Source organism: Sciurus vulgaris (assembly GCF_902686455.1).
Source record: "Sciurus vulgaris genome assembly, chromosome: 8".
NCBI classification, from domain to species: Eukaryota; Metazoa; Chordata; class Mammalia; order Rodentia; family Sciuridae; genus Sciurus; species Sciurus vulgaris.
This window is the reverse complement of record NC_136468.1, coordinates 103,981-230,319: the sequence shown is the minus strand read 5'-3', so window position 1 is coordinate 230,319 and position 126,339 is coordinate 103,981. Positions and strand designations below refer to the sequence as shown.

Genomic DNA, 126,339 nt, shown 5'->3' with positions numbered 1-126,339 from the left:
CACATCACACACACAGGAGGGTCCTGACCTTGATTTACACCAAGTCGCAGAGCACAGGAGGGCACTGACCTCAGATCACACCACGTCACACAGCACAGGAGGGTCCTGACCTTGGTTCACACCACGTCAGACAGCACAGGAGGGTCTTGACCTTGGTTCACACCATGTCACACAGCGCAGGAGGGTCCTGAGCTTGGCTCACACCAAGTCAAAAGGCAGAGAAGGGCACTGACCTCAGATCACACCACGTCACACAGCACAGGAGGGTCCTGACCTTGGTTCACATCATGTCACACAGCACAGGAGGGACCTGACCTCGGTTCACACCACGTCACACAGCACAGGAGGGTCCTGACCTTGGTTCACACCATGTCACACAGCACAGGAGGGTCCTGACCTCGGTTTACACCACGTCACACAGCACATGAGGGTTCTGACCTTGGTTCTCATCACGTCACACAGCACAGGAGGGTCCTGAATTTGGTTCACACGACATCACACAGCATAGGAGGGTCCTGACCTTCGCTCACACCACGTCACACTGCACAAAAGGGTCCTGACATTGGTTCACACCATGTAACACAGCACAGGAGGGTCCTGACCTTGGTTCACACCACATCACACAGTACTGGAGGGTCCTGACCTTGGGTCACTCCATGTCACACAGCACAGGAAGTTCTTGACCTCGGTTCACACCATGTCACACAGCAGAGGAGGGCCCTGACCTCAGATCACACCACATCTCACAGCACAGGAAGGTCCTGACCTTGGTTCCCCCCATGTCACACAATACAGGAGGGTCTTGACCTCGGTTCACACCACATCACACAGCACAGGAGGTTACTGACCTCATATCACACAATGTCACACAGTACAGGAGGGTCCTGACCTTGGTTCTCACCACGTCACACAGCACAGGAGGATCCTGAGTTTGGTTCACACGACATCACACAGCAAAGGAGGGTCTTGACCTTGGTTCACACCACATCACACAGCACAGGAGGGTCTTGAACTCGGTTCACAACATGTCACACAGCAGAGGAGGGCACTGACCTCGGATCACACCACGTCACACTGCACAGGAGGGTCTTGACCTCAGTTCTCAGCACATCACACAGCACAGGAGGGTCCTGACCTTGATTTACACCACGTCACACAGCAGAAGAAGGCACTGACCTCAGATCACACCACGTCACACAGCACAGGAGTGTCCTGACCTTGGTTCACACCACGTCACACAGCACAGGAGGATCCTGACCTTGGTTCACACCACATCAGACAGCACAAGGGGGTCTTGACCTTGGTTCACACCATGTCACATAGCACAGGAGGATCCTGACCTTGGTTCACACCACATCACACAGCACAGGAGGGTCCTGACCTTGGTTCACACCACATCACACAGCACAGGAGGGTCCTGACCTTGGTTCACACCACATCACACAGAACAAGAGGGTCTTGACCTTGGTTCACACCATGTCACACAGCACAGAAGGGTCTTGACTTTGGTTCACACCATGTCACACAGCACAGGAGGGCACTGACCTCAGATCACACCACGTTACACAGTACAGGAGGGCCCTGATCTTGGTTCACTCCACGTTACACAGTACAGGAGGGCCCTGATCTTGGTTGACACCACGTCACACAGCACAGGAGGGCCCTGATCTTGGTTGACACCACGTCACACAGCACAGGAGGACCTTGGAATGTCAGTACTCGTGTATCACGGTCTCTGTCCCAGTGGGGCCGCGTCCCGGGCCTTAGGGCAGTGAGTGGCCCTGAGGGCCTCACTTTCCCACTGTAAAGTCTGCTGATGGGTTCGTCCTTCAACGTTGTTTTAGGGCGGTGGTGGGGCCCTTGGGGCCTGGACTGAGGAGCAGGTTGTGGGTGTGCTGGAATGGCCCCTTGCCCCGGCCCTCCCTTTCACGTCTCCCCAGTCCCTGTGTGCTGAGGGCTGTCCTCCACCAGTCCTCGGCATGATGCACTGCCTCGCTCAGGCCTGGAGTGGTGCAGCGGCTGACCCGGTACCAGCACTGAGCCTGTAGCTAGGAGCCAAAATAAACCTTTTTTCCTCTACACCATCTTTCTCAGGCATTTTGTCACGGTGCTGGGAGGCCAGCACAGCCCCAGGGTTTGGGCGACTGGCCTCTTGCCCCTCTCCCTGCAGGGAGCAGCTGCTTTGCACATCCTGGGCTGCTCAGCTCCTCCTACTTGGCCTTACTGCTTCATGCTTGCATCCTGGGGTGGGGGGTGGTCATCTTTCCCTTTGGCACTTCAGTTCCAGGTGAATAGAAGCAGCTTTAGCAAAGGTCCCAGCCATGGCCCTGGGGGTGAGTGTCCCGTGGAGGACCAGCAGCAGGGTCCATGTGACGTCCTAGGTGGTTGGAGGAGGGACTGTTTTCCCTGAGCCAGGAGACCCCCTGCCAACCACGGCCACCTGCTCCACTTTCCTTGTTAATGCCTTAGAGAGCACAAAGGAAGCCAGGTCCCTTTTCTTTCCGTCTGAATAAAGGATGCCCTAAATCCTTTGTGCATCCTTGTGCCCACACTCCTGCTGCTCGGCAGGCAACCCTGGGACAGCACTGCCCAGCACTCCTGTCTCTGCCGAGTGGCAGATTCCTGAGCTGTCCCCATTTCCCAAGAATAAAAGAGTGAATCTGTAAACGGCAGGGGACTTGCTGCCCAGAACACAGGAGGCAGCCACTGTGAGGTGTTAGTGGGTTAGGCTGAGGCTCGGCTTCCAATCAGTCGGAGACTCCTAAAGGCAAGCTGCTCACCATCTTGCAGATCAAAGGGGCTGTGTCCCGGGCATCCCCCAAGGGCAGAAAGCATCAACCCTGCTCGGGCTGGTGAGTGACACCTTCAGAGTGGCGGGAGAGTTACCTGTGCCTCCTCGCCTGGGCAGAGGTCTTCCAGTTACGGGTCCTTCACCCACATCCACCCTCAGCAGCCTGTCAAGCATTCCACGGGAAGGGACCAAACACACCAGGCTGTGCCCACGCACAGGGCACTCTGCAGCTCTGAGCCAGGTGCAGTGTGGCAGGCCTGTCCTCCCAGCTACAGGAGGCTGAGGCAGGAGGGTCTTGGTTTGGAGACCAGCGTAGGTGACTTCGCAAGACCCTCACAAAAAATTTAAAAAGAGATAAAGTAACGCAGAGCTGTGTGCTCAGATGGCAACTCCTCACTCGGTCTCAGTCAGAAAGAGCAGGTGGCAGAATGTCTCTTCCACATGACCTGGTTTCCAGGATGCCCGCTGGAGGGAGGGGAAGACAGGTCTGGGGTCTGTGTGGACTGCGCAGCACAGGGGCCCACACCAGCCCTTCCCCGCCGAGGAGGGGGCCAGCCTTCAACGTCCTGCCACGGCCTGCACATACACCAGGAGTCCAGTGGGCCTCCTGCATGACCTCCGTGACACGTAAATGTGGGAAAGCCACACAGAACCTCGTTCCTCCACAGCCCGTCGGTGAGTCCCACCGTACCAGCGGAGGGGTGTTGCCACACACTGCCTGCACCCTGTCCTCCCTGTGTCCCCAGTCCCCTCCTCAGTGGTTGACCTTCTTTCTGTCCCCAGGAGACCCCAACTTCCTTCCACTTGCTTCCACATATGAGAGAGAACACGAATCGTGACTTTGAGTTTAAAAGCTGCTATTTCTGCACACTGCAGTTCTCACCACGGAGAGGGCCTTGCTCGAACCTGCAGCCACCCCAGGGTGGATCCTCTCAACCCCCAACGACCACCACCCTTGAGTGAGCAGGGGGCTGCTCCCAGTCAGACTGCAGTGTGGCAGAGATCCCTGGTCCTGGGCTGCTCCCCTCTCCAGTCCTCCCTGGGGTCCTGGGCTGGTCCTCTCTCCCCTCCTCTCCAGTCCTCCCTGGGGTCCTGGGCTGGTCCTCCCTGGGGTCCTGGGCTGGTCCTCTCTCCCCTCCTCTCCGGTCCTCCCTGGGGTCCTGGGCTGGTCCTCTCTCCTCCCACAGTCTTGGGTGCCTGCTTACCACCTCTGCTCCCTTGGGCTTTGTTTTTAGCCAAGGGCTCTGGGCCCCTCAGGGCGCAGCAGTGTGCTTCAGTGTGGAGGGGCAGCAGAGTCCAGCTTCCTGTAGTGCAGCTGTGGTAAAATGAACACATTCAGACATGCACACGCTTGCACTTCTGGGTGCACACCTGCCCCTCAGCACACACCACACACTCATACCTGCACACCGACTGTGCCACACACATGCAGTCCTGTCTGGGTGGCAGGTTCTTGCCTCTAGCTGAGGGAGGGTGAGCTGGAGCTCAGGCAGAGGGAGGCCTGGTGTGGCCCCTCCCAGGGCTGCTGGGCTCTTCCTAGCCACTCAGGCCTCCCTCCTGTACAGATGTGCTGGCAGATCAAAGAGGTCGGCTGCTCCTGGGTCCTCGTGGGTGCCCTGTGGCCAGAGGACTCTGCCCAACCTCTCCGCTGGAGTCAGGCAGATTCGCACACAGTTCAGATACAGGTTTATTGCGGTATCTACACAGCTCATCCCTCAACATGGTGGTCTGTGGAGGTTCCTGCACGCTTGAGACACTTAAGCACATGCGTGCACCCGTGGCTGCACCTGGCTTCTTGGTTCCGTCAAGACTCAGTCCCCAGCCTTCCCTCTGCCTTCCCGGCAAAAGAGGCCGCTGTGCTCTGCTCAGCCTTGGCAGATGCCTGGCTGAGGGGACATGCCCCCGGGCACGTCTACGTGCCCTGCACATGGCCAGTGAATGCTGGCGAGCCACTGCTGCCTGCCCGCGGTCCTCCGGGTCTGCTTGGGTCACAGCGTGGGTCCACCTCTGCCCACAGGATGTCTGTAGTCACAGCAAAGCTGGGCTCCTCAAAACTGCTGGAACAGGGGCCCAGGCTGGCCGCGCCTCACACGGCAGGACTGATCCCAGGGTCTCCAGTGTCCACTGCTTCCTCTCGTTGCCCCATAGCCACCATCCACGACTCTGTGCAGCCCCTGGCAGAGGCCATGGCTCCCCATACCCCTGCCTCTCCAGCTCCTGGACGGTGGATGCCCCCTGTCCTCGGGCACCCACCACTGCACACTGGGGATTGTCTACAGCAGGCTGGGGCAAGTGTCCAGGGATGGGCATGAAGGACGGGAGCCGGACACTGGGCCTGGGCGGGCCTCTGGGTGCTCGCTGCTCTGCTGTCCCTTCCCCGTCATTTCTCCTGGGATGTGGGAGTGGGCCTCACATCCTGCCTCCTGGCCCTGGCATGGCTGTGACAGTGTGGGCCTCTGGGCCTGCTGGGAGCTGTAGGCCCCCTGAGGCCACAGCAGAAATTGCACAGCCCTCTCTTAAGAGGAGTGAATGGCTGCAGTGTGCCCGGCCCCCGGGTGCCGTGGTGCACTACCTGGGCTGGGCGTCCGTGGGTCCGGGGTGCTGGGGACCAGCGCTTGGCATGGGGACTGGCGGGGACCTGCTCCACCCATGTGCTCTGTGGCCAGGTCAGGGACCCCCAGCCCCACCTGTGCACTCTGCAAGTGTCAAAGGAGCAGAAAGAGAACCGTTTACAAGAATCGGCTGGGAGTGCTGGACACCACTTCAGATGTCAGTAAAGCAACCTCCATTTAAACAGAAGTAATCTGAAGATCATTTTGCTTAAGCAGAGAACAGGGTTCCTGTTGCCCCCAATAATGTCCCTCAGCCTCTGTGGGAGGTGCTGTGCTTGAGTTGCCCAGGCCACTGAAATGCAAAAGCCCTCCCCAGAGAATGTTGCCATTTCCCAGGTCCCCTGTGGGGTGGCCAGGGCTGGCCAGAGGGAACAGCCCTGGGACCAGGAAAGCACTGGGGAGGGCTGGCTGCCCCTGGTCTGTCCTGGCTGGCCAGTAATTTCACAGAAGCTCTGACCCGGCTGCGGGTCAGTGTCCTGTGGGGCCAGGAGAGGCAGGAGGCTGCAGCAGGGGTCAGATGCTGGGGTGGTAGTGCCCAGAGTGGCTCGGGCCTAGTGACTGCAGGAGGCAGCGGGGAAAGAACCTCCTCCTCTGCAGAGTGGCTGGGCCGGGCTGGGCCACCACCTGGTCTTCGTGTCGGGCCACCTAGTCCCCCTTTGAACATGGATCCGCCTGTGCCACTGCATGTTCTGGGCAAAGTGGTCCAGGTGCTGCTGCCCAGCGACTGCCAGCCAACGCGTGACCACCACCCGCAGCGGGATCAGGGCCTCGCAGGGGGCAGGAGGAAGCAGCAGGCCCCCTGGAGACCCCAGGCTTGGCCTGCTCTGCAGCAATCCTGCGGCTAGAGGACTGATGTCTCCGTCTGCAGGAAGGACTGGGTGCGGGAGTCCCGGTGGGTCTGCAGCGCGCTCTCTGAGCCGTTCCGGGAGATGGACCAGCTGTGCAGCCGGTAGTCCCGGCTGCTGGGCTGGGGCGGGCGCAGGCCTGGCCACCTCCTCTTCAGCTCACACTGCACCTGGGGGGCATTCAGCTTGGATGTGAGTGCTCCCCAGGCCCCTGTGGGGTCTGCCTGGCAGGCACCACCTCCTCCCTCCATTTCTGGACATGCAAGGCCTGTGGCCCTCTCCCCAGGTCCCAGCCGTCACTCCCCAAGCTGGGGTTGGTCGAGAGACCGCCAGGGCCTCGGGGTGTGCTAGGGCTCCTGGAAGACCCTCCTCAGCAGCTGGGGTGGGCTGGCTCCTCTCCTTTCTGTTCCTGGGCAGGAGTTTTGCCCTAAGGAGGGTGCTGGGGGCGGTAAGGAGAGGCAGAGGAGGAAGGACAGAGCCATCTCTGCAGACGCCAGTGACAGCAGCATGGGGATGGAGTGATGGCAAGCGCAGGGCCAGCCATGTCCCCGCCAGGCACAGCCTCCTGGCCCTGTTGGGACTTTTGCTGACCCTGGTAAAGGTGCAACTGCTGGCCCCACCCTGATGTGGCAGTGAGAGCTGCCCTTGGCTCCCAGGGAGGAGCGAGATGCAGGTCCGGAGCAGGAAGGGACAGCGGACACTGCCTGGAATGAGCAAGCCCCGCACAGAGGCTGCAGGGGATGGGTGCCAGCTCCAGGGTTTATCTGGGAGATTGACACACTCTTGGTCAGTCCTCCCCCTTCAAGGCCCTGACCTTCTGGACTCCTGGTTGTGGGTCAAGGAGCAAGACGCTGACTATGAAGAGGGACAGTAGGTTCTGGTATTGCCCCACATGTAGGGAGGGGGCGTGCTTTTGCTGGAAGGGGCCCTGAGGCAGCACCAGGATGGTGTAGAGGCAGGTATGGCCTCCACCGGGTGAGGCCCCTGGCAGGAGGGGTCGCGGGCGCCACCCATAACCCACTCCGTGTTGGCAGGAGCCCGGGCCTCCTGGGTGTCCCGGGCCCACCCGCCCTGCCCGGGCGCAGCCTCACCTCGCTGTTGAGGAAGCAGTAGAGAACAGCCACCGCCAGGCCCTGCGAGAGAGGGGGCGTCAGAGCGCGCGGCGAGCCCCGCCCCTCGCCTGCCGGCCACACCCACCTGGAAGGACCCGACGCACAGCTCGAACAGGATCTGGTACTTGGCAGAGATGCCGATCGGGAAGGCGGCGAACACTACGTAATGGACGCCGAACAGTGGGATGAGCAGCAACGTGGACTTGGCCAGCCTCCTGGGAGAGGGAGGGATGCGTCGGTCCCCGCCCCCGCCCGCCAGCCGGGGTCGTTTCCCGGGCCGCAGGGGTCGGGGTGCTGGACCCGCCCTCCCGCCTCCCCAGACCTGTGCCCAGCAAGTCCTGGCTCCCGGTCCTCTCCCCGCCAACGTGCCGGAATGCCTGCTCACGAGGACCAGAGTCCTCGCAGGGAGACTGCGGGATGGCCAGCTCGGTGTGGCCATGGGGCTCAGGGTCCTTGCGCTGCTGTCAACAGTGGACCCCGGGCCCTAGACCGGAAGTCTAGTGGACCGGCACACAGGGGCCCGGACAGGCTGTGATGGCGGCCGGAAGTCCAGAGGCTTCCCTGGCTGCTGCAGGCACGTTGCAGCCCGTGGAGTCGAGTGATCTGGCTGGAGGGGACCTCTGCTGAACACAGGCCAACGAGTGGTCACCCTGCCTGGGCAAAGGACCGAGTTCCCGCTCTTTGCGCTTCAGGTTGGAAAGAGCACTGTGCACCCAATCCACTTTCCTCAACTCCACAAATGCCAGCCGCTCCGGCCTGCCGGGCAGCGGGCATGGACTTCACTCTTGCCCCCACGCTGTCGCAGCCTGAGCTCACCTGGAAGCCCTGAGGCAGCAGATGCCCAGCCCTGCCCTTGGTTTCGGGAACCTCCGGGCTGGGCCGAGGACTGCCAGCCCAGTGAGGCCACATGCCAGGCACATGCTGCCTATGCTCTGCTGCCGCCGGGGGTGGGTTTGAAACTCAAGTCCTCGGTCAGCTGCCGGGGAAGGGCTGGGAGCATGGCCTAAACATCCAGGTGACTCTGTGCCACACAGCAGCAAGGGCCTCCTGGAAGGACTGTCAGCAGCTGAGTCCTCAGAGGGCCGCGTCCCTCCTGGAAACAGGCCACCGGCTGCTCTGCCCCTCCTCCCTCTGTTACCTCCCACCACTTAGGGAAAATACCTGCCCCAAACCTGACTCCTCTAGGGAATGCAGGTTCTGGAAGGCTGCGTGTCCCGACACACGGTGTGTGCTGCGGGGTTTATCATGAGCAGGATGTCCCCTAACAGATGACCTGCTCAGACCCAGAGCTGGTCGCTTCTGCAGCGGGCCTGGGTGTGAGGGGCAGGAGCCTTCACCAGCTGGCTGTGCCTGACTCCTGCGTCCTGCCAGTGTGTACCTTCACTCTGAGCCCAGGCCCTGCATCACCCACGCTTGCCCAGGGTTAGTGGGCAGGAGGTGGGGGCCGTGGGCAGCATGATGTTGGATGGGGACCTGCTTTCGTTCCCGCTGCCAACAGGCCAGGTCTGCCCTACAGGGTCTCAGGAGGCCATGGGGCGTGGCAGACCTCTGGGCCCTTCTCCGTGGAGATTCAGAGGGCAGAGCTCAGCTCTAGGCTTGCTGTCATGCTGGAAGAGCACAGGTTTCATGACTCCGAAATAAAGACATCCATCTCCAGACTGACTTCACACCACTCCCAGGAACCCAAGTGAAAGTCAGCTCAGACACGAAACGAGATTTGCAGAAAATCCAAATCCAAGAAATGGTGACCAGGAGTGACCTCATCACCACTTGCTGCCTGTGCAGGCCTTAGGCCAGGAGCGGCACTTCTCCCTGCAGAGGCCGTGTGGGCCGGGCCCGGCCCGAGCACTCAGCCTGGGGGAGTCCAGCTCCAGCATGGTCCGCACAGAGAATTTCTTCTTGATCCATGCCCCACGTGACACGCTGGACACAGGAGGCCCGACCCCTTCACAGCACCCTGGTGCTGGCACCAAGTGTCTTCCAAGATCTAAGATGGGTCCTCAGCTTACTGATGAATGTTTCATCTCAGACGAGGACACTGAGGACAGCAGGGGGCCCCCTCAGGCCCCACCTGGGATGTGCCCCAGCATCGTGTCCTGGCCTGCTCCTGATGCCCACACTTCCCCAGGGAGGGATGGGGAGGCAGGAGTCTAGACTGGGCAGTTGGGTGATTGCAGGGGACGCTGCCCAGTCCCTCAGCTGCCTGGGCCTGAGCTCCTCCCAGCCGGGCCAAACTCTTCACTCGGAACTGGTTACCTTATACCTGGGCTGGGGGTTCGTTTCCTGTGTGAACCATGGATAGAAGTGTATGGCACCTTACGGATTCCTCTGTCACCACTGTGTGGCTGTGACTCCCCTGACCTCTCCCCCTGCAGCTGGGACAGTCAGCAAGATGGGACCTCGCATCAGATGCTACGTGGCCCCCCCGTGGCCATGGACCATAGGCGAATGGGGAGAACTAGTGTAAAACCAGGGGACATGCTGCCAAGGGCAACGGCCGCCTGGACAGGGCCTGGCAAACCCCAGGGCACTCTCACTACAGGGGTCACCGGTGGCCACAGAAAGCCCCCTTCTCCCAGCACCAGACACAAGCAGACCCAGGTTAGCCAGACTGCACCTGTGGGAACGGGCACCTCAGGACCGTCCAGCCAGCGGCGGGGCCCTGCCAGCTCTGGGACTACTCACTTGTACTGAGACTGGTCATTGCCAGCAACATCCGGGGACATCAGCTTCTGCAGTAGAATCCTGATGATGCTGATGAAGAGGATGAAGTTGAGCTGCAGAAAGGAGGGCTGCTGAGCCTGACGGGCCCCCGCTGGGTTTGCCACCCGGCCTGGGCCACTGCGACTGCCAGGCTTCCCTCTGAATGCCCACTGCACACGGCTGGACCTGGTCTGGCTGCAGACTCAGGGTCTGAACTGGACACAGCAAATCCAGCCTGGCCTGATGTGCAGTGGACGTGACGGCCCTGAGGTCACCCTCTGTCCTGGCCACTGGCCCCTCATGTAGGGAGGCCACGTGGAGCTGGGCCACCCTCACTTGGTGAGGGTCCTGGGACCTTCGAGCAGCTTGCAAATAAGGAGTGACTCACCAGGATGGAAATCAGGATGGGCATCCGGATCACCCACCAGGGGACGCTATGCTCATTGGTGTCCCAGCAACTGTGGAGGGAAGGAAAATCCTGCCACCCTGGCCACAGCTCTGGACCAGTCTGGACATGCATGGACACACGGCCCTGCAAAGCCTTGTGCTGGGCCCATGGCCCCAGCTGGCCGCTCACCTACCCCAGGCACCTGGCTCTGCAGACAAGAGCTGAGGTGTGGTCCCCAGGGGCGGCTGTTGGGGCTTTTCCTCGCAGTGTGACCACCAGCTGATGCCAAGGTGAGCCCAGGAGGCCGGGCCCTCCCCGGAGCGTGTGGGCTCTGCTCGCTCTCCCCAGATGACATGATGAGAGGGGACCGTTTCCCCTGAAATCAATCTCCTCTCACCCTCTGGGGTTTGTATCTGAGTGAAGGTCTGAAAATGTCCTCAGCACAGTGCAGCAGCTCTGGCTAGGAAGTCCTGCCCGCATCATTCCGTTTCGGATTTCTAGCTCCAGGGCTGCTTCCAGCAGGGAGCTCATCATGGCCACTTCCCTCTAGCACCTATGGCTGGCTCTGGCCTTCCTGCCAAGGCAGAGGCCGGGCTCCTGCCCCAGGCCTCCCTGGTCCGGCAACCCCATGTGAGGCGCTGGGGGCTGGGCCCAAGCTCTAGGGACCACTCCCAGACCCTGGGGCGGGTGGAGCCTGCCCACAGACCCACAGGTGCCCTGAGAGTGGACTGTTGGAAGACCCACCAGGGAGGCCCCAGCCCTCCATGTGCGAAGCCACTGAAGTCAGGCCCATTCATGCCTCCCATCGTCTGGCCATCTGTCATCCAGCAGAGAAGGGATGCTGAGGCTCACCCGCTGGGAGCGCCCTGCCCTTGTGTTTGGGCCAGGGTCCAGCTTTCCATGGACAGAGCAGACGCTCTGTCCCGACACAGCTGCCTCGGAGCTTGAGAGTTCTCAGTAGACAGTGGCCAGCCCTGCGCCCTGCCCTGATCGCAGTGCTCAGCTGCCTCTGGGCAGTGTGCTTGGGTGGACTGTGCTGGGTGGCCGGGAGGCTGCCCGTCTATGCCTGCTCTGTCCCAGTCTTAGCTGCACCACAAGCCATCTGCTCAGACACCCTGGCGACCCCTGCCTGTGTGAAGGTGCCTCCTGTCCTTCCGCCCAGGTGTGCGCCTGTCCAGTCCAGACACTTGGCCACACTGCTGGGCCTGGCTCCGTGGGCAGGAGCCGGTGCACTCACCCTGTGTCTTCCAGAGAGAGTCGGGTGGCGGTCCACGCGCCTACGCAGATGGTGGGGATGCCTGCGGAGAGACACCTGGTCAGTGCTCAGGTGGGAGAGCTGCACACACAAGCTCCTGGGCTCGGGGCCGCTTCCCAGCCTGAGGACCCGGCAGGTCTAGCCCAATGTCTGCATCGGCATTCACACAAGCCCTGGTGGGAGCTGGGGCGAGGGAGACCGTCTGAAAGCTGGGAACCAGGCAGATGCGTGGGTCCCCAAGGTCAGGGTGCCCCCTAGGCCTGTGGTTTGGCTCTCCCCACAGACCCAGAGGGGACGGCCTGGAGGCCTCCCTCCAGCTGCTGCCTGTGGCCCTGCCCTCCTCAGGCCTCTGTCTGGTGCCCACTGTCCTGTTGCCCTGGAGGGAGGAAGAAAGGCTAAGGCCGTTTTGCTGCCTATTTGCAGCTCAGTTTGAATCGGGGTGAGAGGGGCTGGGAGTGGGATTCAACACCCTTTAGACCAGGCTCCTGGCTACCAGAAACGTCAAGTGCAGCCTGCGGGAACCTGTGGTCTGATAACCCGACCCTGCAGTGCACCCTCTGGGCAGGAGGTGCTTTTCTGTGCTGCAGAGTCACGTGCACGGGTCAGGCGGGAGGCTCGGGGCGGGTGTGCACGGGCCCTTACCCCATCCGATCAGGAGGTAGACCAGGAAGCAGCTGCCACGGGGGAGGACGGCCACCAGCAGGGTGTGCAGGTAGAGCCCCTCCACCAGCAGCCAGTAGAAGTTCGCCATGATGCAGTACTGGAAGAAGACCAGGCTGAGCTTGCAGCCGACCTGGAACAGCACAGACGGCAGGAGAATGTGCCCCGGACAGAAATAGCTGTGCTGGGCAGTGCTGCTCTGTTTGTGTAAGGACTGGCCAGGGTGCTGCGTGGGAGGGTGTGATTAACACAGGGTGTGGTGCTGACCAAGAATGTGTGTAATGTTGGAGCGAGGCCTTCGCCAGTCGCTCTGCACAGAGCCTCTGAACTCCCTGGGAGAAACATGGGCAGAGGTGAAGAACAGCCTCCGGGAGGTGGAACTGGCTGGGCGGGTGGCCCTTAGACTCAGCGTGTGCTGCCCACCTTGCTGCACCTTCCCTCTGGCCACAGGACTCCTCTGGTTCTCCACTGTGGACTTGACTCACACTCCTGGGAGGTCCACAGGTGGAGCAGGACAGGGAGGAGGAGGAGAAGAGGGAGGAGGGGGAGGGAGAAGGGGAGAAGGGGGAGGGGAAGGGGAGATGGAGGAGGAGGAAGGGGAGGAGGAGGAGGAGGAGGAAGGGGAGATGGAGGAGGGGGAGGAGGAAGGGGAGGGGGAGGAGGAGGAGGAGGAAGGGGAGGAAGGGGACATGGAGGAGGAGGAAGGGGAGGAAGGGGACATGGAGGAGGAGGAAGGGGAGGACCCTGAAGTTCAGGCCCTGGTCCCACGTCTGAATGGAGACAGAGCACAGGAAAAGGAGGAAGAGGGGCCACACAGTCCCTCAGCAGGGCCTCTGGTGGTGGAAGCTGGGAGGAGAAAACAGTGGGCCAAACCGGGTGCGAGACTCAAAGTTTTGACAACCTTGTAAGTTCCCCATTCGTAAGAGTGTTTCAAGTTTTGGAAACTTAGAGATGAAAAATAAAGAGAAAATGAGAAATCTGACAAATAAACTATTTTTCCTAGGAATTCTGAAAGAGTTTTCACTGGGAAAAATATTACATAAAGTAATTCTATTTTAATCTCCCAGATTCCCCTCATATAAACCTACCAGGCATTTCAATGGCGTGAGCAAATATAAAATCACTACTTTTAATCACTTAGTGTATGCAAAGTTTGCTGAGGAAGAGCACTTCCAATGCCTCTGTCCCTGTTCCTGACTGATGCAGATGTGCACCTAGTTACAGACACACGGCAGACATTCCTACATACGGAAACGCTCCTGGATGGGCAGATATGCCACATGCACGGGGTGGATGAACCTCTGGGTGCACCTGTGCACACACGTGGGTGGACACACCTGTGTCTGCACACAGTGATGCACTTGGGTGCCCTCCCGTTGGCCCTTTCGAGGTGGCCTCCGGGGCTGCCAGGAGCTGGTCTGGTGCTCACCAAGCACTGAGTCCCATCAGGCCTCCCCACGGCCTCACCTCATGCTCCTCCCTTCCTCCCTGGTAGAGCTGGGTGCAGGAGCGTCCTGCTCTGGGAACACCCTGAATCCCGCACTCCTCACGGCCCCTCTCCAGGAGTGCAGATCCCAGCGCCTTCCGACTGGGGCGTCAGGACAGAGCAGAGAACACTGACACCCAGCCAGAAAGGAACACTGGTGACTTGTCGCCACCCCCGGGAGAGTGGGTGACAGAGGCCGATCCTCAAGACCGTGGGGAGGGCGCTGGGAGGGGCAGCCTGCCTGAGTGCGGCCTGCTTCCTCTCCACTCTTGACTCCAGATCCTGCCTGACACACACGCAGAAGAGAGCTTGCCTCGTACGCGTGAGCCCTGGGCTCCCTCTCTGCCGCACAAACCCCACACAGGACCAAATGCCCTCAAATGCGTGCCCAGGTCCACGTGTCCACGCCTCACCAGGAGACGCTGTTGAGCCATCCAGGGCTGGAGGGAGGTCGTGCGTGTGGGGGCGTGTCCTCATGAGGGAGGCCTGCGGGATGCCCACCCCGCACACACAAGGGCCTCTGACCCAGGAGGCCGGTATGGTCTGGATCTGTGGCGTCCCCAAAGGCTTGTGTTGGGACAACGCAAGAGGATTCGGAGGTGAAATGATTGGGTATGAGAGCTTAACCTACTCAGTGCATTAAGCACTGAACGGATTAACTGGTGGGGCTGTGGGCAGGTAGGGTGTGGTCGGAAGAGGGGGTCCCGGGTGCCTCTGGGGTTTGCATTTTGTCCCTGGTGAGCAGAGCTCTCTCTGCCTCCTGGCTGTCACGCCTAGAGCTGCTCTCCTCCCCCTGCCCTTCCACCCTGATGTGCTGCCTCACTCGGGCCCAGAGCTGCAGACTCAATCGTCTATGGACGCAACCTCTGAAACCAGGAGTCGCAAACAAACTCCTCCTCCACCTCGTTCCAGTTGGGTCTCTGGTCACAGCCAGGAAAAGCCGACTTAGCGCCCTTGCCAGTCAAGGATGGGCAACGCCTAGAGCTGGACCCCAGCCTCCAGGGCTGCGGGAAGAGGGGACTGTGGGGCCGCTGCTGTGCTGTCCTGGCGGCCCCAGCTGGCCAATGCCCTCTGGCCTGCCAGCCCCACCTGTGGGTCCCTAACGGGAGGAAGGGCACCAGGTCTCAGGGAGGCAAGGCGTCTGCAGGGGCTCAACACAGGCAGAGGTGCCACTGCCCCCTCGGCCGGGAGGGGACACACCGTGGACACAGGCTTCAGAACCCTGTTGAACGAGGAGGGCAGATGCAGAGAGTGTAGGGGGCAATGCCATCTTCCTGCTAAAGCTGCGGCAGGAACCTGCCTCGTCTGCTGCTCCCGGCTCAGCCCTCACCAGCAGCACCCTCCTTGAGGACGCGAGGTCCTGGCTTGTCTTCCATAGCCGCGGCTGCAAGCCACAGTCCATGGGATCAGGAGGGGGCGATGGGTGACATGGGGTTCCCTGGGCTGCTGCGGCTCCAGCAGCCACAGTGAGACAGCAACAGAGGCTGGCCAAGACCAGCTGCCCACGGGCAGCGGTGTCTACCCTGTGCCTTGCTGGACCCCGTGTGAGCGCTCATGTTTGTGTACATGTTGTACCTGGGTGCATGTGTGCTTTACGTGAACACAGGTGTGTTTTGTGTACACGTGTGCATGCGTGTTGACCGTGTTCACTCTCTGCGCCCTGCTGACCTCTTGGCTGTGAGCCAAGGTCCCTCTGCACTGTGGTGCTGTCTCCCTGGACCTAGCCCAGGCTCCCGCCCCAACCTCTGGTCTGATCCTTCTCTCACTGCCCTGGGGAACAGGGAGTACAGCATCCAGCCCCTGAGCCTGTCAGGCAGGACACAGGCGTAGAGACTGTTGGAGTTGGCTTCTGAGGGTCCAGCAGACCCCACATGGAACCTGCTCTGGCGGGTGTAGAGGCCTCTGCTGACGCAGGCAGCCCAGGAGGAAGCTGGACCTCTCCGAGCCACAGAATTGCTGCTCCACCAGCCTCCTGTGCAGGGAGGACCAAACACGGGGAGGGGCCTGCGCCTGCTCTGGGGGAGCTGCCCGGCGTCCCGCTGGGGGTTGAGGGGGGTGGGGGGGACCGAGGCAGGAACAGAGCGTCCGGAAGTGCCGATGGAGGGACCATGCTTCCGGCTCCTCAGGCTGAGTGAGGTCTGGGTCCAGGGCGGCTGGTTGCTCGGAGCTTGGCCATCTTCTGAGAAACAGTTACCGCCCCCACCTCTGGGCTCCCGCGCTACCCTCCTCACCCTGCTCTGCTCTCTCCTGGGTTCAGAATCACTGGGCACCTGGCACGGGGCATGGCTGCGTCCTCTGCTCTCCAGAGCTCACGCTGGGGAATGGCCTGGTGCCTGGCCCTGCTCTTCCAGGCAGGTGTCATGGTGTCTAGCATGGGACTTGCCGGTGGGCCTGGGGTTTGGATCCTGCCACGGAGGCCCAGTTTCCTCACTTGTGGGCAGGGTCCTTGTCTGTTCAAGGTGACTGAGGATTGGCCAAAGCATCCAGAGGAATAGCCTGGCATCTGGACTCCTCCAAAACCCTGGGGAGGGCAGAGTTTCCCTTGAAGAGTGGGCCATGGCACAGCCCCAGCCTACTGGCTGCAAAGGTGCGTGTGCTCCCTCCATGGGGCACAGGGGCTTTGGGGTCTATGTGGCAAGACAGAGCTGAAAGCAGCTGCTCAGGGGACATAGGTAACGGTGGGTCGCCAAGGAGCTCTCTTTCCTCGAGTGGAGAGCTAAGAAATACAGCTCAGTAGAGCAGGGCTGAGACCACCAGTGAGAGGGTATCTGGGGTGGTCCTTCGGTGTCTACTATTGTTACACACATTGGGAGACCCTTTTGTCAGGGCAAGAGTGGGGCGGACGACCACCTGGAGTAGGTGTGGAGAGCAGGCTATGCCTGCCCTAGTGACTCCATGGTGTAGAACAGCAGCTCTCAGGCTGTGCCTGCCCTGAGTGACTCCATGGTGTAGAACAGCAGCTCTCAGGCTGCGCTGCCCTGAGTGACTCCATGGTGTGTAGAACAGCAGCTCTCAGGCTGTGCCTGCCTGAGTGACTCCATGGTGTGCAGAACAGCAGCTCTCAGGCTGTGCCTGCCCTGAGTGGCTCCATGGTGTAGAACAGCAGCTCTCAGGTTGTTCTGCCCTGAGTGGCTCCATGGTGTGCAGAACAGCAGTTCTCAGGCTATGCCTGCCCTAGTGACTCCATGGTGTAGAACAGCAGTTCTCAGGCTGTGCCTGCCCTGAGTGACTCCATGGTGTAGAACAGCAGTTCTCAGGTTGTTCTGCCCTGAGTGGCTCCATGGTGTAGAACAGTGGCTCTCAGGCTGTGCCTGCCCTGAGTGACTCCATGGTGTAGAACAGCGGCTCTCAGGCTGTGCCTGCCCTGAGTGACTCCATGGTGTAGACAGCAGCTCTCAGGCTGCGCTGCCCTGAGTGACTCCATGGTGTAGAACAGCGGCTCTCAGGCGGTGCCTGCCCTGAGTGACTCCATGGTGTGCAGAACAGCAGCTCTCAGGCTGTGCCTGCCCTGAGTGGCTCCATGGTGTGCAGAACAGCAGTTCTCAGGCTATGCCTGCCCTAGTGACTCCATGGTGTAGAACAGCAGCTCTCAGGTTGTTCTGCCCTGAGTGACTCCATGGTGTAGAACAGCGGCTCTCAGGCTGTGCCTGCCCTGAGTGACTCCATGGTGTAGACAGCAGCTCTCAGGCTGCGCTGCCCTGAGTGACTCCATGGTGTAGAACAGCAGCTCTCAGGCTGTGCCTGCCCTGAGTGGCTCCATGGTGTGCAGAACAGCAGCTCTCAGGCTGTGCCTGCCCTAGTGACTCCATGGTGTAGAACAGCAGCTCTCAGGTTGTTCTGCCCTGAGTGACTCCATGGTGTAGAACAGTGGCTCTCAGGCTGTGCCTGCCCTAGTGACTCCATGGTGTAGAACAGCAGCTCTCAGGTTGTTCTGCCCTGAGTGACTCCATGGTGTAGAACAGCAGCTCTCAGGCTGTGCCTGCCCTGAGTGGCTCCATGGTGTGCAGAACAGCAGTTCTCAGGCTATGCCTGCCCTAGTGACTCCATGGTGTAGAACAGCAGCTCTCAGGTTGTTCTGCCCTGAGTGACTCCATGGTGTAGAACAGCGGCTCTTAGGCTGTGCCTGCCCTGAGTGACTCCATGGTGTAGACAGCAGCTCTCAGGCTGCGCTGCCCTGAGTGACTCCATGGTGTAGAACAGCGGCTCTCAGGCTGTGCCTGCCCTGAGTGACTCCATGGTGTGCAGAACAGCAGCTCTCAGGCTGTGCCTGCCCTGAGTGGCTCCATGGTGTGCAGAACAGCAGTTCTCAGGCTATGCCTGCCCTAGTGACTTCATGGTGTAGAACAGCAGCTCTCAGGTTGTTCTGCCCTGAGTGACTCCATGGTGTAGAACAGCGGCTCTCAGGCTGTGCCTGCCCTGAGTGATTCCATGGTGTAGAACAGAAGCTCTCAGGCTGTGCCTGCCCTGAGTGACTCCATGGTGTAGAACAGCAGCTCTCAGGCTGCACCTGCCCTAGTGACTCCATGGTGTAGAACAGCAGCTCTCAGGCTATGCCTGCCCTAGTGACTTCATGGTGTAGAACAGCAGCTCTCAGGTTGTTCTGCCCTGAGTGACTCCATGGTGTAGAACAGTGGCTCTCAGGCTGTGCCTGCCCTGAGTGACTCCATGGTGTAGAACAGCAGTTCTCAGGTTGTTCTGCCCTGAGTGGCTCCATGATGTAGAACAGCAGCTCTCAGGCTGCGCCTGCCCTGAGTGACTCCATGGTGTAGAACAGCAGCTCTCAGGCTGTGCCTGCCCTGAGTGACTCCATGGTGTAGACAGCAGCTTTCAGGCTGCACTGCCCTGAGTGACTCCATGGTGTAGACAGCAGCTCTCAGGCTGCACTGCCCTGAGTGACTCCATGGTGTAGAACAGCAGCTCTCAGGCTGCGCCTGCCCTGAGTGACTCCATGATATGCAGAACAGCAGCTCTCAGGCTGTGCCTGCCCTGAGTGACTCCATGGTGTAGACAGCAGCTTTCAGGCTGCACTGCCCTGAGTGACTCCATGGTGTAGACAGCAGCTTTCAGGCTGCACTGCCCTGAGTGACTCCATGGTGTGCAGAACAGCAGCTCTCAGGCTGTGTCTGCCCTGAGTGACTCCATGGTGTAGAACAGCAGCTCTCAGGCTGCGCCTGCCCTAGTGACTCCATGGTGTAGACAGCAGCTCTCAGGCTGTGCCTGCCCTGGGTGACTCCATGGTGTAGAACAGCAGCTCTCAGGCTGTGTCTGCCCTGAGTGACTCCATGGTGTAGAACAGCAGCTCTCAGGCTGTGCCTGCCCTGAGTGACTCCATGGTGTGCAGAACAGCAGCTCTCAGGCTGTGCCTGCCCTGAGTGACTCCATGGTGTGCAGAACAGCAGCTCTCAGGCTGCGCCTGCCCTAGTGACTCCATGGTGTAGACAGCAGCTCTCAGGCTGTGCCTGCCCTGGGTGACTCCAGGTGTAGACTGTGGTGTAGACTGTGGTGACCGTACACCTCAGTTCTCAGACTGTGCCTGCTCTGACTTACCCCCTTTTTTTAAGCAGTAGCTTGCCGTGGTCTTCTCCATTTGATACAAATGCCAGGTGGTATGACTCCATACCTCTTTTTACAAGTAAACATCCACCATTGCCTGGCACCTTCATTCAGTACAGACTGAAAATCCTTACACATGCCAACTTACCAAACTATATCATGAGCACCTGTATGCATGGCCATCACACATCATATCAGGAACACCAGACAAGGGAGCTTATCCTCCCCACCAGATGAAAACTCTTCACTAGAGACCCATAAAAGGAGGAGTCCCCAAGACAACACAGCATCACTTGCCCCTGTCCCCTGGTCATTCATCCTGGGCTTCATTCAGGAAAATCATCATGGTGATGAACCACCAATCTCCTGTCCCTACTGGGCTTCTGTAAAGTGTGGTTTCCTGCCTGCGGTGACCGTACACCTCAAGTTGACACTCTGACTCAGAAACTGTGGAAATCATGTGGGCCTTCCTGTGACAGCTCTGAGGAATGGGTTCCTTATGTTCTCACCTGACCACCTACCATGGTCTGCCTGTGCTCCTGGCTCATCTCCTGTAGCCCTGTGGCTGCTGTCACCCTTTCTTAGTCTTCAGCCGCCTGTTTGTATAGGGCTGTGTGGTATGTGATGTGTGACTCCTGGTGTTAGATATTAGAAATCAAGAGTCTGTCCATCTGTGACCACAAGGTGACCTGCATTCTCTGAGCCGCCACGGCTGGCAGGGTGCAGTTGTGAACCTGGTGCCACTCGGCAGGCCCTGGCACTGTGCAGACGGCGTGTTTGTCTGTGTCAGGGATGGCATGCTCACAACAGTGGGGCTTGCCAGCCGGGAATCCAATTTATGACTTTGTTCTGACGACAGACCTCTCTGTTGATCCAGTCCTGCACCACAGCAAATGGACTTTCCTGCAGAGGACTGTGACAGTCCCAAGGTGATGTGCAGTGAGCCACACGGGCTTTCTCTCTAAACTACACTGATGAACATCTGTGCAGGCCAGGCAGCCATGCCAAAAGACGCATCTCCACGCCCGGAGTGTGGGAGGCGAGCTCAGTGCCTGGCTCCGACAGCTGGAGCTTCAGAGCAGGAGAAAGGCACAAGAACACACAAGGCAGAGCCCCATGCTCTAGCAGAGACTTAGGAAGACCTGCATGGAGCAGACACCCAGGGTGCACTTGTGGCATTAGCTTGACTTGATTTGATTCTAAATGGCCACTAACGACCACCCCGAATACAGCCAAGGCAGAAGCACAGTGTGCGTCCAGAGCTTCCCTGCTTCTGTGCACTAGTGACTGAGGCTGTTCGTCTCAGCACTGAAGAGTTGCACCACGTGCATTTACAGACACGCCCTGGGTCCCGAACCTGGGGCAGCGTGGAATCTGCTGCTGTGCAGGTCGACTTCCTCTGGCAGTCTGGATGGAAGATCTATTGCTCAGAGGTTCAGACAGGAGCACGTGCTCACCTGTGCTGGGATGTCCCCCAGAGCTGCTGCTGCTGGCCTCGCTCCTCTGGAGCCCATCTGTGGAGTCAGGGCTCAGGGCCCCATCCCGCCTCTGGCCACCCCTCCCCTTCAGCAGCGGACCCGGGCCCAGGCTCCCTCGCTCTCTCAGCCTGGCCAGGACTGTGTGCCAGCACTGAGACTCAGTCATAGGATGAAGAAAACACCTCCCCAGAGAGCCCTGCCCTGGTGGACAGCCTTACCCACGAGGACGGCTGGTCAGGGCAGTGCAGGGTGCCCGAGCTGGAGTAGAGGACATTGTCCTTGACCAACACTGAGACGGCTCTCAGGATGAAGGACAGGAACAGGTTCAGGTGGATGTAGTTCCTGGTGCAGTGCAGCTTCCTGTGGGAGGGAGGGGAGGCTGGACAGTCAGACACTGGATTTGTGGACTTCCAAGTAATCACCTGAGTGGCTTTCTTTTTATGAAGTCAAGTTATTTAACTATTTCATTACTATTACATATTTATGCTATTTCCAGTTTTGTGTTATGATACGTACTTTTTTGCACAAAAATCTTTCCCCTTATTTCACACTGTTCTGTGAGGTCAGATTCCAGGATAAAGGTATGAAGTGAAGCCACAGGTGGGGCCAGCCTCCCAGGAGTGGAGGTGGGACAGGGGCTGAGCCTGGAGCTGTGGGCTGGCCTCATCTGCTCGGCTCCAGGATTCAGGATGATGAGGTCGGTCTTGCCTTGGAGTCTCCTGCACACCTGGTCCTATGAGGATGGTCTGCCCAGCACCACACCTCCATGGACCCCCAGGCCTGTGGTCAGTCAGAGGCACGGGTCCATGTCCCCACTCCAATTGCACCCCTCTCTCCTCGTCACGCAGGCTTACACCTGTCCTCTGACCCTCTTGTGACCCTCGACCTGTGCTGGTAGATCAGTAGCAACGAGCTTCCCAGAACAAAGGGGGCTGAAGTGGCCCTCTACTGAGGACAGCACTTCAGGTCTCATTCAACTTTAGTTAATTTAAGTGAAGAGAAGTCACCCCTTCCCCGCGTTTGAGTCTCGCTTTGGTAATTCATGGGCTGTGTGGAGGAGCTCTGGAGGTGTTGGGCACCCGGCTGCTCCTGGTCTCCCACAGAAGCGCGCCACAGGCCTAGGACCTAGCTGGTGCGGGGATCGATTCAGTCTGCAGGGTTGCTTTCTATGCATGAAGGCAACATTGTGATATATGAATATTTTTTGGTGTCAGCATGAGTTTTAGTAATATTTGTGTAAATCGTAATTGACTCTAAATACTTGTTAATTATAATTATTTTTCTAGTTTAAAAAATAAGCGTGGGCGAGTTTTATGATCCGAAACGACGGTGGCTACAGATGCAGCACTGCGGGGACACTGGTGCCACCCAGAGCCGGGCAGTGCGGGCTGCAGGAGGGCGCCCACAGCTCCATGAGGCTGGGGTGACGGGCGTGGCCTGCTGGGGCAGGACGGGGAGCTGTCCACCGCATTCTGACTCTGAGCGGGCAGAGAGGGTACAAAGAGGTGTTCAGCAAACACCTGACACATCCTGAATTTGATAAGTTTCCTCCTGGCAGTCAAAAGTGGACACCGTAGGACACCCTGAAGTGTCCGGGCTCCTGTCGAGGTCCTTCAGGGACACCCACAAAGCTACGAGTCGGGCTGCATGCCAGCCTAGCGCCAGGAAGGGCCTCCAGACTCCTGCCCCCTGCAGCATCTGTGGGCACCAAAGACTCCTCTGCTGAGGCCCATGTCCACTTCCTGGGGCAACAGGAGACTTTCCAGGCATTCAGGCCAAAGATGGATCCAGTGTGCTGGCTGAATCTGAAGCCCCAAAGACAGGACAGCCCTCTGTGACGGGGCTAGGTACTGTGTGGAGACAAGACCTTCACACCCGATAAGCCGGTATGTTATTCTAGCATCAGTCAGTCGGCAGAGTGTCCAATTAAACAACGGTTCATACGCCTTAGCTGAAAACTACTGCTGAAATTTTTTAAAAAATATTTTTTAATTGTCAGTGGACCTTTATTTATTTATTTAATATTCAGTGCTAAGAATTGAACCCAGTTCGTCACATATACTAGGCAAGCACTGCACCACTGAACTATAACCCCAGCCCAATACCATCAAAATTTGAGGAACACTTTTTTCATTTAGTAAATTCAGAGTTGCATACCAATTCATACATTGATCCATTGAACTCAACATTAATAAGACCAACTTGACAGCAAGGGTCAGCAAGTTCACTTAAACCTGGACAGAAGGCTTGTAAACAGTATGTTTATGCTTCAAAGATAAATTGATTCCAAAAATGATGAGCTGGTTTTGTCAATGTCAATCTGAATAAAAAAGGAAAATGACATTTCATACCGGATTCCCTTGCTAAAAAGCTCTGGGTACGTTTGGGTCACCGAGGTTTGTCTCAACAGCGTTCGGCTGTGTTTTATAGAGCCGACACGCAGGCCGAGGGTCAGCAGGGAGGGGCCTGCTGAGCTGACACGCAGGCCGAGGGTCAGCAGGGAGGGGCCATGCTGAGCTTCCTTGCACAGGCCAGCTGGACCCGAGACCAGCTGGGGCACAGGGGTGTCCGGCATTCCTGGGAGTTCTCTTCCTCGGCTATGTGTTGAAACCACAGTATTTTGGATCTGATGACTTAAAGGTCTTATTAAAGTTGATTCCACTGGGTTGTTTTCATTTTGGAAATGTAGCTCCTACAACACTGAAAATCACACGTGCGGCTTCATGGTGCTTCTGCCTGACGCTGCACGCCTGCTCGGCCACTGGAGGCCACAGTGCCTCCTGCCCGGGCAGCCTCTGTGCCTCCGTCCAGTCTCCAGCTCTCCCACAGCCTGCGAGGCCCCCTGTCCAGGGCATCAGTGGCCCTCTGCCTGCATGCAAATCCCCCAGGGCCCTGTCGCCTGAGGTCCTTGTGGGGACTTCCTGGCCTGCTTGCGTTTTCTACACACACCGAGCCCTTTCCTGGCCTATTCGTGTGCTGTGGGCTCCGGTGTCCACGCTGGCCTGCCTGGTGGGTGCTGCCATCACGCCTGCCCCTTGGGTCTGCAGGACCCTCCAACGTTGGTGTGAGTGCTGCGCTGAGCTCGCCCTTTGGCGTAAGGTCTGCTCCTCTGGCTCTCCTGGGTTGTGCCTGGGGAAGACCTGATCGGTTCTCCCTTCGACTGTGAGGGCAGAGCCTCCAACACCCATGCTCGCCCCTTTATCTCTCCAGCAAATTTCAGTGACATGAAACCACAGATGCTCATCCTGAGCAGATGGTTTTTTCCTTCCCATGAATAAAAAAAATTTTGAGGTTGTCCTGGGCTTTTACACCTTAGTGTCAGTCCTGCTGACCACAGACACCCTACAGGCCTCTTGAGGTGTGCACTGACCTGACAAGTATGAAGTCCCGTATTCCCAGGACTCAGCTGCTTGTAATTGTCAGGGAACCTCAGGAAGCAAGCTGCCCACGGAGGCTCTTCCTGGGTCACTAAACAAGACACGCTGAGGTGCAGGCAGCCAGGACTTCTGCTGTGGCCCTGGGGAGTGGCCTGAGGCAGCCGCCCTGAGGTCGGCATTCCTGGGGCACTGAGGGCGCTGCGGGGTGCAGGAATGGGTGGCCATGGAGCAAGTCCCGCTGTCCCACCCGCCCGCCCCGGGTGTGCAGAGCGTGGTTCTGCAGGAGAGGAAGCGGAGGCGTCTGGAGTCCAGACCTGACCCATGGAGGCCTCCTTTTCTTCCTACATTTCCAAGCTCTTCACCGTGAGGAGAGAGGTCGAGGGTCCTCAGGGTACTGGTGTGAAAATCGGAATGCAGGCCAGTGGGGCCTCTGCCTGCTAGTGTCACCAGCCAGCAGAGGCCTACAGAGGGTCTGGTGAGAGGGCGCCAGCCAGCCTCCCTCCAGGCCTCCCTGAGGCGCCTGTTGCAGGCTTCCTGCCTACACCATGTCCACCCTCACGGCCATCAAGGTGGCTCTGCAGGCATCCTCTGCAGTCGCTCAGAAGACTCGAGTAACACGCCCAAGGTCACACGGCCACTGAGAGGCTGATCAGGACTTGCACCCAGCAAGTCTGACTGCTGCCTCCAGGCTCAGCAGCCGAGGGCCAGGGTGAGGTCATGGCATCCACACTGTCACCCTAAGGACTTAGTGCCTATAGCCGAGCTGTTCACCCAGGTCAGAAGTCAGGCATCTGGGTAACACCCCAGTGCTAGCCCCACACTCTGAGACCCCTCCACCGGCACTTCGTGGTTGGGCATGCAGAGGGCACCAGGCTGCCTCCCACCTCCTGCCACACAGGGAGAGTCTGCGGCCTCATTTCCTGGCAGGATGGCTGACATCCACTGCTTACCTGAAGAGGCAGAGAATCATGCTTCCTGTGGCGAGAGACACCAGAGAGACACTGTAGCCCAGGGTGTAGACGGCCTTCACCAGGACGTAAAATGTGATCTGAGGCGGGAGAGAGTATCTGTAAGCTGTTGCTGGCCGCAGGGATGGCGGGAACTTCCGAGATCTCGGGTGTTCCCTGGCCCCACCTGCTTCTGCAGGGAGGCAGGAGGGGGCCTGCTGCAGTGCCACCCCCTGGGACACCAAAGGGAACTTTGCCCTGGGGACGCCTCACCACGTATGACCAGGATGAGAGGAAACAGCCAGGGGGATCCCAGAGGCTCTGGCTGAGCAAGAGGACCACCAGGGCCCCAGCTGGGAAGGGGCAGAAAAAGGGGCAGTGGCAGACAGCTCGGAGGCCACCGGCCTGGAGTTCACGTGCAGGAGATGTCCTGGCAGAGGGCAACACCGACGTGGGGGAGAGGCGGCAAGCCAGCCATGTCCCTGAGCTCTCGAGGGACACAAGCCAAGCCTGCGGATGGGAGGCCCACCCCATGCCGCCATGTCTGCAGTTCACGGAGCAGAATCACAACAGAGCCCTGCCCAAGCCACCCTCATGCTGGGGCCTCCTCTGGCCTCCAGCCTCGAGTCCACCCCAGCACAGAAGCAGGCTGAGGAGTGAGTGAAGGGCAGGACGGACACCACGAGGGCTGGGCAGGGCTCTGCTGGGCAGCCGGCTCTCAGGCAGCTCCACAGGAGGAGAAGGGCTGAGGCCAGAGGTGCTGGCAAGCTGCCCCCACTCCCTGGGCCTGCAGAGTCCTGGGCCCACCGAGGAGCACTCTGAGGAAGGTGGCTTCTGTGGCAGAGCCCTGAGGCTTGCCCGGCAGCCTGTCCCCGTCTGCCTGAAAGGCCGGGGCAGTGGGCACACTTGAGCACGGGCCCTGATGGCTTGGGGGTGAGGCCTAGCCATGTAGGAATTATAGGCAGGGAACATCAGGATCCCCAGACCCTTCCTGTGAGGAGGCCCTTGGTCATCCTGAATGGATCTCTGGAGAGGAAGGCACTCAGTCTTGGATGTTCCTGTTTCTCAGGTGGTGCAGGGCCTTGGCCCTTTCTCCAAAGGCTGGACGGCTACTCCTGGCTGCCCCCACATCTCTCCGTGTCCCCTTCCCTTGGGCGCTGCATGGCTCCCCTGCCCTCCTCGGCTCACGTGTGCATGTGCTGACCATGTGTTGTTGGTGTAGGAGTCCACAGCCTTGCCCACACACACACAAGATTTCTGATGGATTCAAATCCACACAGAAAACATGGGATTAACCAGGGTGCCAACACCCTAGAAGACATAGGGACTGGCAGGAAGAAGACATGGAGGGGTCTAGCTCCTCCAGCCTGGGAAGTGTTGCCCAGCCATGTCCAGAGCCCACCTCACCTGTGCCCCTGACCCAGGACACCCTCGGTTGCTCTCCAGGGCCTGCTGGCTGCTACAGAGCATGACTTAGCAAGGGGCCTGCCAGCCCCTGCACATCCTATTGAACTCTTTAGGGAGTGAGGCGAGAAGACACTTGGGCAGGGCTGAGAAGGGACCCTCAGGGCCACAGGGCTCTTGTGAAGCAGCCCACCAACCCAGCTGCTGGGTGGAGACTGCACTGGTGGGCCAGGGTACCTTCAGGAGACCCAGGCAGAGCACGAGCAGCCAGGAGCTCTTTCAGGAGGTGTGCGTGATCTCTGTGGTCTTCTGCCTGGCAGGGACATGAACCTGGTCTTCTGGGACAAGATCAGGCTGAGAACCAGGCGCAGGCAGGAGCAAGACCGCCAGGCGGGTGTACCCATCGTCCGTGGAGGCACACGCCAGGTCTGCACCGTCACTCCAGAATCGTCCAGGGGCCTCTGAGACCCACCCTGCTTCGAGGGTGCCCTGGTCCCGTCCCGGGCACACTGCACGCTATCCCAACTCACAGGGGCCTGCCCTCAGACACAGCCCACCTCACTCCACAGGGCACCAGAGTAGGAAGGAAGCCACCCTGCTCGCAAGAGCGAGTTCTCAGCACCTGAGAATGAGGAAAACCCGTGTGCCCAGGCTTCTGCCCACCGGGGTAGACAGTGCAGAACAGCCAGAGGCAGGGGCACTGGGCTCAGCTTTGCCTTGCTGTGACCACAGCACCTGACGAGGGAGACTCAGGAGAGGAAGGGTTTATGTCGGCCCAAGGTTTTAGAGGCTCTGGGCCTGCTGTGATGCAGAGCACCACGGCGGAAGGGCATGGGGAGGAAAGCTGCTCAGAGCGGGACAGCCAGGAAGCAGAGGGGCAGAGAAGAGCCAGGGACAAGATGCAGGGCCCACGGGCAGCACCCAGTGACCCACCTCCTCCAGCCATGCCCTCCTGTCTGTGGTCACCACCCAGGAATCCATTCAGATGATTAGTCCATCAGATGCACAACCCACTGATGAGTCACTGCTGTCACCCTCTGACCGCTGTCTAAAAGCTCCACTTCTGAACCTCGCTGGGGACCAGGCCTCAACAGAGTTTCTCGGGAACATCCCAGATCCAACCATGACACTCTGAGACCAGAGGTGGGCGCCATTACTGCTCATATCTGCTGGGTGAACGAATGACTGCCAGCAAGCACCAGTGAACTGAAGAGCAAGAGCAGAGAACGCCGGAGTCCCACATGATTCACGCAAGGAATGTGAAGGGACAGGGCAATTTGTGAGGCCAACTAATTCCCTAAGTAAACCAAAAAACTCAATCAAAGTGAAAAGCAGCACACTTATTAAGAAAACCGTAACCTCCCCTCCTGTAGCCTAAAATGCCCTCGTCCCCTCTCCAAGAACAGCAGGGCAGGAGGGAGCTGGCCAAGCCCCGGAGCAGGGGTGGGAAGGCCAGCTCCTTCCCAGGACTGGCCCAGAGGACGCAGGGGTGATGGGGAGAGGGCTGGCTGGTCGGTGGGACAGCTCGGCCACCCACAGTTTGCTACCCCAACAGGTTTAAGAATTAACCGAGGCACGGAAAACAGGAACAAGGAGTGACCAGGTGATCTGTACACATTCTCACGGTTCAGCTAAAGAAGGCTCAGCTCTGTGCTGACAAAAAGAAGGAAAGAAGCGGGAATGTCATGGGCAGTGGGCGTCACTTGCGGAAGCTGGTGAAAAACCTGTGAGAGGCCAGTGGCTCCGCAGCTGGACGGGTACTTTGGCCCTCAGGGCGGCCATGAGCGCAGGCACAGGCTGAGCCGGGGCTTTCCATCCAAGGCGAGCCTGGAACTCTCCTCAGGAGAAACGCCCAGGTTCCTCTGACAGAGGGACAAGGGCTGCTTCTGCCAGAAGGGGTTTTCAAATTCTAACCCACAAAATAAAAATGAAGAAAGTGATTTACACGTCGAAAAGGAAAAAGGAAAACTGCTGGTGTGCAGGGCACCCACAGACCGCCAAGGGCAGCGGCAGAGCCTGCCGGAGCATTCGCCCTGCCTCCTTCAGGAGACCTGGGTGGTGGAACCGGGCGGCAGAGCACTGGGCCCCAGGCATGGCGGGCGCTGGCGGGGAGGTTCTAGCCGGTGCCAGGACAAAGGGGGCTTGGGGCGCAGATCCCCAGGCTCCGGGAAGGCCTGGCAGCTGGGCGGGACACCAGAGTTCGCCATCGTGGGTGGGCGGAGAGTTCAGGGTGGGGTTGTGGGGTTGCAGCCCCTGCAGCCCAGGGTTCGCCAGCCTTGGGTGGTTTCCTTGGAGTGGGGAGGACAGGCAGTCCGTATGATTCTGGGAGAAACAATCCATTTCTTGGTGAGGAAATTCCTCCGTATTTGCCAGAGTTACTGCAAGTACATTCCAGCAGAATTAGAGAGCGGAAGATTGAGAAGAGGGGAAACAGGAGGCCAGGCGTGCACTTCCAGAGGCTGGAGGCCAGAGTACCACAGCAGAGGAGGCGCCAGGGAAGGAGAGGCAGGAGGACGTGTTTGCACTGCGTGTGTTTTAAGCAGACGCAAGAGACTAGTGCACCACCGAGTGAACTGCGGAGCTCCTCCAGGGAAAGGCACTGAGTGAGAAAGGACCCCCTCTAGGAAAGCAGCAGGCAGTGGCAAGGACCACCCATACACAACGAGCAACCATCCGGCAAGCATGTCCACCGCTAGTAAACGGGGAAGGGCAAAGAAATGCCAAGATAGCTCTTTCTGTCCATAAAATAGGTAATAATTGAAAAGATGAACTTTTGTACTGGTGGGTGCTATGATCTGCGTGTCTGAGTCATGACCCTAAGGTGCTGGAGCCTGACCCTCAGGTCATGGGTCCCTACCCTAAGGCTATGGAGCTGGGCAGGTGATAAGCCCATGAGGACAGGGCCTTGTGAAGGCTGAGTGTCCTCTAGGAGACCCCAGGGAGGGCCCCGCCCCTGGCCATCTGAGGAGACAGTGCGAGGTGCCCTCTAGGACCAGAAAGCCCTCACCAGACAGTATCTGCGGGGCTTGACCTTGACTTGCAGCCTGCAGGACTGTGGGGCGTGAACTTCAGCTGTTTATGAGCTGACAGGCTGCAGAACGTAGCCACAGCAGCCTGAATGGATCAAGGTGGTATCCTCCTAAAAGGCATTTCTACAACCGAATTTATATAAGAACTGTTTTCCTTAAGCCAACAAGGACACCCAAGGACATGCGGGAAATCTGCAGGTCATGACTTACTATTTTGTGGACCACCAAGCCCCAGCATCCTGGAAAGGCAGGTGCCAAGGCAGGAGGACCCTGGGCTACAGAGTGAGTGCAGAGGCTTGGTGATTCGGCTGATCTCTAGCTCAGGTTTTGGCTAAGACAGGTCCAGCACAACCCAGGACACCCACAAACCATGTACTTCACAGCAGCCGTACAGACCCGTTGGGGAATTTAGGGTCCTTTCCTCCTCCGTTAAATAACTGTGAGAAGGGCCTGAGCTGACCTGCCTCAGCAAGCTGCCAGGGGCTCTGTGAGGGAACTTGGTGGCGCCTTAGTCTGTGTGTCCGGGAGGGAGGACAGGCTGCATCCCTGGGTTGGGATCAGCTGTTTCAGTACAGGAGCCACCTAGCTAGGATGCCCCCTGGAATCCGCAGGCAGAGATGGTTCCTGCCTGGTCCATGAGCCTCTGCTGACCACGGTCGTGCACCGTTCTGGAAAAATGGGTGCAAGTGCCCTGGCCACTGGAGACCTTCACTCCGATGGGATGGCCACCGGGGAGGCCCTGGAAGAGGAGTCTAACCTGGTTCTGCCCCTGCAGACTGAGGGGTGATGCTCCTGATGGCAAATTCACTCTCTTGTGTGCTGGACCCCTGCGTAGCCACGGACCTCCGCGATCAGACAACCAAAACTCCATGGAAACATCTTCCCAACAACCTACAGGGATTCTGGCTACGACCTCCAGTGTTCCTGGAAACAGGAGCATGTGGAGGCCGGAGGCCTTCAGTTAACTGAGGGAGTGGCTGCTTCCTGCAGCGCCTTCTCAGCCACTGAGGCCCGCCTCAGCCTCCCACCTCGCACCCCGCCCTCTGGGGTGGAAGCTCCTCCTGGGCCACTGGGACCAGCCCTGGCTCCCGCATCAGTCCTGCTGTCTGTCTCCCTCCCCCTTCAGGCTCTCCCCGCAGCATGGCCACAGGACACTGGCACCGACACTTCAGGCTGGAACCCCAACCCTTCTGGCACCTCCAGACCTCAGGCCCAGGGCCTTCTCCAGACATACCTGTGGTTCTCAGTAGCTCATGCTCAGCAAGTACTGAGCCAAATGTGCCAGTGGCTCTTTCTCTGCAGCACATGACCCCTGACCTCTAGTATGTGGCCCCTGACCTCCTGGTCTCCAAGCATCACGACTGCTGGGCCCAGGTGCCTGTAGACTGCAGGTGTGGTTCCTGGTTTGGGGGCTGGGCCCTGGGGTTAAGAGTTAAGGTGAGCTCAGGGGCACCTGTGAGGCCATGAGCATGACCACATGGTGGTCCTCAAGTGTGACTGGACCACAGCACTAGCTTCCCCTGGAGCCTGCCAGAAACAGGCCCTCAGCCCCACATAGTGCTGTGCCAGAGACCCGGGGCTAGGCTGGCCATGGCTCTCCACGGCCCTGGGTGACCACTCAGCAGGGGTCAAGGTGGTCTGCAGGGAAGAGGGGCTTGACCTGTGAAGGTGCCCTTCCACCCTTCAGCCCCAGAGGCCTGGTCTCGAGTTGAGGCTTGCTGGTGAGCCTCCCAGCCCCCGACCTAGCTCACACTGTGGCCCCAAGGCAGGCTGTCCTGTGTCTGGACTCCACCTCCCGGGAAGCAGATCCCATGGCCCCGTGCGTCTCCCACCCCTGGGTCCTGCGGAGGCAGTCAGAGCTCTGAGCATTCCTATTTCTGAACCATGGGAGGCAGCCTACGGCCAGGTTCTGGCAGGGAAGTTCATTCTGGAACACCACCATGTGTGCGAAGAGGGCCCAGGAGCCCGAGCCTGGCTGGGCTCCACGCTCAGCTCGGCCTCCTCCATCCTCTGCCTCCTGGTCAGCTGGGGACACATCTGGAGGAGGCTCGCCATGAAGTAGCAGAAGTTAAGATCCAGGGTCCTGCTGCTGGGCCATAGCTGGAGGTCACAAGGAGGAGTACGGCCATCCAACACCAGCAAGTCCGGGAGGAGGTCTTGAAGGAGACGAGGCTCCGGCTCCAGGGACACCTGAGTGCTCACCTTGATGTTTAAGTCTGTAGTTTTACTGAGCGATCTTGGTCTCCCTGAGTGTGTAGCCTTGTGCCCTGCAGGCCGATCCCCAGATGGCACCGTGGCCTCCAGGGGCCTGGAGGTGAGGCGATTCCATCGCGCCTGTCTTTACCAGGCTGGTGACTGCGGCCCACGGAGCTGTTCAGAGCCGCTCTCCGTGCCTGCCCTCAGCGCTGTCCACCCTTCCTGGACAGCACGGGGACCAAGCCTGCATTCTCAGGCTCTGTGGGAGACCAACACAGGACGTGAGCAGCAGGGCTCCTGTGGGCTCAACCTGGACCAGGCGAGGGGCCGCGGTTGGAGCCACTGCCACGGCTCACTCAGGGATTCACGCACACGTGAGGTGCATGTCTCTGGCATCCCCACATCCAAGGACAGGCCCCGTTCATGCTCCCTGAGCAGCTGGTGGAATGTGGGGTGGGCTGGGGGACAGGGCTGCCCTGAACTGGGAGCCCCTCGGCTGCTCCCTGATCTCTGAAGCAAGCCATCAGACCACCCAGGTCCCCTGACTCGCTTTCTGCAGGAGCAGGAACCCCCAGTGCTGCAGCAGTGGGTTCCTAGCCCTGAGTTCATGCAGGTGTGTGGGCCTGGTGCAGGCCTGCTGTCCCGGGGGGTCCCCAGCAGTCCCCGTCCCTGCGAGCCAGGCTGTGTGGCTTGCCTTCTCCACAGAGTGGCCTTGCCATCTCTTCAGTGGGTAACAACCAACATTTTTAAAAATGAAGCCTGGTTCTGCCTTCTTGCTGGTCTTGAGCTGCTGGCACACTGGAGGGGTAGACTTTTCACCTGTTACCTGTCACATGAGTCCCTGTGTGGGAAGCTGGTTTCTTCCAGAACCTTCTAAAACGGATCCACTTATGCACCAACACACACACTTCACTGGGCGCTGTGGGGAAAAGGAAGACCTTGCTGACCCTCAGATGGAGCATGTCCAGCCTCGAGGCAGACAAGGCCCCGGAGGAGACCTGTGTCCTGGCTAAATTCTGCAGCAGCAGAGGTGGAGAGGAGACCAGTGTCGAGAGGGTGACCTCAGTCGGGAGCCCCGTGGTGGCAGGAAGTGACAGGCGGGCAGCATGGAAGCCAGGAGGTGGCGCTGGGCAGGGACACAGGTCCTAGGAGGAGGGGGAGCTGGGGCTCCATCATGCCTAGCCACAGCCCTCTGGTTTCTCAGCCAGGCCCTCAGGCTCCTGCAGAGGTGGGCAAGGCCGTGTGGTCACTGTTGGCAGCTGGAGCCTGGCCATGCTCATGAGGCCCTTGCGGGATTGCTTCACACTGCAGAAAGATCAGTGATGTTTGTCTTCCTGGGGGCCCTGGGTCCCCGGCCTGTCCAGTGGCCTTGCCTTGTGTTGGCTCCAGGGCAGGTGCAGGAGGGGTGGGAGCTGCAGGTCCAGCAGCGGCTCTGGACCCCCAACAGCCTGCGCCCTGGGGGCAGGGAGGTCCTTGAGGGCATGAGGCCGCAGCTTCCTTCAGCCCCTCGGACATCTCAGACTGCAGGGACAGCCATGTCCTGGGACTGTCCAGAGTTCGGTCACTCCTGAGGGTGCCTCTGGCCCGCAAAGCCTTTCCTGAGGTGCGGGCACCTTGTCAGGACTCGGGAGGACCCGCCACAGTGGGAGAAGTCACAGTTCTTGCCAGTTCTCCGCAAAGCATCTTTTACAAATGCCTACTCCACCTGCTGGCTCGGGAAGCGGGACGAAGGGGAGGCTGGCAACTCCCAGAACACAAATGAATTCCTCAGGTCTCCCAGGACCTCGGAGGAGGCTGGTTGGAGTCACACCAGAGTGGAGACGCCAGCACCATGAGGGTAGCCATGTGCTCAAGGACAGGGGCCACTGGGCTGCAGGACTGGAGGGCACCCAGGACACTCCCTCAGCCCTCCTGGGTTCCAGGGCTTTCCTGCAGGAAGGAGGAGCTGGTATGGACGATTCAGACACAGGGCCCCTGGAGAGTGGCCGTGGACAGTCAAGATGGGCTGCTGCCAGGGCTGGGGAGGTAGGGGAGGTGCAGAGGGCTTCCACAGTGCAAGACCCTGCGAGCTGCCCAGTGAGCGCCCTCCTCACACATCTAGACCGAGGGGACGTAACCAGCAGGAGCAAGCCCTAGGTGAACCAAGGTCTCCAGTGAGCACAGTGTGTCCTCAGAACCAAGCTCTGGGTTGAAACAAATGCACATCCTCTGAAAACAACAGGGGGCTGGGCACAGGAGGAGCAGCCAAGTCCCTGAGCTGCTCACCTGGGCCTCGGGTGAGTGTAAAACTACTCCAAAAATCACCAGCCCACGTGACAGGATGCAGGAGCCAGGGCAGGTCTAGGGGAGAACCTGGGACCCCAGGGAGCTGGGGTTGTGTTGGTGCATGCCCTGGGAGAGCCCACGGAGAGCTGCTTTTTCAGCACAAATCTGCAGACCTCTCTGGGAGGAGACGTTTTACCCACAGGGGTCAGTGAGAAGCCAAGGTGCTGTGGTCAGGCAGCAGGGGGATGCAGACAGACCTGAACCCCACCTGGCACCTGTGTTCTGCCCACAGGCCTCCTGACTTCTGGTGTGGTCACTATGCAGCATGGGGTATGCACCAGTGTGAAGCTCGTTTCCTGGGAGTCTGGCCCTCCATGGGCGTCTGATTCTCTGATGCAGGCTGTCCAGGACACTCAGCCCTGAGCAGGCTCTGGACATTGCTGTGGCCTCCCAGCAGAACCCAGACCCACTGCAGGACCTGGCAGTGCTGGGCGGCAAGTAACAAATGCAGAAGCCACTGGGGTCTGGACTGGCAAGCAAGGTGCAGGCACATGAGGGCAACAGGCGCTTCCTCGGCTCTGGTCTGAAATGGCTAGATCAGGACGTGTCTCGGGTGGAGGAAAACAGCTCTGCAGGATCTGACCGCAAGGCCGACGCCAAAGGAGTGACACAAGCAAATCCGAGCGCACCGCACTTCCTCCTGTGCCTGAGCCAGGCTGCCAGTCCCGCAGGGGTTGGTGTGTGTGCAGCGGCCTCAGCGCGGGGTCAGGGGAGGGTCACAGCTGGCTCCTGCGGGCAGACCTGAGCGAGCGCCTGCTGTGCTTCAGGGACCACTGGCGGGCGTGGCATCCCTCATCCTGGACCCAGAGCTGCCAGCAAACGCCCCCAAGCCACTCTCCTGCCCCTTGGCGATTCCTGTTGGTAACAGGGCCTTCTGCATGGGGAACACTGGGCACTTCTGTCCAGGCGCATGGGTCACCACTGCAGCGGCATCCTTCGGAGCCCTGCTGCCCAGCACAAGGGTGCTGGCCCTCCCGTCTTTCCCTCTCTCCCTGCCCAGCAGGAGGGTGCTTGCCTCAGATCTCTCTCTCCCATTGAGGAATTGGGCCTGTTGCTGAACCAGGTGGGGTGGGCACAGGTCGGAGGATGCCCAGGGCACACACAATCGCTGGCAAAGCTCCGCTCCACGAGCCCAGAGCTGCCTCGGCGGGAGGAGATGGAGAGACTCCCAGGTCCCCGGGCTTGGCCTCTCCTGGGAGGGCAGAAAAACCTGGGCCGCAGACAGCCTGCTGTGGATGAAGGCCAACACCCCCCAGGAGTGCTGCTGCTGTCCCAAGAGGAACAATGGAGCCATCCTGCCGTAGTTGCAGTGGGACCTGCAGCCTGCACGTCTCCGGAGCTGACACGGAGTGTAATCAGGGGCTGCCAGGTCCTAAGCACATAATCACCATGACTTCCGGCCTTGTCTCCTGCACCTTATTTTAAGTAGCTACACTGAGTGTTCCTTTCTGGTGGTGGCTGAGGGCAGAGGGGATTTTATTTTTAAGTCTATGCGTGACATTTCTGAGGTAAAGAAACAGCCACAGAAATTTTGTAGAATTTTATCCCACTGAGGCCTTTATTTGTGCATAGTTTACGATTTAAAAAAAATAAAGTTAATTGACCTGGACTTGAGAACCTTTACTTTACCATGAAATACTCTGACCTTTGCTTTAAAAAAAATGTGCCTGACAGATCACCTGGATCTAATCGCCAGACAAACCACAGATAACCATTTAACACCATCACCGGCTGACATTCTTGACATATGTCATGTCATGATGAAGAGGCAGGGATGCTCCTGGCCGGGGGCCCAAGAGGCCAAGATGATGCAGCAGGACACAGTGTCTTATTATAGAAACATTTGGAAGAAAGGACAGAGCTGCAGGAGGTGGCAAGTGAGAAGTTAACTGAGGGTGCAGAGTACAGTCTAGTTCTCTAGGAGCACACCCCGACTCCCGAGGGGGAGGCCTCTCACCCAGGGTGGACCTGCATGGCCATGGGAGCCCCGACTCCCGAGGGGGAGGCCTCTCACCTGGTGGACGTGCGTGGCCACAGGAGCCCCGACTCCCGAGGGGGAGGCCTCTCACCCGGGGTGGACCTGCATGGCCACGGGAGCCCCGACTCCCGAGGGGGAGGCCTTTCACCCGGGGTGGACCTGCATGGCCACGGGAGCCCCAACTCCCAAGGGGGAGGCCTCTCACCCGGGGTGGACCTGCATGGCCACGGGAGCCCCGACTCCCGAGGGGGAGGCCTTTCACCCGGGGTGGACCTGCATGGCCACGGGAGCCCCGACTCCCGAGGGGGAGGCCTCTCACCCGGGGTGGACCTGCATGGCCACGGGAGCCCCGACTCCCGAGGGGGAGGCCTCTCACCTGGGGTGGACCTGAATGGCCACGGGAGCCCCGACTCTCGAGGGGGAGGCCTCTCACCTGGGGTGGACCTGCGTGGCCACAGTGAGGGTTCAGGGAGCAACACACCAGGACTAGGCAAATGCTGAGGACAGGGAATCAGCTCTGCATCCTGGGCCCTTGCAGTGTTCTGGCAACTAAATTCCATATTTTTTTGTTGTTGTTGATGGACCTTTATTTTATTAATTTATACATATGTGGTGCTGAGGATCAAACCCAGTGCCTTACATGTGCTTGGCAAGTGCTCTACCACTGAGCCAAAACCCCAGCCCCACAAAATATGCTTTTAAGAATTCATGAGACTCAAAGTGACAAGTTTCCCCATCAACCTAAGACCAGGGCTAAAGGACAAACTTGGCATATACGTGAGTATTATTTTTTGAGAACTTAAAATTTTATTTCATTTAATAATTAAGGAGGATGCCAGTATTAAAATGCTTGGTGTTCTGCCCTCGCCCAGTCGTCCCCACCTGTCCTTGTCACTTGCAGGCATCCCTGTCCGTGCCCTCTGGTCCAGATCCCAGGACATGACACAGAGTAGTTCCTCTCCTCAGAGCCCTTCCTTCTTCTCCCTCCTAGGCCTTTGGCAGACCACCCAGCACCTGGAGGGACAGGATGCATCTCTGCACTGTCCTCATTCCTTCTTAGGACCCTGACCCTCCATCTTTAACTTGCTGTGCACTGGGTGAGAGGCCCTGGACTGCCCCGTAGCTGCTGCCTCTCCGCTGGGCTCCCTGCCCAGGATGCTTCCAAGCCCCCTCCCAGCGGCATGCTGAGGGCCGCTGTGAGGGTGGCCTGTGTTCCAGCACAGTGCCATGGGCTGGCCCCAGAGCCATGCTGCTGGCTGCTCCAGGAGATGTCGTTCACAGACAACCCAGAAGGGGGACAGCAGGGGACAGTGCCTTGCAGCACAGCCTCAGCTGCAGGCAGCCACACCCCGTCTGTGCAGAGCCGGGTCTGGATCCTGACTACACTGCCTTGGATAGCCAGGTAGGGCCGGAACACCAGCGTCCACGCCTGCCTGCACCTTCAGGCTGGCACCCTAGGGCTGGGCGCGCACCCGACCCTAGCATGTGGTGGCTGCGGTTTTCCGGCTTCCTTGCCCTCCTGTCCTCTGGCCTTGAGGTGACTCACCCACCTTGTGCCGCGGTAAGCACCAGGTGCCCAGGGCCAGTCAAACCAGCACCATGTGGCCCATCGCTGGTCCTGGGACCTTTCTGCTATTAACCCAAGTCAGCCCAGGGCTCCTGTGGACAGCTGGGGGTCCCTCTCTCTGTCCAACCACCCTGAGCCCCTGGCCCAGATCCCCACACCCCTCTTGTTCCTGGCTGGTGTGCCATCTTGCCTCTAGCCTCTTCGTCCCCTGCCACCAGCCACATGAGGACAGATACTGCACTGGAGCCCCAGAGGCTGGCAGTCCTCTGATGTGGAGGCAGCGCACCCAGCGGTCCCCACTCACGAGGGCTGCTCGACCCTCTTCCTGTCCTGTCTGCACGTCCCACGGGGCGGATCCGGGGCAGGTGGCTCACCGGTCTCTGACAGACACCTCTGGCAGGCAAGCCAGGAACACCGTGTGCCCCCAGGGCTGCTCCAGGGTCGGTGCCGGCAGCGTCAGTCACTGAGCTGAGCTCTGGGCGACCAGGAGCCTCAGGGAGTGAGGGTGGCGCCGAGCTGGGAGGAGAGGGCACACATATTTTTAGGAATATGGCATAATATGGAAGAAATGTGTCCACTTGACACATGGAGGCCCGAAATGCCAAACAGCGCTGGCTAAATTTAGCAGAGGCGCTCTTCATTGAAGAACTGCGCAGGCAGAGGCTCACGTGGAGGCCTGTGGCAGACCCTGCACGCAGTCTGGGTGAGGGCACGAGCAGCTGGGCACACAGCGGGGCCTCGGCTCGGCTGCTGTACCCCTCTTACGTGGGCTGAGATGACCCTCCAACGCGAAGGCGAGCTGCCGCCCCTCCGCCAGCAGGGTCCTCCGCGAGCAGATCTGGAGAACACCCAAGCAGAGGCCCTGCCAGACCTCTGGGCCGACGGAGGCAGCTGAGGCCCAGGGAACAGGCCGCACCTCTCTGCTTGGGACCCCGATGAGGCCCAGGCAGGGAGGCTCCTGTTCTTTGCTGTGCCAGCGGCCCTGGGCCCACACCTGGCTCCTGCCGGGGACACCCAGTGTGAGTCCACTGTTTTCTGACTCACTGCACACAGTGAAGCCTGTGCTTTCTGAGGAGGCTGATTTTTCTTGAATCTGATTATTTTGAAACCCATAATAATTGCATACTGCACTCACTGCTGAACTTGGCTGTGAGTGGGGACCTAAGAAAAACAGATCTGGGAAGAGAGCGGAAGGCTGAAGAGAGGAGCAGGAGCCGGGGGCCCGGGACGCAGTCACCGGGACACTGCCCTGCTCAGCACTGGGGACTTGACGTGGGCCGCACACGCTGCCTGGCCCCAGCCTGATGCTCAGGTGTCTGAGCCACTGTCTCCCCAAACCCCAAGCATCCAAAGTATTCAAAGAGCATAAGCTGCCATGAGGAGTAAAGCTGTCACTGGCCTCGTGCTGTCGTTTTTATTGCTTTCTCACAGGGAAATGTTTTGACGCTCTAATCCCTTCCCAGGAAATATGCATCTATGGTGCTTGCAGAGTCTGAAGTGTTTAGTGAAGAGCAAGTTCCTTGAACCAGAGAGATGCACAGGGAGCAGATGCTGGCCACACACAGGCAGGCTTCAGCTTCGAGCCCTACAAGCAGGACCAGGGGACCAGGAGGGGTCTTCCAGACGGTGACCTCAGAAACGCTCCCCTGGCACGACCCAGGGAGGTGAGGAAACCAGGGGCTGGTCTGCAAGAGCCGATACTGCCTTGGCGGGTGCCCTCCCACGTCCCTGTCCCTATTGTTCTTTATGACCTAGGGACAAGCTCAGGAGGCTGCCGGGGGATCTTCAGGCCATGAGTGCATGCCTGAGGCTTGGGACGCCCCTGGGACCTGCTCCTGGCTCTGGGTGGCCGTTGCTGCTGAGGCCTCAGGATCTGCTTGGCACCAGCACGTGCACTGCTCCACCTGAGAGCTGCCAACCATGGCCAGCTCTAGGGCGGGGCTCAGATGTGGTGCTGGGCATGGCAGGTGATCCACCTGGCCACAGGATGTCCCCACACTCCCCTTCACCTTCAGAAGCCCAGGACTCCTGGTCACTGGGCTGTCCCCAGCCCCTAGTACAGCTAGCTGAGTCTCAGGGGTTGGACCCAGCTGGGATGGTCATGGCCAAAGTCACCTCACTCCATAGCCATTGTCCCTATTCTGGGTCAGAATTCAGATCCTTAGCAAAGAACCGTTCTCTCCACTGAACAGCCCCTCTGCTCTCAGAGCCCGCAGGTGGGCTTCTGGAGAGACCGCGTTCCATCAGGACCTGCCATAGAGGACCAGGGGGAGCCCAAGCCCACTGCAACCCCCTGTGGAGTCGTTCTGAACTCACAAGCAGCATGTGCAGGGCTGACCCACACGCACTGGGCTCTCTGTCATCCCACTTTCTGGTGGGAAAACTGCAGTTTAGTCCATCAGCTGCTGAAGTTGGAGGCTGAGGCAGGAGCCCCCGGCTCTGCCATCTGCTCCTGCCAAGCACACGCATAGAAGCTCCCGCTTGGCCTTCCCGTGTGGGACCAGGGCCTTGAATGTGGGGTCCGTAAACACAGAAGAAACCCATCCTGCTGCACCCAGGGAAGGCACTCAGGGTGACCCTGGAGATGGACTCCAAGTGGGAATTGGACCCGATTAACTAGAAAGTAGGTGGGGCAGGGACAGCCTTTTACAGGTTAGTGATGAGGGGAAGGGACATGGAGGTCCCAAGACCCTATCCCTGACTTCTGGTCCTAACCTTGGCCCTGAACCTGACCCTGACCCTGATTCTGACCCTGACCCAGGGAGCAAGGGTGCTTCTGTGGCACTGGTTCCTGGAAGCCTAGGCTGTAGTACAGCATGGTGGCTGCCCCCTGCCTGGTCTCCCTGGCTCAGAAGCCTGGCCGAGGCTGGCAAATTGAGCCATGGAGCCAGGGACACTAATTCCAGCATGTTCTGTAATCACAGAGTTTAGAATGTATGATGGCCCTGGACACTCGGGCAGCTCTCTACATCCCAGAGACTGGTGCCACCAGAAGCCACAGGCCTGCGGTTGCTGAGCAGAAACACTAATGGTGGTAATTAGCACAATGGAGCAGGGCCCTCCCAGGACCCAGGGCCCCTCCTACCCTTCTTCAGCTGGGCCAGCAAAGGAACCCCTCCCTCCTATCCCTGGAGCCACTGTCACTGGGCAGCAGACCAGGAAACAGTCACGGCCTGTGCCTGGCAGAGGGCTGAGCTGGGGTCTACCCAGGCTCCTGGAGGCTCTGCTGGGTGAGGGGCCTCCCTCTGAGGAACCCAGGACACTCAGTGGGGTCTTCCTCCACCCACACTGGACCTGCACATAGGACCCTTGTGGGAACGTCCAGCCCAGGTGGGTGTCAGCCCACACAGTGCAGAGGGCGGGCGGAGTGACCGGTCCTGCAGGAAATCAGGTCAGGTGCAGCAGCAGGGAGCCTGCCTCTGGTCCAGGGAGCGCAGGACCACCTTCTTTAAATCCTGCTTTTCCTCTGCTGGTGGTGCTGCCAGCGGCTTTCCCAAGACCCAGGGAGACCACAGTGGGTCATCCTGCTCAGCCCACGGTCCCTCCCCAGGCGGTGCTGTCTCCCAGTCCCGGCAGTGCTGAAGAGGCACTTCCTTTCCTAGGGTCACTTTTACTTCAGTGGCAGGAGACTCGGCTTTGAATACAATCCCAGGAAGAGGAGGGGAAGGCCGAGAGGGCCCAGGTGGTTAAGCCTGGGAAGCAGCAGGGGCCTGGGGAGGGCCCCTGGGGGCAGGCCAGGCCACCCAGGAGGCTCCCCTCTGGCGTCTCAGGCCAGCACCTGCCTGTGCAGGTGGGGTGTCTGCACACCTGCCTGCCGGCATACAAGGTGCTCGGTCCACGCCTTATGGGCGGATTGCAGAGAGCCGAAGCTGTGTGCGTGGGCCACCACCGGGCTGGGCGGAGGCTGGGGGCAGAGTGGACTCACTCCATGCAGGAATGTCCTCTGCTACCCCTGAGCACAGCGCCCCAGCCCCCTTGGAAATGCAGCCCACGAATGAGCACAGCCAACTGAAGTCTCATGCCACCCGGGCCATCGCGAAAGGCAGTTGGGGATGGGCACAGGGAGGACCTGCCCCGGCCCAGGCCGAGATGAGGAACGCTGAGCCCGCAGGGTCACCCACTGCCCGCCGGCCACGCCTCCACGCCCCGGGGAGGGCGGCGCCAGCTGGTGGTGGAGGAGCCTACCTTGCCCTCGTCCTCAGGGTCGCTGTAGCACAGGCCTCGACAAAGTCAGGAACACCTCCGACCACCCCTCCTGCGATGCAGTTTTTGCTTATGTTTCCTGGAAAGCAAAGTGCAGACGTTTTACCCTGAGGCCACGGAAAACCGTCCCTAGGCATGCTTCTCTTGGTCATCAGGCTGTGAACTCCCCACCCACACTGCCTGCCACGACCTGCCACAGGCCAGGAGGGGCCCAAGACATGTGAGTGGACGCCCCATGTCATAGAGCAGGAAAAAGAAGTAAAATCGCAATTGCTGTACATGCTGCCATCTTGGAGTAGAATGAAAAGCTTAGCAGATTCCATGTTCTGCAGCCTCGAGAGGCAGTTTAATGGCCAGGCCAAGGTCACTCTGGAGCCCCACCACCATGTCCTGCCTGTCTGCCAGCTCCTGGTGCCCGGCCCACTCTGCTCCTCGCCTGTCCCCAGTGCTCTTCTGCACTGTCCAAGAAGAGCGCCCTGTGGCCAGCAGCTGGAAGCAGTTAGCTGAGGTCAAACTTCAAGGAAAAAGGCCGCTGGGATCTTAAAATCCCTCTGCTTATCCAGGACAGTTCAGCATGGTTCCCGCCAGAATCGTAGTGTCCCCTGCTGACAAAGCTCATGTCCTTGGAGAAGACCACCAGAAGAGTGGGCGGCCCCTGCCAGCGGCAGGGTGGGAACCTTGAGCAACCCCCAGCCCTGGGCAGAACCTAGGCTCACGCCATGTGCACCCTGCACCCTGCACAGCCACTCCCCTCCTGGCTGCGGGAGCCTGGGGCACAGGCCTTTGGGTTTAGCAGTGTTGCCTCATCCACTTCAGGGACCTGGGGCAGCGGTGAGCACTGCTATTCGGGCGGGGAGGGCAAGGTCTCAGAGGTCAGATGACCAGAGGCGGGCAGCAGTCCGTGGCTGCTTCGGCATCCACCTGTTCACTGCCTTGGGAAATCAAGGCAGGACGCCACAAGCAAGCTCCTCCTCCTGGTGCCACCTGCACAGCAGCTCCTGCCAAGCAGGGTGGCAGAGCGGCCCAGCCTGCCTGGCCTGACTGCAGGGCCGAGAGTGTGGTCTCCAGGGTCTGCTGGTCCCTGAGGTCTGTCTCTCTCAGAGCCTCCCCTGACCTAGGGGGTCCAGGGGGCTAGATTGCTTCCTGGCTCTGTGAATGCACTTGGGATTTCCAGGACAACATTCAGCAGAGAGGTTACTGACTGGATGGACGTTTTAAAAGGTCAGGGTATTTATAATGACTGAGGTCCTCTAATTGGAGGTGCTGTGCAGGGCAACCTCAGTCCGGACCACTGTCTGTGAGGCAGCAAGCTCCTTCCTGGGCTCCCTCTCCTTCAACCGCGCAAACCCTCTGTTCTCAGGTTTAGCCTCTAACATCTGGAGATCAGATCAGGCCCTTCCACCTCCCTGTTCGCAGATGTATCTTCCACTTTGGTTTTCCAGACAGATTTCTCCGTGTTACCTGATCTGATCACTTACGAAAACAGAGTCCTCCTTTCAGACACTTGCTGGGCAGCATCACCAAGTACAGAGCAAATGCTGGCACAGGGCCTGGGGCAGCTTCCGAGGCTCTGCAGACACTGCAGACTTCAGGAGATGTCAAACTGGCCAGCAAGGTGGGCCCAGTGTGCCATCAGACATCCCTTGGCAGTGAAAGGCTGCCCTCTGCCAGCCTCAAAGCTGCCCCTCTGGGGCCTGTGGGACCTGGCCTTGCAGTGATCCACCCAGCCTTCTTTACTGTCCTGTCCTGGCCCCATTCTCTCATGCATGGTCCTGAGCTCTGGCTCTGCTGTGTCTGCCCTGCCTGGCCTCTCCCTGTTACCTGGGCCCGCTGCCCAGGTGGGTTTGGGTGGAGACTTCTGTGGCCCTGCAGCTCCCTGGCAGCAGGAGCAGCCAAAGTTACCAAAGAAAGCAGAGACACCAATTCTCAGACACAAACACTGGGCAGCCCGGGAGGGAACACACGTCACCCACCTGGTTTGCTGTAGAAATGGCTGAACACCTGGGGACAGGGCACTGTGACGGTCTCCCCGACATCCGCAGGGCGCCAGCAGGTGATGTTGTCCCAAACACCAGGGCAGGCTGGAAGGAGAGGTAGAGTGAGGGAGCCGGACCCAGGAGGTGATGGGCAGGCTGTGAGGTAGACGCGGCTCCCTGAGATCCTCTGTGGGCGTCACACAGCTGTCCACTCTGATCGGCTTTGAAGAAGCAATCAGGAATGTGGCAGGAAGTATTTGGATAATGTGCACTGTGTAATTTTCAAGTTTGATTTCATTTTTAATTGACAAGGGATAACTGTATGTTTATGGGGTGAAAGTGACGTCTGAACCCAGGGCACATTGTGGAATCAAATCAAACTGGCTGATGAGCACATCCATCGAGTCAGGCACTTACTTCTGTGTGGTGACAAACATCTTAAATCCATCCTTTTGGCATTTTAAAAATGCAACACTTTACTCTTAGGATGTTCACCTGCTGTGCAATAGGGCACCAAGACACTCTCCTGTCCAACAGGGGGCTGCATCCCTGGCCTCTGGTAGCAGCCCTGCACCCCGCGGCTCCAGAAGAGGCCCTGCAGTGACCCTCTGTGCCTGGCACCACCCAGTTTCCACTGGGGTCATCCTCAACACATTCAGCAGGCACCAGCCGAGGCAGAGGTTAGCGCTCACCTCCACGAAGCCTCCCGTGACTCTGTGCCCTTCACACAAGTGGGCTGGCTCACGGAGATGGCCCACTCTCAATCCACTCTGACCACCCAGGAGCAGCCCCCAACACAGTCTGACTCCTGGGGACTGGCCATCCAGTGTGGACCTCGACACCCCCAGCTGCAGAGGGTGTGCTGTGCATCCTCCGCTGTCCTGACTCCTGCCCCTGGCAGAGGGCCTTGATGAGAGCCCCAGGGGCTGCTGGCTGCCCCCTCGTTGGAGGCCCATCCCTGTGCTCCCCCAGCTCAGTGGCCCTCCAGGTGATCCGCCTGGGCAGCATCTATGGCAACTCAGGTGGGTTTGTTTCCACAGGGTTGTGCAGAGGGTTTTGGTGGCCCCTCTCTCTCAGGTCACCTGATGGCTGATGGGACCTTGGACCCTCCCTTCTCCCAGGGAGCATCCCTGGTGCTCACCCCTCCACAGCGGGGTGAAGGACATCCCACAACTCTCCATCCCAGAACCTGCAGAGGTGACCATCAGACCCACCGTGAGTCCTGCTCAGGGCACTGGCCCTGGGGAGGGGCCTGCCCTAGATCATGGTGAGCCCAGACCCCAGAGCCACCTGTCACTCCACATCTGCACACACGGACACGCATGTGTCTCCCCTGCATGCCTCTCAGCCACACGGAGCCATCGTCCCCAGCCACACCATATCCCACGACCAGCCACAACAGCAAGTCCCTGTATGCCCTCAACAGCCCCCTGTCCACGAAGAAGCAGGGTGACAGATCGTCTGACCGGGAGACTAGGTATGAGGTACGCGCAGGTTAGAAATGCTGGACTTCCACCTTGTCTTCTGGAAGGAATCCTAGTTCCTCCCCAGGCGATGAGAAGACTCAGAATGGTAAAGAATGATTAAAGGTGGGAATTCAACATATTTAACCTCCAACACAACTGAGTGCAAATCATCAGTAGGTAGTGAGACCTGGAAGATGTTTGAGTTCCTGCCACTATGGAGAAAACCCAGGGAGTCTCAGGCAGGTGCGGGAACAGCTGGAGCTTAACTACACCAGCACAGCCATCAACCATGGGGTTAGATTACCTACATGGGCTCACCTGTGCGGGGCTGCACCTGTTCAGCCTTGGGTCTATGTAAGGAGATTCTATGATTCCTCTTAGCTGTACAATTCTAAAGTAACACCTTTCAGAAAAGCTGGCCACCTTCACTTTGGCCATCAAAGCCATCAGTCCTCTGTGCCTGCCACCAACTTGAGACCCAGAGGGTGTTGTGAGCTGACCTGGGGAAAAATCATTGTTTTGCAAGTGCTTTGTCCTCCTCTGCTTGCAGCCCTCTGCTCTGCACTGAATCGTACCAGGTGAGCGAAGCTGCTGGCCTCACGAAGCCACCATGTCTCTCACGCTCAGGATGCTGCCTTCTCTGCACTGGGTTCTCAGCAAGGGACACAAGAGAAAACAGGAGCCGGCTGGCAGGGGCCTGGGGAGGAGGACGCAGGGGACCAGGCTCTTCCTTGAGTTGACTGCCCTGGACTAGAGACTGCAAGTCTGGCCCAAGGTAGTCTGGTCTTGTTGCAGAGCCAGGAGGCCAGTCCCTCTTGCCTGGCCACCCCGCCCAGGGCCAGTGCACCAGAAGATGCTCTCTCATATCCTGGGAGAGACCTGGCTCTGTTGATCCACCTCAGCCCTCACTCTGTTTCCTGGGCCTTGCTGGAGCTGAGAGGAGGCTGGCAGCAATTCAGCAGTTCCCACCTCCACCTTGCTTTGACTTTCTGCTCACAGACCCCACAAAATAACAGTATTCTTGGAGATCTGGTGTCACCTGGGCAGTAGGGGTTACCAAGATGAACACACAGACCAGTCCCCAAATCCCTCTGACCCCGAGTGCCCCCAGCATGCTCTGACCCCTCTGACCCGTGGGGTCTGTTTCCTGAGCTTGGGGCACATGCAGAGACATGAACACCATGCTTTGAGCAGTTGTCCTCTCAGGACAGCTCTGTCCTAGCCGCTGAGTTCCAGGACTTTCTCCATTTGGTGTTTATTGCAAACAAGGCTCCAGAGAGAAGCCAACAGAAACCTGCAGGAATCAGGTCCAGCATTCTCTGCCCCAGGACTCGGACAGACAGACCTGCCTGTACCTGGAGATTTGGAAATGCTGGCCCACATTGCCAGGCTCCTTCAGACTCTGTTCCTCTGTGGACACCCTGAACTCTGCCTGTTCAGATGGCAAGTGTGGAACACCTGTTACGGGGTCTTATAGAACCCAAGTCCCTCCAGAGCACATAAATTCTACTGAATGAGGGTTCCTTGTTATTGTTCTGAGGATGCAAATTCACGTCACTTGTTCTTAAACTATTTGCTAGTGAGATAAGGTGAGCTACATCTACACATTTGCTGGGTGAGTCTAGCAGTGCCAAATGCGTTTAGAAAGTTACAATTAGGAACAGTGACAGTAATTGCTATTAGAGAAGGGGGTGGAGGGGAGCCTAAGGGAAGCATCTAGCATGGTGAGACACAATGGCACACTCTAAGAAGACTGCGTGATCTGATGATCTGAGGGACGTTAGCGGGCAGGCTTGGGTGACGGTGCCTACCGTCCACAGAGACAGAGACTAACTAGTCAATTGCTCTCTCCTGATTTATGTGGTGTTGGGATGAGCTGCTAAGAGCTGATAATCTGCAATAACAGACACCCAGATGTCAGTGAGCATCTGCACCCATCCTGGCTACGCTGTGGATGGAGAGCCTCAGCACCTGCTGGAGCTTTCTGCCAGAAAGGATGGCAGATGCCTAACTGGCCACCATGGCCCCAACCCACGTGGGGTTTGCTTGGGACCCGAGAGAAACCGGAGAAGCAGGTCAGGGTGGGAGGGGATTGGTCAAGGGGTCCGGGACTCCGTGGGTGCTTGGAGCAATGCCAAAAGCTACCAAGGGTCCAGAAGGCCATGTCCTGGGACACTGTAACCACCCAGGCGACGGGCATGCCCAACTTGAATCTCAGAAGAGGCAGCTTTTTTCTGGGATTCCCGCTGATCCTGCAGACAGGAGTCACATTCTAGGACTTGAGCTAATAGCACATCAAGACCCAGACACAGAAATAACCAAAGCTAAGTAAATGCACAAAAGGGCTTTTCAAAGTAACATGTAGAGATACAGGCAGAACCTATGTATTTAGAAACATGCTGAATCCAAGAGAACCCAAACATTACCTCACTCCAGATTGAGCCTGAGTCCGTTCTGACTTGGGGCCTGCCCCTCGCTGCCTGGCAGCACAGGCTGACGTGGTGCTGTGGACTGGAGCCTGCTGGCCCCCAGGCCTCGCCTGTGCCACAGGGGCAGCGGGCAGCAAGGTGACTGAGTGCAGAGGGACAGTGCCCATACATGAACCTCCATTCAGGAACTACCTGCTATGTCTCCATAGTGCCCCCTCCTTGCCTGAAATGGGTTAAAGACCAGCACCTGCCCCTCCCTGGCCCATGGCTGGTGCCTGCTGTAGGAGGCAGGGCTGGGCAGGGCTGCACGGGGTGCACGAAGCCCTGGGTGGCCCCTTCAGGAGGGGTCACAGCATGGGAGAGCCTGTCCGGTTTACAACCAAGGCTTGGGTGGCACTTCCCAGGACTGTGTGGGACAGAGCTAGGGCAGTGTTGGGGCCAGAAGACTGCAGCCCCAGGCCAGCGGTTGGCACCTGGGGCCTGGTTCCAGTGACCTCGCAGGAGTGTCCAGCCCCAAGAACCACTGGGAGCCAGTAGTGGTCCCCCTGACCAGACCCCCACCACGGAGCACTGGCCCGTGTCCCTGATGGTGATGCCCCTCCCTGCTCTGATCAAGGTCACCTGTCTCCCACCCCACGTGGAGGCCCCACCCTCCCCCTCCCAGCAGCCCCCGGTGGGACCCGTACAGGCCCCGCAGGGCTGCCAGCCATCTGCTCCAGCACCGGGCCTTCTCCTTCCACATCCCTGCGGTTGGCGTCTTGCCCCTGACCTGTGGAAACGGCTCCTGGGCGTTGCTTCTCCACAGGAATGTCTCCAGGGTGCTGCTCCCCGTGCTACCCAGGGTGCCCTGACTCCTCCCAGAGTGAGTGCTTCACGACCTCCTGAGCCAGCTCTCACGGAGACCCCCTCCTGGACCCACACTCTCACAGAGACTCCCCTCTCAGAGGCCCTCCCTCTCTGGAGAACCCCTCCTCTCACGTGAAGACCTCTGGGGTCCCGGCCCTGCAGCCTCTGCATGCCCGCTTGGTCCTCCTCTAATTGGAAATTGCCTGGAGCTCCCACACACGTCCTGGTGCATGCAGATGGTTCTGGGCGCAGCTTTTAACGTCCCAGGGCCCGCGCACAGGGCCCTGCTGTGAGGAGGGTGCCACAGGGTGCAGGAAGCTGTGCCCACAGGCAGTGTGCGCCCTCCTCACCAGAGCTCCTGGGCCACTCACTGGTCCTCTCCAAGGGGCCTCGGCCTCCCTCCCCCTGGAGGTGTGGAGCCCGGGGGGCAGCACAGCTGCTCCACACCTGCGTGGCCGCAGACCCCTAGAGTGCTCTGCGCTGAGGCACCCCATGTTCCCCCCAGAGTCTCCAATCCAGAGAAGCCACAGCTGCTCCCAGGGTCCCTGTTCTTCCCCAGGAAGGAGGCGATGGAGAGGTTCTGCCAGGGCTGATGTGGGAGGCCCACAGGAGAACCACGAGAAATGACCAACCTCAAATCCCGGCAGGCCAGAGGGAGAAGCCCACTTCACCAGGCCAGTGAAGGCAGTGTCTAGAGGCAGCAGATGGCTTGGAGTCAGCTCAGCTGTGGGCTGTGCAGGGGACGCTGGGGCCTTTGTGGCAGGTGCTAAACAGGCAGATGAGCCCTTCTGGAGCACGCTACTCTGTCTGCTCGGCAGACGGTGACGGCCACAGAGGCAGCATGTGGTGAGGTCCCTGGACCTGGCACTGCCCGCCTTCAGGGCCTGACTTCCTTCTCTGGTGGTGTGATGGGCAGGGTGCCTGGGGACTCCCCACTCTGCCCGGCCAGGGGTCTGGAGCCCCTCTGCTCTGGTGAGCACCCTCATTCTCACCAGCCTGTGCTGTCCCCCCACACTGCCATGCCCAGGGCCTCCCCTACCCCACGTGCCAGGCAAGGTGCATGCAGCTCGCTCCTCTTCTTGGTCCAACCCTCACCAGAGAGGAGAGCCCCTGCAAGGGAGGCTGGGAGCTGAGAGGACAGGAAGGCTAACTGGGACCCTGGCCTTAAGAGGACATGGTGACCAACAGGCCTGAAGTACCAAGACAGGTGTTCACCGTCAGGATGGAAGCAGCTCAAGCCCCAGCAGGGGCTGCGGAGGGCAGGCAGCGGGCCGCTGGTTTCACTGTCCACTCCAGAATGGGGTGGGCTGGATGGAGCAGACGGGAGACACACAAAACTAAAAAAGCCAAGACCCAGGCACTAGGCACTCAGCATTCTCAAAAGGTTGACAGCAAATGCCCTGGGCACCGGGCACCCACAGCAGCCTCGAGGGTTCTTAGCGGGTGACACACAAGCCAGCTGTGATCGAAAGCTTTCCTGGTCTTACTGGCAGCTTTCCCACCTCCCTGCTCGTCTCTGAGTGAGGACCAGGCAGCCTGGCCACCTCATCACTGTGGATGACTTCTTCCTGATAGGCTGATGCTGCTGCGGTTCATACTCAGGTCTCCCTCAGTGATCCCACGCCCCTTGGTCCCTTGACCCAGGCCCTGTTTCCTGACAACCGAGGGACACTCTCCATGGCACTGCTGACCCTGATGTGTTGCCCAAGCACTCATCTAGGATTCCCTGGGTGACCGCATCCTGTTCACTCTCCCATCACCCCTCCACCTGGCACATGCTCCATAAAAACCTGCTGAAAACATCAACGAGCAAGAGGGTTGGCTGAGGCTCTGCAATGAGCACAGCGCTGCTCACTTCTGCTGGCTCCAGGGCACGAGGCAACCACAGGGAGGCAGCCCTGGCTGCCAGGACCTGAGCCATCCCTGAGGCTGGTCCTCGGCCAGCCAAGGCTGCAAAGCCTTGCAGTGGAGAGGTTTGAGTGCAAGTTCTCTCTGGGAGAAGCTGCACTCTCTGCAGTTGAAACCCTGCAAGGTCAGAGGCCACAGAAGACCCACAGGGTCCGTGTGGAGGCACATGCCACTGTCCACAAGGCAGTGCCATGGCCCCACAGCCTCTGCTGCCCAGGAGGAAGCCAGCGTCACCTGGCCACGTGGAGCACAGCCGTGTGTTGGCCATGCTCCCTCAGAGGCTGCCCAGGCCTGTGGGTCCTGGAGCCCCTCCACATGCTCCCTGGGAGAGGAGGGGCCCCTGGACTAGGGCTGACATGACGTGGCACACAGAGGGAAGCCATGAAGTCAGTGCCCGGCTGGAATGTCACTGCACGTCACCCCTCCAGGGCACTGGGTATCACTGCCTGCAGCAGGAAAAGCACCCGGCTTCTGAGGATGGAGGCCAGGTTGGTGTGAGAAGAGCCAGGTGAGCCCAGACCTAAGGGCCGGAGGAAGTAGCAGCAACCAGGAGTGAGGGAGCTGCGGTGGGCAGGGGGCAGAGCAGGGTGTCAGCAAGGAGCCCTGCCTGGGAGGAGGCTGCCTGGGCCCAGCTGGCAGCAGGCTCGCCACGCCCTTCCCAGAGGCCCTCAGGTCCACAGCTCCATCCCTCAGGCACGGCTATGGCCAGCCAGTTCCCAGGCCTCACCCGGCCAGCTCCTGCATGGACTCCCTGGCAAGCTCATGTAGAAACCCTATTCAGGGTAGGATTTATTTCAGGGAGATTTTCTTTTTCCTGTAAGAAGTACATTTAAAGAAATGTTTGGAAATCCAAACCACTAGTCATTGATCATTTAAACATGCAAGTCTAGGCACAGATCTGTGAAAGTATGGAAAAGAGAAGAAATCCGTCGAAAACAACACAGAGAAAGCAGACCAGCCGTTCACCTCCACAGACTAGCCAAGGATCCTGTGCCAGACGGAAACGCAAGGGAAGAGATGGACGGTGGCAGGCCACCCTGCCTCAAGGGGCAGCAGCCAGAGCCTCAGCTCCACTGGCTCTGCCCTGCACCAGCACAGGCCCTGGTACCCATTGGTTAGTTCACACGGTGACATCTCCAGGGACCAGGAATGGCTAGCCTACACCACAGCCCTGCTCCAGAGCAGTCTGCAGGGAGACCCGATCACCCTTGTTGGGCAGGGCTCAGGAAGCAGCCCAGGGAAGCACATCTGTCAGGACTTTTGAAAGAGAAGACATTCATGGACTGATGAGCTTCCACTGTGACGTGAGGTACGAGGAGGGGCCAGAAGGAAAGTGGGTGTCACCGACTGTGTACATGAGTGCCGCGTAAGGGGCTGATCAGGGCCACGAGCAGCAGAGCAGACTTTGTCAGTGGCTTGGAGTCGCCCCTCAATTGCTGAGATATTGTATTCCAATGAAAAACCAGTCCTGAGACATCGTGCATAGGAGCAAAACAGCGTCAGCTGCCTAAGAGCTCAGGAGCCTGGTGGGGACCAACGAGCACCACAGAACATCACACACCTCTCAAGCAGAGCTCACGGATAAGGCTGGCCAAACGCACTGTTCACATTTAAAACTGAAACAGCAAGAGAAGGGTAGGGTCCTGCTGAGGTGGAACGGCTCTGGGAGCTGTCTGCAGGCGTGAGCTCTGGCCCTGCGTATGAATTTTAGCAGTATTTTTCTATGTGCATGTATTACTTAATTGCTTTATTTTCTCCTCTTTCTCCTCCTCCTCCTTTCTCTCCCTTTCCCTCTCTCTTTCTTTCTTTGTGATGCTGGGGATCAAACCCAGAACCTTGTGCACATTAGGCAATTGCTTTACCACTGAGCTACACCCCCGCTGCACACTTGATTTCTAATGTGACAATTTTCACTAATTCCTCAGCAGAAGCTTCTGAAGTATCTTCAAGGCTGTATCAGATTTTGAAGCTGCAATAGGAAACAAGACACCATCTCTCCCTCAATGACAATGTGGAAGGACCAGTGACCACAGGGAGCCGTGGTCACTAAGGTGACCACAAGGCGTCCCTGGATAGTAAAAGCAGGACATCTGAGTCCCACTGGGAAGTGGAAGCCCTGGCTTGTGGACAGTTCTCCTGGCCTGTGTTCCAAGCCATCCTTCCTGTAGCCAGCAGCCTTGGAAGACAGAGACAGTCTCCCTCTGGTCTCCCCAGTGGCCAAGGCACCCCCTCTCTCTGAGCCACAGCTGGCAGACTAGCCAGCAGCCTCCTGTGGACATTGGGTTTCCCTGGGCTCGGCGTCCTCAGCTGTGACACAGATGAATGGCATGCATGTGGACCCCTTGGGGCTGTAGGCCAGGAAGGCCATCTCACCTCCGGCCCTCTGCCTCATCTTATGCCCCTGCCTGTGTCTATGGAGCCAGGGCTGCAACCTTGTTAGCTTGCAGCAGGGAGCAATCTCGAGCCCCTATGGTTTCTGACAGGCAGGTCAACATTTGTTCTGCCCTTTCATTTAGAACTTCCTTCCTGGCTGGTCCTAAGCTGATGCCAACTGTCACAGCTCAGCTGTGGCCTCCACTCATGGCGCAGGGAGGGACAGCCCCCAAAGCACAGGCACCTGCTCTGCCCAGATGCAGGGGAGCCCACAGGAGGTCACAGGCTCCCAGTGACCTTGCACGCAGGCACCTACACGCCTGCTGGGGGCATGCCCTGTCAGAGGGCTGGCATTCGTGGCCCAGGCACGCCTGGTCCTCTGGTGGCAAGATCAAGTTGGACTCACTGATGAATCAGGATGAGGTCACACAGCTCTGCAGCTCAGAGTCCTTCAGAAGAGCTCAGAACTGAAACTGGGTTTTGCCTCTCTTTGGTATTTGCTTTTCCATGCAATGAAGAGATTTCCACAACAGAATCACAGAATTCCCTCACTTCTGGCGCTTTCACTCTAGTCCCTCGATCCTAAGCTGTGACATCACTCCACAGGCCCCCAGACCTCAGTGCACCTTTGGCCCCAGTGTGCACTCCTCCTGCGGCCTGGTCCTTGGGATGCCTCACCCAGCTCTGGGAGCTGGCAGCTGTGGTTCCCATCACCTGCGGTAGCTTCATCTCGGTGACTTACTACTATTTATATCCCTGGCATTTGAGCCGTGCATATTTCAAAGAGTAAAAAGAGGCACTGTGGACACAGGCCGTCTCTGCAGAGGGCTGCGGGGCAGGCAGGCCCACGGTCAGCTCTGCTTTGCTCCTGGGGCAGCGGGCAGACGCACTTGTGAGTCAGAAAGGTGGAATGAAAATAGGAGCCTGCAGTATAAGCAGGTGCCCAGCAGATGCCTGTTAGCACAGCTGAGTGCAGTGTCCCCTCCACGCCCGGATCAAACCTATACGTTCCTCTGCCAAGAGGATGCCAAGGTAAGCCCAGGACAGACTGCGCTCTGAGGAGGAGTCCTGTGAGTATTCTTCAGGGTGCTGACTTAGCTTTCAGAGGGGACGCCAGCAGGACTCCAGCCACCCCGCTGGAGCCGCCGCTAGCTCCTGAACTGTGTGGCCGCAGAGGTCTGCCTTGCTTCCACAACTTTTATTTAATGTACTGTTGCCAAACTTTAAAAACATGAAATATTTTAGATTGCATTTCTGAAAACCCTAAGAAAACAGGAGGCTGGGCAAACGGGACATGCATTTGTTCATGGACAGCCAACACAATGCTGCGGGCCTCCTCAGAATCTCTTCTGGAACCCCTGAGCCCTAGACCTCTCTCTACAAAGGCAGGCTGCACAGCAGGGACTTGCACGGTGTCCAGCTATGGCCAGGTGGCTTTTGGCTCTCCACAGAGCTGGGCCTCAAGAGGAGCTGTGGGGCTAAGACACTGTCTGTTCTCTGGACAGAGTCCATCCGCACAATCGGGAGGATGTGGTTAGCAGAAGTGGAGGGGCACCTCGAAATCACAGGTCACTGACACTGGAGAGAAAGGAGCCAGAGCCCTTTCCAGTGTGGACGCAGAGGCCCAGGGCAGGAGGACAAAGGTGCCTGGATACACAGTCAGAACTACACTGTCCATCATGGGGGCTGCCAGCTGCCTGGGGCTCCGACCCTGAATTGTGACCCAGGTAGTGATATGCTGCTGAACACACAAAGCACACTATGCTTTTAAAGACTTGGTGTGGAGAAGAAGGTGAGCGTGATGGTCTGTGCTGATTCTGAGTGGAGATCACAGTGTGAGACTTGGTGTGGAGAAGAAGGTGAGCGTGATGGTCTGTGCTGATTCTGAGTGGAGACCACAGTGAGGCTTGGTGTGGAGAAGAAGGTGAGTGTGGTGGTCTGTGCTGATTCTGAGTGGAGATCACAGTGTGAGACTTGGTGTGGAGAAGAAGGTGAGCATGATGGTCTGTGCTGATTCTGAGTGGAGATCACAGTGTGAGACTTGGTGTGGAGAAGAAGGTGAGCGTGATGGTCTGTGCTGATTCTGAGTGGAGATCACAGTGTGAGACTTGGTGTGGAGAAGAAGGTGAGCGTGATGGTCTGTGCTGATTCTGAGTGGAGACCACAGTGAGGCTTGGTGTGGAGAAGAAGGTGAGTGTGATGGTCTGTGCTGATTCTGAGTGGAGATCACAGTGTGAGACTTGGTGTGGAGAAGAAGGTGAGCATGATGGTCTGTGCTGATTCTGAGTGGAGATCACAGTGAGGCTTGGTGTGGAGAAGAAGGTGAGCGTGATGGTCTGTGCTGATTCTGAGTGGAGATCACAGTGTGAGACTTGGTGTAGAGAAGAAGGTGAGCGTGATGGTCTGTGCTGATTCTGAGTGGAGATCACAGTGTGAGACTTGGTGTGGAGAAGAAGGTGAGCATGATGGTCTGTGCTGATTCTGAGTGGAGATCACAGTGAGGCTTGGTGTGGAGAAGAAGGTGAGTGTGGTGGTCTGTGCTGATTCTGAGTGGAGATCACAGTGTGAGACTTGGTGTGGAGAAGAAGGTGAGTGTGGTGGTCTGTGCTGATTCTGAGTGGAGACCACAGTGTGAGACTTGGTGTGGAGAAGAAGGTGAGCATGATGGTCTGTGCTGATTCTGAGTGGAGACCACAGTGAGACTTGGTGTGGAGAAGAAGGTGAGCATGATGGTCTGTGCTGATTCTGAGTGGAGATCACAGTGAGGCTTGGTGTGGAGAAGAAGGTGAGTGTGATGGTCTGTGCTGATTCTGAGTGGAGACCACAGTGTGAGACTTGGTGTGGAGAAGAAGGTGAGCATGATGGTCTGTGCTGATTCTGAGTGGAGACCACAGTGTGACTCTTGGTGTGGAGAAGAAGGTGAGCATGATGGTCTGTGCTGATTCTGAGTGGAGATCACAGTGAGGCTTGGTGTGGAGAAGAAGGTGAGTGTGATGGTCTGTGCTGATTCTGAGTGGAGATCACAGTGTGAGACTTGGTGTGGAGAAGAAGGTGAGCATGATGGTCTGTGCTGATTCTGAGTGGAGACCACAGTGAGACTTGGTGTAGAGAAGAAGGTGAGCGTGATGGTCTGTGCTGATTCTGAGTGGAGATCACAGTGTGAGACTTGGTGTGGAGAAGAAGGTGAGCGTGATGGTCTGTGCTGATTCTGAGTGGAGATCACAGTGTGAGACTTGGTGTGGAGAAGAAGGTGAGCATGATGGTCTGTGCTGATTCTGAGTGGACACCACAGTGAGACTTGGTGTAGAGAAGAAGGTGAGCGTGATGGTCTGTGCTGATTCTGAGTGGAGATCACAGTGTGAGACTTGGTGTGGAGAAGAAGGTGAGCGTGATGGTCTGTGCTGATTCTGAGTGGAGATCACAGTGTGAGACTTGGTGTGGAGAAGAAGGTGAGCGTGATGGTCTGTGCTGATTCTGAGTGGAGATCACAGTGTGAGACTTGGTGTGGAGAAGAAGGTGAGCATGATGGTCTGTGCTGATTCTGAGTGGAGACCACAGTGAGACTTGGTGTAGAGAAGAAGGTGAGCGTGATGGTCTGTGCTGATTCTGAGTGGAGACCACAGTGAGACTTGGTGTGGAGAAGAAGGTGAGTGTGGTGGTCTGTGCTGATTCTGAGTGGAGACCACAGTGTGAGACTTGGTGTGGAGAAGAAGGTGAGCATGATGGTCTGTGCTGATTCTGAGTGGAGATCACAGTGTGAGACTTGGTGTGGAGAAGAAGGTGACTGTGATGGTCTGTGCTGATTCTGAGTGGAGACCACAGTGTGACTCTTGGTGTGGAGAAGAAGGTGAGCATGATGGTCTGTGCTGATTCTGAGTGGAGACCACAGTGTGAGACTTGGTGTGGAGAAGAAGGTGAGCATGATGGTCTGTGCTGATTCTGAGTGGAGATCACAGTGAGGCTTGGTGTGGAGAAGAAGGTGAGTGTGATGGTCTGTGCTGATTCTGAGTGGAGACCACAGTGTGAGACTTGGTGTGGAGAAGAAGGTGAGTGTGGTGGTCTGTGCTGATTCTGAGTGGAGACCACAGTGAGACTTGGTGTGGAGAAGAAGGTGAGCATGATGGTCTGTGCTGATTCTGAGTGGAGACCACAGTGTGAGACTTGGTGTGGAGAAGAAGGTGAGCATGATGGTCTGTGCTGATTCTGAGTGGAGATCACAGTGAGGCTTGGTGTGGAGAAGAAGGTGAGTGTGATGGTCTGTGCTGATTCTGAGTGGAGACCACAGTGTGAGACTTGGTGTGGAGAAGAAGGTGAGTGTGGTGGTCTGTGCTGATTCTGAGTGGAGACCACAGTGAGACTTGGTGTGGAGAAGAAGGTGAGCGTGATGGTCTGTGCTGATTCTGAGTGGAGATCACAGTGTGAGACTTGGTGTGGAGAAGAAGGTGACTGTGGTGGTCTGTGCTGATTCTGAGTGGAGATCACAGTGTGAGACTTGGTGTGGAGAAGAAGGTGAGCGTGATGGTCTGTGCTGATTCTGAGTGGAGATCACAGTGTGAGACTTGGTGTGGAGAAGAAGGTGAGCGTGATGGTCTGTGCTGATTCTGAGTGGAGATCACAGTGTGAGACTTGGTGTGGAGAAGAAGGTGAGTGTGGTGGTCTGTGCTGATTCTGAGTGGAGACCACAGTGTGAGACTTGGTGTGGAGAAGAAGGTGAGCATGATGGTCTGTGCTGATTCTGAGTGGAGATCACAGTGTGAGACTTGGTGTGGAGAAGAAGGTGAGCATGATGGTCTGTGCTGATTCTGAGTGGAGATCACAGTGAGGCTTGGTGTGGAGAAGAAGGTGACTGTGATGGTCTGTGCTGATTCTGAGTGGAGACCACAGTGTGACTCTTGGTGTGGAGAAGAAGGTGAGCGTGATGGTCTGTGCTGATTCTGAGTGGAGATCACAGTGAGGCTTGGTGTGGAGAAGAAGGTGAGTGTGATGGTCTGTGCTGATTCTGAGTGGAGACCACAGTGTGAGACTTGGTGTGGAGAAGAAGGTGAGTGTGGTGGTCTGTGCTGATTCTGAGTGGAGACCACAGTGAGACTTGGTGTGGAGAAGAAGGTGAGCATGATGGTCTGTGCTGATTCTGAGTGGAGACCACAGTGTGAGACTTGGTGTGGAGAAGAAGGTGAGCATGATGGTCTGTGCTGATTCTGAGTGGAGATCACAGTGAGGCTTGGTGTGGAGAAGAAGGTGAGTGTGATGGTCTGTGCTGATTCTGAGTGGAGACCACAGTGTGAGACTTGGTGTGGAGAAGAAGGTGAGTGTGGTGGTCTGTGCTGATTCTGAGTGGAGACCACAGTGAGACTTGGTGTGGAGAAGAAGGTGAGCGTGATGGTCTGTGCTGATTCTGAGTGGAGATCACAGTGTGAGACTTGGTGTGGAGAAGAAGGTGACTGTGGTGGTCTGTGCTGATTCTGAGTGGAGATCACAGTGTGAGACTTGGTGTGGAGAAGAAGGTGAGCGTGATGGTCTGTGCTGATTCTGAGTGGAGATCACAGTGTGAGACTTGGTGTGGAGAAGAAGGTGAGCGTGATGGTCTGTGCTGATTCTGAGTGGAGATCACAGTGTGAGACTTGGTGTGGAGAAGAAGGTGAGTGTGGTGGTCTGTGCTGATTCTGAGTGGAGACCACAGTGTGAGACTTGGTGTGGAGAAGAAGGTGAGCATGATGGTCTGTGCTGATTCTGAGTGGAGATCACAGTGTGAGACTTGGTGTGGAGAAGAAGGTGAGCATGATGGTCTGTGCTGATTCTGAGTGGAGATCACAGTGAGGCTTGGTGTGGAGAAGAAGGTGACTGTGATGGTCTGTGCTGATTCTGAGTGGAGACCACAGTGTGACTCTTGGTGTGGAGAAGAAGGTGAGCGTGATGGTCTGTGCTGATTCTGAGTGGAGATCACAGTGAGGCTTGGTGTGGAGAAGAAGGTGAGTGTGATGGTCTGTGCTGAATCTGAGTGGAGACCACAGTGTGAGACTTGGTGTAGAGAAGAAGGTGAGTGTGATGGTCTGTGCTGATTCTGAGTGGAGACCACAGTGAGGCTTGGTGTGGAGAAGAAGGTGAGTGTGATGGTCTGTGCTGATTCTGAGTGGAGACCACAGTGTGACTCTTGGTGTGGAGAAGAAGGTGAGCGTGATGGTCTGTGCTGATTCTGAGTGGAGACCACAGTGTGACTCTTGGTGTGGAGAAGAAGGTGAGCGTGATGGTCTGTGCTGATTCTGAGTGGAGATCACAGTGTGAGACTTGGTGTGGAGAAGAAGGTGAGCATGATGGTCTGTGCTGATTCTGAGTGGAGATCACAGTGTGAGACTTGGTGTGGAGAAGAAGGTGACTGTGATGGTCTGTGCTGATTCTGAGTGGAGACCACAGTGTGACTCTTGGTGTGGAGAAGAAGGTGAGCGTGATGGTCTGTGCTGATTCTGAGTGGAGACCACAGTGTGACTCTTGGTGTGGAGAAGAAGGTGAGCGTGATGGTCTGTGCTGATTCTGAGTGGAGATCACAGTGTGAGACTTGGTGTGGAGAAGAAGGTGAGTGTGGTGGTCTGTGCTGATTCTGAGTGGAGATCACAGTGAGGCTTGGTGTGGAGAAGAAGGTGAGTGTGGTGGTCTGTGCTGATTCTGAGTGGAGATCACAGTGTGAGACTTGGTGTGGAGAAGAAGGTGAGTGTGGTGGTCTGTGCTGATTCTGAGTGGAGATCACAGTGAGACTTGGTGTGGAGAAGAAGGTGAGCATGATGGTCTGTGCTGATTCTGAGTGGAGATCACAGTGTGAGACTTGGTGTGGAGAAGAAGGTGAGCATGATGGTCTGTGCTGATTCTGAGTGGAGACCACAGTGTGATACTTGGTGTGGAGAAGAACGTGAGCGTAATGGTCATGTTGTTCATGAGTGGAGATCACAGTGGAATTTTCAAAAAATAAAATACATATTCAAATTCATCTCACGTGTTTCTTCTTACTTATTTTAATGTGGCTACTAAAAATCCAAATACCTGTGTGGTTCCATCCTATTCTACTGGGCAGTGGGTCTAGAAGACAGCCCAACCTCTGACCTCTGTGGGACACCAGACTTTCTTTCTTGAGGTGGAGTCATGGTGTGGAGTGGGAAACAAGAAAGCTCAGGGACAAAGAGCTTGCTGCTGCTGGCAACAGGAACCGTCACAGAGCCCTGCCATGGCACACCTCATCCAGCACCCTTCTGTCCGCCTGGGGACTAGCAGGCCCACCACATTTTCAATGGCTCTGTCTGCAGGAAAACAAAGCCCCCTGCCCCATTTCCTGTTTGCTTTCTGGTAGGTTTCCACCACCCTTCACTGGACCAAAGTCATTGTGATTAACTAAGATCTTAAAAGTCAGATAAATGCTCACTGCATGGGAAGATGGAGTGTTTGCAGAGTGTGACAAAGCACACGGCAGTTCAGCAACTGCTGCTGGCATCTCAGACCCTGAAAGCTTGTGCTGCTCAGAATAAAGGTTTGTGTGAGACCTCACCGACTTGGCACCCCAGGAGTCTGCCAGAGGCTCTCCAGAAATAGGGCAAAGTGGGCCTGCCTTCCAGACAAGGCAGCCTGGAACACCAGCGGGAACCAGAGGGTTTGGAGCTGTCTCCCGGCAGCCCTGCTGGAGCAGACCCCTCCCCTGCTGCACCTACCTGTGTGCTTGTCTGTCTGAGTCCTGAGGAGCTCTGCACATTTCGTTTCTTCCTCCTGTATTTCCAGATGAAATCGGCATTCCGGGTGAATACTGTTTACCTATTCAAGGTTAAAAGAAACAGAAGTAAATTAATTGCACAAGAGGAAAGCCTAACAAAATCTCTGCAAGGACAACCCAAAACCTCACAGTTCCAAACTGCTTCTAAAGTAAAATTCATTTAAAAGTAGTGACTTTCATTTTCTTGGCATGGTTGCTAGAAAAAAACCTTTACTATTTACTTTATAATGTGTTTAAAGCATAAAACCTAATTTTTTTTTTCTGAGCAGGAAAGTAAATTAACATAATACAGTGTATGTTTAGACCAAAAACCTCTCCACATCAGGAGTCTTCCATTTTGTAGCCCTGGAGCTAGTTAAAGCCAGTGTGTTTGTCTACAAGACCACTCAGGGGTCATGCACCTGCTTCCCTGGCACCGTGGGTTCTGTCTGTGTGATTGGTGAAGGCCCCTAATGTGGTCACATCTAAACTCAACCCTATAAGTAAAATTGTAATCATTCTGACCTTAGAATTTGGTGTGAAGAGGCTTTCAGAAAGACTAGACAGGGGCGAGTGTCACACTGCTGTGACTCCATGGAGACAGAGGTGGGTTCAGCCAGGACCCATGGTGGGGTCCACAGATGCTACATAAGTGGTCACTGATGCTGGCCACCCACAGGATTCCTGGTTCAGAAGGTAACATGCTTGATTGACATTCTTTTTCTCTGCCTCTGTGGGACCTCAGCAGGTGCCCACTTAGCAGGTTGAGCTGAGCCGCTAGCTGCCACAGAGATCTCTGTCTTTCTGCCTCTCAATCTCTCTCTCTCACCAAAATTTTACACTCTTATCCATTTAGATAAGTTATCCTCCTACTGATGCAGATCAACTACAATTCCAGCCAGGAACAGGATTTCCTAACAGAATTGAAAGGAGAAACTTGTATTGGACACTGCTGCCAAGTCCACCCATTTATACAACACCTGAAGGTCAGCTTCCCCAGCTTATTGCCAGACCCCTGGTTTTCATACGTGAACAAGTGAATGGTCTAAATTTCAGAATTAAGGACATCACATCCGCTTAAAAGAAATGTTAAGGCATTGAAAGCATTCCAACACCCCACATTCCAGGAACATGCAGAGCAATGACTTATTTGGAGACACCCTGGATGTTAGAGCAGCATTAACCACAATAATCCCTGTGCCTTCCACCCAAGCCTGGCCCTGGGGTTGCTGGGGTTCCGTTTTTTTCTGGTCCCTCAGCTGTACCTTCTCTGGGGGCCATGGGATTGGGGGCCTCCCGCCGGGGAGAACTAAATACCCTCAGCAATGCAGCCCTCCCGGGCAATGCCAGTCTGGGCTGCCACAGGCGTGGAGGGAGGTGGCTGTGCAGACAGGGTCTGGCGGTGAGGTAAAGCCCGCGTGTGCCACGCACTCCTCGGCCTAGGAGGGGAAAGTGCGAAAAGGGGTCGAACCTCAAAGGAAAAAAGTTTTTCAAATGAAGGAAAGATCTCCTGGGAACCAGGTAACACAGCGCTGCACTCATTTGCACACTTCTGGCAGTTTATCTTTCCGCACGGCTATCTTAAAAAAAAAAAGCATGCTATTTCCCAAAGGAAACTTTCCTAGCCACGCCGCGTCTCTTCCGACCCACTACGACGAGCACGCGCGGGTGGCGAGGGCCTGGAGGACCCGCAGTATTAAGCGACCAGGCGGCTCCAGTTTCCCCCTGAACGCCGGCCCGCGCAGGTGGCCGCGGACGCTCCCGCACAGGGCGCTCGGACCCCAGCCCCGGGGGGCACGGCCCGGCCGCGGCCCGCTGGCTGCTGGGGTCTCGGAGGAGCCTGGACCCTGCTTGGGGCAGACCCAGGACGTGGGGGGAAGGGAAGGGGCCCGCGCACCTCCCCAGCCCGAGCCGGACCGCCGCGCCTGACGGGGGATGTTGGGGCTTCCCGGGGACCCGGTCCCGCACCCCCGCCCCGCCCGCAGCCCGCGCTGCGACCCCGAGGGGCGCGCGGCGGCCACAGCCCCGCTTCCGCAAGAGGAACCCGCGGGCTCGCGGCGCACTCACGGGGACCAGCAGCCAGCAGCAGCAGGTCAGCAGCGCGGGCGCCCTCATCCCGGGCTCAGCGCGCGCCTCCGTCCCGAGCGCCCGCCGCCGCGCCGGCCCCAACATGGGCTCCGAGCGCCGCGCCGAACCTCGGCCCCCGCCGCCCGCCCCGCCCCGCGCCGCCCCGCGCCCCGCCCCGCCCCGCCCCGCGGCGCGCCGCCCCGCCCCGCCCCGCCCCGCCCCGCTCGGTCGCTGGGTCCCCGCCGCGCGCCCCCTCCCGCCTTCCGCCCCTCCCCGCCTCCCGGACCGCCGCTGTCGGTAGCGCGGAGCGGGCACAGGGATGCTCGCCCTGGGCCGAGGACTCCAGAAGGAGAACCTCGACGAGGAGGACGCGGCGCCTGGCGCGCCTTCCCGAGATCCCGGACGCTCTGCGGCCACTTGTGCCCTCCTTTGTAGCACCCCGAGGACGCCCCAGAAACCGACCCTTTAGGGGGCGAGCTGCTGTAGGAGCCGTGGAGTCGCTTGGTTGTTGGGTTAACAAAAGAAGGAAACTCCAGGGCAAACGTTTCCGTGGGGAGCAGACAGCCTCGAAAGAGGAAATCAGGCTGGGAAGCTGCAAAACCCAGCGTGGCGAACGTGGGCCCCGGTCCCCAGCAGCGGCCAGTGAAACCGGGAAGGCAGCCTTTCCCAAACCGCAGCCACGAGGTGCGCCGCCTGCAGAAAACGGGGTTGGGCCACCGCGGGGCGCCAGTCCAGGGGAAGAGTTTACCCGGAGAGTGGAAATGCACTAGCAATGAGAAATAAAACAGGTGACTTTTTTTGTTTGTTTAAATTTTATTCTGAAACAATTTCAAAGACAGAAGTCATAATAATAAGAATAGGCCAAAGCACAGCCTTGAACCTTTTACCTGGGTTCAGCCCTTCACTTTTCACCTCATTGAGTTCGTCGTTTTCATTTGGCCACTCCGATCCCCGCGGTAAACGCACCGACACCTGTCCCTTATCTGTCAGTGCCCTGGTGGGGAACCACATGAGAAAACAAGATCTGGACTTCAGGCTTGCAGCTTAGCATCTGAAAGACCGGACCTTGGTCCACTGGAAAACTTGTCTGGGCAGGCCAATGAGCTTGGTGCATTTGTAAGTGGCAGCCCTTGGTCTTCCACCCTAGAGGGTCACTGTGAGTCAGAATGGTTTGCGCCATGAATATTGCTGGGAGCCTGCAAACTAAAACACTGCCCTGCGTGGGGGGTGAAGGGACGTGTGTCCTGGGAGGTGGGTGGACTCGCAGCAGTAACTGTGATAACGGTCAGATACAGGCAGGCGGGAGTCAGGAAGATTCATCTTTCCTTGGGTGAGGTAAAGGACTGGAGGGTGACTAACAGATGGGACCCCTTGGACAGGGGTCTTCGGAGGACCACTGGGCGCCCAGAGCTCAGGGTAGGAATGTGGCTGCCCAGGAAGCTGAGAGCCAAGGAACCTTGATGAAGGGGAGCTGGGTCAGCGTGGCCACCAGCAGAGCTGGCTCGCCTCAGAAAGGATGCCCAGCAGAGGCTCTGTCCACCCTTTCCCTTCTCTGCTCAGGCTTTCTTCCGGCCCCTCCAGAACCACAGAGCCCTTGGGGGTTGTGGTGGAGAGAGGTCTGGCGCTTGTGGGTGGGGTCCCAGGCACTCTCCCGCCAGGCCTGCCTCCCTGCCCCCAGGTGGTCTCCAACCACTCCCCTTAGCGCTTCCCCCTGCAGGTGTCCAGGCCTCCAGGCTTCCCACCTGTGGACCCCCATAGGACCGCAGGCTTCTGGCACCTCCACCTGTGACTGCAGAGGCTTCTGAGGCTGAGGGCTGAGTGGCTCTACCTGGTGGTTCATCTAGGGGACCCCTGGGACCATGGGTCAGAACAGAGTGAAAGGTGCGTCCTCACTCACTGGAAGCCCCTTGCACCTCCAAGGCAGGAAGCCCCCTGGTGGAAGGGTGACTCCTGGCCCTCCTGACCTGGGCCCCTGGGCAGGACCACGGGGGTCCTCACTTGTCCACTACTCTAAGGCCATCTTAACTTGCAACTTTGAAGACATTTAAAGTTTCTTTTTGTCTTTTAAAAGACTGGATATTAAACTTTAGTTAAAAAAAAAAAAAAAAAAAAAAAAAAAAGGTTACATGCCCCCACCCCCACAAACACCCTGTGAAGAACCTGGGCTGTGGAGAGCCTTGCGGGCCCTTTCCCCTCCCAGCTCTGGACTTCCATGGATACCAGCACGAGACCAGGGAGTGGTTGGTGGTGGGCAGCTGTTGTGGGCTGGGACCTGGGCTTGTGCTTCTGGGTTTCTGGGAGCGGGAGGCTTGGTCCTCTGATTCTCCTCTCAGCTGCTGAAAGCTCACAGCACTGGCGCCTCTGGCCTCCCCAGGTTGGGGGCTTCCCAGGTTGGGGACCCAGTGGAGCTCTGTGCCCCAGGAGTGTCTGGGCTTGAGCTTTGAAGCACAGTTCCTGAGACATGCTTGGCCCACTGCTCAAGATGATTCAGAGCATAAGTCAAAGGCCAGTCAGGGAAGCCCCCGCACTGCCTAGGACCCCTGAGGTGACAGGATGACACAGATGCAGGCTGGGCTTCCACCTAGGCCACTGGCTGTTCCTACACTAAACACAGCTGAGGGGTTGCTCCTCAGAGCAAAGCATTGGCTCAGCCTGCTGTGCACGACCTGAGAGCTGCAGTCCTGGGCTCTTCTGCAGCTTCAGGAAGCTCAGTGTCCTGGGTGGGAAAGCTCTCGGCCTCCTCCAGCAACAGGTCTCTTCCCCCAGTTCTGTCCAGGTCAGGCCCTGCACCTGGGCTGCAACTGTACTGTGATGTGGGGGGTTTCTCTTCTGCCTGCTTCGCCTCTGCCCCACTGGGGTCCTCTGGGGTCCGAGGAAGGGTGGGAGGGCTCGAGAAGCCCTCTTTAGGGGCACAGCATGGTGGCTGTGGTGCAAGGATGCTGAGTTCCTTGGGCCTCCCCGGCCCCTGCGCTGCTGAAGGCTTCTGTGATGCCCTCCTGCAGACACCACCTTCCTGCATCGCCTCTCCAGGTGCCTGCCTGGTGCAGCTCCTGCCCAGCTCTGCTGTCACGGCCAGACGCCACCTCTCACTGTAGGACTCTAGTCCAGGAGAAGCCATTTTTGCCTCCTCAAGAAGACAGAGGCCTGGCCCCCCAAGAGCTGTGTAGGGGAGGGAGAGCCGCCTGCTAACCTTCTCAGAGAGCAGTATCGCTCTCAGCAAAGCCATGCTTCGGCCTTGGAGGATGGAGAGAACACAGCTTCTTGAGGTCACCAGCACTGGCGGAGCATTCGGGGCTGACACAGTGATGCCCTTGGGGCACTCTGGGCTCCACAGTGCATGGCGCCAACTGTGTTGGCTTTTGGGGCTTTGGCTCTGACATGCCTGGCTACGTCACCTCCAATGCCCCAGCGTGAGATGCTCAGGGAGCCTGGGCCAGAGGCTTTCAGATACACCTGGAGACAGGCCTGGTCCTTGGGGTTACCCAGAACAGGGGGCAAGGTGGCTGTGGGCGAGAAGCATCTGGGAGTCTGGTTCTCAATAGACTCCATGTTTTAGAGCAGCTGCGTCTAGAGAAAAATGAGCGGAGTACAGAGCTCCTGGTGCCCCTCCCCCTTCCCTGCATATGAGGCTGCAGTCTACCACCCACCCTGGTTGTGGACCCATGTCTGTGGTTCACTTGGTGCCATTCTGTGGGTCTGCACGGGTGTGTAGGACACATACCCACCGTCGCAGCGTCTGGCAGAATGCTGTCATGTGCTGTTCCTCTTTTTCTGCCCTCCCTCCTAACCCTGGACACCTGACCCTCACTGCCTCCACGGGCTGCCTTTCCCACATGGTGCCCTGGAGTCCCGCAGGGTGAGCCCTTCAGATTGGCTTCTCTCCTTAGTCATGGGCATGTTGGGTCCCTCCATGGCTTTCCAGGGCTTGAGCTCAGCTCTTCTTAGCCGAATACCAACCCCGTCTGGATCTGCGGAAGTACGCCTTGGTTGCTTCCAGGTTGTACCAATGGTGAGTAAGCGGTGTAAACAGCCGCGTGTGGGTTTATGCACAGACACACATTTTAAATTCCTGTGGGCAAATACCAAGGAGCACAATTGTTGGTGCCTGTGGAAAGAGAAAGCTTAGTTTTGTGGGAAACTTCCAAATCATCTTCCTGATCGATGGCACCACTTTGCTGTCCCCCAGTAAGTGTCCCTGTTGCACAACCCTGCCAGCTTCAGGGGTGGGCAGTGTTCTGGAGCCTGACGTTTCCAATGGGGCTTTTTCTCATATGCTTACTTACCCTTTTAAATCTTCTTTGTGGGTGTTGCCCAAAGCTTGGTCCTTGTCACCAATGACAATTCAATAAGGAGGACAAGATTTTAAGAAAGGAAAAAGAAGTTTTATTGCTGTGCTAGCAAAGGGGAAACAGGGAACTCCTGTTCCAAAGGCTGTGATTCTGCGCATCAGGAAGGACTGGAGGGTTTTAAAGGAACTCTTCAAAGGATACATTTCAGGTGTGTCCTGACAGAGAGTCCAAGGCCACCCCTATGGTGTGTTAACACTCCCTGGTTAATGGGGGAGATTGTCACTTCCAAGATTCTCTGGCAGAGATCTCCTTCCTGTGGAGTACAGAAAGCTCAGGGTAGTCTTGATCCCTGCCCCCAGTTTAGAGACGGGTAGAGGGAGAGGAGAAAAACAGAAAATTTGTCCATTTTAAAACTAAGACTCAGAGATATGTTGAAAAGGTGCAGTAGACCACTGCTACATTTCCACACTGCCAATTTCTGCATTCGATATCAATTCAAATATGGGAGAGGATGTCTCTAAGCTACGTCATGCTGAGAATGGAAAACAATGGAGGACTTTATAAGGGAAGGTTTTCACTGGAAGGTGATCAATAGTTCTTCTGGTCTATGGTTGCATAGTTGCAAAGGGAGGAGGGAAAAAAGAGGCAAATAAAAAAAATATGTACACAGAGGCATGATGAACGGGACAGTCAGAAGGACACACAAAGGCATGATGAAGGGACAGTGAGAAGGATACATAGAGGCATGATGAAGGGACTGTCAGAAGGACACACAAAGGCATGATGAAGGGACAGTGAGAAGGATACATAGAGGCATGATGAAGGGACTGTCAGAAGGATACATAGAGGCATGATGAAGGGACAGTCAGAAGGATACATAGAGGCATGATGAATGGACAGTCAGAAGGAAACACAGAGGCATGATGAAGAGACAGTCAGAAGGATACACAGAGGCATGATGAATGGACAGTCAGAAGGACACACAGAGGCATGATGAAGGGACAGTCAGGATACACAGAGGCATGATGAAGGGAAAGTCAGAAGGATACATAGAGGCATGATGAAGGGACAGTCAGAAGGATACATAGAGGCATGATGAATGGACAGTCAGAAGGAAACACAGAGGCATGATGAAGAGACAGTCAGAAGGATACACAGAGGCATGATGAATGGACAGTCAGAAGGACACACAGAGGCATGATGAAGGGACAGTCAGGATACACAGAGGCATGATGAAGGGAAAGTCAGAAGGATACATAGAGGCATGATGAGGGACAGTCAGTCGGACACACACCGGCATGATGAACGCACAGTGAGAAGGATATAAGGAGGCATGATGAAGGGACAGTCAGAAGGATACAGAGGAATGATGAAGGGACAGTCTGAAGGATACATAGAGGCATAATTAAGTTACAGTCAGAAGGATACAGAGGAATGATGAAGGGACAGTCAGAAGGATACACAAAAGCTTGATGAAGGCACAGTCAGAAGGACACACAGAGGCATGAAGAAGGGACTGTCAGAAGGAAACACAGAGTTTTGATGAAGGCAGAGTAAGAGGGACGCACACAGGCATTATGAAGGGACAGTAATAAGGACACACAGAGGCATGATGATGGGACAGTCAGAGGGATACACAGAGGCATGAAGAAGGGACACTAAGAAAGATACACAGAGGCATGATGAAGGGACAGTAAGAAGGATAAAGAGGCATGATGAAGGGACAGTCAACAGGATAGCGAGGCAGGATGAAGGGACACTAAGAAGGATACACAGAGGAATGATGAAGCGACAGTCAGAAGGATAAAGAGGCATGATGAAGGGACAGTGAGAAGGATAAAGGGGCATGATGAAGAGACAGTCAGAAGCATACAGATGGGCATGATGAAGGGACACTAATAATTATACACACAGGCATGATGAAGGGACACTAAGAAGGATACACAGAGTCATGATGAAGTCACAGTCAGAAGCATAAGGAGGCATGATGAAGGGACAGTCAGAAGGACACACAGCGGCATGATGAAGGGACAGTCAGAAGGACACACAGCGGCATGATGAAGGGACAGTCAGAAGGATACAGAGGCAGGATGAAGGGACAGTCAGAAGGATACAGAGAGGCACGATGAAGGGATATTCATAAGAATACACAGAAGCATAATTAAGGGACAGTCAGAACGATACATAGACGCATGATGAAGGGACAGTCAGTAGGATACACAGAGGCTTGATGAACGCACAGTCAGAAGGATACACAGGGCATTGTGAAGGGACTGTAAGAAGGACACACAGAGGCATGATGAAGGGACCATCGGAAGGATACACAGAGGCATGATTGAGGGACAGTCAGAAGGATACACAGAGGAATGATGAAGGGACACTAAGCGGGATACACAGAGGAATGATGAAGGGACCCTAAGAAGGATACACAGAGGCATGATGAAGGGACAGTCAGAAGGATACATAGAGGCACGATGAAGGGACAGTCAGAAGGTTACACAGAGGTATGATGAAGGGAGAGTCAGAAGGATATAGAGTCCTGATGAAGGGACAGGCAGAAGGATACACAGAAGCATGATGAAGGGACAGTCAGAAGCATAAAGAGGCATGATGAAGGGACAGTCAGAAGGATACACAGAGGCGTGATGAAGGGACAGTCAGAAGGACACACAGAGGCATGATGCAGGGGACAATCAGAAGGATAAGAGGGACGATGAAGGGACAGTCAGAAGGACACACAGAGGCATGATGAAGTGACAGTCAGAAGGATAAAGAGGGACGATGAAGGGACAGTCAGAAGGACACACAAGCCATAATGAGGGACAGTCAGAAGGACACACAGCGGCATGATGAAGGGACAGTCAGAAGGACACACAGAGGCAGGATGAAGGGACAGCCAGAAAAACACACAGAGGCATGATGATGGGACAGTCAGAAGGATACACAGAGGCTTGAAGAAGGCAGAGTCAGAAGGACACACAGAGTCATTATGAAGGGACAGTAAAAAGGACACACAGAGGCATGATGAAGGGACAGTCAGAAAGATACACAGAGGCATGATGAAGGGACAGTGAGAAGGATAAAGGGGCAGGATGAAGGGAGAGTCGGAAGGGTACACAGAGGCTCGATGAAGGGACAGTCAGAAGCATACAGATGGGCATGATGAAGGGACACTAATAATTATACACACAGGCATGATGAAGGGACACTAAGAAGGATACACAGAGTCATGATGAAGGCACAGTCAGAAGCATAAGGAGGCATGATGAAGGGACAGTCAGAAGGACCCACAGAGGCATGATGAGGGACAGGCAGAAGGACACACAGCGGCATGATGAAGGGACAGTCAGAAGGACATACAGAGGCATGATGAAGGGACAGTCAGAAGAACAAACAGAGGCATGATGTAGGGACAGTCAGAAGGACACACAAAGGCATGGTGAAGGGACAGTCAGAAGGATACACAGAGGCATGATGAAGGGGCAGTCAGAAGGATACAGAGGCAAGATGAAGGGACAGTCAGAAGGATTCAGAGAGACACGATGAAGGGACAGTCAGAAGGATACAGAGGCCTGATGAAGGGATATTCATAAGAATACACAGAAGCATAATTAAGGGACCGTCAGAAGGATACAGAGGCTTGATGAACGCACAGTCAGAAGGATACACAGAGGCATGATGAAGGGACAGTCAGAAGGACACACAGAGGCATGATGAAGGGACAGTCAGAAGCATAAAGATGCCCGATGAAGGGACAGTCAGAAGGATACACAGAGGCATGATGAAGGGACAGTCAGAAGCATAAAGATGCACGATGAAGGGACAGTCAGAAGAACACACATGATGAACGTTCAGTGAGAAGGATACAAGGAGGTATGATGAAGGGAAAGTCAGATGGACACACAGACGCATGATGAAGGGTACAGTCAGAAGGACACACAAGGCAGCATGAAGGGACAGTCAGAGGGATACACAAGGCAGGATGAAGGGACAGTCAGAAGGATACACAGAGGCATGCTGAAGGGAGAGTCAGAAGGATACACAAGGCAGGATGAAGGGACAGTCAGAAGGTTACAAAGAGGCTTGAAGAAGGGACAGTCAGAAAGATACACAGAGTCATGATGAAGGGACACTAAGAAGGATACACAGAGGCATGATGAAGGGACATTCAGAAGGACACACAGAGGCATGATGAAGGGACAGTCAGAAGGACACACAGAGGCATGATGAAGGGGCAGTCAGAAGGATGCACAGAGGCATGATGAAGGGACAGTCAGAAGGATACACAGAGGCTTGAAGAAGGGACAGTCAGAAAGATACACAGAGTCATGATGAAGGGATACTAAGGATGCACAGAGGCATGATGACGGGACAATCAGAAGGATACAGCAGCAGGATGAAGGGAGAGTCAGAAGGATACAGAGAGGCACGATGAAGGGACAGTCAGAAGGAGACAGAGGCAGGATGAAGGGACAGTCAGAAGGATACAGAGGCACGATGAAGGGACAGTCAGAAGGAGACAGAGGCATGATGAAGGGACAGTCAGAAGGATACAGAGGCACGATGAAGGGACAGTCAGAAGGAGACAGAGGCATGATGAAGGGACAGTCAGAAGGATACAGAGGCACGATGAAGGGACAGTCAGAAGGAGACAGAGGCATGATGAAGGGACAGTCAGAAGGATACAGAGGCACGATGAAGGGACAGTCAGAAGGAGACAGAAGCACGATGAAGGGACAGTCAGAAGGATACACAGAGTCTTGAAGAAGGCACAGTCAGAAGGACACAAAGAGGCATGATGAAGGGACACTAAGAAGGATACCCAGAGGCATGATGAAGGGACAGTCAGAAGGATACACAGAGGCATGAAGAAGGGACAGTCAGAAGGACACACAGAGGCATGATGAAGGGACAGTCAGAAGCATAAAGATGCACGATGAAGGGACAGTCAGAAGAACACACATGATGAAAGCTCAGTGAGAAGGATACAAGGAGGTATGATGAAGGGAAAGTCAGATGGACACACAGACGCATGATGAAGGGTACAGTCAGAAGGACACACAAGGCAGCATGAAGGGACAGTCAGAGGGATACACAAGGCAGGATGAAGGGACAGTCAGAAGGATACACAGAGGCATGCTGAAGGGAGAGTCAGAAGGATACACAAGGCAGGATGAAGGGACAGTCAGAAGGTTACAAAGAGGCTTGAAGAAGGGACAGTCAGAAAGATACACAGAGTCATGATGAAGGGACACTAAGAAGGATACACAGAGGCATGATGAAGGGACATTCAGAAGGACACACAGAGGCATGATGAAGGGACAGTCAGAAGGACACACAGAGGCATGATGAAGGGACAGTCAAAAGGATACAGAGGCACGATGAAGGGACAGTCAGAAGGAGACAGAGGCATGATAAAGGGACAGTCAGAAAGATACACAGAGTCATGATGAAGGGATACTAAGGATACACAGAGGCATGATGACGGGACAATCAGAAGGATACAGCAGCAGGATGAAGGGAGAGTCAGAAGGATACAGAGAGGCACGATGAAGGGACAGTCAGAAGGAGACAGAGGCAGGATGAAGGGACAGTCAGAAGGATACAGAGGCACAATGAAGGGACAGTCAGAAGGAGACAGAGGCATGATAAAGGGACATTCAGAAGGATACAGAGGCACGATGAAGGGACAGTCAGAAGGAGACAGAGGCATGATGAAGGGACAGTCAAAAGGATACAGAGGCACGATGAAGGGACAGTCAGAAGGAGACAGAGGCAGGATGAAGGGACAGTCAGAAGGATACAGAGGCACAATGAAGGGACAGTCAGAAGGAGACAGAGGCATGATAAAGGGACATTCAGAAGGATACAGAGGCACGATGAAGGGACAGTCAGAAGGAGACAGAGGCATGATGAAGGGACAGTCAAAAGGATACAGAGGCACGATGAAGGGACAGTCAGAAGGAGACAGAGGCATGATAAAGGGACAGTCAGAAGGATACAGAGGCACGATGAAGGGACAGTCAGAAGGAGACAGAAGCACGATGAAGGGACAGTCAGAAGGATACACAGAGTCTTGAAGAAGGCACAGTCAGAAGGACACAAAGAGGCATGATGAAGGGACACTAAGAAGGATACACAGAGTCTTGAAGAAGGCACAGTCAGAAGGACACAAAGAGGCATGATGAAGGGACACTAAGAAGGATACCCAGAGGCATGATGAAGGGACATAAGAAGGATACACAGAGGCACGATGAAGGGACAGTCAGAAGGATACACAGAGGCATGAAGAAGGGACAGTCAGAAGGACACACAGAGGCATGTTAAATGGACACTATGAAGGATACACAGAGTCATGAAGTAGGGACAGTGAGACGGATACACAGAGGCATAAGGAAGGTACAGTCAGAAGGATACAGAGGCAGAATTTAGGGACAGTCAGAAGGATACACAGAGGCAGGATGAAGGGACACTAAGAAGGACACAGAGAGGCACGATGAAGGGACAGTCAGAAGGATACAGAGGCATGATGAAGGGACAGTCAAAAAGATACACAGAGGCATGATGAAGGGACAGTCAGAAGGATACACAGAGGCATGAAGAAGGGACAGTCAGAAGGATACACAGAGGAATGATGAAGGGACAGTCAGAAGGACACACAGGTGTATGATGAAGGGAGAGTCAGAAGCATACATGGGCATGATGAAGGGACAGTCAGAAGGATACAGAGGCATGATGAAGGGACAATCAAAAAGATACACAGAGGCATGATGAAGGGATATTCATAAGAATACACAGAGGCATGAAGAAGGGACAGTCAGAAGGATACACAGAGGCATGAAGAAGGGACAGTCAGAAGGATACACAGAGGAATGATGAAGGGACAGTCAGAAGGACACACAGGTGTATGATGAAGGGAGAGTCAGAAGCATACATGGGCATGATGAAGGGACAGTCAGAAGGATACAGAGGCATGATGAAGGGACAGTCAAAAAGATACACAGAGGCATGATGAAGGGATATTCATAAGAATACACAGAGGCATGAAGAAGGGACAGTCAGAAGGATACACAGAGGCATGAAGAAGGGACAGTCAGAAGGATACACAGAGGAATGATGAAGAGACAGTCAGGAGGACACACAGAGGCATGATGAAGAGACAGTCAGAAGGGGACACAGAGGCATGATGAAGAGACAGTCAGAAGGACACACAGAGGCATGATGAAGAGACAGTCAGAAGGACACACAGAGGCATGATGAAGAGACAGTCAGAAGGACACACAGAGGCATGATGGAGAGACAGTCAGAAGGACACACAGAGGCATGATGGAGAGACAGTCAGAAGGACACACAGAGGCATGATGGAGAGACAGTCAGAAGGACACACAGAGGCATGATGGAGAGACAGTCAGAAGGACACACAGAGGCATGATGGAGAGACAGTCAGAAGGACACACAGAGGCATGATGGAGAGACAGTCAGAAGGACACACAGAGGCATGATGGAGAGACAGTCAGAAGGACACACAGAGGGATGATGAAGAGACAGTCAGAAGGACACACAGAGGCATGATAAAGGGACAGTCAAAAGGATACACAGAGGCCTGATGTTGGGACAGTCAAAAGGATACACAGAGGCCTGATGTTGGGGCAGTCAGAAGGATACACAGAGGCATGATGAAGAGACAGTGAGAAAGACACACAGAGGCATGATTAAGGGACACTCAGAAGGATACACAGAGGACTGATGGAGTGACAGTCAGAAGGACACACAGAGGCATGATGAAGAGACAGTGAGAAGGACACACAGAGGCATGATGAAGGGACAGTCAGAAGGATACACAGAGGCATGATGAAGGGACAGTCAGAAGGACACACAGAGGCATGATGAAGAGACAGTCAGAAGGATACACAGAGGCATGATGAAGGGCAGTCAGAAGTACACACAGAGGCATGATGAAGGGACAATCAGAAGGATACACAGAGGCATGATGAAGGGAGCGTCAGAAGGAGTAGAGGCAGTTGATACCTCGTGGTGTCCAAGAAATGAGTTCTGAGACCAGTCACTGAGGCCCATTTCCCTGTCATCCTGAGGGTTTAGTGGTGAAGGTTCCGTCTGGCCCCCTTTCTGGTTTCCTGTCTTTTCATTACTAGTCTCCACACGTGAAGAGTCGTTTATAGACTTGCAGCAGGATGTGTTGCTGTAGCACACCTGCCCCTTTCTTGGCTGTCAACGGATGCCATTCAGTTATGTAAAACTACTTTGGTCAAGGAGTTCAGAGAGGTTGTAAATTTGAATGAGAGAAGAGTCTTTCATTGGCCAAAATGATCAGAGTTTTTGACAGATTTTGGACCCAATGATGTGGCCCAACTCCCCACCAAGTTTGTAGAGTGTAGCCAAAGAAGTATTCATTGCCATCAGGGATTCACCCTGGGAGGTCTCTGGCCAGTTGTGTAAGGAGTTTTTAACAACCTTGTCCAGTGAGCAGATTCATTTAAAGATTGTATTGAGAATGGTCACAAATTTCCTGGAAAACTTTGTGAAGTTCCTGAGGCATTCAGTAGCCCAGGGATAATTATTAATCTTACACACAAACCCATGTCCTGCCGGGGCACAGAAGACCATTGTTCCTATAAAGAAATCCAGTAGGTTCCCCATGAGGAAGTAAACCCTGGCTTTAAGTCCTGTGTATTTCATCCAGGAATCATCTGGGAGGTAATAATCCAGTACTGCTGTCATTTTTCTGTATAAGCCTGGGTGACGTTTTGTATACACGGAGGTAGTTGTCTTGCTTAGGAGGGGTCTCATCAAGACACTCTAGAGGACACGTCGGGGCCGGGGCGGCAGAGCCGGGCGCGTCGCGGAGTGCGGGAACAGCTGGGGTGGCGGAGCCGCGAGCGAGGCCGGGATGGCAGCGCCGCAAGCTCGGCGCTGGGGAGCCGGCGCTGCGGGCCGGCGCCGGTTGGTGCTGCTGTCGCCCCTGCTGCTGGTGCCGTTGCTGGCGCGGCCCGCGGGGGCCCTGGTGGAGGGGCTCTACTGCGGCACGCGGGACTGCTACGCCGTGCTGGGCGTGAGCCGCTCGGCCAGCAAGGCGGAGATCGCGCGGGCCTACCGCCAGCTGGCCCGGCGCTACCACCCGGACCGCTACCGGCCGGAGCCCGGTGACGAGGGCCCGGGGCGGAAGCCGCGGAGCGCCGAGGAGGCTTTCCTGCTGGTGGCGACCGCCTACGAGACTCTCAAGTCCTCCTGCATATGCCCAAGAGGATTGGGAGTGGATGGACACCAGCAGAAGCACCATTTATTCCTGTAGAGATTAGAAACAAGGAGTTTATTACCCTGCTTATCAAGGATCAGGACAGAGAGGAGGAAGATACAAGTATAAAGTTTTTGGTTTTGGAAAGAAGTTGGAATCTACTGACTCTGGGACCTTAAGATCCACAAAATTGCTGAAAGAAAAAGTACTACCTTATTGAAAGGATGAAGAAACACGAAAAGATTATGACTATATGCTGGATCATCCAGAAGAATACTACAGCCATTACTACCATCACTACAGCAGGCGCTTAACCCCCAAAGTGGATGTTAGGGTAGTGATTTTGGTTAGTGTGTGTGCTATTTCAGTGTTTCAGTTTTTCAGCTGGTGGAATAGCTACAATAAGGCAATTAGCTACCTTGCCACAGTGCCCAAGTACCGTATCCAAGCAACAGAGATCGCAAAGCAGCAGGGACTGCTCAAGAAAGCCAAAGAAAAAGGCAGAAATAAAAAGTCCAAAGAGGAAATTCGTGATGAGGAGGAGAACATCATAAAGAACATTATAAAAAGTAAAATAGATATAAAGGGAGGTTACCAGAAACCCCAAATACGTGATCTTCTCCTGTTTCAAATTATCTTAGCTCCTTTTCACCTGTGCTCATATATCGCCTGGTATTGCCGGTGGATTTATAATTTTAACATCAAAGGCAAAGAATATGGCGAGGAAGAGAGACTGTATATCATACGTAAATCTATGAAGATGTCAAAGTCTCAGTTTGATAGTCTAGAAGATCATCAGAAAGAAACCTTTCTTAAACGGGAGCTCTGGATAAAGGAGAACTATGAGGTTTACAAACAAGAACAAGAGGAAGAATTAAAGAAAAAATTGGCAAACGACCCTAGATGGAAAAGATACAGGAGATGGATGAACAGTGGTCCACTGTTACATGGGTATCTGTTCAGTTATTTTATAAATTAAAATTTTTTCCCTTACTGTTGAGATTTAAGAGTTCTTCATATATTTTAGATACTAATCCTTTATCAGACAGGTGGTTTGTGAAGATTTTTCTCAAAGTCCCTGAGTTGTCTTCTTATATCCCAAAAGTGCCTTGCAGAGCAGAAGCTTCATTTTAATGAAGTCCAATTGAACAGTTTCTTTTTCTTTCTTTGATTGTGCTCTTGGTGTAGCTAAAAGTCATCTACAAACCCAGGATCACCTGTGTTTTCTCCTGTGTTATCTTCTAGTCGTTTCATAGTCTTGCAGTTTGCACTTGGGTCTCAGACCCATTTTGGGTTAATTCTGAGAAGGGCTTGCTTTTTGCGAGTGGGTTTCCAGGCTGTGCCCACATCACGTTGCTCCATTAGTTGCCTTGCTCCTGGTCAGGGGTGGGTTGATGGAATCTGTAGTGGTGTTTCTGAGTGCTCTACTATGTCCGCTTATCTGCTTCTCTGTTTCTTTTTCATGCTGTCTCCATACTGCAGCTTCAAAGGAAGTGTTGAAGTCAGGTAACGTCAGAGGTTCAACTTCATTCTTCTCTTTCAATGTTGGCTACTCTGAATCTTTTGCTTTTCTACTTACATTTTAGAATATGTTTGTCAATGCCTGCAAAATAACTTGCTGAGATTTTGATTTGGATTGTGTTGAGTCTGCAGATCACTTTGAGAAGACCTGACATCTTGACAAAATTTGTTTTCTTGTCCACGAACATGGAATATCTACCAATTACATAGATCTTCTTTGATTTCTTTCATCACATTTTCCTGTGCATTTAATTTTTTGGTGCTATTGCACATGGTATTGTGTTTTTAATTTCAAATTCTAATTATTTCTGGTGTTTAAGAAAGCTGTTGACTTTTGATTTTTGTGTATTGGTCTTATGTCATGTGATTTTTCTCACCTATTGGACTGAGAAATTTTTTTGGATGATTCTTTGAGATTTTCTACATAAACAATCCTGCCACCTGTAAACAAGGGCAAGTATATTTGTCTGTCCTACATCTGTATATCTTTGTTTCCAGCTTTCGTCTCATTGCATCATCAAGGACTCCTAGAGCAAAACTGAACAGGTGCGGGGACAAGGGATGTCCTCGCTTTGTTCCAGTCCTAGTGGAAAGCATCTAGTTTTTGACCATTACTATGAGATTGATTGTAGTTCCTTTTTGTAGATGTTCTTTAGCAAGACAAGGAAATTCCCTTTTATTTCCCAGTTTGCTCAGAGGTTTTTAAAACTAATTATGAATATGTGTTGAATTTTTCCAAAGACTTTTTATGTATCTATTTGGTATGACAATATGAGTTTTCTTTGTTAGCCTGTTGATGTGTTGGAAAATAGTGATTTTCAAATGTCAATTTGTATATCTAGAATAACACCCCCATGTTTGTGGTTAATATATTTTTTACATATTGTTGGATTTGATTTGCCACTTTGTTGAGGATTTTTGCTTCTATGTTCATGAAACTTGTTGTTCTGCAGTTTTATTTTACATGATGTCTGTGCCTGATTTTCGTTTAGGGTAATCCTGACCTCAGAATGAGTTAAGAAGCACTTGTGGTGAAAGATGAAGGCCGAGCAGCTGTGGTTGCCTGGCTGATCTCGAGCAGCAGTCGGCTTCTTCACATAGAATCTGGGAGTGGGTGATTCAGAATCGAATCTCTTCTCCCTCCCCTCTCCTGTAAGAGTTTTCTTATCTTCAGCTACATTCTTGCACTTTTGTGAGGAACCTGATCAATCACTATGGCTAGCAACGTTAACAACAAGACTGATCCAGGCTCTGGGTATTCCCGGGTATTCATTGGGAATCTCAACACTCTGGTGGTCCAGAAGTCTGATGTGGAGGCGAACTTCTCACAGTATGGCTCTGGCCATAAGGGCTTTGCCTTCGTCCAGTGTGTCAATGAGAGAAATGCCCGGCTGATGTAGCAGGAGAAGATGGCAGAATGATTGCCGGCCAGGTTTTGGATTAATCTGGCTGCAGAGCAAAAACTGAAGGGAGGAAAAGCAGGTGTGAAATGGTCTGCAGCAGCGGTGCAGGGGTCAGCACAGAGCACCCTTCTCCATGCCCTCTACTCACAGTCTGCAGCAGAGATGTAGGGGCAGTACAGAGCACCCTTCTCCATGCCCTCTACTCACAGTCTGCAGCAGCGGTGCAGGGGTCAGCACAGAGCACCCTTCTCCATGCCCTCTACTCACAGTCTGCAGCAGAGATGTAGGGGTCAGCACAGAGCACCCTTCTCCATCCCCTGTGCTCACAGTCTGCAGCAGAGATGTAGGGGTCAGCACAGAGCACCCTTCTCCATCCCCTGTGCTCACGGTCTGCAGCAGAGATGTAGGGGTCAGCACAGAGCACCCTTCTCCATCCCCTCTGCTCACAGTCTGCAGCAGAGATGTAGGGGTCAGCACAGAGCACCCTTCTCCATCCCCTCTGCTCACAGTCTGCAGCAGAGATGTAGGGGTCAGCACAGAGCACCCTTCTCCATCCCCTGTGCTCACGGTCTGCAGCAGAGATGTAGGGGTCAGCACAGAGCACCCTTCTCCATCCCCTCTGCTCACAGTCTGCAGCAGAGATGTAGGGGTCAGCACAGAGCACCCTTCTCCATCCCCTGTGCTCACGATCTGCGGCAGAGATGTAGGGGTCAGCACAGAGCACCCTTCTCCATCCCCTGTGCTCACGGTCTGCGGCAGAGATGTAGGGGTCAGCACAGAGCACCCTTCTCCATCCCCTGTGCTCACGGTCTGCAGCAGAGATGTAGGGGTCAGCACAGAGCACCCTTCTCCATCCCCTGTGCTCATGGTCTGCAGCAGAGATGTAGGGGTCAGCACAGAGCACCCTTCTCCATCCCCTCTGCTCACGGTCTGCGGCAGAGATGTAGGGGTCAGCACAGAGCACCCTTCTCCATCCCCTCTGCTCAGCTTCTCTCTTGCCTTAGACCTGGTTTTCAAAGTGATTACTGTGACAGGACGAACAGCTACCCACCACGTTCTCCTCCTCCTCCTCCTATTGCTAGGGCATATTGCCCTCTAAACGCCAGCGTGTGTCAGGAAACACCTCCCGAAGGGGCAAAAGTGGCTTCAATTCTAAGAGTGGACAGAGGGGATCTTCTTCTAAGTCTGGAAAGTTGAAAGGAGATGACCTTCAGGCCATGAAGAAGAAGCTGACCCAAACAAAACAAAAAGTGGATTCTATTCTGGAAAGCCTGGAAAAAATTGAAAAAGGAGCAGAGCAAGCAACTGTAGTGATGAAGGATGATTGATCGGAAGAGGAGCCCCGCAGCAGCTCCGTGAGGAAAGACGGAACTAAAGTGGAGATGGAGTCTGAGGGCTGCAGACGACTCTGCTGGGGAGGGGACCCCTGGACGATGACGATTATGAAGATGGGGTGACCAGCTGGAGTTGATCAAGGAGGATGAAAAAGAGGCAGAGGAAGGTGAGGATGAGTCTTAAGCACATAGTGGCTTCTAGAAATCTCATCCCATCATTTCTTTACCTAGGCGCTCTCCCCTAGTGTCTTCAGCACATGCTCACTCTTCTCCCTACTTTTGTCCTTCCCAGGTTCATTGATTCATATTGCCCTGTGTCTAGCCCCGTTTTCACTCCTTTGACACTCCCAGTAGTTTTACTAAGTCTTACCCTGTGATTTTTGCGAGGTACTCCCTCCACTTCTATTTTCTGGAGGAGGTTATGGAGAACCAGTGTGATTTCTCCTGAAAAGGTCTGGAAGAATTCGCCCATGAACCCCTCTGTGCCTGGTGCTTCTGGACTGGGAGTTTACTGATCACTGATTTGATCTATCTAGTAGGTGTGGCATGTTCGGATCGCCCATTTCTTTGTGGTTTTTTTGTGGGTTGTTTTTCAAGGACTTGGTTCATGTTTTGTGGGTGTCAGGGGAGTGGTCCATCATCTTCCTTTGTTTTCCTCTCAACACACCTTGGACCAGTAGTAATGACCCCTTGCATCTTTGATATCAGTGATTTGTGTCTTCTCTGTTTTATTCTTAGTCTTCTGAGAAGTTTATCAGTTTTATGGATCTTAGTGAAGAATTAACTTTCCATTTCATTGATTTTCTGCTTTTGATGTCTTCACTTTTTGCTGTTTTTATGCTTCTTTTCCCTTGCTACTTTGGATTTGTTCTTCTTTTCCTGGTTTACTAAGGAAGAAGATTAGATGACTGATTCTAGGTATTTTTTACTTTCTAATGTATGGGACCAGTGCTACTAATTTCCCTCTAAGCACCGCTTTCCTTGCATCCTGCAAATTTTGATATTTGTATTTTTGTGTTCTTTTAGTCAAAAATATGTTTAAAATTTATCTTAAGACTTTTTCTTTGATTCATGTTTTATTTAGAAATGTGTTATTCAATCTAGTATTTACAGGACTCCAATTATCTTTCTGTTGTATATTTTTTTTTTTTTTTTTTTTTTTTTTTTTTTGTGGTGCTGGGGATTTGAACCCAGGGTCTTGTGCTTATGAGGCAAGCACTCTACTGACCGAGCTATCCCCAGCCCTCTGTTGTATATTCTAGTTTAATTCTGAGAATATATATATTTTTTTCTTTTTTTATCTTTTATTTTAATTAAAAATCATAAATTTACATAGGGCAATGTTGTTTGATTCATTCTGTTTTTTTCCCTTCCCCCCCACCCCTCCCACCCCTCTTTTCCCTCTATACAGTCCTTCCTTCCTCCATTCTTACCACCCTCCTTATCCCTAACCCTAAACCTAACCCCAACCCTAACGCTAACCCCTCCTACCCCCCCCCTTATATGTCCTCATCCACTTATCAGTGAGATCATTTGTCCTTTAGTTTTTTGAGATTGGCTTATCTCACTTAGCATGATATCCTCCAATTTCATCCATTTGCCTGCAAATGCCATAATTTTATCATTCTTCATGGCGGAGTAATATTCCATTGTATATATATGCCACAGTTTCTTTATCCATTCGTCAACTGAAGGGCATCTAGGTTGGTTCCACAATCTGGCTATAGTGAATTGAGCAGCTATGAACATTGATGTGGCTATATCTCTGTAGTATGCTGATTTTAAGTCCTTTGGGTATAGGCCGAGGAGTGGGATAGCTGGGTCAAATGGTGGTTCCATTCCAAGCTTTCTGAGGAATCTCCACACTGCTTTCCAGAGTGGCTGCACTAATTTACAGTCCCACCAGCAATGTATGAGTGTACGTTTTTCCCCACATCCTCGCCAACACCTATTGTTGCTTATGTTCTTGATAATCGCCATTCTAATTAGGGTGAGATGGAATCTTAGTGTAGTTTTGATTTGCATTTCTCTTATTACTAGAGATGTTGAACATTTTTTCATATATCTGTTGATTGCTTGTAGATTTTCTTCTGTGAAGTGTCTGTTCATATCCTTAGCCCATTTGTTGATTGGGTTATTTGTATTCTTGGTGTAGAGTTTTTTGAGTTCTTTATATATTCTGGAAATTAGTGCTCTATCTGAAGTATGAGTGGCAAAGATATTCTCCCACTCTGTAGGCTCTCTCTTCACATTACTGATAGTTTCCTTTGCTGAGAGAAAGCTTTTTAGTTTGAATCTATCCCAGTTGTTGATTCTTGCTTTTATTTCTTGTGCTATGGGAGTCCTGTTAAGGAAGTCTGCTCCTAAGCCAACAAGTTGAAGGTTTGGACCCACTTTTTCTTCTATAAGATGCAGGGTTTCTGGTCTGATTCTGAGGTCCTTGATCCATTTTGAGTTGAGTTTTGTGCAGGGTGAGAGATAGGGGTTTAATTTCATTCTGTTGCATATGGTTTTCCAGTTTTCCCAGCACCATTTGTTGAAGAGGCTATCTTTTCTCCATTGCATATTTTTGGCACCTTTGTCTCGTATGAGAAAATTGTATTTATTTAGGTTTGTGTCCGTGTCCTCTATTCTGTACCATTGATCTACCTGTCTATTTTGGTACCAATACCATGCCGTTTTTGTTACTATTGCTTTGTAATAGAGTTGAACTTCTGGTATTGCGATACCCCCTGTTTCGCTCTTTCTACTGAGGATAGTTTTAGCTATTCTGGGTTTCTTATTCTTCCAGATGAATTTCATAATTGCTTGCTCTATTTCTGTAAAGTACGTCATTGGGATTTTAATTGGAATTGCATTGAATTTGTATAGCACTTTAGGTAGTATGGCCATTTTGACAATATTAATTCTGCCTATCCAAGAACATGGAAGATCTTTCCATCTTCTAAGGTTTTCTTTAATTTCTTTCTTTAGTGTTCTGTAGTTCTCATTGTAGAGGTCTTTCACCTCTTTTGTGAGATTGATTCCCAAGTATTTTATTTTTTTGATGCTATTGTGAATGGGGTAGTTTTCCTAATTTCTCTTTCTGAAGATTCATCACTTACGTATAAAAATGCATTGGATTTATGAGCATTGATCTTGTAACCTGCTACTTTACTGAATTCACTTATGAGTTCTAAGAGTTTTCTGGTGGAATTTCCAGGTTCCTCTAAATATATAATCATGTCATCAGTGAACAGGGATAGTTTGAGTTCTTCTTTTCCAATTCTTATCCCTTTAATTTCTTTGGTTTGTCTAATTGCTCTGGCTAGAGTCTCAAGAACAATGTTGAATAGAAGTGGTGAAAGAGGGCATCCCTGCCTTGTTCCAGTTTTTAGGGGGAATGCTTTCAGTTTTTCACCATTTAGAATGATATTGGCCATGGGCTTAGCGTAGATGGCCTTCACAATGTTAAGGAATGATCCCATTACCCAAATTTTTTCTAGTGTTTTGAGCATGAAGGGGTGCTGTATTTTATCAAATGCTTTTTCTGCATCTATTGAAATAATCATGTGATTCTTGACTTTAAGTCTATTGATATGGTGAATTACATTTATTGATTTCCTGATGTTGAACCAACCTTGCATCCCTGAGATGAAACCCACTTGATCATGGTGCACTATCTTTTTAATATGTTTTTGTATGCGATTTGCTAAAATTTTGTTGAGAATTTTTGCGTCGATGTTCATTAAGGATATTGGTCTGAAATTTTCTTTCCTTGATGAGTCTCTGTCTGGTTTAGGTATCAGGGTGATATTGGATTCATAGAATGAGTTTGGGAGGGTTCCCTCCTCTTCTATTTCATGGAATACTTTGAGGAGTATTGGAATGAGCTCTTCTTTAAAGGTTTTGTAGAACTCGGCTGAGAATCCATCTGGTCCCGGACTTTTCTTTTTTGGTAGGCTTTTGATGACCTCTTCTATTTCATTGCTTGAAATTGATTTATTTAAGTTGTGTATGTCCTCCTCGTTCAGTTTAGGTAATTCATATGTCTCTAGAAACTTGTTGATGTCTTCAAGGTTTTCTGTTTTGTTGGAGTACAGATTTTCAAAATAGCTTCTAATTATGTTTTGTATTTCACTCGTGTCTGTTGTGATATTTCCTTGTTCATTCCAAATTTTAGTAATCTGAGTTTTCTCCCTCTTTCTCTTTGTTAGTGTGGCTAAGGATTTATCAATTTTGTTTATTTTTTCAAAGAACCAACTATTTATTTTGTTATTTTTTCCGATTGTTTCTTTTGTTTCAATTTCGTTGATTTCGGCTCTGATTTTAACTATTTCCTGTCTTCTACTACTTTTGGTGTTGGTCTGCTCTTCTTTTTCTAGGGCTTTGAGCTGTAATGTTAAGTCGTTTATTTGTTGATTTCTACTTGTTTTGCGCCCCATGAAATAAATCTTCCTCTAAGTACTGCTTTCATAGTGTCCCAGAGGTTTTGATATGATGTGTCTTTGTTCTCATTTACTTCTAAGAATTTTTTAATTTCCCTCCTGATGTCTTCTGTTATCCATTCATTGTATAATAGTGTATTATTTAATCTCCAAGTATTGGAGAAGTTTCTGTTTTTTATTCTGCCATTTATTTCTAATTTCAGTCCATTATGATCTGATAGAGTACAAGGTAGTATCTCTATCTTCTTGCATTTGCTAACATTAGCTTTGTGGCATAAACCATGGTCTATTTTAGAGAAGGATCTATGTGCTGCTGAGAAGAAAGTGTATTCGTTTTTTGTTGGATGGTATATTCTATATAAGTCAGTTAAGGCTAAATTGTTGATTGTGTTATTGAGATCTATGGTTTCTTTATTCAATTTTTTTTTTTTGGACGATCTATCCAGCAGTGAGAGAGGTGTGTTAAAATCACCTAGTATTATTGTGTTGTGGTCTATTTGATTTCTGGAATTGACAAGGATTTGTTTGATGTACATGGATGAGCCAATGTTCGGGGCATAGATATTTATGATTGTTATGTCTTGCTGATTTATGCTTCCCTTAAGAAGTATGTAATGTCCTTCTTTATCCCTTCTGACTAGTTTTGGCTTGAAGTCCACATTATCTGAAATGAGGATGGATACCCCAGCTTTTTTGCTGTGTCCGTGTGCATGGTATGTTTTTTCCCATCCTTTCACCTTTAGTCTATGGGTATCTTTTTCTATGAGATGAGTCTCTTGCAGGCAGCATATTGTTGGATCTTTCTTTTTAATCCAATCTGCCAGTCTATGTCTTTTGATTGATGAGTTCAGGCCATTAACATTCACGGTTATTATTGTGATATGATTTGTATTCCTAGTCATTGGACTCATTTTTGTTTTTTGACATGATTTGGTTTCTCCTTTATTTGGCTATTCCTTTAGGCGAGTTCCTCCCGTTGCTGATTTACATCGTTGTTTTTCATCTCTTCCTCATGGAATATTTTGCTGAGAATGTTCTGTAATGCTGGCTTTCTTTTTGTAAATTCCTTTAGCTTTTGTTTATCATGGAAGGATCTTATCTCATCGTCAAATCTGCAAGTAAGTTTTGCTGGGTATAAAATGGTTGGCATCCATTTTCTTTCAGGGCTTGGTAAATGTTGTTCCAGGCCCTTCTAGCTTTTAGGGTCTGGATTGAAAAATCTGCTGATATTCTTATTGGTTTCCCCCTGAATGTAATCTGATTCTTTTCTCTCGTGGCCTTTAAAATTCTGTCTTTATTTTGTATGTTAGGTATTTTCATTATAATGTGCCTTGGTGTCAGTCTGTTGTAATTTTGTATATTTCGAGTCCTATAAGCCTCTTGTACTTGGATTTCCATTTCATTCTTCAGATTTGGAAAATTTTCTGATATTATTTCATTGAATAGATTGTTCATTCCTTTGGCTTGTTTCTCTAGGCCTTCCTCAATCCCAATAATTCTTAAATTTGGCCTCTTCATGATATCCCATAATTCTTGTAGATTCTGTTCATGATTTCTTACCATCTTTTCTGTTTGGTCAACCTTGTTGATTAAATATTTTGTCTTCAATATCTGAGGTTCTGTCTTCCAGGTGATCTATCCTATTGGTTATGCTTTCTATGGAGTTTTTAATTTGGTTTATTGTTTCCTTCATTTCAAGGATTTCTGTTTGGTTTTTTTTCAGTATCTCTAACTCTTTATTGAAATGCTCTTTTGCTTCTCTTATTTGCTCTTTTAACTGTTGATTGGTGCGTTCATTTAATGCCTGCATTTGTTCTTTCATCTCCTCGTTTGCTTCCCTGATTGTTTTAATTATGTACATTCTGAACTCCCTTTCTGACATTTCTTCTGCTGTGCTGTCATTGGGTTTTATTGATATAGTATCTAGGTTTGTTTTGGACATTTTCTTCCCTTGTTTTCTCATATTGGTCAGATATCAGTGGGACTCTGTGATATTGTAGATTTCCTCTATTGGTTTATAGTGTCCCTGTAGATTTCCAGTGTATCACCTACCAGCCTTCAGTAGCCTGAAGTCTTGGATTAACTTGATAATGTAGTGCTTCCAAAGAACGCTGCCCCTAGCCCACTACCGGTTCCAGGGAGAGAGACCTGGAGAGGTCTCTTGCTGCCCAGCCCTGGTCCCAGAGGCTGCTTGCAGGTCGGAGGTCTCCACTGGCTTGGGGACTTGTGGCTGGCTCTGTGTAGACAGGCTCTCACTGGGCGGTCTGCCCCGAGAAGCTAGCCTAGAGAGGCGCTTCCTGCCGGAGGGGGCTGGGCTGCTTGGGGAAGTCCCTGGTGCCCAGTGCTGGTCTCTGAAGCAACCTGCAGGCGGGCCGGAGCTGGCAGCAGGGCGGGGCGGAGCTGGCCGCGCTGCTTCTGTACAGAAACACTCTCACTGGGGGGCCTGCTCTGCCAGGCTCGAGAATCTGTCCCTGTGGGAGGAGCCCACCGCCAGAGTGCACAGAGCTGCCTGGGGGAGACTCTATCTGCCCTGTCCTACTCTAATAAGCTGCTCGAATCTGGGCCTGCCACCCAGCTGAACTTCACTGGGTGGGGGACACTCACCCTGTGGTTCTATCTTAGTCCAAGTCTCTCAATGCCTCCCCTTCTTGAATCCTGGGTTCTGGAGCGACTGGAGATGCAGTCCCCCTCTAGTCCGCCATCTTGGATCGCCCTGAGAATATATATTGTAGGACTGTTTTCTTCCAAACTGGTTGATGTGTGTTTTATGGCCCTGATGCGATCTGTCTTTCCCATGTGAGTGAGACGCGCGTGCTCTGCTGCCATCGAATGACTCTCCTGCAGGTGCTGACCAGATCCATCTGAGTGCGGTGCCGCCCTTCTTCCTGAGGATCTTCCCGTTTCCAGTGAGGGTGGTGGGCATCCCTTGCGACTCCTGCAGCTCCCTGGGCTTCTGTCTGCCATTTTGTGCTGTTGTTAGGTGCACACACCTAGCGACTGTGCGTCTGCCTTGTCACTGCACTTGCCCCTCTCCCCACCTGCCTGGTGCTGTCCCCTGCATGCCGTCTGGGCTGAGTGGCGTACCCACGTGGCCCTCCTTTCCCTTGTGTTAGCATGGCATACCTTTCTCAATGGCTTTGCCCTTGGTACAGATGAGTCTCCATGTTCAAGACTGGTTTGGACACCACTGTAGCCAGGGTCGTTTCTTATTCACTGGCAGCATTTAGACGCCTCCTGTCTCCATGGTGACCACGTGGTTGGAGTGGTATCTTCCTGAGAGTGTTCCACCATGCCCTCTTCTTGGCTTCTTGGCTTTCACCCAGCGCCTGCCCTGCACACCCGCCCTCTCTGCTGTCACGGGACACTGTGTACGGTTCTGCTTTTCTTCTCTCTTAGCATATCTGTTGCCCTTTTTGTCTCGTCACACGTTAGTGAAATGACTGTGCTTGAGTTTGCTGCATGTGATGGCGACCCATCTGGGTCCCTTGTGAGGAGCACCCTGCGAGGAGCACTACCCTGCTCCACCTACAGTGCCCAGTGGGGGCGCTCCAGCCCTCCGCCCACAAGCGCCCCTTCCACTTGCTGACGTGGGCTGTAAGCATCGAATTCCGCTGCTCTTATTATTCTGGGCAAACTTTCCTGCTTATCCCCATTATGAATTGGGAATGAGGAGGAAAGTATCTCACTTATGTTTATTTCTTTCCTGACACCTCCTTTCTTTTTTAGGCCTGAGTTTCTGACCCATATCATTTTCCTCCTCTCTGAATAACTTTTTCAAACACTTCTTACAAGGCAAGGCTACTGGCAACAAATTCTCTCTATTTTGGTGTCTGGGGAAGTCCTTATTTCATTTTCATTTTTGAAGATTAATTTTTCTGGATTCTCTCAACACTTGGAATACTTCATTCCATTCTTCTTGCTAGCCTGGCTCTTGGAGATAAATCCTATGTGATTTTCAACTTCCTCTTTGGTAAGATTCTTTTCCTCTGGACTCTTTCAAGATTCTCTCCATGCCCCCTGTTTTCTGCGGTGCAGGTTTTCGTGTTCTTTCCATCTGGTGTTCTCTGTGCTTCCTGGGTCAGGGTGCCTGCTGCTACTTTTGACAGAACATCTGCATGGCTGCTTCAGTTGATTCTTCTCTTCCTCTTTCTTCCTTTGGTCTTCCCATTTGGAGTGCCTTGTGCCTTCCGGAACTCACCTACAGCTCTCAGAGGTTCTGTTGTGATTTCTTTCTTTTCCCTCTTTGGGTGCTGGTTGTGAGTCCCCTTCCCATCTCTTGGGATCGCTGCCTTTCCCTTGTCACCTCACGTCTGCACACGAGCCTGCTGAAGACCTTGCTGGCCTCTGTCCACAAGGCTCATTTCCTCTGGGTTTCCCTTGCAGCTGCCGCCTGTCTGCTGGCTGCCTGCTTCAGCCACTGGCGCCCTGGTAAGTTACTCACCACGTGTCCTGGGCTCCTGGTCTGATGATTCTAACATCCCTTTACGTCTGGCTCTTCAGACATCATCCGTCTGGGACATGCAGTTCTTCCAGCTGTATTTCCCTGCTATGCAGAAGCCCTGTGGGCGCTGGTGTGGTGGGGCCTGTGGGATGGGGGCTTCTGCAGCTCTGGGCTGTGGCTCAAGAGCTGCTCAGTTCCCCCTGCTCTCGGGCAGGTCAGGAAGCCTGGAGGGGCTGGAGTTGGGCCTCCCCAGGTCTCTCAGGCGCTGATGAATCCCAGCAGGTTAGATGCTGGTTAATCATTTCTGCTTCTGTTCATTTCAAAAAGCTGACTTTCCTCTCCCTGTTCTGGAAATACCAGGGGGTTTTTCTGTGAAATTCACTGTGAGGACCTGTTGGAGCCGCAGGGTGTAAAACTCACAAAGCCTGTCCCCAGGTCTGGCCCCAGGTGCTGCCTTCTGCCGGCTCAGGGCTGGGATCTCCCCTCTTGCTCAGTTCTCTGGCGAGCCAGGAGCAGGTGCTGGTTTTCAGGTTGCTCGCCTCATTTCCTGTGAAGATGGGGCTATGGCTCCATGTTCCTTCTGTGCCAGCCTGAGAGCTGGAAAAGCATCGAAAGCTTTCTTTCAGAACAAAATGCAAGCTAGAGTGGGGTGGAACGTAGAATGATATCTTTGCAAATCTGCTGGATGACTTTCCAAAGTATTTTCCAGAGTATAGATCAGGTATGTTCCAACACATTTGGGGAAAGCAGATCAACTGATAGGTTGATCAGGTGATTAACTCATAGATCAGTGGTGGAGATTTTCTGTGCTTTTGAAGACCCCAGAGCTTTGGTAGGTACAGCTTTACTATCCCACATGGCAGCTGGTTCCAGAGCTGACAGAGGGACACCAGAGCTTCTGCCTCTGCTCCAGTGGCAGCCCTGCAGACTGACGTTCCAGAGAAAGAAGGGCAGACAGGCCTTCTGCCTAGGCCTCCACAACCGCTCTGCTGTGCTGGCTCCTTCTCTCATCTTGCTGTGATTCTCATCAAAACAACATTCTTGCAGGTGAGCCACGGGAGAGGTGCCCCCTCGCTCCTCAGCCAGAGTGAGCCAGCCCCGCTCCCTGGGGTTCCAGGTCACTGCCTGACGGAGCCCTGGGTCCAAAACAAGGCCGAAACAGGCGCTGTCCCTCCCAGGACTGTGTGGCATCCTGAGAAAGGGCCCAGTGGCCAGTGCTGGGACACAGTGTGCTGTGGGGACTGATTTGTGAGGCCTTCCCACCCTGCCAGAAGTGACAAAACAACAACAACAACAAAATGTGACTGACACACCTTGGAACAGGCCTACGTCAGCTTAACAAGGAGAGACCTGAGTAGGGAGGCTGCACAATGCCTCTGCCTGGTGACAAAGGACACTCCACAGTATCAGGGCTTGGGACTCACTGGAGGACAATGCTCTTGGTGGCAGCACGTCTCTGGGGGCAGAAGGGGTGGGAGATGGAGTTGATGCAGACTCTGGCAGGAGGGGTGGGAGATGGAGTCTGATGCAGGACTCTATCAGGAGGGGTGGGAGATGGAGTCTGATGCAGGACTCTGTCAGGAGGGTGGGAGATGGAGTCTGATGCAGGACTCTGTCGGGAGGGTGGGAGATGGAGTCTGATGCAGGACTCTGTCGGGAGGGTGGGAGATGGAGTCTGATGCAGGACTCTGTCGGGAGGGTGGGAGATGGAGTCTGATGCAGGACTCTGTCGGGAGGGGTGGGAGATGGAGTTTGATGCAGGACTCTGTCAGGAGGGGTGGGAGATGGAGTCTGATGCAGGACTCTGTCAGGAGGGGTGGGAGATGGAGTCTGATGCAGGACTCTGTCAGGAGGGTGGGAGATGGAGTCTGATGCAGGACTCTGTCAGGAGGGGTGGGAGATGGAGTCTGATGCAGGACTCTGTCAGGAGGGTGGGAGATGGAGTCTGATGCAGGACTCTGTCAGGAGGGTGGGAGATGGAGTCTGATGCAGGACTCTGGCAGAAGGGGTGGGAGATGGAGTCTGATGCAGGACTCTATCAGGAGGGGTGGGAGATGGAGTCTGATGCAGGACTCTGGCAGAAGGGGTGGGAGATGGAGTCTGATGCAGGACTCTGTCAGGAGGGGTGGGAGATGGAGTCTGATGCAGGACTCTGTCAGGAGGGTGGGAGATGGAGTCTGATGCAGGACTCTGGCAGAAGGGGTGGGAGATGGAGTCTGATGCAGGACTCTGTCAGGAGGGGTGGGAGATGGAGTCTGATGCAGGACTCTGTCAGGAGGGTGGGAGATGGAGTCTGATGCAGGACTCTGTCAGGAGGGTGGGAGATGGAGTCTGATGCAGGACTCTGGCAGAAGGGGTGGGAGATGGAGTCTGATGCAGGACTCTGGCAGAAGGGGTGGGAGATGGAGTCTGATGCAGGACTCTGGCAGAAGGGGTGGGAGATGGAGTCTGATGCAGGACTCTGTCAGGAGGGTGGGAGATGGAGTCTGATGCAGGACTCTGTCAGGAGGGGTGGGAGATGGAGTCTGATGCAGGACTCTGTCAGGAGGGGTGGGAGATGGAGTCTGATGCAGGACTCTGTCAGGAGGGGTGGGAGATGGAATCTGATGAAGGACTCTGGCAGAAGGGGTGGGAGATGGAGTCTGATGCAGGACTCTGTCAGGAGGGGTGGGAGATGGAGTCTGATGCAGGACTCTGGCAGAAGGGGTGGGAGATGGAGTCTGATGCAGGACTCTGTCAGGAGGGTGGGAGATGGAGTCTGATGCAGGACTCTGTCGGGAGGGTGGGAGATGGAGTCTGATGCAGGACTCTGGCAGAAGGGGTGGGAGATGGAGTCTGATGCAGGACTCTGTCAGGAGGGGTGGGAGATGGAGTCTGATGCAGGACTCTGTCAGGAGGGGTGGGAGATGGAGTCTGATGCAGGACTCTGGCAGGAGGGGTGGGAGATGGAGTCTGATGCAGGACTCTGTCAGGAGGGTGGGAGATGGAGTCTGATGCAGGACTCTGTCGGGAGGGTGGGAGATGGAGTCTGATGCAGGACTCTGTCAGGAGGGGTGGGAGATGGAGTCTGATGCAGGACTCTGGCAGGAGGGGTGGGAGATGGAGTCTGATGCAGGACTCTGTCAGGAGGGGTGGGAGATGGAGTCTGATGCAGGACTCTGTCAGGAGGGGTGGGAGATGGAGTCTGATGCAGGACTCTGTCAGGAGGGTGGGAGATGGAGTCTGATGCAGGACTCTGTCAGGAGGGTGGGAGATGGAGTCTGATGCAGGACTCTGTCAGGAGGGGGGGGAGATGGAGTTTGATGCAGGACTCTGGCAGAAGGGGTGGGAGATGGAGTCTGATGCAGGACTCTGTCAGGAGGGGTGGGAGATGGAGTCTGATGCAGGACTCTGGCAGAAGGGGTGGGAGATGGAGTCTGATGCAGGACTCTGTCAGGAGGGTGGGAGATGGAGTCTGATGCAGGACTCTGTCAGGAGGGTGGGAGATGGAGTCTGATGCAGGACTCTGTCAGGAGGGGTGGGAGATGGAGTCTGATGCAGGACTCTGTCAGGAGGGGTGGGAGATGGAGTCTGATGCAGGACTCTGGCAGAAGGGGTGGGAGATGGAGTCTGATGCAGGACTCTGTCAGGAGGGTGGGAGATGGAGTCTGATGCAGGACTCTGTCAGGAGGGGTGGGAGATGGAGTCTGATGCAGGACTCTGTCAGGAGGGGGGGAGATGGAGTCTGATGCAGGACTCTGTCAGGAGGGGTGGGAGATGGAGTCTGATGCAGGACTCTGGCAGAAGGGGTGGGAGATGGAGTCTGATGCAGGACTCTGTCAGGAGGGTGGGAGATGGAGTCTGATGCAGGACTCTGTCAGGAGGGGTGGGAGATGGAGTCTGATGCAGGACTCTGTCAGGAGGGTGGGAGATGGAGTCTGATGCAGGACTCTGTCAGGAGGGTGGGAGATGGAGTCTGATGTAGGACTCTGTCAGGAGGGGTGGGAGATGGAGTCTGATGCAGGACTCTGGCAGAAGGGGTGGGAGATGGAGTCTGATGCAGGACTCTGTCAGGAGGGGTGGGAGATGGAGTCTGATGCAGGACTCTGTCAGGAGGGGTGGGAGATGGAGTCTGATGCAGGACTCTGGCAGAAGGGGTGGGAGATGGAGTCTGATGCAGGACTCTGTCAGGAGGGTGGGAGATGGAGTCTGATGCAGGACTCTGTCAGGAGGGTGGGAGATGGAGTCTGATGCAGGACTCTGTCAGGAGGGTGGGAGATGGAGTCTGATGCAGGACTCTGTCAGGAGGGTGGGAGATGGAGTCTGATGCAGGACTCTGTCAGGAGGGTGGGAGATGGAGTCTGATGCAGGACTCTGTCAGGAGGGGTGGGAGATGGAGTCTGATGCAGGACTCTGTCAGGAGGGTGGGAGATGGAGTCTGATGCAGGACTCTGTCAGGAGGGGTGGGAGATGGAGTCTGATGCAGGACTCTGTCAGGAGGGTGGGAGATGGAGTCTGATGCAGGACTCTGGCAGAAGGGGTGGGAGATGGAGTCTGATGCAGGACTCTATCAGGAGGGGTGGGAGATGGAGTCTGATGCAGGACTCTGGCAGAAGGGGTGGGAGATGGAGTCTGATGCAGGACTCTGTCAGGAGGGGTGGGAGATGGAGTCTGATGCAGGACTCTGTCAGGAGGGTGGGAGATGGAGTCTGATGCAGGACTCTGGCAGAAGGGGTGGGAGATGGAGTCTGATGCAGGACTCTGTCAGGAGGGGTGGGAGATGGAGTCTGATGCAGGACTCTGTCAGGAGGGTGGGAGATGGAGTCTGATGCAGGACTCTGTCAGGAGGGTGGGAGATGGAGTCTGATGCAGGACTCTGGCAGAAGGGGTGGGAGATGGAGTCTGATGCAGGACTCTGTCAGGAGGGGTGGGAGATGGAGTCTGATGCAGGACTCTGGCAGAAGGGGTGGGAGATGGAGTCTGATGCAGGACTCTGTCAGGAGGGTGGGAGATGGAGTCTGATGCAGGACTCTGTCAGGAGGGGTGGGAGATGGAGTCTGATGCAGGACTCTGTCAGGAGGGGTGGGAGATGGAGTCTGATGCAGGACTCTGTCAGGAGGGGTGGGAGATGGAATCTGATGAAGGACTCTGGCAGAAGGGGTGGGAGATGGAGTCTGATGCAGGACTCTGTCAGGAGGGGTGGGAGATGGAGTCTGATGCAGGACTCTGGCAGAAGGGGTGGGAGATGGAGTCTGATGCAGGACTCTGTCAGGAGGGTGGGAGATGGAGTCTGATGCAGGACTCTGTCGGGAGGGTGGGAGATGGAGTCTGATGCAGGACTCTGGCAGAAGGGGTGGGAGATGGAGTCTGATGCAGGACTCTGTCAGGAGGGGTGGGAGATGGAGTCTGATGCAGGACTCTGTCAGGAGGGGTGGGAGATGGAGTCTGATGCAGGACTCTGGCAGAAGGGGTGGGAGATGGAGTCTGATGCAGGACTCTGTCAGGAGGGTGGGAGATGGAGTCTGATGCAGGACTCTGTCGGGAGGGTGGGAGATGGAGTCTGATGCAGGACTCTGTCAGGAGGGGTGGGAGATGGAGTCTGATGCAGGACTCTGGCAGGAGGGGTGGGAGATGGAGTCTGATGCAGGACTCTGTCAGGAGGGGTGGGAGATGGAGTCTGATGCAGGACTCTGTCAGGAGGGGTGGGAGATGGAGTCTGATGCAGGACTCTGTCAGGAGGGTGGGAGATGGAGTCTGATGCAGGACTCTGTCAGGAGGGTGGGAGATGGAGTCTGATGCAGGACTCTGTCAGGAGGGGTGGGAGATGGAGTCTGATGCAGGACTCTGGCAGAAGGGGTGGGAGATGGAGTCTGATGCAGGACTCTGTCAGGAGGGGTGGGAGATGGAGTCTGATGCAGGACTCTGGCAGAAGGGGTGGGAGATGGAGTCTGATGCAGGACTCTGTCAGGAGGGTGGGAGATGGAGTCTGATGCAGGACTCTGTCAGGAGGGTGGGAGATGGAGTCTGATGCAGGACTCTGTCAGGAGGGGTGGGAGATGGAGTCTGATGCAGGACTCTGTCAGGAGGGGTGGGAGATGGAGTCTGATGCAGGACTCTGGCAGAAGGGGTGGGAGATGGAGTCTGATGCAGGACTCTGTCAGGAGGGTGGGAGATGGAGTCTGATGCAGGACTCTGTCAGGAGGGGTGGGAGATGGAGTCTGATGCAGGACTCTGTCAGGAGGGTGGGAGATGGAGTCTGATGCAGGACTCTGTCAGGAGGGGTGGGAGATGGAGTCTGATGCAGGACTCTGGCAGAAGGGGTGGGAGATGGAGTCTGATGCAGGACTCTGTCAGGAGGGTGGGAGATGGAGTCTGATGCAGGACTCTGTCAGGAGGGGTGGGAGATGGAGTCTGATGCAGGACTCTGTCAGGAGGGGTGGGAGATGGAGTCTGATGCAGGACTCTGTCAGGAGGGGTGGGAGATGGAGTCTGATGCAGGACTCTGTCAGGAGGGTGGGAGATGGAGTCTGATGCAGGACTCTGTCAGGAGGGGGGGAGATGGAGTCTGATGCAGGACTCTGTCAGGAGGGGTGGGAGATGGAGTCTGATGCAGGACTCTGTCAGGAGGGGTGGGAGATGGAGTCTGATGCAGGACTCTGGCAGGAAGGGGTGGGAGATGGAGTCTGATGCAGGACTCTGGCAGGAGGGGTGGGAGATGGAGTCTGATGCAGGACTCTGTCAGGAGGGGTGGGAGATGGAGTCTGATGCAGGACTCTGTCAGGAGGGGTGGGAGATGGAGTCTGATGCAGGACTCTGTCAGGAGGGTGGGAGATGGAGTCTGATGCAGGACTCTGTCAGGAGGGTGGGAGATGGAGTCTGATGCAGGACTCTGTCAGGAGGGGTGGGAGATGGAGTCTGATGCAGGACTCTGTCAGGAGGGTGGGAGATGGAGTCTGATGCAGGACTCTGTCAGGAGGGTGGGAGATGGAGTCTGATGCAGGACTCTGTCAGGAGGATGGGAGATGGAGTCTGATGCAGGACTCTGTCAGGAGGGGTGGGAGATGGAGTCTGATGCAGGACTCTGTCAGGAGGGGTGGGAGATGGAGTCTGATGCAGGACTCTGGCAGAAGGGGTGGGAGATGGAGTCTGATGCAGGACTCTGTCAGGAGGGGTGGGAGATGGAGTCTGATGCAGGACTCTGGCAGAAGGGGTGGGAGATGGAGTCTGATGCAGGACTCTGTCAGGAGGGGTGGGAGATGGAGTCTGATGCAGGACTCTGTCAGGAGGGGTGGGAGATGGAGTCTGATGCAGGACTCTGTCAGGAGGGGTGGGAGATGGAGTCTGATGCAGGACTCTGTCAGGAGGGTGGGAGATGGAGTCTGATGCAGGACTCTGTCAGGAGGGTGGGAGATGGAGTCTGATGCAGGACTCTGTCAGGAGGGTGGGAGATGGAGTCTGATGCAGGACTCTGTCAGGAGGGTGGGAGATGGAGTCTGATGCAGGACTCTGTCAGGAGGGGTGGGAGATGGAGTCTGATGCAGGACTCTGGCAGAAGGGGTGGGAGATGGAGTCTGATGCAGGACTCTGTCAGGAGGGGTGGGAGATGGAGTCTGATGCAGGACTCTGGCAGAAGGGGTGGGAGATGGAGTCTGATGCAGGACTCTGGCAGAAGGGGTGGGAGATGGAGTCTGATGCAGGACTCTGTCAGGAGGGGTGGGAGATGGAGTCTGATGCAGGACTCTGGCAGAAGGGGTGGGAGATGGAGTCTGATGCAGGACTCTGTCAGGAGGGGTGGGAGATGGAGTCTGATGCAGGACTCTGTCAGGAGGGGTGGGAGATGGAGTCTGATGCAGGACTCTGTCAGGAGGGGTGGGAGATGGAGTCTGATGCAGGACTCTGTCAGGAGGGGTGGGAGATGGAGTCTGATGCAGGACTCTGGCAGAAGGGGTGGGAGATGGAGTCTGATGCAGGACTCTGTCAGGAGGGGTGGGAGATGGAGTCTGATGCAGGACTCTGTCAGGAGGGGTGGGAGATGGAGTCTGATGCAGGACTCTGTCAGGAGGGGTGGGAGATGGAGTCTGATGCAGGACTCTGTCAGGAGGGGTGGGAGATGGAGTCTGATGCAGGACTCTGGCAGAAGGGGTGGGAGATGGAGTCTGATGCAGGACTCTGTCAGGAGGGGTGGGAGATGGAGTCTGATGCAGGACTCTGTCAGGAGGGGTGGGAGATGGAGTCTGATGCAGGACTCTGGCAGCAGCAGGAGGAGTGGTAGGTTTACTCCCATGCATGGCTCCGTTACCCTCCTGTACTCCCCCTGCCCTAGTGCAGGTCCCCCACATTCCGTTTTAGCAGGGTACATCCCAGGGCTGCACCAGCTCCTGGTTCTGCCTTTGTCACTGTCGTGAAGGTCCTGAGTTCGTGGCTTGGGCACATTAGGTGAGTCACGTGATCTACACCTGCCTCGCCCCCACCCCGGGCCCACCCTTTGTACCACGTCCAGCCTGCTGTGGTCACGTGGAGTAAGCTGTGGGAGGGGTCTTTGGCTCCAGGTTTCAGAGAAAGTGAGGTAGGGTGGTGAGAAGTTTATAAAGCAGGGAATGGTCCTGCAGCACCCTGGCTCTCCTTTGCCTGGGGTTTTTATAGGCCTCTGCTGGTCAGCAGGCGTGATTGGTGGGGATCTGTGCTCATTAGGGATGCTGACATGGACCAGTCCAGCTCTCGAAGTTTTGGATTTAATCAGCCAATCAGAAGTGCCCAATTTCAACCCTTTATTTACATAATTAGAGGACCGCTCTCCCTGGGGGTTCTGATACATGTGTTAGAGGGGGAGCATTGCAGGTGGGGGTCTGCTGTGGTCATCTGTTGCCAGGTGTAAGGGCAAGAGCAACTGAGGAAGGGCAACAGTGGCTGCAGCAGGAGGAGCAGAGGAAAGTGTCTGGCTCAGAGGGAGGCCTTGTGGGGGCCTGGCAAGGACCAGCGTGGCACTGGACGTCCCGCAGACCTCCCCTCTGGTCCCATCCCTCTGTCTCCAAGGCCCTTATCCTGGCTGCCTATGGGAGGTCCATCTTCCTGCCTCACAGTCCCTCTTCCTGGGCCCCCCAGGGTTGCCCGGCCCTTCCAGAACTCTTCCTGTCCTCCTGTCCGGGTCAGGTGTCCTGCCTTGGGAGAGCTGCGCACCCTGGTAGAGGGAAGCAGGGTGCCTTCCCTTGCTGGAGAAAGGTGAGGACTCAGATCCAGGTGAGCAGAGTTCAGGGCCAAGCAGGAGACCCTCAGCAGAGGCCGCTCCGGGATCTGCTCAAGGGCTGGGCACGGGCCCCTCTCCTGCCCAAGGCAGGTGGGACTTGAGAATCCTCTGACAGCTCCTCTGGGTCCAACTGTGGCCACACTGCTGCTTCTCACCCCCACCGTCCTGTAGCTTCTGCCCCCTTTCTGTAGAATACCACCCCCCATTCAGCCTTGCAGGTGACACAGGGCTGGTGCTCTGTAAGAGCGGGTGAGCAAGGGCAGACGGACCCTTGTCCCATATCCTGGGTCTGGCCTTCTGACCCCTCTGGCCTCCACTGTCATGTCCTGGCTGTTCACCCAACTGCAGTGTCCATGAGGTCACAGATGCCCTCGTGCTGTCCCTCTTCCCACCACGAAGAGCAGGCCTGGCGTCTGCGTGCTTCCCGCCCACCAGCCTCTCCCCCGGCCGTGGGTTCCCTGTCCTTGCTGGTAGCTGGCATCTTAGGGCTGCAGCGCTGTGATTCCAGGTGTCACCTAGGTCCTTTTGTCCCTCAGGAAGCATGTTCTGGGGTGACCAGGTCTCAGGTCAGTGACGGCAGAGCGCCCTGGCACTCTGCTCCCTAAATCCTGAATCCGAAACTGGTCAGCAGCGCTGGAACAGCTTAGGGCACAGGCACAGACACATGGAGGAAGGCAGGGGACTCGGGAAGCGACCCACTGCACTCCTGGAGGCGGCTCCTCTCTCTGCAGCAAGTGCTTTTATGTTAATCACAGAATCTTCAACGGGAAGAAGAGAATGACTTGATTGTTCCTGCTCCTGTCTCGTGTTTTGAAAATCCATATTTCTTCCTCAGGGCGTCTGACACCACCCTGTAAAGAGCGGAGCAATTTGGGGAAGTGGATGAGCTGGAGTTGTTTGCTGCACCTGGGGGCGTTGTGGAAGGGGCCGCTCCACAGGAGAGGGGAGCAGTACGCCCCCATCTCAGGTGTGGCCGGGTGCCAGCACCTTCTGCAGGTGAGGGAGCAAGTGCCGAAGTCCAAGGGAACGGGTGTTTTCACAGCCCAATTGCTTATTGCTTGAATTTGATACGGCGTTGGGGCTGAGGGGCCGCCGGCTCAGCCCGACCAGGGCCGCGGTGCTCGGGAGCAGGCAGTCCCCTGGAGTCCGTGGGGAGAGCAGGGCCTCTGCTCCCGGGAGGGTGGTCACAGACAAGGGTGAGTGCTGGAGCCTGCTGGTTTCCTCCCTGCGGCGCCGAGGCGTTTTCTGTCCTAGGCTACCCACCTCAGCTTTTCTTCAAATGGGTGATGTGTGCAGGAAAAGCAGAGTGCTGCAGTCGCCATTTCAGTGTGGATTGGGAAAGCAGCACTTTCTGTTCTGCAAGAAGTCTGGGTGGAAAGAGCCCCGTGTGGCTGGTGTGAGGATGGATGGTGTCCAGGGTCAGCAGAGCCTTGTGCCCATGGTGGTCACCCTGCAGGGTTGGTCATGCACTTGTCCAGTGACCACTGTGTGCACAGCTTGGTGGAGAATCCTGAGGTTGCAGGAGACCCAAGGGGCCTGGGAGAGGGTGTCCACCAAAGGGTGAGGAGGCGTCAGGGCTGCAGCTCTGAAGGGCGGGTCCAGAGCTGCCTGGCTGCAGGACTCGGCACAGGCACGGGCTGGGGCGTGGCTGACAGATGTGCTGCCATTCAGCTGGCGGGTGTCCTACGAGGAGCACAGGGCATGGCCAGCTTTGAAGAAGCACATACAGAAAGTTTAGCTGCATATGAGGCAGGAATGAGGATCTGGTTGAGGAGTGGCTGGGCCCGGCCTGAGTGAAAGGCACCGGGGAGGCAGTGAGTGCCTTTGTGAGCAGCAGTGCTCTCCTGGGTGGGGGAGGGTTTCCAAGCCACAAGGCTCTTGAGCAGCACCTTGCCACCAGAGCCCAGCTTCTGAGGCAGGGCTTGACCACCGCTGCGCCTCCCACCCCTGTTCTTGTGCCCTTCCTTCTGCTCTCTAGCCTATTTAGTAGGTCCCTCCCTAATTTGAGATGCACTTTCTAAGTGGAAGGGAGAGGCAGATGAGGGCCGGTCTTGAGAACTGGCCGGACACAGGGTTTCCAGAGTCGCTTCCCACCAGCTTCTGGCCAGTGCTTTCAGGAGCAGTGACATGGGGACCATAATACCTCCCTTCTGGCCTCCTCTGTGCCCAGTTCCAACTCACAGGACTCTGACTAACAACATGGTAGCCAAGCCAAAACACATGGAACCTAGACCTGGCTTATCTGCTCTGCTGCTTGATGATGGCCATCACCTCTGGGACCAGTGCTCGATTGCAAAGGGGACATGAGACTGCAGGTGAACCATCCTGATTTCCTCTGAGAGACCAGACTAAGCTGGTGCTTAAAGCCAGACTCGTGCATTTTCATAGCCACCTGGAGTCTTTAGAAGAACAGTGTGGACTTAACATCACAGGAATCTTTGCCTGAAAAACTGTCAGGGCTGGGAAAATGCTCTTGAATTTACTGTATTATGCAAACTTGAAAGACACACTCGGGCCTGGTTTTACCCCTGGAGTCAGGGGTGGCTGTGAGTTACCCACCCTGGAGCATCCTCTTCTTCTGAGGGGAGGAAGGTTGGCAGTGACCAGGTGTGTCCAAAGACCACTTCTCCAGGAATCTCACTTGGAAAAGATGCAGGGCTGGGAACACGAGCAAATGCCTCTGAGCAGCAGGGCAGGCACATCTCCCATGTTCCCCAGTTGCGCACATGCTGGCGCTGGGCACAGGTGCTGGTCATCTGGAGGCCCCGTCCCAGCAGTCCAGAGATCTGGGTCAGATTTATGGACAACCACGAAAACTGAATGGGTGGATTTTAAGTAAAAAACAGACACAAGAACTAAAAACAATGCCCTTGGATGTCACTGACTTTGTCTTAATGTCTCTGAAAGAGGGAGACAATGGCATGTGCCTGCTCCATCAAGAATGTAGAGACCTGAGAAGCTGTCTTTAAAGCTGGTGGCCTTGAGGTGCAGGCTTGACTGTGGACTCTTGTCCCTCCAGGCAGGGATGCCAGCCCTGCCCAGGATGGCTAGGAGCAACACGATTCTCTGAACTGCGAGGCACCGAGGAGGCAGGAAGTCTGGACAGCCCACGGGCGGTCCAGGCCCAGCTCACGGGCGGCCCAGGCCCAGCCCACCCCTAGGCGAGCGCCCTTGTCTCCTCAGTGCTGGGCTGGTAGCTCAGGAGGGTGCTCCTCCTGAGCTCTGAGGTTTACGATTCTGTCCTGAAGAGATGCTCAGACCGGGACTGGGCACAGTGAGCACTAGCCTGCTTGCGTCACTTGTGGCAGAAGGAAAAGCCCCTCCAGGCCTTCCTCTGGGGAGGGTAATGCAGGCTGTTGTTTCTGTTTAGTAAGACTCTGCGGGTTGGCTGAGCACAGACAGCAGGCCAGACACACAGCAGCTGGGTGCTGAGAAATGCACTCAGGGGTTCCCTACCAGTCAGGGGCCTGTACCTCAGGGCTGAGTCATGGAGGGAAGATGGCCACACAAATAAGGCAGGTCCAGAAAGAACCAGGGAGGGGCCTTGTTAGGGGAACTGCCTGCCATGATGGGGCCTGAGAAGCCCCCAGCAGCTGGAGGACTGGAGAGCTGGAGCGCTCAGGCCACGTCTGAAGGCCTCAGAACCAAGGAAGCCCATGGTGTGATTCTCGGTCCCAGGGAGCCCAGGGGCTGCTGGCATGAGTCCCAGAGTCAGAGACCAGAGAGCTCTGACGAACAAGGGCAGGGAAGAGGGGACCTGGCTCTAGAGGAGAGGACAAGAATTCTTCCCCTCTGCCTTGTGTTCTGCCTGGGGCCCAGCCTATGGGGTGCCCCCATCTTGAGGGAGGGTCTTCCCTCCCAGACCGCAGGGTCTCCTCCAGAAACTCCTCTCTGCCGTGCACAGAGGTAAACTTCTGTGGTCCAGGTGCCCTCAGTTCAGCCACGTCGATGCCCAGCACGAACAACCACGTAGCCATGCCTGTCCCACTTTTCACAGTGAAGGTGGAAGATGGTGCTCCTCGCATTCTTGCAGGTATTTTGTCAGACTCAAGGGCATCTGGCTTCCCATGGACATGCACTCTTCTGCATCAGTGTGTGTGGAGGACAGGACCTCAACACACTCACAGGAGGGCTAGAGCGGTGCATGAAAGTGGAAGGCAGACTCGTTTTCAAATGCTTATTTGCCCCACCAAGGACAGCTTTGAATTAAAAATACCAGGTGGGGGTTTCCTTCTTAAATAGGCAGCAGGAGAGACCAAAGTCGCAAGCTTCCTGCTCAGGCCGCTCACTTCCCATTCACCCGTCTGGCCGTGCCCTCTGGTGTGAGCTCCTACATGCCAGATTTGGCTGAGTGCTGGGAACACAGACGTTTCCAGATTCAACTGACTGGTGCGACTGGCACACAAAAATAGTTTCCTCCTTAATTCTTGAAGTTGGGATAGAGTTGCCTGCAGGAAAGCGGGAAGTTCTCTAGGGGACGATTCCTGTGTAGGCACACACAGAGCACTCCCCAGGTGAAGACCCGGAGCCCTCCAGAACACAGGCACTCCTGCTCACCTCCTAACTCCACAGCCCTGCCCCCTCTGCTGGGCCTGGCACCTCAGAACACCACAGCAGAGCTTCGGGCATCGTGAGGACCAGGTCTGAATGGCAGCCTGCACGGGGCAGTGGGGCTCAACCATCTGACATTCAGCACAAGCCAATTGGCGCAGCTGTTTGACTTCTCATGTTTGCGAACTCATCAGGAGCCTGTGACATCTCCCTGTCCCCTGTGGTGCCCGAGGACACCTGCTATAAACCTGCAGCATTCCATCCACTCTTCAGCCTCTCCCCAGATGTTCAGGCCAGACAGCAAGTTATAAGCAGGAAGTATTCAGTGTCCGCGTGCAAGGTGCCTGGCTTTGTCTTGAGAAGAATAGGCAGGGAGAACAAGAATAGGGGCTCATGCTCCAGAGTTGCCAGGGAAGACCTGTGCACATGCACACAGCAGAAGCCATGGCCTCTTCATGCTTCATTCTACCAGATTCGGCCAGCCAAATGCAAGAATCAGGTGGAATCCTGTGTGCTGATCCAAGGCCCTTCTGAGTGGATGTGCAGTGGATTCCCCTCTCGGACTGTGTCCTGCAGGGGAGGAAGTCTGTTAGCCCCAAGTCGACACACACGCCCAGAGCCTTCTTCACTATGATCCAGAGCTCTCGGCCTGAGGCTTACATGCCTCTTCCATGGATGGCCCCTCTGGCTTTCAGTTTCTTCCTGCAGCATACCATCCTTCTGGAATGTAGAAGTTTTCGTGAACATGTTAAAAGCAGGATGAGAGAACTGAAGGAGGACTGAAGAGTGAAAGGCAGAGGTGGCAATCCCAGGCCCTGTGATGTTTCCCACACCAGCATTGGTGCAGCAAATTGGTGTGGGTGGCTGTCACAGCCTCATGAGACTGGCCGACTTCTAATGTCACCTGTCCAGCTGCAGTGGCTTCATAAGTTCCCTGGCATGCTCACAGCTTCATGGAGTTTAGAGCTCACCAGGACACCAGGAACCACTGACAGCCCAGGACCTCAGAGCACATGGGACAGAGGACTTGATGGAAAACATGGAGCTGGGACACCAAGTGATACCTGACCATTGGGATTCTCCCAAAGCCCTAGCAGCCAGCCCAGGTGGCAAGTGGGAGAGCTGTTCTGGAGGTGGGAGGACACACCCAGGACAAGGCACATGGCCAGTTCCTGGAGCGAGCAGGAAAGGGGAAGGCAGTGTGTGCACAGAGCCCTAACCCGTATCCTTGAGGCTGGTCTCCTGTGCTAGCAGAGGCATGGCTCTCCAGACAGCAGCTCCATGCCCTCCCACTGTATCTGAGGATGGCCCAGTCGGTACTTGCTAGACTTCTGCATCCAGATTTGAGTGCACTCTAGACCCTACTCCAGGGAGGGCTCTGTGGGAAGATTCTACAGGCTCTAGACCCTGCCCCAGGGAGGATTCTATGGGAGGATTCCACGGGCTCTAGACCCTGCCCCAGAGAAGACTCTGTGGGTGGATTCCATAGGCTCCAGACCTTGCTCCAGGGACAACTCTGGACTCGTCAGTCGGGTGGGACACATAGTCTCAGCATGATCACTGCAGTTAGGAGGAGCATGGGGGATGGGACTTGATGTGAACTCCTGGTGATCTAGCCCCTGCCTCATGCTCCCTCCCCTTTAGAGGTGCATGTGTCTGTGTGGGCAGAGAGGCAAACCTGGCCTGTATTTACTTATCAGTGAGTTGCCCCTGAGCAGCCAGAGGGAAGCTCTGGGCCCAGGATGAACTTAGCCTGACACTCAGCCCCAGGCAGACACGAATGCAGTGTGGGAAGTTGCCACTGTGCCCGCTGGTGCCCACCTCATGTGCCTGCCAGGCATTGGCATTCTTGTCTGTCATGGAAGAGAGAAGAGCTTGAGATCTCTGTTGAGATCTCTAGGACCCTAGAATCCCAAGTCAAGACCTTATTTATTCATTGAAGAGGAAAACATCAACCAAAGGAGATGCTCATTATGCTGTAACAAAATGTGATTTGTTCAGTTAGAGGTGAGGTCCAGCCCGGCACTGCTCCAATTCATTAGGACAGATGAAAGAGGCCAGAGAAGACCATTAAAAACAGGCCAACATGACCTAATTTTTCTTGCAATGCTGCTGCTTCACATTCTCTTTGAATAAGAAAATATTTCTTTTAAATTTTTCTTTTCCTTATAGTTTCTGTGTATGAAGTGCTCTTTTGGAAACACTTTTAATGCAATCTTCTAGGAATTTAATTCCTGAGCAAATGGAAGACTGAAGAGCCCTGAGTGGCCAGCCAGTGGCCACATTGGGGCCCTGGGAGTTCACATGGTGTGGGAGGCCCCGGGAGCAGGGCTGGGCTCCTTCCCAACGCCTGGGCCAACTTACCTGCTGACCTTGCACCTCTGCCCAGGCCAATGGACCCCCGCTGCTCAGGGCACGCTCCTGGGACCCTGCCTCCCTCCACTTTGTCCTTACTGCCTGTGGGAGGCTTCCAGTTCCTCGCCACTCAGCACCCCTGCCCTGAGAACCCCGCCTCTCCCATGGAGCCTCCACCTAACTGGGGATGTCAATGGAGAAGAACTTTTACAGAAAACTAATGCTGAAATTGCTACTTATTTTTGAAGTTAAAGTTGACAAGCTAATTTGGATTTTAAAATCTATTTTATTAGTTTTATTTTTAAAAAATGCTAGTTTATGTTCAAAAATCAACTCTGAATTTTTCATTGGTTGAACACAAGCCCATCATGGGCTCTGTCGGGTTCTCTGGACACACTCCCAGGACACAACAGTGAGGAACTGGCCTGCCTTACTCAGACCTGGGTGACCCCGCGTGAACTCCAGCTGGGGGTGTTTGAATCTTCGCTGGCCGTTAGCTTGGTTCTGGTGGCAATTGCATGAAAGGTCCCAGGGTGGCTGGTTTCTGGTGTGCTGGGCTGGGTCAAGGGGTGCCCACGCAGCTGACGGTCACTTCTGTGTCTCCCAGGGCGCTTCCAGAAGAGATCAGCATTTGAACCGGTGACCTAGCGGCACAGATCTGCCCTCTAGATGGGTGGCACTGTCCCACTGGTGGAGCCTGGAGGAGACAGAGGCAGAGGAGCTGAGATACCCATCTTCTCTGTCGCCAGCATCAGAACCTGCCCTGTGTCCCTGGCACCATCCCACAAATGACCTGTCACCCTGCCTGGGGACTCTTGGTCCTGCATCGCCCAGGCCAGTCCCAGTAGGTCCTCTTATGCTTGGCCTCTGCATCTGCAGATTCACCAACCAGCAACCAGACATATAAGGAAACAGACTCTGATCCACATGAACAAGCAGCCCCTTCTCGTCATTGTTTCCTAAAAAATGCGACAGGACAACTGTGTACTCTGCATTAGGCATTGCAAGTAACCGGGGGGTGGCTGAAGTCAGCAGAAGATATACCTGGGGTCCCCACCAGCACCACAGCATTGTACAACATGGGCATGAGCCTCAGGACCCTGTGGTCCATGGGGTCCTGGGACCAACCCCCATGAATGCTGAGGGGCAGCTGCGCAGCCCACTGACTCCACACAGACCCAAGAGCTGCTCTGGAGCCCTTGCCAAGCTCCTGGCCCACAGGATTCTGTGTACCAACAAAACAAAACCCTCCTCCCAAATGCTTGTTTGATGTCTGAAGGTTTGGGTGGCATGTGGGCAGCAGTGGTAGCAAGGATAGGTCCCTAAGCATGGGGAACATCTTGCAGCTGCAAATTAGTGAATACAGATAGAACTTGGTGAATAACAACACCTCTTCCTCAGCTGATTCTCAAACCAAACCAGGACAAACCCAGGCCAAGTCCCCAGGTACAGGGAGCAGCCAGGTGACCTGAGTCTGAAACCCCACGGCCCTTCGGGTCAGGGTCAGCCTGGGAGGGGAGAGGTACTGCAGGGCCTCCAGGAGGACATCCTCTCACTGGGAGCTAGCCTGTTGGAAGGAATGGGCGTGCTTGCCACCGAGGTGTGGACCTGGAGGGCACTGGTCATGGAGGTAGGAGGAAGTCATCGCCCTCGCCTGTGTGGGAGAGGAGAGGCACCACCAGGAGCTGCCCGGCCTACAGGCCATAGGCTAGGCTCCTGGCTCCCTGGGACCAGTGTGAGCCTTCTTACTGGGCGTACTTCCAGCTGAGAGTGCAGGGCACGTGCCCTCCCTCCCAGCCCCTGTGGCTGTGCAGCTCACAAACGGCTGTCCCACTTCACTTGCTCTGGCTCCACCCCTGTGTCCACCTCTGCTTCCCACCTCGCTGCCAGCCTGTCTTGTCCAGCACAGCCACCTCCAAGAAGTGGGCAGGACACACACCAGTTTTCAGGCTGGAAACAGTATCCTCCACCTCCTGGTTTCACAGGACAGGACTGGATGGCAGCGGGAAGGAGACTGCGCCAGGGGTGGTTGGGCTCTGCAGCTCGGGCCCATCTGGACAGGCCGCTTTCCCTCTCTGGACCCTGTCAGTAGAGTCAGAGACTTGGGCCACTGCTCCTCCCTGCTCTGGAGCAATGGAGGTCCTGGGAAAGCACTACTTTCCTGGCACCCTCTGCTGAGCTGGAGGTCCCACAAACCAAGCCAGAGAACACAATTCCAGGTTTCCAGGGTGGATTGACCTGCAACACAGGATTTATGACTTTATTCTCCAGACACAAGAAATTCTAGTTTCTTAGTGTTGGCAGAGTTTTAGTCCAGGAATGGGGCCCAGGGGGACCTTGACTTATTCCAGAGTCAGTTGTGGGACAGTGAGGAAGTGGGTCGCTGTGACTCCCAGCTCCTTCATTTCCGTGTCCCCAGGGCCCTTGCTACAGGAGTGTTGTCTGGCACCACCCAGGTCCCTTCTCTGGGTGTCCTGTTGAAACCGACTTGCCTGAGCCTTACTTTCCAGTGGTTGTGCCTTGTTAGGACATCTGCCGAACAGTCATTACTGGAATCCAAACACCCCAGACCACTTAGATCATAGAATCGGGTGATCCTTAGTGGGCTGGATGATGACCAGCCATGATGACTGGCCTCACAGGAAGGGGAAGAGCCCATTCTCACCCTGGACCTTGTGAGGCAGCAGATGCCGGCCAGCTGGGAAGCGGCCCTTCCAGGACCTGGTTGGCGGGCACTCTGGTACCAGGCTTCCACCCGCCGACTATGGGTGCTGCAGCCACACAAGTTGTTACCAGCCTGCCCTGTCACTACAGCCAGCACCCAAGGAGCTTGTTTATAAGGAGAGAGGCTCTACTTTGGCACTTGGTTCTGGAGGCCCAAGTCCAAGGCTGGGCAGCCTCACTGGTTGGGAATCGTGGAGGGGGTGGCAGTCCATGGAGGGCGTGGTGGAGTGAACACTCACACTTCCGGCCAGGGAGCAGAGGCCCGAGTTCCATGGTCCCCTGTGAGGGCAGCCCCCAGAGCCCTGAGCCCCAGGCCCATCCCTGAGTGAGCCATGCTGGGGCCCGCCTGCCACACGGGGCCTCTGGGGGACACTCATCCACGCTACAGTAGCCCAAGCCAACCAGAGCTTGTGGGAAAGTAAGGGACTGTACTTCCCGCATTTGGCTGCCTGAGAACGTCCATGGATGCTCCTGTGAAAGCAGTGTGCAAGAGGAGGGCAAGTGTGTAAGAGGAGGATGAGTGTGTGTGCAAGAGGAGGGCAAGTGTGTAAGAGGAGGATGAGTGTGTGGGCAAGAGGAGGGTGGATGTATAAGAGGAGGGCAAGTGTGCAAGAGGAGGGTGAATGTGTGTACAGGAGGACCAGTGTGCAAGAGGAGGGTGAGGGTGGGGGCAAGAGGGCTAGTGTGCAAGAGGAGGGGGAGAGTGCAACAGGGGGAACATGGCGCCTGGCACATGCAGCCCAGCTGCAGGTGGACATCCTCCACATGCTGCTCCAGGCGCTGCACAGCCCAGAGCTCCCTCCACGGTGTCCTCCTAGGGTGAGCTGCTGGGCTCTGCGTGGCAGCCCCGTAGCCCAGGTTTCAGAGACGGAGTTACCAAGATGCTTCCCTGATAGAGGCCGAGTCAGAGGCTCAGTGGAGGCCGATCTGGACTCAGGTCTCTGCTGCCCTCGGCAGTGGCACCTTGGGGCAGGACCCGCTGCTCCCTGCACATACTGGTGCTCTGATCCTGGCAAGTTCTAAACCTTTGGATTCCACCACGGCACTTTCATCATGTGACAAATGAGAAACGCTCAGTGTAGACAAAACTGCCCGCTTGAGAGTCGTCTTAAAACAAAGAGTGGCACAATCCAGACATCCACAGTCTGAGTTTCCTGACAAGCACACAGGGTTTCAGAAGAAAGTCCAGACTCCCAGCACCTCTGTCCCTCCTTTGGGTCTCCTAGCAGCCTGCACTTCCACCCTTCTTTACTGGGAACTCCGTGAACAGTGCCCGCCACTCACTCGCACGCCGTGGCCCACCCTCCTCCTTCAGAGAAAAGTGGGTGCAGCTGAGTGTGTTTGGAACTCAAAGCTGCCAGAACACCTGGTGCTTCCTTGTTTATGGGCACAACTTAAGAACAGACCGATCACCACTGAGAGGTTCAAATTTGAGAGTCTTCATTAGCCAGCCGGCTGACGTCTCACACAATGCCCCCAAAAAATGGCTCCTTGGGGAGAACAGCCCCGACCACAGGTTTACAGAGGTTCTTATACCATAAATCACATCCATCATAAGTATCTGTTGCTATGATTTGAAATTACAAACTAACATCCTGAGATCCAAAATCATCAGCAGAGGGGGAGTGGGTCAAAACGACCCTTACCTGGGTACAAACTGAAGAATGGCTACTAGCATCCACACAATCATTGTTGACATCACGTTCACATGGTGCATTGTCTAGGAGAAATAGGAATCAACAGAGAATAAGTTTTCATCATTCAGTAAGAATCGTCATTTTGTATTGCTAAACATGTCACACTAAGTAACTGGTGATGGTACGGAGGTGGGGCCGTTCCATGGGAGAAGCATTTCCTACATAACATGGAGTCTCAGGTAAAATGGAGTCTGTGTGGTCACTGCCCATGTAGCCTGGCCTGTAACATTTCCATGGAGCCAGTTCTGTCAGCCCGTCACAACTTGGACATCACCTCTAACTTCTGTACTCAGTCGGCCCCATAAAGCTTGAATGAGCAAGGTGGGCTTTGCAGGCGGCTGGCAGAAGTCCTGCTGGGCAGGTGGGCACCTTCCTTGCCCCCCCCACTCCACACGCCCCCTTCAAGTGCATCCAGCCCAATGGTCTCTCCAATTTCAGAGCAGAACAGGTGAGCTCTGCTCTTTCTTGGTGGTCCCTGTGGGCACACCAAGGACACAGGACTCCTCCCTCTTTAGAGTTCAGTGGGTGGGTCCTTGTGAGTGGCTCTAACTTGTCTGGTGTGACATACTTTGTGAGGCTGAATGTCATCATCAGAAGTTAATTTAATAAGTAGCCCTGGGGTTTCCGGTCACCATGTATTTTCTCCCAGGCCTCAGACACTTCCTGTGCCTCGAGGTGAGGACTATTGTTTCAGGCAGCTTTTTCACTGCTACAACTAAAATACCTGACCAGAACAATTGCAGAGGAGAAAGAGTTTATTTGGGGCTCATGGTTTCAGAGGTCTCAGTCCTTAGCCAGCTTCATTCCTCAGGGCTCAAGGTGAGGCTGAACATCATGGCAGAAGAGTGTGGTGGGGAAGCAGAGAGACTCCCCCCTCAGATATAAATATGTACTCCAAAGTCACACCCTCAATGCCCACATCCTCCAGCCACACCCCAGCTGCCTCAGTTCATCCCATCAGGGGGTCAATTCACTGAATGGGTTAGGACTCCCATGACCCAGGGGATTCTCCTCCAAGCCTTCCTGCATTGTCTCACACGTGAGCTTTCGGGGGACACCTCACATCCACACCATAACAGTTACCTTTTTTGCATGTCTGTGAGTTGGGAGTGGCAGACCATTCTGGGCCCTCTGCAGCCACCCCTCCAGGCAGCCACAAGCCGGTGGCTGGACATGTGTGGAGCTTGTGTCCTACCAGGCCAAGCAGGAGGGGGCCAGGAAGCAGGCGAGGACTCAGGCAGCTCCTCTCCTGCCACACGGAATGCCCGCTGCGTCCCTTAAGTCTGGCTGACCCTAGAGCTTCCTGTGGCACTCATTCTTGCAAGCAGGTGTGCAAACGGCTGTGCTTGTGGGGACCATGGGGGATAGTGAGGTTTGCTTCTTAAGGAGAAATTGTCCCTTCTGAATACTCGGCATCTCACAGTGATAGGTGGAGTTCATGGCTTAGAGTCCACACTGAGAAAGAGCAAAGCAAAACTCACATCTGTGTCTTTCTTCAGTATACTCCGAAAAAATTTTAAAGGCAGAGAAGGGGGAAGTTCTGCTGAGTCGAAAACAATAACACTTATGTTGAATGGAAAACTGTCTGAGTCAGAAAACGCAGGCACTGCTGCCATCCATTCGATGTCCCAAGGTTTGCTCTGCCATCCTGGGACACGATGTGCTCCCATTGTTGAAGAGGAACCCCCAATAACGTCCGCAGGGCTCATGCAAGGACCTCAGGAAGGACCTCAGGAAGACGCATGTCCACCAGGACTCTGGCAAGGAGCCCTCAGAACTGGGCCCTGAGCCCTGACAAATCCTCCCTGGAACGAAGATGAATTACGGGCAGATGGAAAGGCAGAAGCCTGTCTGTATTTAAACCATGTGGTCTGAAATGAAATGGGGACACAGCTCCTGACAGATTCATGTTGGAAAGCTGAACAGAAGACAGCGGTTTTCCTGCTGATTGAGGTCAGCCGGAGGTGAGCCAGGAGGCCCCGCAGCCGGCCTCCTCCGCAGGGTGCTATGGGGCCAGGAGGCCCTCCTCCCAGCCAGCACTGTTCCCACCCTGCACATCCCAGTGCTTTCGGGTCTCTCAAAGCATCTCCAGTTGCTAATGCAGACCAGGCCCCATCTCTGTGACCTCTCAGTGGGTTCCAAGAACTCCCGAGCAGACTGGAGTTTCTGAACTGGGTTTTCATGAAGGTCACATTCACTTTGAATTTCAAGCTAACCTATGGATTCGCAGGTGAATTCTGTCCCCAGCTGTGCCGACACATTGGCTTCTTGCAGGTGCTTCCTGGAGGCCCTCAGGCCTGGGAGGACATTGGCCAGTGATGTGAATGCATTACCTCCTGAGCAGCAGAAGCCTGAAAGGCCCACAGGTCTCACCTTGAGGTGTCAGTTTTTAGGGTTCTTCTCCTTTTCGAAGCTTTTGGGTTCTTGTAAGAGTTATAAGCTCACAGGGCTTGTGGATGCTTCCTGGGGCCCTTCAGGCCTGGGGAGGATGTTACTAAACCTTGACCTTCCCTGGGAGTCAGCTGCCGGACTTGTCAGCTTCTCAGGAGATTCAGCTCTCTGCACTCCAGAGGGAGGACTCAGGGGCTCTGCACCTTGCTGTCAGTCAGCCTGGGGGGAGCTCAGCATCCCTCCTCCCACTCTGCTTGCTGCCCACACCCCTGCTGACGGGTCAACATGGCCCTCCTGCCCGGCCTCCCATGTCCCACCCCAGCAGTCCTCTGGGTGCACTGGTCCTTGGGAGCATTGGGTGGGCTCAGGGCTGCTTGAGGCGACTAGAGCCTTCTGTGGCATTCCCTCCCAGTGGCCTGTATCTGGGACCAGGGCTCCTTTCTGCTGATGCCCCCAGGGCCAGTGCACTGGGCTCTCCTCTGCTCTCTTCTCATTCTGAATGGGTGTGCTCTGTACGGGTCCACCTGTGTCTTCACACTGCACTAGCGCACTCCAGGCTGTCTTTTCACGACATTCACCTTCCTGAACCTGTTTGTCCTCCTGAACCTGTACACCGTGCACCCCTTGCACTCTCAGGCTTGCTGAAGTGAGATTGCCCTGAGGAAGTGATGATTTCCAAACAGGGCCCTCATGCACCTGCCTCATGCTCCTGCACATCTCTAAACCTCAGCAGGTGCTCTGCTTCCATCCACGGGGATGAAGCTTGAGTGTCACGGTGCTGAGCAATGGGTGCCCCTCATCCCTCTCCTAGAGGGGCCGCTCCTATCCACCCATTCCATGGTGCTCCAGGGGTTGGAGATCAGGGCTCAGAGCAAATTCATAAGCAGAGCTTTTCCTCCCACCTTCTCTCATGCCAAGCTGCCCTCAAGAAACTCCCTTCTTTACAAAAGTCTTACTTGCCAGATAGTCTTTCCATCTGAGGAGGTGACGAGATAGCCTGTTGGAGGGATAGGCAGAGCTGAGGTCACTATGGCCTTCCTCTCTGTGGACTTTGCACTCCTGCCAGGATAGGAGGCTCCTCTGGGAAGAGTTCCTTGATATAGGGGTCTAAGCGACTCCGAATGTGCCGTTTCCCATGACCTGGAATACCCATCCTGGTTCTCAAGCCTAAGAGACTGCTGGTTCAACAGCTAGCCCGGGGAGCTGAGGCCCTCACCTCGATCCTGGGTGACCTCAGTTCAGAGGAACCAGGTCAGCATGTTCTCAACAAGAAGAGTCCAGGCACTCTGCTTTGCTTCCAAGGGCCTCTGCAATCATGCCTGCACAGCCCTTGGTCTGCGTTTCCCACCCCGTCAGTGAGCCTTCTATCTGCGGGGACCCTGAACATGTGCGATTGTTTGGCCTTCTCGCTCTGTCCATTCACTTTTGCATGTGTGGATCCTGTCCCTCTTTTAAGGTGAAGATCAAATACTTCCTCTTGTTAAGCCTCCAGAACACCCGTGGGACTCCACCTGTCCTGTGGGTTTTGATGGATGTATAATTCATATGTTCATTCAGCACTCACCAAGGGCCAACTTATGTTAGGTATCCTTTTATTAATGCATTTTCACTAGATAAAGTCATTGGGGGCATTTTAACCACAAGTAACAGAAAAAAAAAAATAGAGGCTTAAAAAAGATAGAACCTATTTCCCATAGTACTCCATCGGTGTGGCCCTGGAGCCAGCCCTCCTTTTTTGTTATGTTGCTACATGGGGCATCCACTGCCAAGATCCTCGTTGTCCAAGTAACTACTAGAAAGCTCCAGCCATTGTACCTCCATTCCAGCAGCAACATGGAAGAAGAAACAAAGAAATACTCTTCCTTTTAGGGACACTATCTGGAACTTACACACACATCCCACTACCCAGACCCTCAAGCAGCCACTCATACTTGTAGAAGGGGCCTGAAAAATTAGGCTGTATTTTTTAGGTGGCCAAAGAAGAGAGAACTGTCCTATTCTTGAAAATGAAGTGGTAAATGAATATTGGTCATCTCTGTCACAAAGGGCAAGGTTCATTTTATTGTCTCACCAGTTCAGTGGCCGGTGCAGAATTCTGTGTCTAACGCAATCAGCATGTAACACGTTGACGAGTTAAATTCAAGTTGTTTTCAGGGAGTTCCACTTTTGTCAGTGGTGGATTAGGCAATTCGCACAAAGCCTGCTGAAGGAACAAGCAGCAGCTCTGGACAGAGGAAAGGCATCTGCTGGAGACCTGGGGGGGCCACCAGGCATGTGGAGCCCAGGTGTGGGCGGAACCCAGAGGCACTTTCCCATGGAGGCCTGGGCTGATCCTGAAAAGACCGGGAGCTCAGCAGGACCTCGTGTTCCTCCCAGAAAGGTGGAGCCTGGGGCCTACGGGGAACAGGAGGGGTCTGGCCGGCCAGAATCCACATGGTGCACATGAGCGCTCCAAGGTGAGCAGCCCTCCAGAGGCCAGGCAGACCAAGACTCCCCAGCCCCCAGGAGGAGCTGACAGTGGGTCTCCATGGAGACAGTGCATGTTTTCTGTGGAGAAACAGCATCATCCCAAACCTCGACATTCATGTGAATGTATAAGTAAGGGGCCTTGCCTCAAGGAGACAAGAAATGTGATTGAAAAAGTAAAGAAATAAAAGAAACAGATCCACAGTACCAGTGGAAGTGTCAGAAAATTATTTTCAGTAACCATGCTTAATAAAATTAGGGGGACAAGACCACAGATTTTGGCAGAGAAGTAGAAATAAGACCTCAGACCCAAGTTCCAGAACTCGAAGTACAGTAGATGGAACAAAGAACTTATGGACTTGGATCTTTCAGGTAGAGCTGAGGAGGACAGTGGAACTGGAGATGATTCATGCTGTGGTTTGACCACGGTCTTTCCTCTCTTAAAACTCATCTTGAACCTGACCCCGTTGTGAAGTATTGGAGGTGGGCGATTGGAAAGTTAGGGTTAGATAGGATCACAGGCACTCCATAGCAAAAACTGGTGGCTTCTAAAGGACAGTCAGGGAGCCCAGTAGGGACATATATACTTACTTCTGTCTCTGGCCATGTATGCCCTGTGCCACCTTGGGAGTCTGCTGGTAAAGAAAGCCACCTATACCTGTAATTACAGTGACTCTGGAGGCCAAGGCAGGAGGATCATGAGTTCAAAGCCAGCCTCAGCAACTTAGGAGGCCACAAGGAACTCAGTGAGACTTTGTCTCTAAATATAAAATGAGAAAGGGATGTGGCTCAGTGGTTAAGCACCCCTGGGTTCAATCCCTGGCATCAAAAACAAACAAACAAAACAACAACAACACAACAAAACCACCTCCAGATGCAGGCCCTCAGCCTACTCCTATAGAACTGTCAGTCAAAATAATATGCTATTTTTTCAGTAACATACCCAGTCTGGGTGGTGTTATTTCCAACAGAAAATGGACTAAGGTACAGAATGAATTCATAGAACAAAGGAAAAAAGAGAGAGTATATTAAAAAAGAGAGAATATAGCAAATTAATAGAATAATCAAAGAGAAAAAAGAATATAGTATAAGGAGATTAAAAAGCATAGCAGATAAAGTATGTCGTGGCCACTGTTGCAATTGCAGGAGGAGAATGGGGAGAGATTGAGGCAGAAACATATCTGAAGAAATATTGCTGATTTTTGAACATGTAGAAGACATTACATTTCAGATTCAAGAGTCACTATGGATCCCAAACAAAATTGATTCAAACCAAGCCACACTCAGACATGCCAGAGTACAACCCACCAACAGTAACAACAGTGGCAAACTCTTGAAGCAGGCCCAGAGAAAGGCAGTTGTTACATCAAGCAATAATTAGGGACACTTGATTTTTAGGAAGGAAGAAAAGAACATATGAGAAAATGGAAATGCTATTGCTAAATGCTGCAGATATAAGGATTCTGACTTGGGGATTTCCTATCCAGTGAGTCCTGGAAACGAGACGGAAGTACAGCAACAGTGTCCGAGGGGCTTGAAATAGGTGTCAGGGGTGAAAAATAGCCTCTGTCAGCAGGCATGCCCTGGGCGTTGTGAGCCCCAGAGACTGAGCCCCCAGAGCTGGGCATCCTGGCCAGCACGGGAGCTCCTGAGGGTCCTCATCCAGATGGCAGCAGAGCAGGCTGGCTCTCTGGCCTGCTCTTGTGAGGACTCTGATCCTGCTTATGAGGACTCCACCCTCATGACCTCAACACTTCCATAGCAATCACACGAAGGGACTCGATTGGAGCATGGAAATCTGAGGGAATACAAACATTCAGTCCATAACCAATGGCATGTGATTTGTGAGGTGGTAAATGGATAACATGGGTTCTATAGTCTTTGCATTTAAGAGGTAAGGGACTATTTTAAATGTGAATTTTCTAAATTAAAGATGCATGTTATAATCTCAAATATAACCCAGAAAAAGAATAGTAATTGAACATAACTACCAAGGTTAAAAGTAAAAAAGAAAATAAAAGGAAGGACCAAAAACAGAATATCAATTTGATAGAATGTGAATGGAAAAGAAAAAACTAGAACAAGTGAGACAAATAGGAAGTAGTCAATAACTTGGTAGATTGTGACCTAAAAATATCAATAATGATATTACATGTAAATGGAACAAAATGATAAGACAAAAATTAAAAATCCAAACTTTTATACGTGATTTCTAAAAGACATGTATACATATAAAGGTCAAAAAAACTGGACGTAAAGGAGACAAAATATACATACTATTCAAACAGAAACCAAAAGAAAGATCGTACTGCGGGACCTCAACATGGATTCTGAGACAAAATGCCCTGCTGGAGATAGAGATCAAATTCAATCTGCTGGAAGCCACAACCTTCCTACGTACTTGTGCTCCAGGTATGTAGTTTCCAGATAGATAAAGAAAAAAGGTGGAAAGAACATAAAAAACAACAGTGGGATTTTTTGCGCACCTCTCAGTGCCTGGGAGAAGTAGTTTAAAAGCATCATATAGTTTAATAAATTAGGCTTAATATATAGAAAAGACTCCTCCAAACATTGTAAAACATTTTTTCCAAATACATATGAAGCAGTAACCAAAACTTGACATGTACTGGTCCATACACATTAGAACCACTTTTTTAGACTGAAATAAAATGAAATGTTTTTCTGATTACAATTCTATTCTGTCAGATATACCAAAAGAAGAAAGATAAAACTAGAAATTCATTTGTATAGAATCTAAGGAATATATTTCTGTACTAATTGAATATTTGTTGGTTTCAATGAATAATTTTAATTTTTAGCGTGTGATAGCGTGGTTTTATTTTCAGAAGAGTTCTTATCTTCAATGATGCACACTGAAATGATCGTGGATGAAATTATTTGGTTACAAGAAGCTTTCAAAAACATCCAGGTAAGCAAGGTCAGCACTCAGTCGAGAGCCCCTGGGACAGCAAAGTGCCACATTTCACAACCTGTCATGTACACAGCAGAATAAACAGCAGCAGCTTGGGCGTCTGGACTGACAGTACACTAGGCAAGGTGAGAGGACGCTTCATGTGAGCCTGCCAGGGGGAAAGCTGGAGGTTTTTAACAGACCCCAGGGCCTCGTAACACAACAGGCTGAACACTAAAGTTGCTTCAAAATTGCACAATATACCAGGAGCAGGAAAGTGCCTGATTCTGAAGGAAATTCACAGCAAGGAGTGAGCCTGGCACCACCCAGAGGTGGGCCTGTAATACGGGGACCAGCTTGGGACCACTCAGAGGTGGGACCCGAGTGCAGGGCCAGCCTGGGACGGCCCAGAGGTGGGGCAGTAGTACAGGTGGACATATGAGAGACTTTAACGCAGATGCGGTAGACATTCTCTGTGGACCCCAGATGTGCACTTTGAAGTGCTGGAAAAGCAGAAATTCTCAGCAGAGGGGTAGAAACTGATAATGCAGGTTCCAGGCTGAAGCAGCTGCTGGGCTAAAGACTCCAGCATCTGAAAGGACAGCAGGACAATGAAGATGAGGTCCATATGGGACAGGCTCAGCAGAAGGACACAGAGGAAGGAGTGGCCTACGTTGCTGTCTAGCACCACTGCTGGTGTGTGGGAGCAGACTGGCTCCTGGCTGAGGAGAAGATGGAGGTCATGCTGGAGGCTCATGTGGATAGTTGCTGAGGGAGGACAGGTGGCAGGACCAGACAGAGGAGGAATCTGAGCTGGAGGTGGTCTCCACAGAAGCTTCTGCTGGGCCTGCAGGAAGCTGAGCTGGTGACCTTCTGGCTGTCCTTGATCCGGGCCTTTACTCTCCCCTGGACTGATGTGAATGTGGGAGCAGGGTGGGGGGCAGCAGGTGGCCTGAGCAGCAGGGGCCCTCCTAAGCCCTCTTTGTGCAGGGTCCGTTGTGGCACCTCCAGAAGTGGATGCATGCCTCCATGGCAGGGGTGGCAGACCTGGCACCTGAGCTCCCTCCGGCTGCACCCGGTGCAGGCGGGGGCACTCCTGTGCTGGACTCTGTGAGCAGCCCCCCTTGGGCCACACTGGCACGTAGGGAGCAACCTGCTGTCTCTGGGGGCAGGCCAAGGCTTGTGCAGCTACATGCTCTTTTTCTTTCTGTGTTCTGAAGCACTCTGAGGGCCGTTGTCTCAGGTTGGGAGCTGTGCAGCTACATGCTCTTTCTGTGTTCTGAAGCACTCTGAGGGCCGTTGTCTCAGGTTGGGAGCTGTTCCTGGGCCTGTGGCTCCCGTGAATGCTGGCACAGCCTGGACTGTCCTGTGCAGTCAGGGAGGGACCTTACTCAGGTGTGATCTATCTGCTCAGTGTCAGGCCTTTTTGCTAGGCTTCTTGCCTTGATTCATTTATTCTCCTGGTTGAGATGACCAAGGCGGTGGGTGTGCTGTCTTTAGAGTGAAGGGTTTGTCTACTTGAACCCCAAGTGATTTCCTCTGAATCCCAGGACTACCTGCATTTTGTGCCTCACCTACCCGACAGGTGTACCTGCTCTATGCTAACCAGCTTTCAAGGCAAGTCAAGATGATGCCCGTTTCCAGTGTTTTGAAAGCTCTCAGGGCAAGAAGGGACTTTGCTGATGTGGAAGTGAAGCTCTGAGATGGCCGTCCCAGGCCACCCTGTTCAGTAACGAAGAAGGATGAGCTGAAGGTCCTCGCCAGTGGGTCCAGACACGCTGCAGGGCCAGAGGACCTGGGAGGGCTTCTCTGAGCACATTTTCCTGTTGGGACCTTAAACCACACACCATCAAGGGTCCAGATCTTTCACTCCACGCTTAGGAAAAAACTTTTAAAGCAAGAAGCCTTGAAGAGCCAACAGTCGACTAGTTTCCATGCTGTGGCTTTGTGCATGCGGCGGTGCTCTGCTGTCTCAGCATATGGAAACAGACGCAGGCCAGCCGAGAGTGCAGGCAGCCCTTCCAGACTGGTGCAGCTCAGGGCTTCGCACGTGACCCAGCGTTGCGGTGGGTAAGAGGAGATCAAGGATCTCACCCCAGAGAAACTCCTGCACGTGAGCACTTGAGACGTTTCCATGTGAGAGCCAAACAACTCCTCACAGAAGACAAATGAACCATCTGAGCGTCAGGCAACGTGTAGTTTTGCAGCCCCGACGCTAGGATTGCAATCTAATTTTGGTGCTGAGTGATAATCCCCAAGTAAACAACTAAAATGGAAGGGATGGGTCTTTTAGGGAGGTTTGTCAGGCAGAAATGCTGTGCTGGAGGCCAGGGACTTGGCAGGCCCTCGGTGGTGGTGTGGTGGACTGTGCACTCTTGCAGCTGGGTAGTGCTTTCCAGGTATTAGTTAAATTATTTAACAAATTGATTTTAGAAAGCAGGCATGTCATGAATAATGAGAGCAGTTATAAATTGAAGTTTGAATGAAAAGGAAATAGAAATGACTCTGTGCTTGGAGCTGGAAACTGTGGACAGGGGAAGTTCATCGAAAAGAGAAAATAGTGAAAAGCAGAGAGGCATCTGCAGAGGGTCAGTCTGGGGTGAGCATGAACTTGGCCTGCTTTGTCTTGGGGCTGAGGACCAGCAGGATATGTCACTCCGGCTGCATCTCAGAAAGGCAGTTCCTCTAAGACCTCAGTATCAGGCAGAACGCATGTTTAGGACGTGGGTTTTCCCCCACACCCAAGCTCTCCGGCGTGCCTCTTGGCTGTGTCCCTGGACCACTTGTGAGGGGCTGGGAAGTGGTGCTTCCAGGCCCCGCCTGGAGGCTTTTATAGGGTAATAAACTCGTGGGCCTGTGGCCAGCCTGCTCCCGCTCAGCTCCTCAGTGGTCGCACGGGCTTCCACTTGCATTTCACATGGAACTTCTTCTAAACATGGTGTTCCCCACTGTCCAGAGCAACCGGTATTGGAGATGACAAACATCCTAATACTGATTCTCTGCTTGGCTCAAAGACCTGTGAAGCTCGGCCCAGGCATTTCACGGGCCGCGACCCAGGGATGCAGACAGCTACAGAGCTGCAGCCGATGAGCCGCTGGTGGGCACTGTGGCCCTGCCCTTGGGGAGTTTCCTTCAAAATGCTGGTGATGTCCCCTCGCTGTGTCGTGTTTCGTTGTTGTGTTTAACCTGACTCTTCTGATCCATGCTCACGTGCCAATGCTGATGCACAAGTGTCGTCAGGGGCAGGCCCGGCCTCTAGTCCGGCCCTCATGTCTCCCTGGTCCCTGGTGCAGGGACAGGAAGGGGAGACATGGGACCCTATTGACGCGAGTGCCCAGGTGTGAAAGGCACCAGCAACCTCAGTTACGAGGTTCGCAAAAGCAGGCGCCACATGGTGTATGCACCAGGCTGCACGTCCTGCGTACGACGTGTGCGGAGAAGAGTACAGGAGGACACTGAAGTCAGCTGTGCTCAGAGACCAGACTGAAGGAGACAGTTTTCTCCTCTGTTTATTTTCAAAATTTCCTCTGATGTGCTTAATCACTTTAAAATTCCACCACTGTCAGAGTCACTTCCCAGGCACTGCCCGCCTAGACCTAAGACCTGCGCAGCTTCTTCAAGTGCAGACTCGTCAGGGTGTGTGTTTTAAAGGGAGGAACAGAGAGCATGTGGGGTCATGGTCTGAGGACAGCCCTTATGGAGACTGGGGTCCTGTCACCCAGACCAGCAAGGCAGTTGGAGACTGTGAGGGTTAGACAAGAGTGCCATTCCTGTGAGCAGAAGGGAGACCAGGCGCCGATGGGGCACGCCCTGCCTGCCAGGGACAACTCAGAGACCAGGGGGCACAGGCAGAAGTGGACTTGCCCAGAGTCAGATGAAACGGCAAATAATCACTCTTTCCTTGACCCCTGAAGAGCCTCTGAACTGACCCAGACTGTGGGAATGCAGGCGAGGCTGTGTCCCCAAGAGATACATGTCACCAGACAAGGAGGCAGTGGGGGTGTGGCAGGTGACCACCAAAGCTGTCCTTCGGGGCCCAGGGATGGGGACGGCCTTCTGAGGGACCAGCACTGAGCAGGGACTCAGGTGGTGACAGGGTTTAGACAGATTCTCCTGATGGAGACAACTTGTAGGTCGCGGGCCTGGCTGCAGGGGTGAGTTGGAAAGGCCCAAGAATGGACAGCAGGGGAAGGTCGGGAGGGCCCGAGCCAAGACACGGTTATAGATTCTGTCTGGAGGGCAGCGGAGAGTCCCAAAGCAGCGGGGCCAGAAGATGCAGTACTGGAGAGATGCGCCAGAGACGCAGACGAGGCTGGAGGCCCGGGATGTCTCGCTGTAGCCAGATGGCCAGCAGGACATGCTGAGCAGAGCAACAGCGACAGGAGACGGCGGGGTTGCTGCTTTGAGTGACAGGAGACAGTGGGTTTTGCTGCTGTTCTCTGCTCCTCTCACTCAGCATCTACTTCCTGCCCTCTGCTGCCTGCCTGGTGTCTCTAGCAGTTGGCCTGAGATAGAGGACCCTGAGAGAAGGAGGCTTCAAGGCAAGGTTGGAGTGAGCTTGGGACCTGTTGAGCCTGAGGTCCTAGTGGAGATGTCAGCATGGCAGTTATACTCACAGCTCTGAAGCCCTGGGGTCCTGGTCTCACAGGGTGACTGGGAGAGGCGGTGGGCAGGAGCAAGGCCAGGGAGCCCCCTGTGAGGCTGTTTCTCCAGGGGTGGTCCATGAATCACCAGCATAGCACTGAGGGCTGCTTGCTAGATTCAGATCCCTAGGCCTCTGCTCTCAGGGTGGTCAGGAGGAGAGGACATGAGCAGAGCTGCCAGGGAAAGGCTAAGAGCACCAGGGGCCTGTGACCCCGAGGCAGCGAGCTGTTCCAGATGCCTGCTGCAGCAAGACCTGCATCCTGAGGACCCAGGAGTGTTGCTGGGCTTTCTGGCGTGGATTCAGGGTGACCCTGGTGAGGAGGGTGGTACAAATGAGGCTGGGCTGAGGGTCTGCAGGTACACCCCGGGTGGGTGGGGTTTCTGGAAGCCTGTGCAGCAGTGGCAGAGGGAGAGGAGCACCAGGGCTGGTGCGAGTCCTGAGCCGCGGTGGTGGGATGGCCAGTGGCTCTCTGGGAGGACAGATCCCACGCACAGGTCAAGAGTGAGCTCCACACAGCAGAGTCCTTTCATGACCATCAGAGTCCCGGGAGCCCTCTGCTCCCCTCTGGGGGCCGCCTAAGGTTCACAGCCTGAAGAGGACGGGACGTCGCCCTGCAAGCCAGGCTCCAAGCTGCCAATCCCAGAGGCTGCTTTCCTCCCAGTGTTGGCTCAATATTTCACCCCATAAAATAACAAAGAGAAAGGAAGTATGACCTCTGCTTCCAGAGTTCAGTTCTGCCACGGGAACTTGGAGACTCTGAGCTCACCAAGAGTAAAATTCCCAGGGTGGTTTGCTTGCTTTTCACATTGGTGAAAATATACCCCAAACTGAGGCCTATTCTGACAACAATAAAATATAAGGAGCATCGAACTATACTGTGCAAGATAGCATCCAGACCAACAAGGAAATCCGGCAAAGTGTGGGCAGAGCTGAAGAGACATGATGCCACACAGGCCCCTGCAATGACCTGCCTGTCACCGTGACCACAGGACAGTCAGGGCACAGGCCCCTGCAATGACCTGCCTGTCACAGTGACCAGAGGGCACAGCAGGGCTACAGGACAGCCCAGGGCACAGGCCCCTGCAGTGACCTGCCTGTCACAGTGACCTGTAGTGCACTGCAGGTCTACAGGGAAATGTAATACTTTGTTTTTTAACACCACAAAGTTAATGACTGAATCAATTCAGGGTGTTTAACAGTCCGTTTCTTGAGTATATGGTGTGTTTCCAGGTGTGAACCTGATAAGTAATGACAGGTGCCTTGAGTCAGAGCCTGCGTGACAGCCTTGTTGTGGGACCGTGTCCTAGAGGAGCAGGGTCGTGGAATGGGGCTGAGGTGAGTACTGCAGAGGGTGGGGACACGCCTCAGTCCTCTACCTGAGACCCAGGTCCTTCTCTCTGAGATCCCAGTCCCCTTCCCTCCTCTGACCTGGGCTGGTGGGGCAGGAGTCAGGCTGGGAGCTGCTGGCTATTTCCCCAGGACAGGCACCTCTTGCTTGTCCATCCAGCATTCAGTTTCTCTCCTGGTTTGGCAGCACCTGCCCTTTGTTGGGGACCGTGTGTTCTCCATGTTGTCCTTATCCCAACCTGTCTAGCTGAAATGGTGCTCCTTGGCAGGAAGAGTGGGTCAGAGAAGTGTGTGCTCTCCCAAGTGGAGCCAAGGGGTGAGATCCTGCGTTGGATTGGAGCCTGGGTTGGTCACAGAGATGGGACCTTCTTGAGCATGGACAGGTGTGTGCAGAGGAATGGACACATTCCTGGCCCAAAGGAATGCACAGTGACCCGACCAACAACTTTATGCCCTGCTTTTCCGCTGCCCAGCCAACAAGACCTGCGTCCTGGAGTTTCCCTTGCTGTGCCTTCTTGCTGCGGGTCAGCTGTGGCTGGAAGTTTCTTCCTTTGTGCTGAGAGTGTGGGCTGCTGCCACCCCTCTGATGTTAACCTGAGACTCTCCAGGCTCACACTGTGTCGTGTTCTGGCTGCTCTGAGTACCAACCAACAAACATGTCCATGGCTGGCTGGGAGATACCACCCTGTCCCCCAGGGAACCACTGGTGCCCAGAAAGCTCATTGCCTCCAAGAACCAGCAGAAAGTCCTCCTGGTTTCTATTATAACCAGGTCAACCATGGCAGATACTTTCTAAAGGAGAAAGAGGCAGCTGGTCCAATACTCCCTTCTCACCTCTGAGGCGGCCCACTTGGCCAGTGCCTCATGGTACTGGTCTCTGTGTCCTCCACCCCAGACCCCTCTGTGGGATTCAAGAAGTTGAGGAAGTCATTACTACACCGTGCTGGGTTGAGAACTCGAATCTTCTGCTCATAACACCCCATGCTTCTGCTCCAGAACCCTGGGGTTCCCCAGGAGCTGGTGAGGTGAGCTGCACTCTTGACCCAAGGCCTCTGCGTCTGGCCACTCTAGTCATGGCCTCCCCTGGATGTCTTCCCTTTGCCTTGCCCTCTTCCCCACTCCATGCACTGGAATGCCTGTGCCCAGCTTCCAGTCTTCACAGTGAGCCCCACCCTTATGACGGGCGAGGACCTTGCCACCCTTGTGACCCTATCTCCCAGCACCGAGATCTGTGGCCTATGCAAGGTCCTCCTTTGAGGATGCTGTGCCTCGGGGTAAAGAGACGCATGCTTCAGCAGCTGCAAGTATGTGGTGCGGAGGGAGCCTCTGCACGTGAGGGGTGCTTGCAACCGTGTTCCAAGAGGGCGAGGGGGCACCTCAGCATGGGCTGCACAGGGCCTGCCACGGACCCTGCCCCTGCCCAAGGGCTCCTGGGGCCAGTGCAGCTGAGAGCTGGTGACTTGCCCTCAAGGTGAATCCTTGCTCTTGCTTCTGAATTCTTCTGGGAAGAGATCTGCTATGGATATGGGTTATCTCTCAGTCCTAGCGGCCATAATCACCACAAAGAGATTTCAGGAATTCCCTGTTGGATGGTTTTCCTTTTTACTTACTGTCTAAGTATGTTTAGGGTAAAGACCAAGTTTATGGTACATATTTACTGAAAATCATACCCCTAAGGGGACAGAAAATTGAAAGGAAATAAATCCCTCCCCTGCAAATGTCAGTGCGGAAGAGTAACAAATGAGGGCTGGGGTTGTGGCTCAGTGGTAGGCGCTTGCCTAGCACGTGCAAAGTACTAGGTTCCATTCTCAGTACTGCATTAAAAAAAAAAAAAAAAAAAATATATATATATATATATATATATATATAAAAGAATAACAAGTGAAGTGATTCCATCCTGTGGAGACAGCCCTGTGGACCAACAGTGCCGCACCCTGTTTCTGTGGCTGCCCCACCCATGGCCTTGAGCTCAACCCACTGCAATAGCTTGTTCCGTGTCCTTGTGGTGAAGCTGAAGCTCACACGAGCCCCAAAGGAAGAATCTCAAGCCCAAAACTGAGGTGGCTTCCAGATGCTTCTGGCAGGTGCTGGAAGCTACAGGTATCCTGGGAGCTCAGAGTGTCATCCTTCTGCTGACCAGCAGCCTTAGCCCTTCCTGGGTGCAGGTGTAGAGGTGGCCTAGGATAGTTGCTGCTGAGGCTGATGTTGTGAAACAGTCACGACTGATCTCTGGAGGCAAAGGTGATCTGGCAGGTATTCACAGTCACCCTTTTCCCTAGAGATTCCACTCTGCTGCAGAATCATCAGGCCACCTGACTCACTTCACCTCCTGCCTTGAGCTGGCTGCCTCCACGCACCAACATGACCCTGGCAAGGGGTTCCTGCCTCCTCCACCTGTGGTCTACACTCCACACTCTGAGAACTGCACTGTACAGTGTACTGTGACCTGCTCCCCAGGGCAGATGGGCTCAGGGAGACTCCCTGGTGTCCCCAGGAGGAAGAGGAGGGAACTGTGCCAGTTGTGAGCTGACCCCTGGTTGCTGAACTGACTTCAGTGACCACAGGCAAGAGAACAGGGACTTCACCGGTTAATTCTGGAAAAGCAACAGGGATTGCTCTTATTTACAAAATCCACACTGGATTATTTTAAATGATCAG

At 54.6% G+C, this 126,339-nt stretch overlaps 2 protein-coding genes and 1 pseudogene across 3 annotated transcripts; 2 read left to right on the top strand and 1 right to left on the bottom strand.

Annotated features, from left to right (window-relative positions):
• Window positions 1-5,805: 5,805 nt before the first annotated feature.
• VIPR2 (vasoactive intestinal peptide receptor 2) lies at window positions 5,806-62,837 on the bottom strand. The gene is given in 14 exon segments (XM_079150665.1): window positions 5,806-6,418; window positions 7,340-7,381; window positions 7,446-7,575; window positions 10,046-10,137; window positions 10,452-10,521; window positions 11,689-11,749; window positions 12,349-12,499; window positions 21,102-21,243; window positions 25,211-25,308; window positions 41,892-41,920; window positions 41,923-41,988; window positions 43,883-43,990; window positions 60,599-60,698; window positions 62,704-62,837. Coding segments are annotated over 14 exon segments (1,368 nt in total). The 5' UTR covers window positions 62,809-62,837; the 3' UTR covers window positions 5,806-6,244.
• Window positions 62,838-75,836: 12,999 nt separating this feature from the next.
• On the top strand, window positions 75,837-77,755 carry LOC306668925 (dnaJ homolog subfamily C member 25-like; the record flags this gene model as incomplete). Its single annotated transcript, XM_079152643.1, has 3 exons — window positions 75,837-76,233; window positions 76,469-77,196; window positions 77,728-77,755. Exons 1-3 carry the CDS (start codon window positions 75,901-75,903, stop codon window positions 77,753-77,755), a joined length of 1,089 nt encoding a protein of 362 aa, XP_079008769.1. The 5' UTR covers window positions 75,837-75,900.
• A 1,100-nt stretch (window positions 77,756-78,855) lies between these two features.
• On the top strand, window positions 78,856-80,687 carry LOC306667886 (heterogeneous nuclear ribonucleoproteins C1/C2-like; annotated as a pseudogene). The gene is made up of 2 exons: window positions 78,856-79,271; window positions 80,157-80,687. The product of its transcript is annotated as a heterogeneous nuclear ribonucleoproteins C1/C2-like (transcript).
• The last annotated feature ends 45,652 nt before the right edge of the window (window positions 80,688-126,339 follow it).